General features: G+C 41.9%; 1 protein-coding gene across 2 annotated transcripts; it reads left to right on the top strand.

Moving 5' to 3' along the window:
- Positions 1-3,697: 3,697 nt before the first annotated feature.
- Positions 3,698-61,911, top strand: LOC148012226 (protein MALE DISCOVERER 2-like). 2 transcript variants are annotated; one of them, XM_087669812.1, is made up of 12 exons: positions 3,698-4,717; positions 4,862-4,994; positions 14,610-14,681; positions 14,879-15,022; positions 15,101-15,235; positions 17,440-17,525; positions 17,914-18,312; positions 18,542-18,729; positions 18,837-18,969; positions 19,132-19,289; positions 19,402-19,617; positions 61,487-61,911. In XM_087669812.1, the coding sequence occupies exons 1-12, from the start codon at positions 4,624-4,626 to the stop codon at positions 61,739-61,741; spliced, it is 2,013 nt and encodes a 670-aa protein (XP_087525938.1). In that variant the 5' UTR covers positions 3,698-4,623; the 3' UTR covers positions 61,742-61,911. The 2 variants fall into 2 exon arrangements, with proteins under 2 accessions (XP_087525938.1, XP_087525939.1); XM_087669813.1 differs by having other exon boundaries at positions 3,699-4,717; positions 14,621-14,681.
- Positions 61,912-121,896: the final 59,985 nt, after the last annotated feature.

The raw sequence follows: 121,896 nt of genomic DNA, 5'->3' as shown, positions 1-121,896 counted from the left end.
TTAGTGTATACATGGGTGATTCCATAGCGGGTGATTCCACAAAATACATATTAAATTAATAAACGTTTATGAGTTTAGAGTGCACACTCGTGATAAATTAAGGTTAGGATTGATTTCTAACCAGTTAATTTATTTATGTAGTTGAAGACTGCTAGGTATTCACTTTTGTCAGTTTAATTGTATTATTTTACTAACGATTGTGAATGCTTCAGTTGATGTGTAGAGATAGCAGCAGTGGTGGAGGAAAGCATTGGAGGATAGTGTGTATTCGAGTTATCACTTATATTTTGATGGGCGCATACCTTAGGCATGGCGCCTATATTTTGTCGCGCCTATCTATTAAGGCGTTGGATATTTATTTATTATTTTGTATTCGTATGGGCGCACGATTATGATATTTCTATTTGGACATTGTATTGGGTATGCCTGACTCTTTGGGCGCCCACCCATTAGCTTTATTTCTATTTTGTGCTAAAGCAAACTCAAAAGCCAAAAGCGTGCTATTTTGTAATTTGGGCTATTATTTGAGCTTGAAGATGATTAATACATAAAATACATGCTTTGTGGAGCGCTCACACAAGGCATGGGGGGAGATTGCACCCAATTGGTCTCTTGTTCATGTCGTGCATGCTTTCTACCTTGAGTTTTGTGCAAAAAGTAGAGTTCTTTTGTTCTTGGGGACCTTCCGGCGCTCACTACGCGAGCATACAACATCCGATCTGTGCACCAGAGAGAGAGAGTGTGTGTGTGTAAGTGTGTGTGCGCGTGCGTGTGGAATGTCACACCATGGTTTAACCTTCCATACACACAACAAGTGCTCTAAGATAGCAAGAAAGCATAAACATGGGAAAAAGTATCGATTGTATGTATCTAAGATTTGAGATATTAGATTCGCATGTGATCTGCTTTGCCACACACACACACAGAGATTTTAAGGGACCAATATTGTAATGTGTGTATTAATCAAATAATCCCATTAAAGATCAACTCTTAGAATAGAAAATAGTAAACATGGTAAACAATAGGTTGAAAGGGTAATAACATTTTAGGAATAAAAGTTGGATGTGCTATACACACCATCTAATCCATATATCAAGGGATGGATCCATCAAAGAGTGGGTAGGTGTACATATACAAGGACCTATTCACATAGAAGATAACATCCCTCAAATGATGGAGACCATGTAGATAGTGCATGGAAGTTTAGAATGTTAAAAAGAACACCAACTCATGATTAAGTGATGATTATTGTGAATCAATGTAGGATTTTGTCCATTTTAGTAGATGTCATTAGAATGCATGTGTAAGATGTATTTATGAATAGATTTTTCCACCATTGACTTTCACAATATCCCCTTTTACAGGTTGCTCCTGACATGGGAGCTCTTAAGCATGTGAAGATGCTCTTAAGTAGTCTTCTTGCTTCACATAGTTCGGTGATTTGGGGCTAAGTTTTCTTTATTGCTCTAAGTAGCCTTAATATAAATTTAGAGAAATTATCCAAAGAAATAGGTAACACTTGACACCTCACTTCCTATAAAGTGACGCTAATCTCCAAAGTGACATCTTGATAAAATTACAATCAAAGTGTTTTGCTTATTGGGCAATAATGGGTCAAATCACAATGTAAATTAAAGTGTTTGTGCATTTTTTCATTTTGAGAGAGAGAGAGAGAGAGAGAGAGAGAGAGAGAGAGAGAGAGAGAGAGAGAGAGAGAGAGAGAGAGAGAGAGAGAGAGAGAGAGAGAGAGAGAGAGAGAGAGAGAGAGAGAGAGAGTGTGCATGTGTGCACGCATGCGTATGTGCATGATCATTTATAGATGCACCTACATCTGTATACATACATAGGTGTATCAATGAAGAAACTAAATCTTAACTCAAGTTGCTAAATCTATATACATCTAGCCAAAGCATGTATGCAAAGTGTGATCAAGGTGCATCCCCTTCATGTTGTGGCTATAAAGGGAAGAATATGTGTTGCTTAGAAAAATGTGAAGCTAATGCGGCACAATGAACTTCAAAATGGCACATTTCCACACAAATCTTAATTCAATGAACTTCAAAATGGCACATTTCCACACAAATCTTAATTCACAATGAGAGGCCAATATTGTGATGCTATAGTTTGAAGGTTTTACAAAGCAAGTTATAAAAGGTATAAAATGCTTGACTCAATAAACTTACATTCAATATCTAAAAAATTGTATCATAGCTTCAAGTAGGTTTAAAAAATACATCATTATTGCAAAGTGCAAAGTGATTGGCTTTGATATGTATAAAGCATGTTGTTTGTTTTATTTTTTATGAGCAAAGGGAAGCAACTATGACACGGCGATGCTTAGTCTTGTGAGCTTCATGATAATGTTGCAAATTGTGTGAAACGCGGTTAGTAGGCTTGGCCATCAGCACGGGCCAAGCCAGCTAGCAATATGAATTTGGCAAAGACATAAATATAAAACACATGATTTTCTTGTATTGATTCAATGTTTATTTTGTAACTGTGAAAGTCCAACTTCCTTCTTTTTTTAAGGTTTGAGCTAGATAGAGGCTTCACTTTTAGGCTTTGCTAAAATTTTAGACATTAGGTAGCAATAGAATATAGGCATAGGTACAAACACAGATTTGTGCTTATTGGGTTTTCCACATACTTAAACAAAGCTTGCACATCCATGTATTTTTATGTGAAATAACATAATGAGCTTTATTTTTATTTACTTACACATCTTACAAAATGCAGTATCTCGCCTTTTGACTTGGCTTTTTCCTTATGTCAGCAAGAAATGCGTATATTGACAACATGTATCACATTCTTCGATGGGATTGATAGGCCTTAATGAGGATCTCAACTTGTTATTAAAGTGTTTCGCTTTGGTGTGTTTCCTAGTTGGTTTTCCCGTTTGAGATATTCCCTTTGGGCTCTCACTTTTGTGTGCTAGAGCTCTTAATTTCTGTATGTAGGAGGGTTGATTAGTGTTCATGAAAAACTTTCTTCCTATCAAATGGAAAAAAAGGAAGATGTTGAAATATGATTGATTTTTGGGGGAAAAAAATATGGATTAGAGTTGGTTTATAACTAAAATATCAAAAAAGTAGTCGGATTTCATAAGGACAGACTCGAATTTGAACTAGTTTTCCAAAAATCCAACTAGGAAAATTATAGAGAAGGATAGTTTTGCGTGAACATTGGGGCTTACACCAATTCCCTAGCCGGGATTGTTGATTTATGACAAGGTAGTTGTTGATTTGCAATAAGGTGGACTTTTATTGTGGTGTATCATGGAATGTAGGCAAGTGTTGTAAGGAGCAAGCGGACTTTGTCTTTTGGTGATATATGTGTATTATTAATTGAATCGTTGGGTGTGTTTGTTGGCCATTTGTTTTTGTTAGTTGGTGATGAATAGTGGGGTGTTGATTAGTCTTAGTGATAATTGTTAATTAAAGGGTGCATGGATTAGTCTTCCGGGCTAAGAACACAATCGGATCCTGGTAGGCCTAGCGATAATCGTTCGTTCAAGGGTGTTTTGTCCCGACTCACCTTCCCTTCTTCCACTTGTTCCCGCGACCAGGTCTCTCTCTCTCTCTCTCTCTGTCTCTCTCTCTCTGTGTAGCTTCTTGGGTCTCTGCACAGAATCAGAAAAGCTCTCTTTTCTATTTATTCCTCTCTTTTCTTCTCTTCCTTCCCCCGCACCAGCCCCCCCCCCCCCCCCCCCCCCCCCCATCCCCATTTCAAAGGTTGTCATCAAGATTAGGTGGAGCCATCATCCTTACCAGCCTTACCTTCCCTCGCCTAAAAAGGCGCTCGTTCCCCTTTTGACCTGCAACAACAACAGGCAGTAGAGAGAGTCTGCCATCAAAGAACAGAGAGAAGGAGACAGCCGACAAAATCAGGAGCTCTGGCTTGCGCATCAAGCTAAGGATAAAGAGAGCAGCTGTTACATTTGGGCACAATAATACAATACAGGCTTTTGCGTGGGTTTGTCTTTGAGGACAATAGCTCAATACAAGTGAAGCAGAACGATAGAGGATAAACAAAGCAGGTATAGGTGACGCATAACGCTACAGGCTTTTGCATTTGTTGGTCTTGAGACAATTATTCAATACAGGTGAAGCAAAACAATACAGGATAAACAGAGCCTTAGTGGAGTACAGACGTACTGCATCGCAGAGCAAACAGTGAAGTTATAGCAGCGAAGGTGTATCATCTGCTAAACAGTGACAGAGTAATAGCTTGCCCTGTGTTTACGTCAAGGGATACAGCATCACAGAGCAAACAGCGAAGGAATAGAACTAAGTACAGTTGATATAGTCGACAACCAATCCAAGTTGAATGTGCATCATCTGCATGAACATTGAAAGACTAATAGCTTCTCCTGCGTCTTTGGAGAAGGACCTTCATAAGTTTTGCTGGGCCTATTAAGGAAAGCAACGGGCGATTGGAATTAGGTTCCTTTGGATTTGGTTAGTGCTGAAACTGTGAACATCATCGGCGGTTTCTTGTCCAAATCGAAGCGGTTTTGAGCTCCTCGAGATAGCATTGCATAAGCGGAGTTTGCAAGGTCAAAGTTTGGGTGAACCCAGCTGGTTCTGATACAATTGCTGTGATTGAGCTGATTCTTTAGAGGGCATGCTACATTCAGTTCGAATGGGAGTCCGTATATTGATGCTGTTGGCACAAGTTGCATTTCTAATGCAAGCTGCCCTTAGTCTATCGCCAGATGGTGTGTGATCTAAATTCTAATTTCCAAACCATCAAGTTCCAAGTGAAGCTCATTGATTTTCTTTTTCTCCACCTCCTTTCTACTAAACCTAGGTGGAGAATATCAAATTCTGTAGTCTAGCTCTCTAACAAGCTTTACATACAGGATGGGCTTTGCTGCACTTCCGCTCAAGAATTGAACATGACCCAAATCGTGTGCTGTCTAATTGGAATGTGTATGATGAGGACCCATGCAAGTGGTTTGGGGTTCACTGCAACGAATTGAAAGTAACATGCCTGTAAGCCTTTCCTGGCAGCCTCATAACTGCTAATGGGAATTCTGATTGACAGTTTTTTGTCTGGCATATCATATGCATGCCATCAGTTTCTGTTTGATATTGAGGCAGGGGTGAATAAGGGCTTAACGTGTGGAAAATATAATATTTATTTTAACTATTCTCATTTTTGATACTGGGAATTTGATAAGGAAATGTCTCTTCTTTTGCCATTTTCCTTCATTGCTTTTGAAAATTTGCTTGACCTCATGCATACCGAGTTCCTGCTTCGCCCGTGTTCTGTAGCAATTTGTTTCATTTGTACTTTTTCTTTGACTAGACTTCCAGAATGAATAATGAGGTGTTCTATTCAAAAGTACAAGTAGACTGCAACATCCCGAAAAGGAGAGTGAAAAAAAAAAACCCAATTAGCTATGTACAATGTCAACTGCAAGTAGCTTAAAGATTGTGCACATGGCAAAATTGTGCAACAAGTTTTGGCTTCTTATTGTCTGGCATTTCTGCAAATTGATTGCCTTAAGATGTTAGGTTTTTGTAATTTATATCATATGACTTTTGAAGGTGCAGTTTGCATTTCATCTTCTAGTGCATTCTTCTGCTGTGGGCTCAGGCACCATTACTGATGATGTGACATCCAGCCTTGTGACAGCACGTAGCAGGCAAAGGACCATGTGTGGGGAAATGAGGAGATGGTGGCACAGCAAGATCAGGTCCAACCTCAGCCAGTTTTGGGGGGGAAAATAACTATCAGAGTCTGCTTTTATTTTGCTCCAGCCATTGCATGAAGGTCTTGTGCTTACCTATCACATTAATTAGCTAGCACTTAATTAGCTTCCTGCCTACTATTCAGCTTAGAATGTGCTTGTAATCAGCTGTAAACAACGATGCAAATGAAGTTGGACATGCAAGCCGGAAGGATCTTGGAAACCCACATGGCTTGTTGATACCAACAGATTCTTCACCTCCCAGGATCCCTCCACGAGATGCGTTACCTTGCCGGTGAGGAACAACCGCAGTCGGCGGGGCTCTAGTTGAGGATGTACACTGAAGTGTTAACAACCTCAATCTAAAGGTACTCTGGGAGCTCTGCTACGAATAGCATAGAGTGTGCCATGATCATGATGGTTTGGCTTCCATGCTCTACAACTCCATTCTTTGAAGGGGAGTTGGTAGAGGTAAGTTGGCGTGAAGTGCCATGCTCTTGTAGAAACTTGGAAAACTTGTGAGAGGTGAACTCGCCCCCACTATCACTCCTCATATATCCAACACGATGACAAGTTTGGTTATGTGTCAACATTACCCAAGTAGAAAAATATGTGAAGGCGTCGGACTTATGCTTAAGAAAGTACGTCCATATGTAACAAGGATGATCATCCACAATAAAAATAAGTATAGTGCACTGTTTAAGGCCGTGGTGGATGTCGGCCCACAAAGATCAACATGGATCAATCTAAGAGGCGCCTCAACTCTATGTGTAGACTACTGAGAGAATAGGGTATGACGTTTCCCAAGTTGATAAGCTTTACAAATGTCCTATGATGGCTTAAGGTGGAGAAGGCCATCAACTAGCTGTTGACGTGATAACTCATAAAGAGAGTTGTATTCGAGACGTCTTAGGCAAAAATGACAAAGACACTCAGTACTCGTAGACTTTCGTGTAGTGGCTAAAGCTTGGAAGCAGTGGATTTTAGAGCCCTCGGTTGTTAGCTTGGAAAGAATCTGTCATGTGGTACAGGCCACTAGGTTGTGCCTCACGGCGAGCAATCACTAAACTAGTCTGAGAGTGAAGGACCTTGATTGTGGTTGTTGTGAAGAAGGCCGCTTGACCAAACTGGCAAAGTTGCTGAACAGATAACGAGTTCACTCCAAGCTAGGGAATGTAGTATACATCATCAAGTGTAGCGCGATCCGGGTCTTAGCTAGTGGCAAAATTGATGTGACCGTGAGTCTGAATGGTGTGACTGAGGAATTGTTTCCAACTCGGACGTGCTTGGTTGCAGGGGCTCACGAAAGAAAAATGTTCGTGACGGGGGTCATGTGATGGGTAGCTCCACTGTCCACAATCCAAGGAGTAGTTGAAGTTCTTGACTGTGACTAGTCAAACAAGCCCTTTGCCATTGAGAACGTTGTCAACTATGATGACTAACTGGTGGTAGTGTGGGTTTGGCCTTGCTACTGCCCTTGTTGAGGGTTGCTACCACCTTGTCTCCCTTATTGGGGATTGCCTGATTGAGGAGTGGGGGTTTGAGTATTATCTTTTGGTGTTGTGCTTTGTGCCTTTGATCGACACTCATTAAAATGACCAGCCTTTTGACAATGTTGGCAATACCGATTTTTCTTCGGTACATTCTACCACTTGGGTTTTAGAGATGATTGGGAGTTTCCTTGGGTCTCACTAGTTTGGTTTTGATTTTGTTTACCCTTCCTTTGCTGTCCCTTTTGAGAAGAAGGAGCAAGAGCCCCCTTTGTAGAGGTCAAACTATGAAATTGATTGAACAATTGAGTGTAAGGCAGTAGTTGACACTCAAATTCATAGAATGTTGGGATGGTGGATTGTGAGATCACTTGTTGTATAAAATAGAGGTATTTCCTTGGTAGCTTGTTTAGAAACAATGTGACCTGATTGTCAAAGGACTTAGGAGTCGTTGTGGTAGAGAACTTGGTGAGAAGGCACTAATACTCAGCCAACTTGACTTTTAAGTCATCCTGGTCAGTGATTTTAAAGTTTCGGAGCTCATGATCGAAATTGATGTGATGGGTGCTATTCGGAGCTACATAGCAGTCAGTCAGGTGTGCCCAATGCTTGAATGTTAAGTCAAAATGTTGAAGCTGTGAATGAAATTCAGGTAAGAGACCTTGCATCAACTTGACAATAGTGAAGGCATATCTAGCCTTCCATTAGTAGACAACATCGTATGGAATAATGTTCCAATCCTTGCACAAGGTTCCATAGGTTTGGGGAGTCAAGGATATGTCTCACCAGGTTTGACCAAGTAGTGAATGTACTAAAATCAAAGAAGAGACAAGACAAACAAATGATGTACCCATTGTACAATAGGATGGTTCTTCTTGGCATATGCACATAGATGCCTATGGGGGGGAATCTGGGCAAAGACAAACAATTCCTTTTACATCTCACTAATGATTCCCATGGCTAGCAAGAAGTGCACTCAAAAAAGGATAAAAAGTCGAAAGATGTTTAGAACATTGGATCCTTGGAGGATATATAGAATGCCCTACGTATCTATGTGCATGGCATGGACAAGTCTTTGTCCCAAGGTGTTGGTGTTACACCTTTGAGCATTAAGGCAACCTCTATTTGTAAGGCTCGACAGGAGCCATTAGTGTTCCCCCCAAGTGTATGGCCTAGGACAAGAACAATAAAGTCATTATTCCGTGGGACTGCAGATAGCAGCACTCTACCACAATGGATGTGCATCAGCCCTTGACTTCTAAAGCACATGGATATGGGGCAAATGCCTTGGTTATATTGTCGGATTTTGAGGACGAGGATATTCAATTGCACAAATTACCTTAATAATCTCGGAGATTGGACACCCTATTTCCCCCCAAAATTGGTGTCCCTTTTGGTATTTCTTTAACTTGATTGCCAATGGAATGAGTACAAACTAGGATTTACAATTTCCTTTGTTGTTCCAAAAGTCCCTTTGCTGTAGCAACAATTAGCAATCAATTCGGGCTCTTGTTTTTCCACTTAGGACTTGCACAAAAGGAACCTCCAATTGGCCAAATGTTGCCCCAAATTACAATGAATGGGTTGGGATCTGAATTTCTTGACAATTATACAAATTTCATGTGTTGAATTCAGTGTACAATGCCTTCACCAACTGTCACTGGTCTTGAGGTGGTGGTTAAACCCTAATTTCTGCAGAAATTAAGGGTTTACAACAGAGATTTCTTTGCTATCCACCAAATTTGATTGAAATCTGATCCAAAAGGCAGAGAAATGCTGAGATTTACTGAGCACAAGTTGGAGAAGGTGAGAGAATGCGAGAAAAGAGAAAATCAGGAATTCTTCGTGAGAAAGGTATTCAAATTGGGTGCGGCTTGTCAAATACTGCCTAGGAGTTGTCGCCTACTGCGAGGGATGCCGGAATTTGTTGTTGCCAGCCATCAGTTGCTGTCACCATCTCCAAGAACCCTCAAAATTGCTGTCACTTGTTGATTGCTCTTCTCCTGCCCCTGGCTGTCTTAGAAGGTCCTTCAATTGCTGTAGAACAGACCAATAACATCTCCTTCCTCTCTCTTGCAAGCTAAATGCCTTGAATGTCTCTCTCTAGCCTCCAAAGACGTTTTTCAATCTTACATGGGAATTTTTGCCAAGTGGCAACCTTCTAAACTCATTTTTCTGCATTATCTAGCCATTTAATTAATTTTTAGATTAAATAATTGTGAAAATTAAATTCAGCCCTTTTGACCCATGTGTGCCCATCCATAATTTAATTGGCTAGGCCATGTGCAACTTGAAGTGGTCTTAAACCTTTGTTGACCCTTAGATTGGTATTAATTAATTAATTAATGCTAGTCCCTAGTGCCACCATTGACATGTCAAACCATTGTTCTAGGGTCACATTTGATTCCAATTGACTACAAAAATCGAGTCGGCATAACTTATCACAACTTTTGCCTTTGATACCCATTGCATTCTCGAGGGCCTTGGCTTGTTACCTTAAAATAATTGCGATGTGCAACATGTGCTTAACAACCTTGGACATTTGATTAATAACTTAATCAAATGTTAAGAGCAAGATTAAAGCATCTCAAAATTTCATGTCCTCATGACAGGGATCATTGAAACTCTCTCAAACCACGCATCAATTTTATGTTTTCCATTAATTAAACGTGCTTTGGGATTGTTTAAAGAAGTTAATTAGTTGTAAAGTGTATTTTAGCTCAAGACCCCCTCTTAAGCCCAAAACTGAGCGAAAAGGAGAGGCTAGCAAGTGTTATCCCAAGGTGTTTCATCCCAAAGCTGCTAGGGCATCAGACGAAAGGATACACATTAGTTGCCTAGTGGCCTACCAAGACTACAGAGGCGATGGTTATCTTACTTAAGGAGTCTAAGTAGTCGCCCTAGAGAGGACAAGGCATCGGACAAAGGGTGCACGTTGGTTGCCCAATGGTCTACCAAGCTCTATAAAGATGGACGGAACCACATTGAACTTTTTGTGTTTTTGTTTTTTGTTTTGGGTTGGAAAGGTTAATTTTATAGGTTATGGCCAATTAAGTAAGAGTGACCCAGAGGACAAGAGTAGGGATGGTACATCCAACACATCACTAAACAAAAACCAGCTTACCTATCCATTAGAGGATGGTGGTGTAATCCGTCGGTGAAAAGAGCTTAGGATGCTTCCAATCGTGCTTTGCACAATGGGATGCATAGTATGCTATATGCTGAAGAATGCTCATGCAGGAGGTGCCACTTGGACAGTGCTCCTCATGGGGAAATTGTTTAGTTCCCCCAGCCCTCTTCGCAAACATGATGAAATTATGCAATGCATAGGGGAAGGTACAACTAGGAGGGGGGGAGGGTTGATGTTGATACCAAGAAGGGTAGAAATCCTCTCTCAACTTGGATGTCGATGTCGAAGAAGTAAGAGGAGCTTGAGGATGTTGGTCCTTGTGTGGTGCTGAGAATCATGAGGAAGATGATGAAGTATCCCTATTGGAAGAGCAAGGATAGAAGTCACTGCCATGATAGCATGGAGAGATGTGCTGCATGATTCGTCACAGGAGGGAAGCCTCCATGTTGGTAGAAGAGCAAAACTCCAAGTAGATGGAACCATGAAAGAAACGATGTGTAGCTTCTATCTCCAGCTTAGGAAGGACTAGTATGAACCTATATGTTAGTCCTACACTAAAATATAAAACCCTGCAAAAGAGATCAACATTTGCAAGCATAGAGGTGAGAAGTGAGATGCTTCAAAAAGCAAAATTGAAAGTAAAGGAAAGCGAAGGTAAGTGCAATGCAATGAGTATGTAAGTATGCAATGGAATTCTAAAAAGGGAAAGGCCAAGTGTGTGGCCACCAGTGCATATGTCGAGGTGGGAAAGAGGTCCTAGAAGGTGCAGTGGATGTCCTAAGAATGGATGCATAAAGTGCAAAAGTGAGCCACTAGTAGCAGACCAATAAGCTAATCCTTCAGGAGCAGTGAAAGTTATAGGTTGCTGAGATTGTCCGCCCACATGTCCAATAGCCAGTGGGGTAGATGGAGCAAAGGGTGCAACAATGGGAGGTGTAGCTCCAGTGGACTGGCCAGCCGAAGTAGGGTAGTTATAGTGCTGTGCTGTGGTTTTCTTGGTTAGAAGTCCTTGGGCCTTGGTACAACACTCCTCGTCCACATGGCCTGATTGCTAGCAGTGTATGTCAAACTTATTTTTCTTAGGAATTTGCTACCAAAGGGGTCGTGTTTCTTGGGTTCTGTTAGAGAAAGGGTATCACCCTTGTTTTGGCTTGCCTTTGCATCTTGTGAGTTCTTGCCATTGTTGGTTTTCCCTCCCAAATAACCAATCCTTGCTTGATAATGTGTTGGATAAAATGGAACTATTTGTCGGGTAGCTTGTTCAAGAAGAATATGATCTAATTGTTTGACTTTTGGGAGCTAGTACTGGCAAACATGGTGAATAACTACCCAACTTGATTGTCAGATCATTTTCTTCCTTAATGGAAAATTCTTGAAGCTCAAAATCAAGATTGATATGTGGAGTGCGATCTCTTGCTACATAGCGATCAATGAGATGACTCCAATGCTCAGATGTGAGGGGAAAGTGTTGTAATTGAGAGTGGAACTCAGGAAGCAATCCTTGCATTAACTCAACATTGGCTGGTGCATTGCGGACTCTCTATCGACGGATGTGAGCTGAGTGAGCTAATCAAGGGTCTGGCATAGGCTTTGGTACGGATGACGAGATCCCAAAGTTGTCGAGATTCAAGCACTTGTTGCATGAAGTTCAACCAAGTGGTGAAATTTGACCTGTTAAAATGTGTCTTATTTGTGAAGGCATTCTTGGCCGTCGCAACAGGAGTGGTAGTGCTAGGAGATAGAGAAGGTGTGTAATGGGTGTATGTTGGATAGGGGGGATAGAAAAGGAAGGGTGCACATTTGGGAAGGAATCCCAAAGTACCCACCGCGTATACGAGAAGTATGCACAGTGATATCAAATGTGGGCATGGTTGGATTAGGTATGGGCATGGTAACTGCATGAGGAGGCTTAGGCGGAGAGATAGGGACACAGGGAGTAGAAGATGGAAATCCTCGCGTAGGAGTGACCCAAGGGATATGTGATGACAGTCCATAAGCAGAGGATGGATATCCATGTGTTTGAAAGGTCGTGTGGAAAGGTTGTGAGTGTTCGGGGTAGTGAGGGGAATGCCCATCATAGCTGTCCCAGAGTGTAAGGATGTGGAAAAGATGGGGTATGTGGAAGGTACAACATTAAAGGGTGGCATTTCCCCTAATGATGCACCAAGAGGTGGAGTGAATGGAGGGTAGGTAGATGGGGGGGATGGGGATGAGAAAGTTCTAGGAGTGGAGATGGAAGATCCAACCCCTAGTGTTTTTTGAGCGGAAGTGGAGTGTAATTCTAGGTTTTAGAATAAAGATGTGAGGAGATCAAAATGTTGAGAAGATAGTGGTGGGATGGGAAGGAGTTGAGAAGTGTGGTTTACTTGCTCAAATGAAACAGATGGTAGAGATATACCTAATGAAGGGTGACTACTTCAAGGGCTTCCTCTATTAAAGTTAATATACTGAAAACCATCTGGACCCGGCACATCAAGGAGAAACAGGAGAGGGTTTTGGCTCATGTGACTCAATGGGGTTCTTCGAACTTGACATAAGGTCTAGTTGTGATGAAGGAGATGGATCGCCAGACGTGTGTAATGTTGTGATCTCTCCAAGTTCAGAGAGGTAGCTAGTCTTACCAATCGGTCCAGACGGAGTAGTAGTACTCGTTGGAGGGTGTAAACCGAATCGTACATGATGCGCAAGTACTCTTCAAACTCGTTCTCTATAAGATGACGAAAACGTGAAGAAGAAAATGGTAAAGGTAAAGGTGTGCCTACCTCCTCCTCGAGACCATAATAGCTTCTCAGAGTCTCCAATGATGGAGAACCCTGATAGGGTCTTATAGAAACCCTAGAAGAAGGCGCTTGAGACATTATGAGTCAGAATCGAGTTGCGTGTGAGTCTCGCACAAAGACTAGTCTCCACAATCACTACAGGATACTCTTTAGAAGAGCATCGGCTCTGATACCATGTGAAGATATGGTGGGGTTTGCATTGAGGAAATACATGTATGACCAAGATTAAAACTCAAAGGCTCAGATAGAGTAGCAAAACTCAAACTCGAAAGGCCAAACACCAAATGAAACGCAAATGCAAAACTCAAAACTCTAACATAGAGACAAATATAGGGAGAAGAAACTCTGAAGTGAATGAATGCTGTAAATGAATGCAAGAGTGTATAGAGTGCCCAAGGGTAGAGCAATGGAGTGTTAGAGAGTGACGTCCATTGGAGATGGATTCGAAGTGCTGTGACCACCAGTCAAAGTGACGGAGTGAGGGAAACACCAAACGTTGATCACTAGAGTGTGAGGAGATTGAGACGACTGTAGAGGATGATGCCTGAGGAGGGTGGAGACACCAGAAAGCTGCAAATGCAACAATTGAGGAGCCGCTAGGAGGAGGATGATTAATGCTAGCTGCCGCTAGGTAAGGAAGACCAAACATAGACAACAGCAGGTTGCCTGATGATGTGGAAGGGCTGCCACCTGATGCTAGGGATTGTGGAGTCCAAATGCAAGTAGGAGGAGGAGGAGTTGGCGATGACAAGGATGCCGAATGTAGTTGGAGGGAGGGCCCCAGATAGTGAGGGGCAGCAATAGATGAATACGCTAGGCACTGGAGGAGCTATGGAAGGTGTGGCAGCCGTTGCAAAGGGTAGACCACCACCTGGATGAAGGCTGTTGGCTGAAATCTGCACCAAAGGAATGAGGTTGAATGGTGGGCAGCCTGTCTATTTATAGATGCTGAAGGGTGTCGCAAAAAATTAGGGTTTTGGGGGATCACTGAAACTCTCTCGAATTGCACACCAATTTTGCGTTTTTCATTAATTAAGCGTGTTTTGGGCCTGTTTAAAGGAGTTAATTGGCTGTAAAGCATGTTTTAGCTCAACAGGCACTTGCATGCTTTTCTTGTCTCTCGAACATCTCAACAAAACATGAAATGGTAGACTGCACATGTGGGCAAGAAATTGTCCAAAATTTGAAATGAGTATAATTGTGAGGGTTTTCTGGATCATAAATTTAGCACTTAGTTCTCAAGTCCAGCTGTATGGCCTGTTGAGAGTCTTTGCATGTAGTCCTAGTACTTATTGTAAGACATGATTGGACTTCAATGGAAAAAGTAGTGGTGTATGATGTGTGGCCTAGATTTATTCTTTATGCGTTCCAATGTTTGATGGAAACATCCTACTGTGCATTGTTGTGCACCTTTGATTTGCCGTTCATACAGTTTCTGCTAGCATCATCTTGTAGTATAAAGTTTGGACTTTGAGTTATTATCTTGTGACTTGCTGGCCATTTAATTGCTACAGAAATCTCACAGGCAATTCATTGAGAGGGATATTAGCACCAGAACTTGGGCAACTGACAAACCTTCAAGAACTGTAAGTTATCAGTTGCTGGACCCTGCTGTAAAAGGTGCCTAGTGGTCTTTTTTAGCATTTTTATCCTGTCAAATTGTCATGTCTTCGATATAAATCAGGAGATGCATATATAGTTTCATTTCCTAATCAAAACTTGCGCTTTGGATGTATGAATGTGTAAACATAGAGCTAATTTGTCAACCATGACTTACATGCAGGCTTTTGCGGGATAATTGTCTTATGGGTGCCATTCCATTCGAGCTTGGTGAATTAGAATATTTGGAGGTCCTTGACTTGGCTTGCAATAGATTGACTGGTGAACTACCTCATGAGTTAGGAAACCTTTCAAGCTTGACCAGGCTGTAAGAACCTAAACTTTATAAGCTGACAAAGACAATTGAGATCAGCTATGTTATAATTCATCTTATTTTCTTCTACAGGTACCTTGAAAATAATGAAATTGAAGGAAACATACCACCAGAGCTAGGGGGTTTAAGGAATATTCACGAATTAAGAATTGGCATAAATAAGCCAAGGAGAATTATCCCGGGAGGAGCACTTGCAGCAAATGCTGGGTCAGTGGAGTTCTTGTATCTGGTTAAGATTGAAATTTGAAGTTATGGGTCAATGGAGTTCTTGTATCTGGTTAAGATTGAAATTTGAAGTTATAATTTGATTGTTTTGAAAGCTGTACGTGTAATGGCAGGAATCAAATGATATCATACCTCATGATGGATCATAGATGTTTTATTGTTTCTTTAGATGTCGATGTGCTCTAAAGGTTTCCACTCCTGGTAGTTTGAAATACATTTGTTCTGTAGAGGTCTTCTCAAAATTCTATGCAAAGTATCTTTTAGGTATAACAGAGAACTTTGGATGTGTTTCGATTTCTCCTTGTTTTCCTAGGGATATATTTACCAGGCTTAACATTAACTGCATATAATGGTTTAAAGGCTTAGCAGAGTGGAGGACTCATTCAATTGCTTTTTGCTGGCTTTTCATTAAATGTTGTTGTGTGTTTAATGGCTAAATAAGTTTCTGTAATGTTTTGATTATTAATATAGATGAACCTTACGGTTCAGGACAGCTAACTATCTAAGTGACTGCACAAGCTTAAATGGGCAGCTGAACACAAAATGTCAAACCTTTGTAAACTTGGCCCAAGTCAGATATGTTGTAGTAGAACATGATTGTTGCCTGACACCTGGGTAAGTGGCATTCAAAGGGGCTGTAAACAACACAAGCTGCACCATGAATGCAAAAAGGGAAAACTTCAGAATGCATTAGTTGGGACACAGAAATTTCCATTTTCTTTTGATATAGGCTATAGCAAGATGTTTTAGAAGTAATAAGTTCAAACTTGTTTGAAACTAGGTGGCACCTCCACATTCGCAAAACCATCCTCTCAATATGATATGTGGGGGTAAATATTGTCACGTATGAGCATTTTGCTGAACAATGATGGAACCATTCCTTCAATATGTTGGATCTGTGGTGGACCGAGAGAAGTCGGGGAGAGCCTTTGATTGGAGTCTCTAGCTTGCATGAGAGTGCAAGGAGTATCATGGAAGCTTGTCCACACTTTCTGGCCTCATTGGAAAGCTTATCTTAAGTGCCTTGCTAGCCATTAAATTCATCAACTTATCCTTCATTTGGATGCTTTGAAAGTGTGTGAGAGTTATATTCTTGCAGAATCATGCACTTAATTAGTAATTGGACAACATAAAACATAAATAAGAGCAATGAGGACAATGTAAATCCACTCAATATGATAATGGTCCAAGGTTTACCCATAGGCAACCCATAGGCAAACCACCAATGCACATTCACAACAAGGAGCAGCAAGAGACAGTCAATGAGGAATGGATCAATGTGGGAGTTTCAAACATGGTCTGGCCACAAATGTATGAGACTTGAGTCACCCTGTATGAGAGTTGAGAGGACGTAGAATAGTTAACCGGTATTTGCCCAAATCCAAATTTTTGTTGTTTTCAATTCCATTTTCATTCTCATCTCCACATTTCCATTTTCTTATTTCTCATGATTCCATAGTTATTCGAAACTCCGCAAAACTCCAAATTCTTGCTGTTTAATTGAGGTGCCTCCTCTCACCTAGGAGATGGTTGTCTTTTATAACTTTGGCAGGCTATAGTTGTATTCCTCATGTGATGCTCAGATGTGCTAGGATGTACATTGGCTTTTATGTCTCATTCTTATATGTCAATGGCCTCTTTCAAAAGTGTGGTGCCACCTTTTGCTGAGGTTGGTTTAAAACATACTTCATTTGTGAGTAGTATTCCTGTGTCATGGTAGTCCTATGAGCTCTTTAATGGTACATAAAGGAATATTATGGCCTTCTGTTCCTTGATGGCCTGGTAAAGGTCCTTTTCAAATCATACTTGATCCTGAAAGTCAAGGTGGCACAAAAAATGATTTGGCACAATATTGCTATGCCAAAATATTGCAGATTCTTTTGGAAGATTAATAAGCCCATCTAAACTTTTTTTGTGGGTAAATATGCATTATGTTACCAAGGCTCATGTACATGGAGATTCTATTAGAGATTGAAAGTTCAATGCGTGAATTCCGGAGTTATTCGCATCAGGGTCATTGATTCTGCAAAAATTTCCGGTTCTCACTTTGTTTGACGGATACTTTATGTGGATTGACATGTTTGCTCTATCTTGTTCTAATTGTGAATAGAAGTTATGGTGGCATGAGAAATACTATGCTTTTATTGTCTAGTTGGCAATTGGCAGTCTAAGGTGTTCTCTCACAGGTTGAGCTATGGTTATGATTGCTTCGCAAGTACTGGTGTTCATGATCAACGGTCTTCTGAAAAAGACTTGACAAGCATTGCTCCAAGTAAGATTTTTTGGATGAATCAGCTTCAAAGCTACTTTTGCTCTAGCAGCAGGCATAGGTTTCGGTTATTAAAAAAATGAGTCGATGCTGTAGTATCTGAGGCTAGGTGAACTTAAGTGTGGTCAACGTGTTAAGTGAAAACAAAAATATGAAAAACTATGCTACTTTGGTTACATGTTGCTATTGGAAGTCATCTTCTATGTAGATCATGGCTATTGCAGGGGTTGTGAAGCCAGTGAGACAGTAAGCTGTTAAGGCAATTAGATAATTGTGAAGTTACAAAGTTCCTGTCATTAGGTTGCAAGTGCATGGGATTCTTTTCTAAGAGTTGAATCCTGTTCAGATCTTTTCTTTCTACTTACAGCTCAGGTTGGTGTGTGCTGTCCAGTTTTCAGGAGAAGGTTACTTGAGACTGATGGTTCTGCCGGGGTCCCATTGTCTGGGAGTTTGAATGAGTCATCAAATTCTGTTTTCTCAGAAGGCTCTAGAACAGCTGCATCACCTTCTCCTTCTCAAACCAGTGCGGCTTCCTTTTCTACACCGCCAGCATCATCTCCCCACTCCCCTGCACCATCTCCTTCCATCAATTCCCCTTCATCCACTCCATTCTTTGTACCAAATCAATCACCTTCAAAAGCGGAAAGTGTGGTTGCAGTAGTCATTTCATTGGCATTGTTAGCTGTTACTGTGGCTATTGTTTCAGTGTTGTGCTATCGTCACAAGGGTGCTGCAGTCAGACCTTGGAAGAGCAGCATCAGTGGCGAACTTCAGAAGGGCTTTGTGAAAGGTGAATTTAAACTGCCAACCTTGTTATATTAATTTTGATATCAAACCTTGTTATCTTCTAATTTCCAACTCCGGTTAAACATTGTTGAGGAATTCCTTGGGGCTGGTGGGTGGTAGGCCAATAAAACTTCTCTGTGATAGGCCCGTAGCTAAACACCTTATTATAATGACATAATTTCCCCATCAGCCAAAGTAGCAAGGGGCCATAATCTGTGTTCTACTATTGCCAGGTGTTCCAGCATTCTCAAGGGAGGAACTCGAAAATGCTTGTGAAGACTTTAGCAATATTATTGGGTTTTCTCCAGATGTTGTATTGTTTAAGGGAACACTGGAAAATGGTGTAGAAATTGCTGTAACAAGTATCAGAAAGTCTGCAAAAAGTTGGTCCAATAACTCAGAATTGATTTTTTGGAGAAAGGTAGAGTTTTCCTAGTTGGAAGTTCATGATTTTGTTTATCTTTTTTCCATTCAACAGCATAACCAAGTCTGTTCCTTCTCAATACAATGCTCTCCCTGGGTGGGCAGGTTGAATGCCTTTCTCAAATGAAGCATCAAAATCTTGTCAATCTACTCGGTTATTGTGCTGAGGAAGAACCATTTGTACGAATGCTTGTTTTTGAGTATGTTCCAAATGGGACAGTTCATGAACACCTCCATAGTGCGTTTACTCTTATTACTCCTGTTTTTTTGTGAGATGAATAGTAACACTTACTTTCTATCAAATGTGATTGCAAAATTTTTGCAAGAAAATGCAGTCAGTGATTTTATAGAAGGTTTGTTTATGTTAAGTTGGAAATTATATTTGGCTTGGTGTTGCTAGACAAAGAATCTGAGCAGTTGGACTGGACAACGCGGATGCGGATAATCACTGGAGTTGCTTATGCTCTGGATTATATGCATCATGTCCTGGATACTCCTGCTACTTTATCAAAGCTAGATACCAAATCAGTCTATCTAGCTGAGGACTTCTCTGCAAAGGTTGGGAAGACGGATTTAGCAATTGTTAAGCAGCTTAAGCATCTAAGCTTGTAACCTATTTACAGGGAAATCTGTTCCAAGGGACTTCTCAGTTTATGATTTTGTCTTGCAGGTAGCAGATTTTGGGGTGTGGAAGGTATCTAGTTCACCAAAAGATCTCAAGTCTTCCAGTGAACACAGCAATGCAGTTGGGCATGATGACTTGGAACTGTCTGATCGCCTTGCACCTGTTGTAGACAGTAATGTCCATGATTTTGGAGTTTTTCTTTTGGAAATGATATCTGGGAAGCCAGTTTACTCCAAAGAGTGGGGTTCCTTGTCGGAATGGGTAAGCAAGTGGATTGATGGTCAGGTTGTGTTCAGTTTAATTGAAGTGCAGGTGCACATCTGCTTGGTTACCATTATCTAGTGAGGGAGTGCTTGTTGCAGTTCCTAGCTATAGGCAACCACTGACATCAGTTTTAAGTGAGCGAGTTTTAAGTATACACATGAGAATATAATGCCTAAATAATAAATTTTAAACAAATGAGTGCACAATTGACAGTAATATAGACCAGTGGTTTTACAAAAGGAGCGGTTACCTCTTCTTAGTGCTTGGGATATTAGATGGAAGGTTTCATTATCATGCCTTGTTGTACTCCTATCCTTCTGGACTGCAAGCGCTCCTTTCATGTGTTAGCAGTACATGTTGTATGTTATCTCCTGGTTGTGAGACCTATCACTGAGTCAGTGGGGGGACATAATGGAGCTCTGACATTTATTGCCTGTTGGTGTTGGTTTGATAATTTTGTCCGTTGTGGCTGGACACTCTGTCACCCAGACATTTTAGGTCGCACGGATTTTCTATATAGGACCTGCTTGCCCTTAAATTGCCTTTTGGCATAGACACCACATTGTGAGTTTATCCCTTTCTTTCAGCAGCACCGTCACTCATGCATTTTGCACTAGCTCGGGGCTGTCATCTTGTATCTTGTTCATCTTCCACTGCCATTTTGGCAAGGTATCAGAGCTCACACACCAGCCATGGCATTGAGTAGAAGGTCAATCATCGTACTTTGTTGTGAGCTCACTGCTGAACACCTTTCTCAGCCTATCTCGCTCTCCACCAGCTTTGCCATTGCTGTAGCAGCACGTCGTTTAGCTGCAGCAGATATTCCACGCCAATCTTCACCTTGTCGTTCTGTTGATTAGGCCCGCTCAGCTGGCAACAGCCCCAGCAGCATCAGTGATAGCTCTTGCTAAACATGATCAGAGCAGCCCTTTCTAGGTGGATTTGGAGCAGCAACCTAGGCATTGAGTTTGGTAAGGCCATGAACAGAGAAGGGATGGACGTCTAAGTTTGGAACATGAGACTTTCGATATGATGCATGGCGATGGACGATTGGAAAACAATGTCCAAGTGCCAATACCACAAATAGGTAGTGATCAATGTCACTTTTTATGGCTATATACTAACGAGAATAGAGATCTTGGAGCCAATTACCTTGATGACTCATATGACTTGTAAGATCACTATTGATGAGCTAGGACCGCTTTGAAGATGAGATAGCCGAAGGAGACCCCTCCAACTATTGAATACAAAGCAATACTAACTTTGTCGTAGTGGCGGGAGTAGAGGTACATGTAGAAATAGGCTTCATCATTGCTTCCTTGGCACTGGGTGTAAAGAAATACCCTAACATAGAAACACAAACAGAAACCGTACGACAAAGCAGAGACTGATAAAGGAACATAGTTAGGGTTAGGTTAACTCATAGACAATGAACACAGAAAATAAATGAAGTGATATGATTGCTGAATATACAATACTCATGCAACAAACACACTATGTAGTGAATGAATACTGAACCTCGAACTCTTGTATCTCAAGGATCAGGGCAAGAGTAATGAGTTAGAGAGTGTGTCGTACTCTGAACAGATCCCGAATCGCAGCAAGGCAGCCTTCGGATGTTGAACACCAACAAACGTAGCTGAGGAAGGCTGAATCTGATGCAGACGGCAGTGGAGGAGAGAAATACTAAAAACATAGGTGAGGAGAGAGAAACACTAAAAACACAGGTAGTGGGGAGAGAAAATCTGCTGCGACAAGCTGAGGAGAGAGAAAAACAGCAGCGACAGCAAGGAGGAGAGAGAAAATTGAGCAGGTGGCAGCTGGAGAGTGATCAGCAACAGTCACTCTGCTGTAAATAGTTGCAAACTGCAGGTGAAAGGCTGGAAATAGGCGCGAGACTGTAGATGACAACAAGGGATAATTGGGACTGCGATGTCCTCCACGAAAGGGGTGTGGCCAGCAGGCTGAAAGCACCTGAAACTTGCAAAAATGAGATTATTAACTGAATGGAGGGCAGCATATCTATTTGTAGAAAGTTTGGGCCCTCCCAAGTGGATTTGTGCATATGGGACACAGACACTCTCTAGGAACACATTTCTTTTAAATAAACAGGATTACTTCATTAATTAAGGATGTTTTGGGGTTGTTTAAGTGAAGCTAATGCATTTTTAGCTCAACACCTCCTCTTAGGCCCAACAACGGTGCCACGAGAATCAAGGCTAGCCAAGCCCTTTTTCTTTTCTTTTACCCCAAGGCGTCCCATCCCAAAGTAGCCAGAGCATCAGACAAAGGGTGCATATCGGCAATGGTTATCTTACCAAGGGAGCCCAAGTGATGACCCCAGAGAGGATAGGGCATTGGACAAAGTGTGCACGTTGGTTGCCCAGTGGCCTACCAAGCCCTACAAAGGCAGATGGAATCAGCTATGAAATTTTTTTTGAGAGTTTTTTAGATTTGATAGATTTAGTATTAAATAAGGGTTGTAAATCAGTTTTCGTCCTATTGAGTATCCGTGCCCCAATACGGGAGAGTGATAAGGGATGGTCAGATCGAAGACCTTGACAAAACAAGCATACTATCCCTACCATTACTCGTTTGCGGTGAAGAAGAAAAATGACTAAGATGTGGATATCGCAAATAGTTGAAGCAAGCAAAACAAGCAAAGCAAGCAAGCAAGCTAGGGAAAAAACTGCCTTGGAGACTGCCATGTGCAATGCCACAAATATAGTGGATCCAGACTCCACTACTCCAAAAGACCGAAAAGGGATATATGCACACAGATGCATGTTTACATGAACAGAATGTCAATGCATGAGATAATGCAAAGGGAGATGCAAGATGTCATGCTCATGCAAAATGCTATGCAACAGTGCTACTTGGACATTGCTCTTGCAGGGGAATTGTTCACTTGTCCAAGCACCCTTTTACAATCGTATCATCCTAACAATGCGGATGAAGTTACAAATATCCATAATATGATTCAAAAGGATAAATGAATGTCTAAAAACTGTAAGTATCATCACTGTCACTATCAAGAGAAGAAGCTGCCTCCTCTCAAGCTGGAAGGGAAAGCAAGAGGGAAGCACCCTCTCCCTGTTAATTTGAAGAAGTAGGGGAGGGTGTACCCAAGCATCTTGGATAATAGTTACTGAAGAACCGGCCGGTTGGCCTCTCTGGTCAAGATGTTTGTAAAATTATTTGATAAAGGCACAAACTCTAGGCGGATAGTGTCTAGCTCAACATGCTCTTTGGAAAAGTGGAAGTAGACTCCCACATGTCGCGTCTGTGGTGTGATGATCGGATTGCCCACAAGGGCAATGGCTCTCTGGTTGTCGCAGTAGACAACGTTGGTAGAGTCGTAAGGAAAACGAAGAGGCGCTAGTAAAGTCCTCAGGTAGATGGCCTCGGTGGTGCCATCGAAGAGAGCTCTATACTCAGCCTTGGCTGTGGAAGTCGCCACTATCTCCTGTTTACGGCTAGACCAGGAAATGGGAGCCATGTCCAAGGTAAAGAGGTAGCCGCCATGGGAACGCCGGGTGTCAGGATCTCCTGCCCAATCAGAATCAGTGTAGCCTAGCAAACATAAACTAGAACCATATGTCAGGCCATAAGAATAAGTATACCATAAATAATGCAACACACGAAGACATGCAATCCAATGTAACATCCTAGGTGCTGTGAAATACTGACTGAGTATGCTAACTGAGTAAGCTAAATCTGGCCTAGTATGAATCAACCAAAGAAGTGTTGGGAATAAAGGCCCTCGTGCCTTTTAATGTGCTCGGGTGTGAACACACCCTTAGCACTTGTACTTACACATATATATCTATCTAAAAACCTAAAGTGATACACTCGTCATTGTACCCAAAAATTGTGCACACACTCTACTCTGCTCTCTCTCACTCTCTATCTTGCTACTTCTAACGAACACTAACTGTCTCGATCTTCGAGCTTCGTCACCACAAACTGGTATTAGAGCGGGCAAGGAGTGCATGCTTCTCGAGACGTCAGAAGTGAGCTAGCTGACAGGCAAGCTCTCAGCGAGCAGCAGTCATGGGTCGACAGGCTGATGTAGGATCAAGGCAGGTCCAGCATGGACCACGGCAACAACAGGCGTGAAGCAATCGGGTGCAGCTAACGTACAAGGCGTCAACAGTCAGGTGGAGGCGTAACGGGCTAGGTGACTGGTTGGGTACAGGCGTAACGGACGTTAAACGCACGTATGACTGACGGGATTGGAGGCAACTGGTGCGTGACACGACGGAAGGCTCGCATGTAATGGGGACAGGGTGTCGGGCTGCACGGACGACGAGTGGGCTGGCGTAACGGATGTCAGACGCACGGATGACTGATGGGATTGGAGGCGACTGGTGCATGATACGACGGAAGGCTTGCATGTAATGGGGATAGGGTGTTGGGCTGCACGGATGACGAGTGGGCTGCACGGACGACGGGCAGCAAGTCAATGGTCCATTTTCTTGTTTTTTTTTTCTTCATCTTATTTCCCCCCCTCTTTACCTGATGTTCACACCTACAAGCACAGAGTGCAAGTCTTTGTCTTGAAATTTGGGGATTTTCCCAAAGTTGGTGCCTGACACACATTGCAGTGATCTCGGGACCAAAATTTGCAGACATTGAATGCACAGGTCTCCAAATTTTTTGGGGATTCTCAAATGCAAGTGAAATTTTTGCTTGGACGAGTCAATTCCACTGAAATTTGTGCAATCTTGGCCTGAAAATTTGGGGCTTTTCCCGGATTTGGGGATTGTGATACAGGACAAGACAATTTGTCTCTGAAATTGCAGGAATTTGTGGCCTCCAAAATTTGGGCCTTTTCATGTACATGGAAAATTGGGCTGAAATTTACCCAATTTCTTGACATTGATGCACATTGGACCCCGTGCAGTTTGGGGATTTTGCTGTTTGGGAAAAAATTGTGCGCCATTTGGTCATGTTATGTACATGCAAGCCTAATTCCATGCAATTTGGACATCTAGCACTTGGAAAATTTGGGGTTTTTTTGCTGAAATTGCTCTATTTTGGCAAAATTGGCCTGTTCTATGCATGTCAGAGACAATGTAGATGTGTGGTTGATGCTTTGAGCACAAAAATTTTGGGGCTTTTGACCGTGCGTGTCAAATTTTATGCCTGTGGGTACATGTATAACAGAAATTGCAGCTAAAATTTGGGATTTTTGTATAATGTGATGTATATGCCCTTGGAACAGCTGTAATCAGTTGTGGAATGCTGTAGCACATGGTTTGGTGTTTCTTAAAATTTAATTACAAATCTGAAATCTCTGCTTCTACGTGGTCATTTATTGCTGGTTGGTACTTGTTTGTACCTTGGTCACTTGTGTGACAGTTTGGGCCTGCATTTGCTGAATTTTTTGGTCACATTTGGGCTGAAAAGCATGGTTGGCAGCAATGATAGCAGTAATCTCATGCACATAAAGAAGCTTGAAGGAGCACATAACTTTGCAGTTTGGCAAAAACAGTGCTACAATATCCTATTGCAAAAGAAGCAGGCAAAGCCGATTAAAACCAAAGGGGCAAAGCTTGTAGACATGGAACAGGAGGATTGGGTTGAGTTAAATGAGCTTGCATGCTCAACCATTGAGCTATCGATTTCTGATGCCTTGCTGTTTAATATTGAAGGTTTGGATTCTGCATATGCTATATGGACTCGATTGGATAACTGTATGCACAGAAGAGTGCCGCAAGCAAAGCGTATTGGCTGAAAAAGCTTATGGATTTGCGTATGAAAGAGGGTACAGCAATGTCTACTCACTTGAGTGAGTTTAACTCCATTTTCAGCTACCTGGTTGCCTTGAAGTTCTTAATTGATGAAGAATTTAAGGCTACTTCTTGCTTTGCACTCTCCTAGAGAGTTGGGATACATTCAGGACTACTATGAGCAATTCTAATGCGATTCTTTTGTATGCTGATGTAAAGAGTGCTCTACTCATGGAAGAAATGAATCGGCAGAACAATGCATCCAGTAAGTCTTCCAATGCTTTGCATACTAGGGGCAGATCACAGCAGAAATGTAAATTTGATAGCAAGGGACGCAGTAAATCGTGTGGTAAGGATGTTGAATGCCATCATTGTGGCAAGAAGGGCCACTTTAAATGTGATTGCTACAAATGGAAGAAAGAGAAAGGAAAGGGGAAGAAGACAGATGATAGTAAGGAAGAGAAGAAATAGGGTCAACCTAAGAAGAGCAGTGCCAAAATTGAAGAGGTGAATGTAGTCACTCATGACAGTAAAAGCACACGTAGAGTGGTCATCTTCACAATAGGTGGTGAGATCTCTTGGAAGTCAATCCCTTCCTTCTATGCATACCCTTTGGCAACCAATCTTGCTTTGTACTTGGGTTTCCCATCAACTTTCTTTACTTTGTAAACCCGTTTGTTTGGAAGAGGCTTTCTTCCTTTGGGCAACGACACAAGATCCCAAGTATCATTAGTATACAGAGACTTAATCTTTTCCTGTATAGCTAGCTCCCACCTCCTGCTGAATTTGCATGACTTGGCCTCTTTATATGTAAGAGGGTCACCCTCGTCTGTAAGCATCACATAGTGCAAAGAGGGGTCATACCTATGTGGCTGCCGTCTTAAGCGTGTAGACCTGTGTATCCAATGATCTACGTTTTCAGGAATTGGGTCTACATTTAGAGGTATGTTATTTTCCGCATTTATTGGCTGCTGTAAGCCATTTTCAGTATGCTGCTCATGTTGTATAGCACCTTCATTTTCATTACCAGCACCTGCATTTTCATAATCAGCAGGTCTATCTTGCTGTCCATGACCTCCTTGTGCTTCTATTTGCTGTCCATCATCATTTGGCTCAAAAATAATTGGCTGATCATCAATTTGAGTCTGTGGTACAGCATGATGAGGCTCATCTTCTGAAGTAATAGGTGGCTGCAATTTCTGAAAATTTACATTTTTTATGTCTTCATCAGAGGCTAAAGTACTTTTCAGCAACTTTGCCTCATTAAACACATTACAGCTGCGAACAATTTTCTTGGACTGTGGTAACCACACTCTATAGCCAAACTCACCCTTATCACCATAGCCCATGAAAATGCCTTTGGTGGATTTCGGGTCAAGTTTATTTCTCAACTCATCTCTAACATGCACAAAACCATCACAACCGAATATCCGTAAATGGTCATATGAGGCCGATTTTCTAGACCAAACCTCCTTAGGGATGCCATTATTTAAGGACCTGTTTGGAGAGCGTTTGCAAATGTGAACGGCGGTTTTAAGTGTCTCTCCCCAAAATTCATGAGGGAGATTAGCAGTGGATACCATGCATTGCACTCTTTCACAGAAAGTCCTATTATATCTTTCAGCCACCCCATTTGAAGAAGGGCTGTAAGGAGCTGTAAACTCCCTCTTGATTCCATGCAAGTTAGACTTAAACTCAGTGGATGTGAATTCACTCCCATTATTAGTTCTCAAGCATTTCAGCTTTCTACCTGTCTGAGTGGTCATAAATGCATGAAAAGTTTTAAAAACAACAAATACTTCACTTTTCTTTTTCAACAGATAAACCCAAATGTTCCTGGAACAATCATCAATAAAAGAGACAAAATATGCAGCACTACCCAACAATTTCCCGGGCATACTACATACATCATAATGCACTAAAGGAAAATTTCATTTGCTTTCCAAACTAATACTGATTACAAAAGTCAAGTTTAGAGGCTTTTCCATCAACCCCCTTCAAAGAGGTAAGGACATCAAGTCCTTTTTGGCTCATATGGCCTAATCTCTTATGCCACAACTCCAAATGACAACCAATTTCAGCAGCTGCAAAGAACTTGCCATTTAAAGCTTTATAGTGCAAAACAATACCAAGTGTCCTTCTTGGTTCCTTTTGCAATCAGCATGGAACCCTTTTTCAATTTCTACAAACCACCACCAAACATGCAAGTCAAGCTGACCAACATATAGTAAACTCTTTTTGATGCTAGACACATATCTGACATCTTTCAATACAAGCTCTTGCCCATTATCTAAAGACAAGTATACAATGCCAATCCCATCAATGCTGCAAGCATGGTTATTTCCAAGGTACACTTTTCCATAATTGCCTGCATTGAACATAACAAAACACTCCAAGCAAGGAGTTACATGGAAAGAGGCACTAGAGTCTACAATCCAAGTCTGAGTGACACCATCATTAACTGACAAAAGTGCATCAATCACATTAGCCTTGGTAATTTGCATATCCTGCATGTGAGATACAAGGGCTTCATAATCAACTGCACACACACATAATAGATCGGCCTCTATATCCGAAAGCTTCTCTATGACTACATTGCAGGCCCCACACATAATACTGAACCTTAAACTCTCGTATCTCAGGGATCAGGGCAAGGATAATGACTTGGAGAGTGTGTCATATTTTGAACAGATCCCGAATCGTAGCAAGGCAGCCTTCGAGTGTCGAACACCAGCAAATGTAGCAGTGAGAAGCTGTATCTGATGCAGACGGCAGTGAGGAGAAGAATATGTAGTAAACGCAGGCTGGTGAGTGAGAAAATTGCCAAACACAGGCAGTAGAAGCTGGGCGACAGCAGAGGAGAGAGATAATCTGTCAAACGCAGGGCAGGACAGCTTGGCGACAGCCTGCAGCAGCAAACGCAGGGGCTGTGATGACGTGGCAGGCTGTACAACAGCAGGTCTATGTAGGAACAACAGTCGCCTGGTTGGGATCAGCTCTGAATTTCGTGAAGAGGTTTGGAAAACAAGCGCCCAATTGATGTAGATAGTAATGGACAGCTTTGGCTGAGTGGTCCTTCGCGAACGGGGTGTGGGCAGCAAGTTGTAATACTTGAAATCTGCAAAAATAAGATTAAGGGTTGAATGGAGGGGAGCATATATATTTATAGAAAGTTTGGGCCCTCCCAAGTGAGTTTGTGCTTATGGTACACAGAAACTCCCTAGGATCACGTTTCTTTTAAATAAACAAGGTTTCTTCATTAATTAAGCAAGTTTTGGGGCTGTTTAAGTAAAGCTAATGCATTTTTAGCTCAACACCCAAGGCGTCCCACCCCTAAGTAGCCAAAGCATCGGACAAAGGGTGCATGTTGGCCGCTTAGTGTCCTACTAAGACTATAGAGGTGATGGTTATCTTACCAAGGGAGTCCTAGTGATCACCCCAGAGAGGACAGGTCATCGGACAAAGGGTGCACGTGGGCTACCAAGCCCTACAAAAGCGGATGGAATCAGCTGTGGACTACACTTTTGGTTTTTTTTTTTTTTTTGAATGTGATAGATTTAGCATTAAATGGGGGCTCATATCAGTTTTCATCCTATTGAGTATTTGTGCCCCAAACGCGAGAATGATAAAGAATGGTAAAACCCAAGACCTTCACAAAACAAGCATACTATCCATTGGTGTCGAGGAAGAAGAAAAATAACTAAGATGTGGGTATAGCAAATAATTGAAGCAAGCAAGACGAGCAAAGCAAGCAAGCAAGCTAGGAAAAAAATTGCCTTGGAGACTGTCATGTGCAATGCCACGAATATGGTGGATCTAGAGTCGACCACTCCAAAAGACCGAAAAGGGATAAATGTGCACAAATGCATATTTACATGAACAGAATGCCAATGCATGGGATAATGCAAAGGATGATGCAATATGTCATACTCAAGCAAGATGCAATGCAATACTGCCACTTGGACAGTGCCCTCACAGGTGAATTGTTGTCTTGCCCAAGGGCCCTTTTACAAACATATCATCTTGACAGTGCAGATGAAGTTACAAATGTTCATAATACAATACAGAAGAATAAATGAATGAAAGTCTAAGAGCTGTAAGCATAATCATTGTCACTAGCAAGAGTAGAAGCCACCTCCTCTCAAACTGGAAGGGAAAGCAAGAGGGAAGCACCCTCTCCTCGTCAAGCTTAAGAAGTAGGGTAGGGGGTACCGAAACCGATCTTGGGTAATAGGTACTGGAGAATTGGCCGGTTGACCGCTTTGGTCAAAATATTTGTAAAATTGTCGGATGTAGATACAAACTCTAGGCGGATAGTGCCTAGCTCAACTTGCTCTTTGAAAAAGTGGAAGCGAACTCCCACATGCCGTGTCCGTGGTGTAATGATTGGATTGCCTACAAGGGCAATGGCAATCTGGTTGTCACAATAGATAACGGTGGGAGAGTCGTATGGGAAATGAAGTGCCGCCTGTAAACTTCCCAGGTAGATAGCCTTGGTGGTGCCATTGAAGAGATCTCGGTACTCAACCTCGGCGGTGGAAGCCGCCACTGTCTCTTGCTTACAGCTAGATCGAGAAATGGGAGCCGTGCCCAAGGTAAAGAGATAGCCGCCATGGGAACGCGGAGTGTCAAGATCTGTTGCCTAATCAGAATCAGTGTACTCCTGCAAACACAAAGCAGAACCATATGCCAGGCCATAAGAATAAGTACACCGTAAATAACGCAACACACGAAAACATGTAATCTAATGTGACATCCTAGGTGCTGTGAAATACTGATTGAGTATGCTAAGTGAGTAAGCTAAATCTAGCCTAGTATGAATTAACCAAAGAAGTTTTACTACAATAGAGCAATATGTATGTGCATCGAAGGGCTGTCCTAGGATCAAGAGGTGTGGCTAGTATGATCAAGAGGACAGTAGGATCAAGAGGCATGGCTACTAACCGTGTCTGATCCGAAGTGTGTTGCTCCACTAGCGGAAGTGCAAACTTCTGCTGTGACACAAAAATGCATCCCTCAGAACGAATTATCTTCATTCCCAAAAAATAAGACAACAAACCAAGGTATAGCAGGATATAGCTGACCCCCTCTGTAGTAGATCGAATATATAAGTTCAGGTCATAATGGGTAGAACGGTATCCATGAGTCTGTAAGAACTCATCCAGCCGATGGAACCAAGATTGCGGTGCTTGCTTCAACCCATAAAGAGCTTTTTGCAAGCAGAATACCTTATCTCTTGGGTTTCCTGAAGGAAAGCTCGGTGGTTGCTGCACATAGACTTCCTCCTCCAAATAACCATTCAGAAAGGCACTCTTGATATCCATCTGATATATCGGCCAACCGTGGTGAGCGGCTAGCGCGAGAAGCAACCGGAAAGATATCAACCGCGCAGTAGGAGCAAAGGTCTCTTCATAATCAATGCCATGCTTTTGTCGAAACCCTTGCTCGACAAGGCAAGCCTTATACTTATCTAAAGTCCCATCAGCTTTTAGCTTAGTCTTGAAAATCCACTCTGTCTCCCGATGACTTTCTTGTGGCTTAGACAATCCACCAATGTCCAAGTCTTATTTTGGTTAATACTCTCTAGCTCCTTCTCCATGGCCTCTCGCCATTGAGGGTGTTGAAGAGCCTTCTGCCATTTATTCGGCTCGGAATGCGCTATGTAATCGGTTGTAAATAGTGACGCAAATGAAGTTTGAGGAGCAAACCGGGCAGATCTTCTAGGTCCTTCCGGAGTGAAATCTGGTGGTAGGATCCCTGAACCCCACATGGTTTGCTGGTACCAGCGAGAGGCACGATCTCCGATGATGTGGAAGGAGGAAAATAATCGAAATCCGGTGCAACGGATTGCAGGATCTCTCTCTCTAAAAAACGACGTCCTTTCTAACGAGCACCTTGTTTGTTCGAGGATTGAACAAATGATAGGCTTTCGCTTTAGAGAAATATCCAACAAAGGTAAGGAGATTAGCTTGGGAAGGAGCTTTTCTATCTTATCATCAGGTGTGTGTGTGTAGGCACGACACCCGAAGACTTTGAAGTGGGAAATGACAGGACGAGAGCCAAAAAATGCCTCAAACGGGGTCTTCTTAGGAAGAGCCGTAGTCGGGCACCGGTTGAGGATGTACACTGATGTGTTAATAGCCTTGACCCAAAGGCGCTCAGGAAGCTCTGCTGCGAACAACATAGAGTGTGCCATTTCCATGATTGTCCGGTTGCTACGCTCTACGACTCCATTCTGAGAGGGGGAGTTAGTAGAGGTGAGTTGGGAGAGATGCCATGCTTCAGTAGAAACTTAGAAAACTCATGGGAGATGAACTCACCACAGCTATCACTTCTCATGCAACTAACACGACGACTAGTCTGGTCATGAACCAATAGTACCCAAGCAGAAAAATAAGTAAAAGCATCGGACTTATGCTTGAGGAAGTACACCCACATGTATCTAGAATGATCATCCACTATTGAAAAGAAGTACAGTGCGCCATTCAAGGCGGCAGTGGATGTTGGCCCACAAAGATCAACATGAATCAAGCTAGCAGGCTGCTCAACACGATGTGTGGACTGCTGAGGGAATGGGTTATGATGCTACTTTCTGAGCAGACAAGATTTACAGACATCGTGAGAGCTAGTTTTAGGTGGGGAAGACCCTCAACGGTCAACCAGCTCACGACGGGATAACTCATAAAGGGAGTCATAACTAATATGCCCTAAGGGGAAGTGGCAAAGATGCTTATTGTTCGTAGGCTTCCGAGATGTGGCTAATGCCTGGAAGTTGTGGAACACGGAGCCCTCGGTTGTCAGCTCGGTTAGAAAGTGAGTCATGTGGTAAAGGCCATAAGGCTGTGCCTCATCGTGAGCAATCACTAAATCATTTTGAGAGTTAAGGATCTCGACTGTGGTCGCTATTAAAAAAATTGCTTGCTCCAACCGGCAAAGCTAATGAATAGATAACAAGTTCACCCCAAGATGGGGGACATAGTATACACTGTCCAGCGAAGCCAGATTTGGAACCTTGTTAGTGGCAAAACTGACGCTACCTTGAGCCTGAATCTTGATTGTGGAGTTGTTTCCAATGTGGTGCCGCTCGGCTGCAGGGGCTCGGGTACGGAAAATGTCCTCTATAGGAGTCGTGTGATGTGTAGCTCCACTGTCCACAATCCAAACAGGAGCTGAAGTACTTGGCTGTGACGAGTGGGCCTCTGTGTAACCTTGTCGGGAGGCAACTCACAGATGTGGACGAGACTCGCATCTGTTGTCTCTGTGGAGACGATGTGGGCCTTTGCAGACCAGTCAGACAAGTCCTCTGGAGTTGAAAACGTTGTCGAGTGAGATGGCTGAGAAGTGGCAGTATGAGTCTGACCTTTAAACTATCGCTTGCCATCACCCTGTCTCCCTTGCTGGGGGTTGCCCGACTAAGGGGTGGGAGTCTGAGACTTAGATTTGGGTATAGTGCCTCTTGCCTTTGATCGACACTCGTCGTCAAAATGACCAGCCTTTTGACAATGTTGACAATACCTATTCTTTTTAGGTACATTCTGCTACCCTTGTTTGAGTTGTGATTGGGAGTTTCCTTGTGATTTTCTAGATAGTTTTTGTTTTGATTTTGATGGAGGTTTGATTTTATTTTTCCTTCCCTTGTTGCCCCTTTTGAGAATGAGCAATAAGACCCCTCTCTGAGAAAGAGTTTATATGAAATTGATCGAATAATCGTGCGTAACGCAACAGCTGACACTGAAATTTATAGAAAGTAGGCATGGTAGGCTTTTGAAACTATACCTTCCACAAAATTGAAGTATTTCTCGGGGAGTTTGTTCAGAAACAATGTGACTTGATCGTTAGAGGACTTGGGAGTCCTCGTAGTGGAGAATTCAGCAAGAAGTCGTCAATACTCAGTCAACTTGACTTTCAAGTCATCTCGGTCAGTGATTTTAAAGAGTTGGAGCTCATGGTTTAGATTTATACAACAAGTCCTGTCTCGAGCCACATAGCGGTCAGTCAAGTGTGCCCATTACTCTTATGCTAAGTCAAAATGCTGAAGTTGAGAATGAAACTCAGGCAAGAAGCCCTACCTCGACAATAGCGGAGACATTTCTAGCCTTCCATGGGTAGACAACCTTATATGGAACAAGTGCGGGATCGGGTTGGGGTTCCAATCCTTGCACAAGATCCCATAGGTTGTGGGAGTCAAGGATATGTCTCATCAAGTTCGACCAAGTGGTAAAATTTGACTCGTTAAAACGAGTCTTATAATTGAAAGCATGCTTGGCAGAAGATGAGGTGAAACCATGAGGTGTTGGGAAAGTGGGATAAGATGGAGGTGGAGGGTAAGATGATTGTGGTGGGTGTGTCTGATAGGAATAATGAGGGGGAAAAGGAGGGTAGGCAGAAATAGGCTGGGAGTGTCCAATGAGTGCCAATTGATGCGGAGGCATTAGAACATGAAGGTTTCCATAAGGTGCCAATGGATGTGGAGGCATTGGGATATGAAAGCCTTGTCCAAAGCTCATTTGGGGAATAACAGAATGACCAAAAGGTCCACTAGGTAATGCTATAGAGGCAAGATATGGTACCAATCGATCCACACTTGGGAGAGACTGGGGGGGATACCCAGGCTGTAATGATTCCGAAAGTGTGTGAGAAGAAGGTGGAATACCTCTGACAGAGGAAAGGATGAGATCCTAAAGGTGGTGCCTATGTTTCCATAATTCCCTGGTGTGGTGTGATGTGATGTGCAACATGAGCTGTTTGATAGGGGAATGCAAATGGTGTAAAAGGAAGTGGAGAAGCAGTGGAAGAATGTGGTGGGATGGGTGGATTTTGAGTTTGTGGTGTGAAAGATGTATATGCATTTTGTTTATTTTTACCATTTAATGATTGAAAATGAAATGATGATGATGATGATGCATCATGCAATGTAGAAATAGGAACATCAAATTCATTTTGATTTTGAGAAGAAAACTGAGAAGGAAGGGTAGAAGAAGAGGTACTTGGCTTTTTCTTATAATCCCCACGACGTGTGTTAACATACAAGAATTGATTCTCAAGAGAATCTTTTCCGTAGTCAACGGATTGTACTCTATCTTCCTCATGATTTCTACCACTATATTGCAAAAAAGAAGAAGTAAAAGACAAAGGAACAAAAGATGGATCTAAAGCACCTTGCACCGGAGTGGACGGAAAAGGATGAAAGAATGGGACACTCCGGATCTCTTTCTCCAAGTGGGGGGCATATCTCTGAGGGAGGTCTCTATGCCCTTGCAATATCATCAGATTTATGTGCAACATCTAAAGAGAGAAATTCATGCATATCTTCATTGAGTAGCTTCTTTTGAAGGGCAATCCTTCGATCGAGCTCCTCAATATTCTTTCATCTATAGTCCATGATCACATGATATTCTTCAGTGGAAAGCTTGTATAGTCTTTCTTCCGTGTTGTCAGAAGTGTCTTCCACCATGGCAGAACTTTGTGGAGCAAGCTGTTCTGCCTACTCTTGCTCGGTTCTCAGCATAGGTTGTTTTGTAGATTGAATTGGTGTTGATGTGTTTTAAGTCATTTGAACCTATTGTTGTTCTTGCTTTTTGTGGAGAGCTTTCAGATCAAAGGCGTAGGTTTCTCAGAGAGTACCAGGCTCTGATGCCATGTTAAGAAATACTCTGATACAAAGACACAAATAACAAAGACACAAATAACAATCGTACGACAAAGCACAGAGTGATAAAAGAACACCGTTAGGGTTAGGGTAACTCAGAGACAATGAATACTGAAAATTAATGAAGTGATATAATTGTTGAATATACAATGCTCATGTAGCAAACACACGATGCAGTGAATGAATATTGAACCTCGAACTCCTATATCTCAGGGATCAGGGCAGGGCTAATGAGCTGAAGAGTATGTTGTGTGAAGAAAACTGCTAGTGTTTGCATTGAGGACACATAGAGTGTATGACCATGATAGAAACACAAAGAGACAGACGTAGACATAGAGAGCAAACTCAAACCCTAAACGCAAAACTCAAAACTCAATCACAAGCAAAAGAAGGGAGAGAGAACACAACTCTGAAGTGAATGAATGCTGTAAATGAATGTAAGAGTGTACATTGTGCTCAAGGGCAGAGCAATGTCAGAGTGAGACGTCCAGCGAAGATGGATCCCTAGTTTGTGACCACCAGTCGGAGTGAGAAAATAGAGGAGCTGCAAAACGATGGTATCAGAGGCTGTTGGAGAACCAAATGCAAGCAATAGAGGATGCAAAGGGAAGAGGGTGGCCCCAGAAAGCTGCAAATGCAGCAGATAGAGTGTCGCCTAATGGAGGAGAGCATCAACCAGCAGTTGCCTGGCAGTGGAGGACCAAATCGCAGGGTACTGAAGGTTGCCTGATGGAGGAGGGCTATCTATTGTCGCCAAAAACCAAAAGCTGCAAATGTAGAGAACAGATGAGGGTGGAGGTGCTGGTGATGAGAATTAGGGCCATATGCAACAGGAGGGAGGACGCAAAACAGTGGGCGACAGCCTTGAGGAAGGCGCTGGGGCATTGCGAGGTTGGAGGGGGAGGTGGCAGCAGTTGTGAAGGTTGGATAGCCACATGAAGGTAGACTGATGGATGCAATTGTCAGAGTGCAGCGGTGCAGAAGCGTAGGATTGAGAGAGAGAGAACGCAGAGAGAGAGAGAAGAGAGAGAAAGAGACAGTGGAAGATGAAGATCTGCTGTATAAAGTGTGCTGTATACAAAGATATGCAGATATATACACGGGCGCAGTGCGTTGGACTGCGTGTCTCCACCTCGACGATGCAACCTGCTATTCACCTTGAAGTCCGCTGCAGTCTGCACTGTCTCCTGTCTGAAATCTGTGAACAGAGACGGAATCTGCGCGTGCCACTAGTCTGTAATCTGCGAGCAGAAAAGTGTGGACAGAAGACTGAAAACTCGGCTATAAATAGCCACGTGGCAGTCCGACTGCGCATGATCTGATCTGCTAACACCCCCTCTCAGAGCCTTGGCGGGGCAGAAGCTTGAGGGATCTAGAATGTCTCCGAAGTAGAGCCTGGGGAAGGGCCTTGGTAAACAAATCTGCAAGATTGTCCTCCGTCTTGCAGTACTCCACAGTGATGGTCTCATCCAGAAGCTTCTCTCTGATGAAGCGGTACTGGATCTCAATGTGCTTCGTCCGGGCATGGAAAACAGAATTCCGTGCCAAGGCAATGCAACTCTCATTGTCACATTGCAGCAAAGTAGGACGAGTTTGGGGGCAGTCAAGCTCCTCCAATCTCCGAAGCCACACAACCTCACATGTGGTGGAAGATGCGGCCCGATACTCCGCCTCAGTAGACGAAAGGGCTACCGTGGGCTGCTTCTTGCTACTCCATGAGACAACACCTGCACCCAAGGTAAAATAGTAACATGTAGTAGACTGCCTGTGGTCCACATCACCGGCCCAATTCGAGTCGCTCCAACCTGCAAGAACAAGATCTGAACCACCTGTGCTTGCGGGATAATGAATCCCTAAATCAGACGTCCCCCTCAAATACCGAAGTATCCTCTGAGCAGCCTGCCAATGCACTGTCTGAGGTTCACTCATAAACCCTGCCAAGAGCCCAACAGCAAAAGAAAGATCAACACGAGTGTTGAGGAGCCAAATCAATGATCCGATCAACTGACGATAGCGGTAAGCATCCGCCATGGGAGAAGCTGAATGGGAAGAGGCCTTCCAGTTCGGATCAATAGGAGTAGAAAGGGTCCGACAATCCTCCATCGCAAAAGAAACCAAGAGCTCCTGTACATATCTCTGCTGAGAGATGAAGATCCCCCTCTGAGACTGATAAATCTCATGGCCCAAGAAGAAATGGAGTAGACCCAAGTCCGTCATCTCGAATGTCCGATGTAAAGCTGCCTTCGTCTCTTGGACCTTCTGTGCATGATCACTTGTGACAATCAAATCATCAACATACAATACAAAAAGCACACAACCAGCCTCGGAAGTGTGTACATAAAGCTGCGGATCGGCCTTAGAACGCCGATATCCCAGCTGTGATTGAAGGAACGAATCAATCTTCTCGTTCCATGCACGCGGAGCCTGCTTGAGGCCATACAAGGTTTTCTTCAACTTGTAGACTTTCCCATCTGAAGATCCAAAGCGAGGAGGCTGCTCGACATAGATCTCCTCCTTCAAATCACCATTGAGGAAGGCCGACTTTACATCCAACTGGTAGATAGGCCATCTCCTATGGCCAGCCAAGGCAAGAACAGCTCGAATAGTCGCCATACGAGCAGTGGGGGCAAAAGTGTCATGACAATCAATCCCTGGGCGCTGTGCAAAACCTTTAGCAACAAGGCGAGCCTTGTGCTTGTCCAAAGAACCATCGCTAAGGTACTTGGTCTTGAAGACCCATTTAACGCCAATCACCTTCTTATTCGGGGGGTGTGGCACGAGTGACCAAGTGCCAATCCTCTCAATAGCCTCCAACTCGGCTTCCATAGCTTTCTTCCATGGTGCAGACTATAAAGCCTGCTTCACGGAGGTGGGCTCTCGATTCTGCATAACACGGGTCATCAAACAATAGTTAGAGCAAACAAGCTCCGTAGAATGTGCCTGGTGCCTCCCTGACCGCCGCGGACCATCCTGTGGTCCCCACTCCTCAGGGACCCCCTCGATCCCTGAATCAGGGAGTGTGTCACGGGCCGAAGGAGGAGGAGGCCGGATCTCCCCTCGTCTCTCTCCATCAGCTGAAGACTCTGGGATATCCATCGGTGGTAAGTCCTCGGGGATAACCGGTGGAACAGTAGTCTCTGTGTCAGAAACAGAATCTGAATCAAAAGATGCGGGCTCCAAAGGAACTGTCGTGGGAGCCCAACTCTCCCCTGGATCTCCAAGAACGGGATGCTCCTCACCCGCTGCTATGGCCGGAACCTCCACGAACCGCACATCTCGACTGGTGTACACATCCCGCTTTACGGGATCATACAAACGATAGCCTTGGGACTGGGAGTTGTAGCCAACAAAAACCTGTCTTCGGGAAGCTGCTTCAAATTTATCACGATGAGCTTGGGGAATGTGAACATAGGCATCACACCTAAAAACCCTAAAATAAGAAACATCGGGCTTGGTCCCAAAGTAAGTCTCAAAAGGTGTCATCCCATCAACGGCCGAAGTGGGGGATCGGTTAAGAATGTGGACTGCAGTAGCCACAGCCTCGGCCCACAGAACCTGAGGTGTCTGTCGGTGCTCCATCATGGTGCATGCCATCTCGATCACACTTCGGTTCTTCAGTTCAAGAATGCCATTTTCTTGAGGAGTGTTGGTATTAGCAAACTCCTGGTGAATACCTTTATCTGCACAAAAACGAGCAAACTCATTAGAAACAAATTCACCACCCTTGTTGGATCGCAAGGTCTTCAATCTTCGGCCTGATCGGTTCTCCTCAAAGAGAAGCCAATCCTTGAAGTGGGAGAAAGCTTGTGACTTCAATGCCAAGAAATAGGTCCATGTCATCCTGTTGTAGTCATCTACGATCAACATGAAGTACGAGCTCCCTTGCAAGGACTCGTTCCTCATAGGGCCACAAAGATCCGTAGATACAAGCTCCATCGGTGAAGTAGACCGCCGCGAAGCTTTGTGGGGAATGGCATCCCTATGCTACTTCCCACGAATGCAGGAGACGCATGGCTGCTGGCTCACCACTATATCCGGCAACCCTCGAACAAGCTGTCAACGTGACGCCCTCCGAAGATAATCATAGTTGAGGTGACCAAACCGAGCATGCCATAGCTCTGACTGTGTCTGAGAGGTAAGAAGAAGAGTAGAGAGGGCGGTGGAAGACTTCAATTTATAGATGCCGTTCTCCTCATATCCGGATGAGAGAACCTTTCTTGACCCACGATTAAGGACTCGCACTGAATCACTGTCAAACTCCACCAAAAGTCCAAGGGAGCAAATCTTATGAACTGACAGAAGATGATATCCTAAACCTGGTACATGCAAAACCTCTGAGGTATGGATACCGCCGCGTCCATCTGGAGTAAACTGCATTTCACCCCGTCCTGAAATAGATATTGAAGAGCTATCTCCAATGAGAATCTGCCCACGTGACGGTCGCAATTGGGCAACACCATTTGATGAAGGAGCCATGTGCCGGGAGGCACCACTGTCAACGATCCACTCTTGAGCCTGGGGAGCTATCATCGCAGCATCAGAAGCATTCGGTATAGAGTCCTCAATGACAGCTAGATGAAGAAATGCAGCTGATGAGGGTGCAGCCACCGCTCCAGAATCCTTTGTGTTCTTCTTGTTGGTGTCCTTCTTGTCTTTGTCAGGGCAATCCTTCTTCCAATGGCCAGTCTTTCCACAAATATGGCATGTGGATTCTTTGTCCTTGTCCTTCTTTGACTTGTTATTCCCCTTCTTCTTCTTTTGGTCCTTCCCCTTCTTCTGAGAGGCTTGACCTGTCAGTGCCTCCGACTTGGAAGCATTCTATCCCTTCAGTTGTTCCTCTTGGTCCAAGACCATAGGAACCAACTCTTCCCACCGAAGAGTGGACTCTCGCCCCGAAGCAATAAGGGCGGAGTAGAAAGCATCGAATCGTGGCGGCAACTGGGACAAGAGTGTGATCGCCATGTCTTCGGAGGAAATCGGCTTCCCCGCATTTTGAACCTGCATCTGAAGCTGTCTAAGCTTGTTGATATGCTCCCGCAACGAGGAAGACTTGTTCACGGACAAGGTCCGCATCTGAACCTCCAAAGAAACCCGCTTCATTAGGGTCATTCGGTTATACATCTGATCAAGCTCCAGCCATATCTCGTGAGCCACCATCAAGTGCTCGATGTGAGCTATCACGGCTGTAGTACAAGATAGAAAAAGAAAGGAATGAATCCTGGCATTCAGTTTGTCCCAATGAGACTGTGCCTTGGCCAACTCCGCACGAGCATCGGAAGAGAGTTTGGACTCATCTCTTACCGAGGGCCGGTCGATCTCCTCCTGTACAAGCTCCGCCAAATCGTAGGACTCAAGGATGGCCAACATCATTACACGCTAGATGCGGTAGTTGTTGCCATCGAGCTTCTGATCTGCGGAAAGAGCTGGTAAGACAGGCACCTTCCGGTCCATAATCGTCTGGAACTCCAAGTCAATCTTTGTAGACATCTTCACCTGTAATGCCTTCACAAACGCAAAAGTAGCCCCCTCTGACTGTGAAAACTCAGCCTGCTAGGGCTCTTCCGCGTCCCAAAACTTCTTCACCTGCCGAAGGCGATGAAAAAGCAAAACCTGCACTTGAAAGCTGAAAACTCAAACTTCCTCCTCGTCAAATAGCAGTAAACAGCAGCAAACCCACCACCTGGACTCCTTTCTCGCGCGCCCACGCTTGCTTCAGCCTTGTTCCGAGGCGCAGCCCTCCTGCTTGCCCTCAAACGCTGAAAACGCAGCCTTGTGTCGCGATGGAAACTCCTCTTCAGGTTGGTTCTGCACTTAGTCAGCCCTTCTACGCTGCTCTGATACCATGTTAGAGTGCAGCGGTGCGGAAGCGTAGGACTGAGAGAGAGAGAACGCAGAGAGAGAGGAGAGAGAAAGAGAGTGGAAGATGAAGATCTGCTGTATAAAGTGTGCTGTATACAAAGATATGCAGATATATACACGGGCGCAGTGCGCTAGACTGCGTGTCTCCACCTCGACGATGCAACCTGCTGTTCACCTCGTAGTCCGCTGCAGTCTGCACTGTCTCCTGTCTGAAATCTGCGAACAGAGACGGAATCTGCGCGTGCCACCAGTTTGTAATCTGCGAGCAGAAAAGTGTGGACAGAAGACTGACAACTCGGCTATAAATAGCCAGGAAACAGACTCCAAAAATAGGCCTGTCGGCTGCATTAAATGCAGCCGACTGTGCTGTGCCAGGTCGGACTGCCACGTGGCAGTCCGACTGCACAGTCCGACTGCGCAGGATCTGATCTGCTAACAGCAATCTGCACTGGAGAGTGTGAAACCTGCAGAGACGGAATGAGACTGAATGGGGGCAGCCTGTCTATTTATAGATATAGAAGGGTGCTCCAAAAATTAGGGGGTTTGGGAGACCATTGAAACTCTCTGGGACCGCTCCCCTTTTTAGGATTTTTCATTAATTAAGTGTCTTTTGGGGCTGTTTAAGAATGCTAATCAGTTGAAAAGCGAGTTTTAGCTCAACATCCCCTCTTAGGCCCAAAACTGAGCTAAAAGGTTAGGCCAGCCACTGTGATGTTTATTGACCCCAAGGCATCCCACCCGAAAGCAGCGAGGACATCGGACAAAGGGTGCACATTGGCTGCCCAGTGGCCTACCAAGTCTATAGAGGCGATGGTTATCTTATGAAGGGAATCTAAGTAGACACCCCAGAGAGGATAGGGCATTGGACAAAGGGTGCACATCGGTTGCCCAATGGCCTACCAAGCCCTACAAAGGCGGATGGAACCACATTGAACTTTTTTTTGTGTGTTTTTTTATAAAAATAAGTGAGTTAAATTTTATGGGATGCGGCCGATTCAGTAATGGTGACCTAGAAGACGGGAGTAGGGAGGGTATACCTAACACATCACAAAATAGTACAAGCTAACCCATCCCTCAGGGTGTCGATGACGAGGAACAATAGGTGATGAGGTATCCATGTGATGGAGGATAGTGGTGTGGCAACAACCAGTGCCGGTGGAAACAACTTAGGATCCGCAAAAGTGGTTCTCTGCACAATGAGATGCAAAGTATGCTACATGTTGAAGAATGCTCATGCAACAGGTGTCACTTGGACAATGTCTCTCATGGGAAAATTGTTCACTTCTCGAAGCACCCTAGTACAAAAATGATGAAATCATGCAATGCAAAGGGTAAGGTACAATAGGGGGAAGAAATCGATATTGAAGACAAAGTGTTAAAGCCTGTAGAATACCAAGAAGGGTAGGAACCCCCTCTCAACTTGGATGTAGATGCCGAAGAAGGAAGAGGAGCCTGATGTTCATTTTCATATGGTGCCGAGAACTATAAGGAATGAAAGAAGATGAAGTGGATGAAGCACCCCACTAGAAGAGCAAGGTAGAAGTCACCGCCATGATAGCATTGAGAGAGATGGTGCACGATCCGTCTCGGGAGCGGAAACCGCCATGCTGGAAGAAGAGCAATCATTCCTAGGATGATGAAACCATGAAAGGAACGGTGCGCATCCCCACGTCTCTAACCTAGGTAAGACCAAAGCAATTTGCAAGTTAGCTCTACACTGAAAGACAAAACCTTGCAAAAGAGATGAGAATCTGCAAACACAGATGTTAGTGGTGAGATGCTCCAAAGCAAAACATAATGGAAAGAAAATCTAACTCAAAATAAATGCAATGAATGTATAGGTGTATGAGTAAATGCAGCGGAAGACAAAAGAATGGAAAAGCTAAGGAAATTGAATCCTATAGGCTCGACTCTAAGAGTGAAAAATGAATGCTAGACTGACCTAGGTTATCTGAAAGGACCTAGAGACATGCTAGGCTAAGAAGGTGGCCACCATCTCGTTCGTTCAGTAGCAGGGTGCTGCCAAGGAAACGCCTGACGAGGTGGAGAGGAAGGTGAGATGGATGCATAAAGTGCAACGGGATCGGAACCTGCAGACCAATCAGCTAGTCCCTCAGGGGTAGTAAAAGAGATGGGTTGCTGAGGTTGTACTCGAGCCACATGTCCAGCAGCAACAATGGGTGCTAAAGGAGTAGATGAAGGAGAAGCGGAAGGTGTGCCCCATTGGACTGTGCAATCGCAGCGGTCTGCTAAGGATTTTTAGATGGAAAACCTTGGGCCTTCAAGTGACACTCCTGGTCCATGTGGCCTACTCTTTGGCAGCGTGTGCAAAACCGGTTTTTCTTAGGGAGTTGTTGCCAAATAGGTCTAGATTCTTTGGGTCCATCGAAGGAAGAGGAGTCACCCTTTGATTGCCTTGCCTTCGCATCTTGCGAGTTCTTGCCAGTGGTGGTTTTTCCTCCCAAAGAAGAGGCAACCAATCCCCTCTGCTCTGAATAAGGCTGTGAGGGGGATTTCTTGTGGACTTAATCATGCAGCCTCACTTAACGCAAGAACTGGCACTCAAACTCATAGAAGGTTGGCAATCGAGGTTGGGAGATGATGTAATGAATAAAATTGAAGTACTTTTCAGGCAACTTATTCAAGAAGAATGTAACCTGATCCTCATCTGACTTTGGAGAGCTAGTAGTGGCAAACTCAGCATGTAACCGCCTATATTCAGCCATGCTGCCTTGCCTTCGCATCTTGCGAGTTCTTGCCAGTGGCGGTTTTCCCTCCCAAAGAAGAGGCAACCAATCCCCTCTGCTCTGAATAAGGCTGTGAGGAGGATTTCTTGTGGACTTAATCATGCAGCCTCACTTAACGCAAGAACTGGCACTCAAACTCATAGAAGGTTAGCAATCGAGGTTGGGAGATGATGTAATGAATAAAATTGAAGTACTTTTCGGGCAACTTATTCAAGAAGAATGTAACCTGATCGTCATCTGACTTTGGAGAGCTAGTAGTGGCAAACTCAGCATGTAACCGCCTATATTCAGCCATGTTGACTTTTAGATCATCCCCTTCCCTAATAGAGAACTCTTGAAGCTCAAAGTCGAGATTGATGCACGGAGTAGGATCTCGAGCCGCATAGCGGTTGAGAAGGTGACTCCAACGCTCTAATGCGAGCAGGAAGTGTTGCAACTAAGAGTGAAACTCGGGAAGCAATCCCTGCATTAGCTCAACATTGGCTGTGGCATTGTGGGCTCTCCATTGACGGATGTAGCCAAGGTGAGCTAGTCAAGGGTCTGGCATAGGCTCTAGACCAATGACGAGGTCCCAAAGACCTTGAGACTCGAGCACTTGTTGCATGAAATTCGACCAAGTGGTGAAATTTGACCTGTTAAAACGTGTCTTATCCGTAAATGCATTCTTGGCCGTTGCAACAGGAGTGGTAGTGCTCAGAGATGGATAGTGTGAAAAAGTGTATTGTGGGTAGGATGGGGGAGTGGAGTATACTTGGAAAGGGGCTCTAGAGTGCCCACCAAGCATGCGGGTAGTGTGCAAGGTGGATCCATGGGTAGGGATGGGCTGACTAGGCATGGGCATGGTAGCTACATGAGGGACCCAAGGAGGTGGGATGGGAACACGGGGAGCAGAAGATGGGAATCCCTACGTAGGTGTAACCCAAGGAGAGTGTGAAGACGCACCATAAGTTGAGGATGGAAACCCTTGCGTTTGAGTGGTCATGTGAGATGTGAAGCTGGGGATAGTGAGAAGGATGCCCATCACAGTCGACCCATGAGTTATGGGTGTGTTCATTTGTTGAAAGGTGAGAGGCATTGTGTTAAAGGATGGCATTCCCCCTAACGGTACCATGGTGGAAAGAGGTAGAGAATGGGGTAGAGAAGGAGAAGCTGCTAGGAGCGGAGATGGAAGATCCAACCCCTAGGGTGTGTGATGCAAATGTGGAGTGTAATCCAAGGTTTTGAAAAGATGATGAGAGGTGATGAAGGTGTGATATAGAAGAGGGTGGGATGGGAGGGAAGTGAGAAGTGTGTGTGATATGCTCAAATGAAACACAAGCTGTAGGTGTACTTGAATTCCGTCTGCTTCGTGAGCCCCCTCTATTGAAATTCACATATGAAAAGCCATCCGGATCCTATACCTCAAAAGAAGGAACAAGCGAGGGTTTTGATTTATGCAACTCAAAAGGATTGTACAAATCTGACATTGGACCTGGTTGAGATGATGAAGATGGATTGCCAGATGTTCCGAATGCCATATGTCCTCCATGATCGGAGAGGTGGCCAGCCTCACCAGCCGGTCCGTATGTGGTAGCAAAACTGGTAGGAGGGGTGTAAACATCACCGTACTTGTTGCGATAGTACTCCTCAAAGTTCTCCTTTGTCATGTTAGTGAAATCTGGAATACAAGTAGAAAAAGAAGCTGAAGGTGAAAGTGGAGAGTTGTCCTCACCGAGTCCATAATGCCATCTCAGGGCCTCCAATGATGGAGAAGCCTGATAGGACATCATAGGAACTAGAGAAGAAGCTGTCTGGGACATTGTGATTCAGTTACGAGTCGTATTGTGTGCCTGGCACAAAGGCCAGCTCTCCAGAATATCCGCAGGATACTCTTACAAGAGCACCGGCTGTGATACCATGTGAAGAAAACTGCTAGGGTTTGCACTGAGGACACATAGAGTGTACGACCACGATAGAAACACAAAGAGATAGACGTAGACACAGAGAGAAAACTCAAACCCTAAGCGCAAAACTCAAAACTCAAACACAAAAACTCAAACACAAACAGAAGAAGGGAGAGAGAGAACACAACTCTGAAGTGAATGAATGCTGTAAATGAATGTAAGAGTGTATAGTGTGCTCAAGGGTAGAGCAATGTCGGAGTGTGACGTCCACCAGAGACGGATCTTGAGTCTGTGACCACTAGTCGGAGTGAGAAAGTAGAGGAGCTGCAAAACAATGGTACAAGAGGCTGCTGGAGAACCAAACACAAGCAGTAGAGGATGCAGAGGGAAGAGGGTGGCCCCAGAAAGCTGCAAATGCAGCAGATAGAGTGTCGCCTGATGGAGGAGAGCATCAACCAGTAGTCGCCTGGCAGTGGAGGACCTAATCGCAGGGCACTGAAGGTTGCCTGATGGAGGAGGAGGGCTGCCTATTGTCGCCAATAGCCAAAAGCTGCAAACGCAGAGAGCAGATGAGGGTGGAGGTGTTGGCGATGAGAAACAGGGCCAAACACAGCATGAGGGAGGGCACAAGACTGTGGGTGACAGCCTTGAGGAAGGCGCCAGGGTACTGCGAGGCTGGAGAGAGAGGTGGCAGCAGTTGTGAAGGCTGGACAGCCACGTGGAGGTAGATTGATGGCTGCAATCTGCACTGGAGAGTGTGAAACCTGCAGAGACAGAATGAGGCTGGGGGCAGCCTGTCTATTTATAGATGTAGAAGGGTGCCCCAAAAATTAGGGTTTTTGGGAGACCACTGAAACTATCTCGAACCGCTCCCCTTTTTAGGGGTTTTCATTAATTAAGTGTGTTTTGGGGCTGTTTAAGAATGCTAATCAGCTGAAAAGCGTGTTTTAGCTCAACATGTCGTACTTCGAACGGATCCGGAATCGCAGGAAGGCAGCCTCTGGGTGTTGAATACTAGCAAATGCAGCAGTGAGAAGCTGGATCTGATGCAGACGGCAGTGAGGAGAGAGAATATGCAGTAAACACAGGCTGATGAGTGAGAAAACTGCCAAACGCAAGCAGTAGAAGCTGGGAGACAGCAAAGGAGAGAGAAAATCTGTCAAATGCAGGGTAGGATAGCTTGGAGACAGCCTGCAACAGCAAATGCAGGGGACTGTGATGATGTGGTAGGTTGTACGACAGCAGGTTTGTGCATGAACAGCAGTCGCCTGGCTGGTATCAGCTCCAAATTGCTTGAAGGGGGCTGGGAAAGAGGCACCAATTGATGTAGACAGCAATGGACAGCTTCGGCTATGATGTCCTCCGCGAACGGAGTGTGGGCAGCAAGTGAAACACCTGAAATTTGCAGAAAGGAGATTAAGGGCTGAATGGAGGGCATCATATGTATTTATAGGAAGTTTGGACCCTCCCAAGTGGGTTTGTGCTGATGGGACACATAAACTCTCTAGGATCGCGTTTCTTTTAAATAAACAAGGTTTCTTCATTAATTAAGCAAGTTTAGGGGTTGTTTAAGTAAAGCTAATGCATTTTTAGCTCAACAGTGGAGTGAGCAGTAGCGAGAGAGAGAGAGAGAGAGAGAGAGAGAGAGAGAGAGAGAGAGAGAGAGTGTGTGTGTGTGTGTGTGTGAAAGAACGATTCGATTTTGGTGTACCAATCACAAAGAATAAAATGTATTTATACTTAGGGCACGTAAGAGTCCATTCACATGTAAAACTAAAGAATGCATGTGTACTATACACAGAGGTGAAAAAGGGCCTTTATCCCAACAATATCATCATGAGGGATGGGATGTGAGCTAGTAGAACTTCACCTTTCATATGTCTACAAGCCAATTGAACCACTTTTCCTCGATGTTGGAGGGTGCTGAATGACCATGCCACTGCTACTACCTACTCGAACTCCTTGCCCACGAGCATATTGATTGCGAGTGTGATGAGTATCTGCTGCCATAAGCTCTCTATAGAGCTTTGCAAAAATTATCTCCTCGGCCACCTCCTGATGTACACTCAGAAGAGTGTCGCCCGTCATCAACTTGAATGTATTAACATTCACCTACACAATGCACATAAGATTGTAAACGCTAGAGTCTAAACTGTGAAGTATAAACTTTAAAGTTTAAAACAACAAATTTTAAATTTTATGGTTAAGTGTTACCTGCTTTGGACTATGCATGCTCATCATGCAAAAGTTAGTGCGGCAATAGACTAGCGCTCTAACTGTCGTGTGCTAAGCCGATTGCGAATCTTCGTGTGAATGAGAGAATAGGTACTCGAGTCTCTCTCACATGCACATGAAGAGCAATTGTGGGCAAGGACCCTCATGGCTAAGGGCTGAAGGGTCTCCGATGTGTATTCGAAGTTTTTCCACCAAAATAAAGGCTTCACAAGTGACTCTCCTCCAACAAGTGAGAGAAGCAAAAGCCACATGCCCTCTCTAATCCACAATAGTATACTAGCTCCTCCAACATTGCATTGTGGTCATCCACAGAGACCACACGAGTCAAATAAGCAAGCTAGTCCAAACGGAGCTCTATATCATCCATGACCGCCGGTGACTTGTAGACCGGATGTATGAATGCGGCAAAACCATGATTAGGCTTATGCATCCATGCCTATCTCTTGTTTGCTATCTCTAGAATATATGCACATTGTCTCTATGATTACTGTATAAGCATGCACCTCCACCAATGCCACTCTAAAGAAGTGAATGAGAAGGCCCATGGTGGATTCCTCGCAATCTCTCATACGTAACGCCCCATAAAAGGGAGTCATGACAATGACAATGGCATGGACTTTTTGCCAAAATTGCTCATTAATGCACAAGCGTTGCATGGCTTTGGCCTCCTTTGTCTCATGCTGATCCCACTCATTGCATAGAGTGGACACCAGTGTCTACGCTGCACCTCATAAAGGCGCTCCAACAATAGCCACATGTAAGCAAACTGAGTCAAAGAAGGCTTCTTAAACTTGAGTGTGCTATGCTCACTATACATTGCAACCACCTTTACCTTTAGTATGAACAAGGTGACAACTGATGTAGCTTTACGGACCACCCTCTTCACTCACTTGAGCTTTCCAATGTCCTGCATGAGTAAGTTCAAACAATGACTTGCACATGGAGCCCACACAATTGCGGGAAACTCGCCTTAAGCAAATGGCCCATGCGCCGACAATTTGATGCATTGTTGGTAACAACTTGCACCACATTCGAGGGGCCCACATACAACCACAAATTACAAGTAAGTAACAATACTTGGAGGTTAGAGAGACTCAAGAGAAAGAGAGAGTTGAGCCTTTCAAGTTTCAACTTTCAAGATTCAAGAATGAAGAGAGACGGGGATTGGCGCTCGGAGGAAAAGAGAGAATTGAGATAGATATTAGAGAGAATAGGGAGATAGATAGTTATGCATAAATCATAATGAAAGAAAGTGAATTAAATTTAAAAGGCAATTTATATCTCAATGCAGCTTGCCAAATGTGGCGATAGATAAATGTGCGTGTTGTTTTCCTTCCCCTTTTGTTGGTATCTACAGCCTGCAAAAAGTAAGTCCTAAGTGGACATGAGATGAGTATGTTGATGATGCCCCATTTCTTACGATCACTCTATTCGTCGGTGAGAATGAAGCAACCATATTTTATCCATGTGGCCCTACTAGGATCAAGGGCTCTATCAATCCTCTTCTTTTCATCAATATTTTTCATCCTCATGTCGTTGTATGTGACACCAGCCTGTCTTTCACATGGACCCACATTGGCAGTGGCTTTTACCATCTTCTTCCATTGCTCTTGCTTTGGGGTATTGAATGCAAGATTGTACTCAATCATTGTGTGCGCAATTTCAATGTCCGCAAGTCATTGCCTTTCTCTAAGAAATGCAATTGATCCACGCACATGATTGGGAGCTTGAGAGAGAGAGGATTGTCTCTTCGGTGCCATATGAGCCTCCACTCTTTGTCCTTTATCAGAGCCGAATGCGGATGTGGAGCCCCCACCACCAATGGTAGAGGTCTCTCCTGCATCGGCTGAAGATATGCCCACATTTGATGCTTGCTCATTTGTAGACATAGGAGTTGGGGCCGATACGCCACTTCCTCCTCCTCTTGTGGATCCGCCTCTCATCTTGGCGAGAATCTCATCCATGATGTTTTGAGGGATTTTCTTGCATGGAGAAACTTGCCTCTAGTCTTGGAAAGATGTTGGAGAATCCATGTTGCACCACTTGTATAGCACTTATTGCAATACTTGCATGTCCAATGGTGGGAGTTGGACTTCTTTGTGTTCCTCTCCATCGCGTGCAAATTGAAGGTCTTGTGTTCCTCACAAGTCATGGTGTTGATGACGGATGGAGAGGCTCGGGGGAGAGTGAGAGGGAGAGAGAGAGTGAGATGCTTGAGTTTTGACTCTTGAGACTTGAAAGTGAAAATTGAAAGAGAGGGAGATGGTTGGGGTAATCTTTAAAGTTGAAAGAGCAAGAGTGAGAGAGAGGGGATGCTTGAGCCTTGAGCCTTGAGCCTTGATAGGGTGCGGGAAAGAGGAGAGAGTGAGAGGCTAGAGCTTTACGAATCACAAATCAATTCAAGATCCAAGAGAGGTAGATGAGAATGGCAAATGCTTGTTGAATTGGTGTGGAAGCATGGAGGAGAGGAGCATCTTTTGTAGATAAGAGAAGGGTTAAACAGTCAAAGAGGGGTTAAGAGTCAAACATGGCTGCTAGTTTGATGGAATCCAAGCGGGGTTAGGGGAGGAGTGCATAGTTGGAAAAGGGGGCGAGTTGAGATATCTAAGGCTTTCCACCCCCCAAAAGTACCACATAAGACACATATGTAAGCGGAACGCGGGGAGACGCGAGAGCCAAAGAAGGGTAGTTTTTTCGTATGTATCATACGGATATGTATGGTATTGTACAGTACGAATCGTACGGTATGATTAATAAATACAACGTACGAAGGCAACTGTGTTTGGGATCAAGATAGAGGTTATGAGATGGAGTGTGTGGCAGCCTTTGTGTGTTGAACACTAGTAAACGCAACCAAGGAAGGTTGGATTTGATGTAGACAGCAATGCATGAGAGAGGAGGACTAAAACCGCAGGTATCTAAGGAGAGAAAAACTGAGTGATAGTTGTAAAGATGCTTAGAGTTCATAGACTCCCGTGTAGTTTCCAAAGCTTGGAAGTGATGGAACTCTGAATCATCGGCAGTCGGCTTGGTAAGAAAGTGTGTTTTGTGGTAAAGGCCATTAGGCTGTGCCTTGCCTTGAGCAATCACTAAACCAATTTGAGATCTAGGACCTTGATTGTGGTCAGGGTGAAGAAAAGTGCTTGCCCCAACTGGCAAAGCTGTTGAATGGACAACAAGTTCACTCCAAGCTGGGGAACATGATAGACATCATCTAGCAAAGTGAGATCTTGACCTAGTTCAGTGGAAAAACCGACACGATCGTGGGCGTGAATCTTGATCAAAGAGTTGTTTCCTACATAGACACTCCCAATTGCAAGGGCTCGAGAAATGAAAATGTCCGCTCTAGGAGTCATGTGATGAGTGGCTCCATTGTCCACAAGCCAAACAGTTTATTGGCATGCTCGACTGTGATGAGTGGGCTTCTGTAGACATCTCATCAAGAGGCAACTTGCAGATGTGAATGAGACTCGCATCCAATGTCTCTAAAGAGATGATGTGGGCCTTTGTAGACTAGCTAGACAAACCCTTTGGAGTCGAGTACTTTTCCGATGGTGTTGGTTGACCGGTGGCAGTGTGGGTTTGGCCTCTCCGCTACCCTTGATGAGGGTTGCTACCACCCTGCTTCCTCTGCTGGGGTTTACCCCGACTGGGGTGCGAGGGTCTAATTCTTGGATTTTGGCTGTGCACCTCTTGCCTTAGATCGAGAGGTTCATTCTACCATCCAGGTTTGAGAGAAGATTGAGTGGTTCCTTGGGATTCACCAGCCCTATTTTGATTTTGATTTTGATTCGTGTTTTGTTTGCCCTTGTCCTGTTGCCCCCTCTAAGAAGATGCAACTAGAGTCCTCTCTATCGAGGACGTGCTATGAAATTGATCAAACAACCGTACGTAACGTAATAGTTCACACTCAAACTCATAAAATGTGGGCGTATGAGGTTGTGAAATCACTTGTTGCACAAAATGGAAATATTTTCTTGGCAGCTTGTTAAGGATTAGAGTAATTTGAACATTAGAGGACTTAAGAGCCCCAGTGGTAGAGAACTCGGAGAGGAGACGCTGATACTCAATGAACTTGACTTTGAAGTTATCCTTGTCTGTGATTTTAAAACTTTGAAGCTCATGATCCAAATTAATTCGACGGAGCTGCGTAGCGGTCAACCAAGTGTGCCCAATGCTTGGATGCTAAGTCAAAATACTGAAGCTGTGAATGAAATTCAAGCAATAAGTCCTTTATAAGCTCAATAATAGTGGAGGCGTTATATGGAACAAGGGCGGGATCAGGTTGGGGTTCCAACCCCTACACTAAATCCCATAAGCTCTAAGAGTCTTAAGTCATGCCTCATCAAACTTGACCAAGTGGTATTGTTTGACCCATTGAAATGAGTCTTTATTATTAAATGCATGCTTGGCGGACGAGGAGCTAGAACCATGAGATGTCTATGAACATGGATAGATGGGATAAGATGGTGGTGGATAAGAAGTAGGAGGGGGTAAAGGTGGATAGGTAGAAATAGGCTATTGATATCCAATGAGTGCCGATTGCTATGGAGGTACTGAAACAGTCATAGGTCTACATGATACCGTAGGTGTAGATTGAGGCATTGGGACACGATGGCCTTGTCCAAATGTCAAGTAGGGCACAAGATAATGATGAGATGATCCACTAGGTAATGCCAGAGGCAAACTACGATGCCAAACGATCCATACTCGAGTATGTGTGGGATGCCCTCCCTGAGGGGTAACTCGAAAGTGTGTGTGGGAGGTTAAGCCTCCATCACAGGTATACCATGTGGAAACATGTATGTAGAGGTTCTAAAGGCTGTGCCTAGATGTGCAGAAGCCTTGGGTCCCCAGTGTGGTATGTGGTGGATAACGTGGTGTACTTAATGGAAGCGGAGAGGAACGGACAACAGAAGATGAGGGAGGGATGGGTGGGAGCCCAAATGGATTTGTGATGGATGTTGTTGTGGGGAACATGGTTGGTTCCTTTTGTCCATTAAATGCATTACATAAAGATACACCTACTCCATATTAACCATGAGAAATAAAATCATTTAACAGAAAAGGAAGGGATGGAATACTTACAAGTTCTTCTTTTAGCTTCTTACCTAGTTTTGAGTTTATAAAGAAATATGTCTTCCTCATTACTCACAAACCAAAGTTTGTTTTGATGAGTCCCTTCTTGACAAGCATCGCTCGATCCAATAGAAAATATTGAATCGGTTGGCATAGAATTTGAAATAATAGTTGCAGATGACTGGTCTATAATGGAGATTTTGAAGGCTCAAGCTTACCTTCAACCTCTTGCTTAGCTCTATGCATAAGGATGAGATCATACTAAGCGGCATAAATTTAATATGGTTTGTGGACTCCATGGTAGTCTGATGGTTCTCCGCCCATGTCAGACTGGGCAATAGCAAGCTAGGAGGCCCACTCCTAATCATTTCTATCCATATTTGGTTGTGGAGATTGAAGCGGTGTTGTGAATGTGTTTAAAGTCATCTGATCCTTTTGTTGTTTTTGCTCTCACGAATGAGCTTTCCGATCAAAGGTCAAGGTTTCTTAGAGAGTACCTAGCTCTAATACCATGTGAAGAAATGTTTTAAATGCAAAAAACACAAAAACAATTGTATGACAAAGCATAGATTGATAAACACAGAACATAGTTAGGGTTAGGGTAACTCAGAGACAATGAACATAATGAATAATAAAGTGAATGAATATTGAATATACAATGTGCATGCAGCAAACACACTATATATTGAATATTGAACCTCAAATCCTCGTATGTTTGGGATCAAGGCAGAGGTTATGAGCTGTAGAGTGTGTTGTACTCCGAACGGATCCCAAATCGTAGCAATGAGATAGCCTTGGTGTGTCGAACACTAGCAAACACAGCCAAGGAAGGTGGATTTGATGCATATGGCAGTGTAGGAGAGAGAAAGACTAAAAATGTAGCTACTTGAGGAGAGAGAAAAACTGTAGGATAATTGTTAGATACAAACACAGCCTATGGAGGAGTGAGAAGATCATGGTGGCAGCTATGAATTGTAAACATAGCCAGTTGAGGAAGCCGAAATCTGTCAAAACCGAAGTTGAATTGGGTGTATTGGACAAAATTCCCCAAATTTTGCATGCAAATGTCAAAGAAATCACTGAATTTGCAGAAATTTGATGAAGATCCACACAATGGAAGGTGAATCCTGCAAAAGCCCCAAATTTTCTGGTGGAGATTTCAAGAAATTGCAGAAATTGTGGGGGACTGGTTGAAAACCCCCAAAATTTTGGACATTGGGCACGTGAAATTGAGAATTTCTTTGAAATTCAGGGTGAGATGCACAAGATAGAATGGAAACTTATAATAACCCAAGGTCTTTGAGCTTCTTTGTGAAACTGAAAATTGCAGAGATGGGCAAGATGGACTAGAAAGTGCACAAATATTTGAAAACCCTCAAATTCAAAAATTGGGGCTTCATTTGCAAAAAGTGGCGTGTGCAAGGTTGAGGTGATGGTGGGCAAGAGGGAGAGGCTGCGTTGTCACTCGGGAATCGTGCGGTGGTTCGCGAATGTCACTTGTCACAGGGACGCTTAGAGATGGGTATAAAGATGATGAAGAGTACTCAAGTTAGATTCACAGAGAAGAAGCTTAGATGCAAAAAGAGTTCTCAAAGTAATAAGATGATGAATTAATATAGATTTATGTTTCCTTCGAAGCACAAATTGTCGGAAGACACACTCCTCAAAATATAAGCTTGGATCTTCATCATACATACAAATCTTCTTTAAAGTTCTACGTGTTCGGAATCCAAACAAGGTGCTTTTATATAAGTTGACACATAAATGATCGAATTTGCAGCATACCCAACTCTTCTTGCATTACATTAGTGGCTTCTTCTTCCATGGTCTCAACATCACTTGCTTAACATGGAGCCTAAAGGTAAATGTAAGGCCCTGATTCTTATAAGAATAAATTGCGAAACAGCTTTTCTCCTCCTCTCAGATTTCCTCAAAAAAATCAATAATAGAAAGTATACGTGCACTGAGAGAGATTGAGAAGGCTCAACGGAATGCAAGGATGGTGGAAGTGGCCAGAAGGAGATGGCAATAAGAGGCTGTCTACCGGTTGTCTTCCTTCAGCTTTCCGTCGTCTTCTGCAGAGCTCCTTTACCGTTGTAGTAGCCTTTTCGACTGCAGGACAGCCCCTTCAGCACCTGCATCACCGCAGCATCTTTTCAGCTCACCCGTTTCAGCGCCACCTTAGTCGTCTTCATGTTCCACTGTTGACTTGTTCCCGCTTCGGCATGAGAGTCTCTTCTTCGTCACCTTGCGTAACTTCGTCGCAACACCTTCCTTCTATGTCGCTCCTCAGTCCGGCCGTTTTCACGGTCTCCATCTTCAGGACCACGTCCACAGCTTCAACACTCCTTCGTCTTCTGAAGAGCTCGTTGATCGTCGTCAGCTTTAGTTCTTGTCTTCGAGTTCCTTCATCTTCAACTGCGTCACCATCCGTCTCGTTTCTCCTTCGACTCTCTCGCTTCTGCATCTCAGCAACTTCTTCCTTCTTCCCACCTTCGGCTCTTTCGACGCCTTATATGCTTGTTGGACACGCTCGGTGCTTTTCCTCAACAAAGCTTCAGAAAAGCTTCCGTGAATTGTGACGCTGACATCAAGGCTTTCGTTATAGTGCTGTTGCTTTTTCTGAAGCATTGTCGCATCAAGGCTTTCATCATCAATCTACCCGTAATACTCTCATGGCAAAAATATTAACAGTCTAATCTTATCCATGCTAGTAATCCACGATCATCAGAAGGTTGAAGGCGGCCAGCAGTAGGGGTAGTTGGTCTTTGGATATTTAGCTCCTGCATCCATGTGTCTTCCAAGTGACCATCTAATGATGTAATGGAAGGAGGCAAGGATGTATTAGTTTGGGAGCAACTATGAGATCAATACCAAGATTGTTCCTGCGTCATTTTCGGTGCCATAGTAGTTAGTAGCAAAAATCAAAGTGATAAGGTGGCCCTGGGCAAAGCATTCAAGTCCATCCACTATGTATTCATGTGCCTTTGCAATTCATCCTGCTCTACTATGAACTTTATTTTGATATTCAAACCCCATGTCAACCATTCAGTTAGTTTCCTCAAGAAGCTTTATCCAACGATTTTTTCATCAAGGCCTCTTCAGAATTCTGAAAGGAAGTCTAGCAATAGCCAATGATCATAAGATAGGTATTGTAGGAAGAATTGGGAGTGGAAAATCAACATTGGACTAGGTTTTCTTTAGAATTGTCGAACAATCTGCTGGTGGAATAATCACTTTTGATGAAGACAATATTAATTCTATGGACTCAAGGTTAGGGAGCCATATTCATGATTTTTCCAAGAACCTTATCTTCAAGAATATGCACTCTCTATTTTGATGTGCATATGGTCTCTAGAGGTTGCTGTGGGTTAAAGTTGAGAAGCCGCCATCTCTTTAAATGGTAAGGATGTTGATCTACTAGTAGTTGAAATGCTTGTTTTAGAAGCACTGGGTTGTTGTAAATCAGAATAACTTCGTGGATCCTGAAATCAAAGTGGAACAACGCAGAAACATGAGATTCCTTCAAACCATCGACGTTGTTCCAAGACATTGGCATCCTTCTCAGAAGTTGTTTCTCCTTCTTTAATTTTTACAAGAGCATAAGCAACTGGCAAAGTGCCCTAACAAAAATATGCCTTGGAATAGAACTTCGTGCTCATCCACTCATAATTTGAGATCAAATGCAATGTCGAATCCATGATATGCTATCAATCAATCGATGTTTACACAAAAATTATGAATGCACTGAGGAAAATGTGCCTAGACCAACTACAGGTGCTTGTGCTTCTTGCAAATGTAAACACAAAAGATACACACACAATGGAAAACAAATTCCTAATGATGCTGACTATTGTTTTCAAATTCTGGGCGGAAAACTCTGCCCTCAGATTTGTAGTGGTGGACGTGCAACGTCACGACACCCACCCCCTCCAAACATGCACATCCTCCGGATGGGCCACAGCTACCCATCCTCATCACCGCCAAGCTCGACGGTCAATGCAATCTCTTCATCTTTTGTAAAAGCATCTGTAATGTCCACATCTTCATCTTCATTATCTCTTGGCTCAAGTTCTTCCTCGACTGCATAGGCTAGATTATCTCTTCTCTTGAATAGTTTGATTCTCTTCCTTGCAATTGGTATCTGCAAGGCCATATCATCAAGCTCTGCCAAGGAATAAGTGGCATTGTCATGAATATGCTGCACTAAATAGGGTCCAAACCATCGTCTAGAAACCTTGTGGATAGCACTATACTGGTTGTCTAGATTGCTGTCATAGACCAACACCCAATCTCCTTAATCTCTTCAAGCCTCAATCCGTGTCTGCTATCAAAGTGGTCTTTGTTGCGAATCCTGGCTTCTTTGAGCTTTTGAATTGCTTTGTCAATATCTTTAGGTCTTCTTTCCAACTGACAAATACGAAGAGCCAAAAGATATTCTCTTGTCATCTCTTCTTGCTGTCATGGTAAAGCACTCCAAGTAAGTGTGCAAGTCTTTGTAGGCATGACTGGCTTCTTCCCAGACATCAACTTAGCTGGCATTTAACCTATAGTTACATTATGAGTAGTGCGATCAACCCATAAGGCATAAGGGAATAACCTAGGTCACTGTCTGACTCGTCCACCACATGCTTTGGCCAAGGCTTTCACAATTGGCAGATGGCCTCTTTCACTCTTCTCGTTGCCTTCTGGATTATATGCTGAAGTCAAAGCAAGTTTAATGCCAAGGCGAGAGAAAATTCCCTAGCCTTCTCAGCATCCAACTCACCTCTATTTGCCGTGACTTTTCCAATACATCCATACCTGCAAATAACATCTTCCAACAGAAACTTACAAACCACTGAAGTAGACTTTGTCCGTAATGCTCTTCCTTCCACTTGATTTGTGAGATCTTCTCGTGCCAAAACAATGTAGCGCATCTGTCATAAACCGACATGCATAGTAATCAAATCAAGAACTCACTTGTAATGAATACATAGCAGGTAGGTAGGATGAAGCGTATCTCTATGCCTCATTGAGGAGAATAACTGACAATCAGGGCATATCTCAACAAACTGTGAGATATCTTTGTACATGCCTCTCCACTAATAGCGCTCTTTGATCTTCTCATAGGTCGCTCAAACAACTCGATGTCTGGCCCAAAGACTTTCATGGAATTCTTTCATGATTCGTACCTATGAAGCTCTATCACAGACAACTCTCAATGATTGTCCTCTTCGCTTTTGTGGATGCTTCCAAAGTAGCCCACTTTGCAAGAAGAAACCATGAGCTTTTCTTCTAATCTTCTTGAAGTTTGCATCAGTCCATCCATCTTGTATAGACATGGTACTCAAATAGCGTTCAATCTGTAAAGATCAGCCCCATCATTAGCATCATCAATGCAAGAAAAATCCATATCATTATACCAATAAAGTACTCTTTGTCATTCTTGAGTGCCGTGACAACTCCCAAGAGCTCTCTCTTAACCTATGAATACCTACGTTGCCGCTCGTTTAGGACTTTTGCCCCAAACCAAATAGCATACCTATTTCCATCTACACTGTCTTGGCCAACAGTCCATCCAATGCCGATAGGACTAGTATCAATAGTAAGAACAATAGGTCTCCCACACTCATAATCTGCCTTTCGAAGAGTCAGAGCAGCTCTCAATAATTTATTCAGTTTCTGCATAGCTTTAGTATGTTTTATCTCGCAAGAAAAACGTTTCCCTTTTCTCAAGAGCTGGTAGAGATCATCTGTAATATGAGCAAAATGAGAAATCCAAATAATATAAAACACACAAGCTCCAAGAAACCTGCGAACCTCCGATGTAGAAGAGCAAGTCTCCGCAATCTTCTCTATGATATCAACCTTCGCAGGAGAAGGCTTCCTGCCATAATATCCACACATATGTCCAACACTTAAAACTTCTCTGGCTCCAGAAATTGATTTCAACCGTGACAAGGTCAAATTCACTTCCTCCAGTTTGCAAAGAATCTTGTCAACATCTCTAATATGTGAAGCCACAAAGAACCTGCATCCATGATTGTCTAAAGAATCATCTTTTTCTTTTTCTAAGCAACCCTTGGTAGGTAAATCATCAATGAAGGGCATGGTAAGCCCAGGAATAAAATCTTGTAGAACCTTGTTCATCCCATTCATCATATGGGCAACCGAATTATATGCTCCTTGCAGAAGCGTACACATTCGGACAAGGCCTAAAGGTGTTTTCATTGTAGTCAAATCCTTACTCTCAAGAGCAAGTTGGAACTGATCATATCCCGAATAAAGATCACCGAGTGAACAGATAGCATGTCCAACAAAAGTTTGAGCAAACTCATCCACAATAGGTCCCGCACCAACATTTCGAATAGTGACCTTGTTTACTGGCTGCAGGTCTTGTATGAATTTGAGTGTCCTATTCTTCTTAGGAACTATGAACCATCTGTTGGAATATGGAGTTGAAGATGGCTCTAAAATCCCCATCTTGATCCGCTTATTCAAAAGCTCTATCAATTTGGGCAAGTGAGCTCTTAGTACAGGAGTAGGCCGTAGATTCCAAGGGACATGCGGAATGGTAAAAATAACCATAGGCGTCACAACCCTAAGATCAACGCATCCAATCTCATGTGGAAAGAAAGCAAAAGCTTTTTCATGTTTGCATAACATCTCTTCAAAATATCTTACCTCTTTAGGAAGCAGAAAATCTTCGGTTCCAATCTTCATCTCTTTCAATGTCTCAGCTGAAAACTTATGTCCAATATCTGCAGGATCACGTAAAGGAGGTTGCATAGCAGCTCTCCTAATCATCTCATCATTGTCCAAAGATAGCGGTCCTGCAACTAGTCTAACCTTCTTGTCAATTGTCTTATATTTTGTTTGGACTATGGCTTTATTGTTACAACCTGCAAATTTCAACCCTCCATGAAAATACCCTGGTAAACACAAATTTTGTTGTGTATAAACAGCAATATCTAACTCTTTTTCTTGAAATATGTGAGCAAGGAATACTTTTTGTTGAGAATCCTCAGCACCCAAATTCTTTTGAAGTATGAAATCAGCAATTTCACAATACATCGCTAGAGAATGGACCTGTAAAACATACGACAACTCTTGATTGTTAGCATTTAGCAATATCGAAAGTTCTTCCATGGTATCTGAGCATGAAAGGACATCATAGAGACCATCAGAGTTGAGAAGCCGTCACCTCTTTAAATGGTAAGGATGTTGATCTACTAGTAGCTGAAATGCTTGTTTCAGAAGCACTGGGTGGTTGTAAATCAGAATAACTTCATGGATCCCTAAATCAAAGTGGAACAACGCAGAAGCATGAGATCCCTCCAAACCATCGACGTTGTTACAAGACTTTGGCATCCTTCTCAGAAGTTGTTTCTCCTTTTTTAATTTTTATAAGAGCATAAGCAACTGGCAAAGTGCCCTAACAAAAATATGCCGTGGAATAGAACTTCGTGCTCATCCACTCATAATTTGAGATCAAATGCAATGTCGAATCCATGATATGCTATCAATCAATCGATGTTCACGCAAAAATTATGAATGCACCGAGGAGAATGTAACTAACTATAGGTGCTCGTGCATCTTACAAATGTAAACACAAAAGATACATACACAACGGAAAACAAATTCCTAATGACGTTGACTATTGTTTTCAAATTCTGGGCGGAAAATTCCGCCCTCAGATTTGCAGTGGTGGACGTGCATTGTCACGACAGCGTGCAGGGCTGAGATAGGCTGTGTGTAAAGGCTGCATGGGGGGCTGCATGCAGGACTGCATGTAGGATTGTGTGCAGGCTGTGCGGAGAGAGAGGCTGTGTGCAGCTGGCGTAATGAGAGAGGGTGCAGCAGAAAATGCTGCGGCTGAGGTGGCTGGAGCGACGGTGGCTGTGAGTAGCAATGCCATGAGGGACTCCACATGTCGGATTTGGTGATGGAACCGATGCAACAGTGGCAGCAAGGCTGACGTTACAATGGCTTTGTTACCACTGTTGGATCGAATGGGCAACTCAATAGACAAGAAGTGGAGTGAGAGTGAGAGGAGACACACAAAGAAGCGTGCAAGAGTACCTTTCCTGAAAATGAATGATGAGAAAAGAATGTATGAGGTACAACCCTGAGGCTATACAGACCTACACACTGAAGTGTCTTCACATGGGGAAACAACCCCTCCCATACAAGAAGGCTAAAAAGTGCCCATGAATAGGGTGTGTTCACACCATGACTCCGAAGAAAATACAAGGTGTATTTAACAATGGTGTTGTCTGGAGATGGCTTCAAAGTTGAAATGGAATACTTGTAGTTGCCTTACACAGGGCTGTGCACAGTGCATGTTCCAGAGTTTTGTTTCCTCATACTATTGAGTATCCTCAGCCTTATGGAATCACTTACCCCAAGGTTCTTTGTCATTTTTAAAGGATGAATTGCAGGAACCATTTTACTACTTAAGAACTTGACTTCATATCTCAGTTCTGTGATGACAAAAAACAGATGGACATCTCAAATTTTATCAGAACCAGTGTCTTACATAAAATCCCACCTGTTGTACAATATTGATGACTGCAGATGGACTGAATGTTAACCGCAGCTTTCTGGGGCGCTGTTCAAGCTTATTGAATGAAAGAGTGCATGAATGTAAGGTGTGCATGCATGTATTTTCTAAGAGCTGCATTTCATCTGTTGCAGGCAACAAATCACCTCAGGGATTTTGGAGAGATTGAACATATTGTTGATCCAAACTTGCAGACCTATAATCCTGAAGAGCTTACTGTTGTTGGCAGCCTTGCACTTGAATGCCTTCAGTCAGGTATTTCAAGGCCACTCACAATGCAGCAGGTAGCTGTCCATTTGAGTTCTTCGCTCACTTCTGCAAAAGAACCTTTTGTGCCCAAGTCATCTCAATTGTTATGGGCAGAGCTGGAGATTTTGTCACAAGACTAAGCTGTCTGGTCTTATTTGGAGGCCTTTTTGAACTCATTGAGATGTTGTAATATAAACTTGATCAAATCCGTAGGTATTTCAGAATGGCATAAGTTACTCACATGCTTGAAAATGTTAGTTATGTATATATTGTATTAGCAGAAAAGTTGCAAATATCATAATCTTTATTTTTTTTCATTGCGTTATTTCTTTTTGGTGTTTTTTCTTAACTTAGTTCTGGTCTGCACCATTGTGACATGGTTTGCACCACTGTGAGGTCCCTAGAAATAATTCTTCTATCCTTACGATGTGATACAGCTATCAAATTTTAGCCTTGTATTATTGTTTCTTTATCTTCGGGAAGTTGCAGCAGCCTTATGAGCAATATTTCATTCTGCATGGACTTGATGAATTTGAGTGCTGCTCTCTATCATCATACTACCTAGGAATTGTATATTCATGGAGGTTGTCAGGTTGTACTTACTGTGTCTACTTTAGTGTTGAGCTTAATGGACTCCAAGTTACCTAGAAGTTTGATTATTCTCGTGAGGACTTTACAACCAGTTAGTTGTCACCTCAATGGCGGCTTTATAGCCACCATCTGTATACCCGTTCCTAAGATCACAATCAGGTATGGATTGAATCTTCAAAAGCCCTTTTGAATATAGGGGCTGTTCTTTATCTTGACAAAACATGAATTTCTGTAAATGTCTTGTGTGTGAAGCAATTGTTCAAGAAAAATCCAGACTGAGTTTGTTTATCACTTCTACTTTAGACCATGCAGCAACTGATTGGTAAATTCAGTCATCAGGTGTGTCAATAAGATACTGGGTATTATGGCTTTGCTCTAAGTGTGTTTTGAACATTTCTTCAATCTGGAACAAATGCATGCAAAGATTTTAATGTAACATTCCCAATAACTGGAGCTGCAGGTGTTAGTCTTGACAAACTACCCAATGTAATCTACTCGGATATTTCTTCTGGTGCTCCTCTGCCACCCAAGAACTGGTAGGCTTTCAACTAAGGTTATGAATGCATTTCACAAAATAACAATCCTGCATTAGTTTGGCAATTAAAAAATATCCTCTACACCCAGTTTTTGCAATTGGATTGATAACTAAATCTCTGATTTTTTGCACATTGCATTCTATCTTCTTTTAAAGAATATGGTAGATGTTTGCTGGATGATTGGGCTACACCCAACCTTTTGAACTTATTTAAGTTAAGGTGCCCAAATGTAAGCGTGAGCTTTTAAGCATTGTTGGTTGCTTCTTACTAAGACCCAAGAGAAGATTTTTGAACCCAAAGAGTATATTCAAAAACTAACTTCTTGGAATCATTATCACTTACCCAATCTAAGTCATAGTTCCTCACAAGAGAACTTCTAGAACTATATCTAATAACATAGTCAAGAGTTCCCTTCAAGTATGTAAGTGCCCATATCCCAACTTTCCAATGATTTTCTCAAGGTTTGTTTGAATATGCTCAAAATATCAACAATAAAACTCATATCTAGCCTAGTGTTGTACAAATACATGAGACTATCGACCAACCTCTTGTACCTCCTAATGTTTGCTAGTGCTTATGTATCCTCGATGCTAACTTCTCATTGAACTCCATAGGTGTAGCTATCATATTGTACTTGGTCATGCCAAATACTTTAAAGTTCTTCCATGCATATTTCTTTTGAGAGAAGAAGATTTTATCGACAAACTTCAATCCCCAAAACATAGTGTAACAAGCCCAAGTATATCATTTTAAACTTGGAGCACAAAGCCTTTTGAGTTTGATGGATCATATTTCATAGTCACCTATAATAATAAGGTCATCCACATATAGGACAACCACCTAAGACTTTTCACCATATATATACACACAAGAGTTAAACATTTGAGGTATAAAATATGAATCTTTACTTATTTACCATATTGTAAATATCAATATTCTTATATTATATTATATTGTATTTCTAATAAAATTATAACAAAACTATGAAAGAGATGATTAATTCATAAATACACTTAATAAATAGTAATAAATGTTCAATAAACAAGCACCAAATTGTATCTAAAATTTAATAATTCATATTTTTTATAATATTTTTAGTATAAGAAAATGGTGAGTTGCACTTTATTATTGTAATTGTTAAAACCAAAATGAGCATATTTAGAAGTAAAAAATTATTTATATCCATTAAGTAATGATTTATGTAAAAGAAAATAATAAAACATTATTTTATTACAAGGTTAATGATTACAATGTTCATAACAAGGATAATATAATAATACGATACTTTTTCTTATATGACTAACGAAATTTTTAAAATTCTATTCGTTATTAGAGTAATAATTTCATAATAATAAATTGAATGAAACATTTACATAGTGTGTATTGATTATTCATCATATTGAAGGAGTTCAAAGGGACATGGGATTCGATCCAAAGGCAGCTAAGCAATCATAGAGGCAATCGACTAGTGCTCACAAAAAACTTTTTTTCCATCTAATGGAAAAATGGGAGAGGTTGAGACCTAGCTAGTTTTAAGGGAAAAATAAATGGTTTTATAACTAAAATGACAAAAATATAGAAATTTTCATCAAGTCAAATTTCAATTTCAATTGGGTTTAAAGAAATCCAATCGGTTTAAAAAGTAGTAGAAGATGATTTTCTGTAAACATTATAACCAAGAGGAGGGTGGAGAGAGAGCCTTATCATGAACATGTCCGTACACTGATATGGGAAGTGTGTGTGGTGAAGGCTATTACCACCTTACTATGTGTGAGAGGCTTTAGCATGAGATCAATTGGAGGCTACATTACACTCCACTCACGAGACACTTTGGCATGCTCCATGTAGAGGACGTACCTACCAAAGTATAGATGCATAGTAGGGAGCAATATGGTGATGTGTTGGAATGTGTGTTTGCTAGTCGATTTAGAGGTCCTTTGGTAGCACTTTGAGGAAATACATGTTACATGATAGCTCAAAGGTGGTGGTGGGGGAGGGAGGGGTCACTCACAAATATGTAAGCATATCATGTGGGTTCAAAAGAAGGGATTTTTAAAATACCATTTTTATACATTTTTTACGTACAAAAGGGTACCATATAAAGGGGCCATTTAAAGATCGAATAGAAAAGGGGTGTGTTTTATTTCTAAAAAATTCACAGATAAGGGTATTTTCAAGTAGGCTTTGAATGCATGTGATATAGAGAGTTTACATATAGTAATCCTGCACCCCCCCCCCCCCCCCCCCCCCCAAGAGATGCTTCATGTAGCAAAGGGTTCTCACATAAGCATCATATTTTTGTATTGTGGCTCACACTCTACATTGATTTAATGGCTCATACTCTAAATAATACAAAAGTGATAAGAATAAACCATATGTGTAATGTAATGCTTATACAATAGTCCTATTATATGACACTTGTTGTGTAATGTGTGTGTGTGTGTGTGTGTGTGTGTGATACACAGTCATTAACACTTGGTCTCTCATCTATTCTCTCTTCCAATCATATACACTTATTTTCTCACTCTCCTTCTACGTGTAAAGAATTGGGAGAATGGTTGGTGCTTTACACGGGTTTTAGTAACAACTAGGATACTTTACATCTAAGATATGCTTCATGTGGTGCACACGCACGCACGCACACACAATGTGTGTGTGTGGCCTACAATGGCTTGTGAGCAATGCATATAATGTTATATAGAATATATATAATAATATGTTAATAGTATGAGAATACTTATTTTACAATATATGGTAGGAATATATATTGCACTAACAATATAATATGTATTATATCGTATATTATAAAATTTTATCATACATTAATACAATATATATGTAATAATACAATTTATCTTGATACATATTATTCATATAATAATTGATGCTTTAAAATACATATATAATAACATAATATGTACATAATAATATATAAATGATATTACAATGAGATAATAATAAATTAAAAATATATAATATATAATATATTATGTGTAAATATTATCATGTTATTTATTATATAATTATATTAAAATAATAAAGTGATATATTAATAATATATGTATAAAAATATAATATGATAGAATTTGTCAATAATATGGTAACACGCATTACATAATATGTATCGATACAACAATGATCAATACTATGTTAAATATATATGTTATAAATAATTCATTATATAAAATAAAATTTATTGTATAAATTTTAATGATAATATGTATTATATAAATAATTTAATCATGAATTTCTATCATAGATGTTAAAATAATTTGATCCTTCAATGATGTTTAAAGCAATAACACACTATTTTAAAATAAAATATAGCATTTGCACTTTAATATTCTTATGTGGTTTGATTCTTATATCATTTTTAAATTAGATCTACTAAGCCATTTATTTGATAAGTATTATTTTTAACTTATAAAAATATATACCATAATGAATGTTATAATAAAACATCACCTTACAAAAAGTTCATTAACTAAGTAAAGATTATTAACTTCATACTTTTGGATAGTTCATTCTAAATGGTATTCAATTATCTACTTTAAATTATGTCCCTCCTTTCTCTATTTTATATATGTGTGTGTATACACACACATTTAGTACATGTGTTTCCATTTTTGTGCTAAGTGCGTATCCTCTTTGATCCTCTCATCATTTTTCTCTTATCTTCTTTATTTTTTTATTGTGAGTCCCGTGTCTCTCATCTTCTTTCAACTCATATGTGTGCATGTTGTGTATGTATGTGTATACACATGCATGCATATAAGTGCATGTTTTATAAGTTTGTATCCATCCCGTCTTCTTTTCTCTATAATCTCTCTTCTCCCTTTTATAGTTCTCTCTCTCTCTCTCTCTCTCTCTCTCTCTCTCTCTCTCTCTCTCTCTCTCTCTCTCTCTCTCTCTCTCTCTCTCTCTCTCTCTCTCTTGTGTTTGATTTTTTAAGTCCCCCCCTCTCCTCCTCTCCCTCCCCTAGACACACTCTCTCCTTTTTTTCTCTCATATGTTTGCATATGCATGTGCATGTGTGTATGTGTTTGCACATATGCATCTATGTGCACATGTATATGTGTGGATGTATGTTGTACGCATATTTTTATAGTATATATACATTTGTGGGTGTTTTAGAGTATGTGCACATTGCGTGGACATGTTCGACCATTTAAATATATAATCACATCTAATCTTATATGTTCATTTAGAAAAGAAAAGAAATTCATGAGAGAGAGAGAGAGAGAGAGAGAGAGAGAGAGAGAGAGAGAGAGAGAGAGAGAGAGAGAGAGAGAGAGAGAGAGAGCTTTTCAATGGCTCACCTATTCTTTTTATTATTATATAACCCTTGAAGAAAAATCCTTGCGAGCCTCTCCTCCTTGTGCCACATAGACTCAAGAACATTCTATTTTGTTTGGGATCCCCAAAGGTAAACATCCAAGTAGACATGCCGACTTACCTATCTTGCCCCCCATGCACTACAAGGATATAGGAGAATAGTGATGGCCATTTCTGACGCATATTATCGGTGTCGCTATTTACATTGCAAATAGTGACGCAAATAGCGACGGTATTGAGATAAAAAAAGCGCGTAAGAGCGAAAGAGGGAGCGAACTACATTGTGAGTTTGAGAGGGAGAGGGAGAGAAAGAGGGAGAAGGAGAGCTTCTCACCGCCACTGCCGCCATTTGCGAAGAAGAGGTGGAAGTGTACAAAGGGCGAAGAGGAGTCGCTGTCGCGAAGAGGAGCTTCCGAATCCATCCTCGGACCTTTGCGGTGAGTGCATTGCTCCCTCTTGCTTTGTTTTTTGTTTTTTCTCATTTTCTTTTGCTTGTTTTTGTTAAAAATGATGTGTCCTAAGAGAGAAAGAGAGGAAATGAGAGAGGGAGAGGAAGAGAGAAAAGGAAAGAAGGAACGAGAGAGAGAGAGGGAATAAACATGAAACATAATAAAGAAAGAGAGAAAGAGAGAGGGAGGGAGAGAGGAGAATGAATGGATACAAAATAGAGGGTAAGATCTTGTTATTTAATTTCTTCTTTTCTTGTTTGTTGTAGTAGCAGTAGTATTTCTCTAATTTCTTCTTTTCTTGTTTGTAGTGGTAGTGATAGTAGTAGTAGTGGTAGTGGTAGTGGTAGTGGTAGTGGTAGTGGTAGTGGTAGTGGTAGTGGTAGTGGTAGTTTAATTTCTTCTTTTCTTGTTTGTGGTAGTGGTAGTAGTTCTTTAAAATTTTTTTTTGTGTGGTAGTAGCAGTAGTTGCATCAGCAGCAGCAACATCAGTTCTTTAATTTTTTCTTTTCTTGTTTTTGGTGGTGGTGGTGGTAGTAGTAGTAGTACTTTAATTTTTTATTTTCTTGTTTTTTGTAGTAGTAGTAGTACTAGTTCTTTAATTTCTTCTTTTCTTGTTTTTTTTTTGTAGTAGGAGAGAGAGAGAGAGAGAGAGATGTTTTGTTAAAGGTGTACCTTGGGTGTGTTGGATGCTTCGGGAAGGCGAGTAGTAGTAGTAGTGGTGGTGGTAGTGGTGGTGGTGGTGGTAGTAGTAGTAGTAGTAGTAGAGAGAGAGAGAGAGAGAGAGAGAGAGAGAGAGAGAGAGAGAGAGAGAGAGAGAGAGATGTTTTGTTAAAGGTGCACCTTCGGTGTGTTCGAGAATGCGAGTACTAGTAGTAGTGGTGGTCCAGTGCAATACCACGGTGGGACGGGGGAAACACTCCGACATATGGTAGCTATTTCCTCGTCCCAATACATAGCATATTAGACTTTACATACTGTAGGCCCATCCATAGGCATGTGGAGTCTTTATATTCATTAATTTTGTTGAGTTACAAGAGAAGATATCCCTTCTCAAACAATTTAGGAAAGAAAAAAAGAATGATAACAAAACCAAATTGTTTGTCGTAATGTAGACCAAATGGAAAACGATGATGGTCGTGATGTTCAAGATTGCGAGGCGTATCTTAATCAACGTGTCCCATGTCCTTGTTCTCAATGTAAGTTGGCAATTAGACGAAAACATCGATTGTCTATGGAACACGTACGATGCTTCGACGAGTTTCAACTAGAGATCATTGATCAGGCGATCTCAGATTTTGAGCAAACGGTAAGAAGAGTGTATATCAATCATGCATTGTATTCGCAAACTAATTGAATATCATATACAAAAACACTGGATGTAGCCGTAAAATTTATTACAGGAAGGTGACGTCTCATCCCAAGGAGGAGTGCACCCTTTGTGGCCAGTTGAAGAGTTCGTAGGTATGCGATGGATGGAGTGCCTAAGCCAATCCACCACTTGGAAGGTACTACCCAATCTATACCATCAATACCAGAGGAGAGAGGCAGTCTTTCGAAAATTTCTACAATCTTAGAGCCTGAGATGGAGGCAATGATCGATGCATTGATGGCCATGGATGTCGAGACATCTGATCCGCTTAGAGAGGAAGCATCCATACCATTATATTATGGGTGACGAGTATCTTGCCTGAAGACACTGCTTGCACTCCTAAGTGTGCAAGAAAAATACGGGTAGAGCGATGCGAGTGTGACCGAGTTGTTTAGGTACCTTCTACGTACGCTTTGTTGATTTCTTTTCGGCACTATCATTTAAAAAAATTGTGCTTTTTGAAGGTGTTTTATGATTTTTTTTCAAGTTACTAAAGTATCATATATTACTACTTACAAATATCATACCTAAGTCTCGTGATGATGCGCGACATGTTTTACAAAAGCTTGGCATGGACTATAACAACATCCATGCATGTATCAATAATTGCGTACTGTTTCACGGAGAATACAAGACTATGGAGACATGTCCAAAGTATGGTGCTCACAAGTATCGACATGACTTGCAAGCTGTGCCCCTTTACACGATCCGTGGGTGAAGCACCCTTAAGAAGGCACTTTAAGGAAGCTTCTTAACATTTTTTTTTCTTTTGTTTCTTGCCTTCTGACAGGGAGGGCATCATGCTGAAGATGGGGAGGAAGACGAGAATGATGATGAATATTAGGTGGGGGGGAGGGGCAACAATTTCAGGTGGAAGTGGGGGAGGGGCGGCATTGCTGAACACGGGGGGGGAGGGGCTCTCCTGCAAATGACGAGGGGGGCTGCTGTCCACGAGGTAGGGGAGAGCTCCCCTTTTAAAATGGGGGGGGGGGGGGGGGGGAGGGGTGGTTTATGGGGGGGGGAAAGACGGCCATTAACGGCCGCCACCCCTTCCACCTGGGGGGCTGCATGCCCCCCCTTCTCTCTCATTACTCCCTCTCTTCCTCTCTTTCCCCGCCATGTTGTCGGCAGGGGAGAGAGGGAGAGAGTAAAAAATTTTGAATTAAATTTAATAAATTTTGAAAAGGAGGGGGGGTTCTCATGGGGGAGGCATAGGGGGGGAGGTATTACATCGTCTCCCCCTTAGAGGAATCAAGATGTCCTCATCTCGAGAAGACTTGGGGGTATTGTTGGTTGAGAGTATTTTCATCCATCGAGGTGGCATCCTCTTCTGGATAATCTTTCCATTGGATGAGGTATTCTCTCAAGGTCCTTAATCTCAAATGCCTCTCCCGAACATCCAGGATTTTATCAGGCCATAGCTCAAGGACTCCTTGGCTAGGCATTATAATTTGCTGATAATCAAGTACATGATTCAGATTAGGTAGATATTTTTCAATAGGCTAACGTGGAATACATTATGAATCTTTAGAGTTGCGGGCAGCTGTAGTCTGTAAGCATTAGGCCCTAAGCACTTGATGATCTTATAAGGTCCACAATACCTCAGACTTAGCTTCTTGTACTCTCCCAAGGATAGTGAACTCTTTTTAGGGCGTACATGGATGAAGACCATATCACCTTCGACGAAGGATCTGTCTTGCCGTTTCAAGTCAGCGTAAGCCTTCTGTCTATCCTTGGCAGCTTGAATGTCTTGTCTTATTGATTTGATTTGATCATCCATGTCTTCCAGCTTCTGTCTTGAATCTTCTACCCTCAAAGTTGGATCCGAGAAGTTCAAAGGGGTACGACAATCATGCCCATACAATGCTTGGAAAGGGGTCATTTGAATACTCTATTGGTAAGAAGCATTGTAGGCAAACTCCACCAGTGGTAAGTATTGAATCCACTTTTTGGTTTCGCGACAATACTATGCCCTAAGCATATCTTCAATGACTTGATTGACTCGTTCTATTTGACCATCAGTTTGGGGATGGTAAGTTGTGCTCAAATAGAGTTGAGTTCCAATAGCCTCAAAGATAGCCCTCCAGAAGTGTGACATGAAAAGAGAGTCACAATCACTATTGATTCTTCTGGGTAACCCATGAAGTTTGAATATTTCCTTGATGAATAATCTTGCGATGTCTGAGGATTTATAGTTTGTCTTGACAGGGATGAGATGTGCGACCTTGGTGAGCATATCTACTACAACCATAATAGAGTTATATCCTCCCTGAACTTGGGGTAAGCCAACAATGAAGTCTATACTAATGAACTTCCATTTTATTTGGGGAATGTTTAGTGGTTGCAATTTCCCAGGCATTTTAACATGTTCTGCCTTAATGTGTTGACAAGACAAAAATTTCGTGAAATATTTGAGTACGTCTCCCTTGAGCCTTTCCCAATAATAGCTATTTCTAACCGCATTATGGGTCTTGGCATAACTAGGATGCCCTGAGAAAGGGGAGTCATGGTCTTCCCACAGTATCTTCTGCTTGAGAGTTTGGCTTGCAGGGATACATAATCTTGTCCTAAAGTAGACAAGTCCATTACTGATGGAGAATTCTTGATACTTCCTCTTTAGCTTCGGGTCTTGATCCTTGATGGGGATCTCCCTTAGCATTTCTTGATAGATTGGGTCATGATATGTCTCTTCTTTTGCTAGCTCAAGAATCGGGTTGTTTGGCATTGATACCTTTGTGGCTAGAGACCTTGCTGTTGATGGATCTTGCAAAATGAGAGAATTTAGAAACGCCTTGCGGACTGAGTGCATCGGCAACCACATTCTCTTTTCCAGGCCTATATTTGATTTCAAAATCATATTCTTCCAGCACCTCAATTCATCGATGTTGCCTCATATTGAGCTCATTCTGAGTGAAAATCCATTTAAGACTTTTGTGGCCCGTTACTAAGGAAAATTTGTTACCTAGTAAGTAATGTCTCCAAAGTTTGAGAGCAGGGATGACAGCCAATAGCTCCAGGTTGTGGGCAACAGAATTCCTTTTATGGCTTTTCAATTTTCTTGAAAAATATGCTACAAGATGACATTCTTGCATAAGTACACATCCTAAAGCAAGTGAGCTAGCATCAGTTACCACTTCAAACTCCTTACTAAGATCAGGAAGTTTCAGGATGGGTGCTGATACTAAGCTTTGCTTTAGTTGATCAAAGTTGGTCTGTTCAGCATGTGACCATACAATTGCTACTTGCTTCTTTAGTAGATTAGTTAGAGGTGCTGCAATCAAAGCATAATCTTTGATGAAAATTCTGTACCACCCTATCAACCCAAGAAAACTTTGTATTTCTTTGACAGAAGTTGGTGTTGGCCATTCCAGAACGTCTCTAACCTTAGCTGGATCTACTGAAATTCCTTCTGTTGATAGAATGAATCCCAGATATTCAATCCATCGCTTGAAAAATGCACACTTCTTCTTCTTGGCATAAAGCTTGTGTGCTCTCATTATTTCAAGAACAATGCGAAGTTGGGGTTCATGGTCCTTTCCCTGTTTTGAGTAGACAGGGGTATCATCAAAAAAGACGAGTACGAAGTCATCAAGATAGGGCCTAAAGATATCCTGCATTAACTTGTTGAAGGTAGCAAGAGTATTCATTAGCCCGAATGACATCACTAGGAATTCGAAGTGTCCATACCTTGTACTGAATGCAGTCTTCGGGATATCTTCTTCTTTGATCCTTATCTGGTAATATCCAGATCTCAGATCTATCTTTGAGAAGACCTTCGCTCCTTGAAGACGGTTAAGTAATTCATCTATTCTTGGAATGGGATATTTATTTTTGATGGTTGCTTGATTTAACCCTCTGTAGTCAATGCATAGGTGAAGCGTTCCATCTTTATTCTTTTGGAACAACACTGGAACTCCCCATGGAGAACTGCTAGGATGGATGTAGCCTTGGTCTAAAGTTGCTTGAGTTGCTCTTTCAGTTCGATAGCTTCCAAGATGGACATCTTATACGGCCTCTTTGCGACCAGTGCAGCTCCTGGCATAAGTTTGATTTCGTGGTCGACTTCCCTTTGGGGAGGAAGTTCCGTCAGATCTTCAGGGAATACGTCTGCATATTCCTTTAACTATGAAGGTTCTTCTCTGGATTCCTTATTTTGATCTAGCTTATTCAGTTTAATCAAATAGAGAGCTAGACCCTTTTGAACACCTTTTATTATCTGTGTTGCTTTTTCCAACTGTATTTTTGGCTTCCCAGCCTCACCTTGAGTCGTGACTAGTTCCCCTTCAGAATTTCGGAAGGAGACTTGGCCCTTCCCATAGTGGATGTGGGCATCATTGGGTATTAGCCAATCCATTCCGAGTAAACATTCGTGGACACCTAGGTTCATTACTGTGAATCTCACAGAAGTTGGCTTCCCACCCAGTAGGAATTTCATCTTAGGAGTTTGCCTAGTACAAGTAACCTCACGACCATTTGCTAATTCCACAAGTAATGTAGGTGCATCTATTGTAGCTATCCCTAATCTTTTTGCATAGATTGGTGAAATGAAGGAGTGTGTATTACCATAGTCAATCAAGGTTTTGAAGCTTTTACCTTGATATTCTGATGGAGTTAGAATCACCGAGAATTGGCGATTTGGACCCTTCTTATGAAGAGTGGTGTGAACTATTGCCCTCTCAATGTCAACATCCATGGATGGATCTTCTTCATTGTCCAGCTCCTTGTTGGAAACACTGGAGGTTCTCCCTCTGGCCATAATGGTGGTTCTCTGGCCATGAGCGGTTCTATTTTGCCCTTGGAATCGCCCCTGGCGATGGCCTCTGCCAAGCTTGGGACACTCCCTCTTGAAGTGTCCGGGCTCGTTGCAATAGAAGCAACATGTGTTGCGATCATTGCTTTGTGTTGGAACAAAGTTGTTGATAGCATTGACCCTAGCTTTCTTTCTTTGGCCCTGATTTTGACCCTGTGCTCTCTTAGTCTGAGCCTTAGACATACCCTTATTCTGATCTTTGTAAGGCCAAATCTTGCTGTTCCTTGGTTTAGTTTGCACTTCCTGTATTATTGGAGCAGCTCGAATGAGTGCATCTTGTAGGTCCGTTGGGCGCATTGATTCCAATAGAGTGTTTATGGGTGGATTCAACCCAACACAGAATTTTGGCACCTGTTGTGTCATATCCATTGGGGGTGCATACTTTAGGAGTGAAACGAACTTCAAATAATATGCATCAAGAGATAATCCTAGCTGCTTCAAGTCATAGAATTCGTTCATCTTTTGTGTGCGGTAGGCAGGTGGCAGATACCTCCCTCGCACAGCTTCCTTAAGCTTATCCCAAGTGACTGTTCCCTCCGAGATTGCTTGGTTTTTGCATCACTGTTTCCACCAAAGCCTCGCTTCGCCTGTAAGCTTAAGTTTGGTGAGCATGGTGGCTTGGTTAGCAGGTGCAGTTCCTGTTGCCTCAAAATAGTCATCCATGGACTCAATCCAGATCTCAGCGTCGGCTTGAACAGTTCTTCCCTTGCCATCAAACTCGGGTGGCTTAATTTGTTTGAGAAGGAATTTCTTCTCTTGAGCCACAGTGGACTTAGCACAGGAGTTGGATTTGGAACCTGCGCTTGGGGTTGCGTCTGAACAATAAGATTCTTTATGTTAACATCTTATCATACGTTTCCATATTATGTTAAAATGACTAGCACAGATTTTTAGCCAAGTGATTTAATCACTTAACACCTTAGCTAACATTTACGATCAAGATAGACAGCTGTAAAAAGTCTTATTTATTCATGAAAGCATATCCCGTTGAGTGCATTTATTTTGGATAAGAAGGACAGGCTGATTGATACATTAGTTTAGGGAAAATAGGATTGTGTTACAATAGGCTATAGGGACGTAATAATAATATGGAGTGGGGTTATGGATTGTCAGGAAACGGTAAGTCATAGGAAGCTTGGGGTATCCCTTCCTTTGATACCTGTTCTTCTCATAGCGCTCTAACACTTTGATTATGTCAGCAGAGATTACTCGGGTCACTTCTTCATAGACATACTTGTTCTGCTTGACTTGCCGACCGCTAACATGCAAAGTTGCGTTTACGTGAGCTTCGACAAAGATGAACAGCTTCACGATATTTAAATCCTCCATCCACTTGATTCTCTTCAAGTTAGTTTGAAGGTACGCTAGTTGGTGGGCTGCTATGTAGTATATTCCTAAATCTCCTGTCCATCTCCGCTCTGCATACAGGGGCAAAGGATTATAGATGCGGTCCAGAATATTCATCGTACCAAGCCTCTGACGATAATTCGAAGCATGCATTGCAGTCATGAACCTGGCTTGGAACACTAAGAACTTGCTCCACTGCTTCGTAACTTTGCAACCCAGCATCCATAAGTGAGTTAAGAAATGTTTTCAACAAAAAACACTGCTCTATTCTACTCACCTTTCCTTGTTTATCCCCTTATTCTCTTTATTTTCCTCCATTAAGTTCACTTGTAATCTTTAGATCTCATTGGTTCGCTCTGATACCAACTGTAATGTGTCCGCTTGACCACTTGTGGGACACGTCTTAGCAGCCCATCGAGAGGGGAGTCTAGAAAGCGCCACCTGGCACTCGCAAGGAATGTCATAGGATTTGCGATCTAGGTCTTCCCAAGTCTGCCCTTAAGCCGAAGTATCCAGCCGTTCCCACTTAGGACCGACTTGAAGTCAGGGTTTCTTTTCTATCAGCCAAGACTCTAGGTAGTAGCTAGCATCGAGCTCCAGATGAACCACTTTGCGTAGGAACAACAGAGTCAAAGCGGATTTATGCTGCCCTTGGTTCATGGAGAATAGGAAACGAGAGGGATGCGAAGCTCAACCTCTCTGCCCATAAGACATAGTCCCATTCTGCTCCCCTAAAATAGCATAAATCGGGATTCTAACTCTATCGACTCTAGGTCTTCACAGTTTTGTTATCACGTCTTTTGAGAAAAGTTCCTAGCTAGCCGGGACCACTCTTCTGTAGGAGACCCAAGTCACGTCCACCGCACTTTCCTCGGGTTGCTTAGTTATCTAATTACCTACCACATTATGTTTGACATGCAAAAGCAGCTTCCTTAATTAATCAATTTAAACACAACTTCCTTTACATAACTTAGACACTGGCATTAAAAAAAAACAATGTCAAGCAAATTCCTTTTTCAAATATCTGATCTTTATTTATCATAGTCTTGGCATACATCAAATATCTTTCCCGAAGGCTATCCCAGCAATCAACATGATTGCTACTCCAAGTTTTGCTCGTAGACTAGTACACGGGCCTCGAGATCCCATCTCTAGTCATGTTGGCCTCTTGTCCGGGATCCGGAGGCAAGGAATTTACAGCTAGAGCCTCCCCTAGCACCCAAGCGTCCTCCCGCTCCAAGCAGCACCCATGGAGAGACCTCTCGTGGCGGGTTCGGTCCATATGCCCGGCGCGGCTAACAACCCCCTTGGATAGGGCCAAGTGGGCAGTCAGAGGTAACTGAACTTGCCTCTCCCTCCAGGCTATTAACCTGAAGCATTGAGTGTTTGGCCTTGAATTAGTTCCTTGAGCAAAGAAGTTCAAACAATGTACCTAAGTATACAATCACGATCATTTCTGTGGTCATTCATACGACCAACTGCTAAGGTGTGATTCCTTCTTCCCGAATACTCCCAGCATTCGATCCTGGATCGTTCGAAACTTGGCAAGATTCCAGGGGCTTGGCAAGCTAGGTTGCTTGTTTCCCTTTTTTCTTTGGGTTAGGGTTTGTACCCTACCAACCCTAATTATCCTTACCTTAGGTCTCCTTGTAAAATAGGTCATGGACAACCCCATTGTCCTCAGTTGGTCAACTTGCTGGTTATCTCCTAGATCCCTTGAAGTACCTACGTACCTTTATCTTTGATCTTAATTGATCAAGATTGTCTATCACCTTGACCATGGTTGGTCAAGATGGTTCCGTTTAGAACAGTTCCTACTCTGTCTTAAGTATAATCTTCTTAAGCCCTCTTAACAATGCTCACATGCACTAAGCTTTTACCCATCCCTCTTGAAGTCACCAAGGACTTTGACATGGGACTCATGGATCTTAGTCCCATTTGGTAAATTACAAACAACGTTGAATTTCCCCAACAACTCTAATGCATGCAACGTAATGCCATGCCTTCATTTCAATGCTTACAATTTTGATATAATCCATACAATATTTTATGCCACACATGCGAAGGTATTTTCTATACATGCAATCTTAACATTATCCTCTATGTAATTATTTACATGATCTATAACATTCTTGAATGATCTGATCTTTATAACTTTATGTGATTTATTGTATGAGTCTAGGTGCACTTTAATCTTTTCTATAGTTTATTACATGTACCTTAGAATCCATCTTACGATATGGAGATGCACTTTGCTTCTTTCGATGTCCTCTGAAATGTATTTTGCAAGAACTTGTGCAAGGAGCAATGCACTTTATGCAATAATTCATGCAAGAATTTTTTTGGGTAACTTACGATGCAATTACCTAATCAATTTCACCTATTATGATGTCATCTCACAACAAAATTTATCTCGTTTGTTGCAAACATCACAATAAATTCATACCAAGGCAATTACCCATCATCCGCGCAATCAATGTGATGTAGTTTAAAACTTTCCCGAATATTCGTATGATCTTTTAAAACAAAGCGTACGATTAAGACTACCCTATGCGAGTTTATACTTATTGTACCCATATCATGCAAAAATGAAGAAGGTGAATTTGATGGAACCTGAACTTCCACAGGAGGGGTATTATTGGCTTTCGTGCTTCGGGTGGGGACTCCTACATGTGCAACTCTTACTCCCGCGTGTGCTCCACTTGTGTGGCGCTTTGGGGCCATCACAGTCGGAACTTGGGAATAAGTCGAGCAGATGGAGGGTGTACGGAAATTTCCTCCAAGTTGGTAGCTTCCCCTTCCCGCAAGGAACTCCCTTCACAGACAAACTGCGCCCCTTCACACGATCCACGAGTGAAGCACCCTTAAGAATGCACTTTAAGGAAGCTTCTCAAGAAGCTTCTTAACCTTTTTTTTTCTTTTGTTTCCTGCCTTCTGACAGGGGGCGGCGTCGTGCTGAAGATGGGGAGGAAGACGAGAATGATGATGATGATCAGGTTGGGGGGGCGGGGCGGCGATGTCAGGCGGAGGGGGGGGAGGGGCGGCGTTGGTGAACACGGGGGGGGGGGGGGGGGGGCACTGTTGCAAATGATGAGGGGGGTTGCTTTCCACGAGGGAGGGGAGGGCTCCCCTTTTAAAGTGGGGGGAGGGGTGGTTTATGGGGGGGGGGGAAGACGGACGTTAACGACCGCCACCCCTTCCACCTGGGGGGCTGCATGCCCCCCTTCTCTCTCATTACTCCCTCTCTCCCTTTCTCTCCTTGCCATGCTATTGGTAGAGGGAGAGAGTAATTTTTTTTAAATTAAATTTAATAAATTTTTAAAAGGAGGGTGGGGGGTTCTCATGGGGGAGGCACGGGGGGGGGGGGGGGGGGATATTACATAGACACACACCTAGTATGATATGATAGGTAAACTATATATTGCTATATCCATGTGATAATCTCCATATGATACCTTGCCTCACTCAAATACCCATAGAGTTTTACTTTCTTGGATTTGAGAGGGCAAACAATATCAATACTTCTAATATTTAGTTCTCTTTATGTGCGCGCGCGTGTGTGTGTGCATTAAGAAGATTGTAAATTGTATTAGAGAAAAGTAAAAGTAGTTTATTTTGTTGACTTTTGATTTAGGGAATCTGACCTTGTGAATTGAGAGTACAAAAGTAGTCTTAGGAGCCATCAATTAAGTATATCTTTGAGGTTCAATGGAAAGTTTCGACCTATTTTGGTTTGAGATGATATTGAGCTCTCTGATGTAGTTCATTTAGCATTTCATCCTAAGAATATGCAAATAGTTTTTCACAGTAGGTCCCAATTTTTCCCCAATTAAGTTTCAATTTCGGTGGGTGACTTTAGATTCTTGTATCCCTAGCTCTCAGCCTCATAAGCTTAAACTTCTTCTCCTACACTTTCTCCTTTATCCATTTTTTGGGGTCTTGCTCTATCTTCCATTTCACTACATCAACCTGAAATAGAAATTCAATGTCAAAATACTAAATTGGGTCAAATATACCTACTCAAATATCGCTTCATTTCGGCATGTCCACATGTCATAGGTAGATTCTTCTTCGCCAGTTCCAGATATTGGAGGGATTCCATAAATAACTCAAAGTAGCAACTCTTTCTATGATATGGTGGTTAGGTGATAGGGAAGAATCAAGACATGCAAAAAGTTCAAAACATTACTATTAGCTCAGAAATAGGCAAGGAATTGTCTCTTTCTTTCTTTTACATTGAGGGTAGAGACCATTCACAAAACCTAGTGTTGTTGCTCTACTATTGGTCCAAATTTCTTTGAGTAGTATTAGCCATACTAAGCATGAAGTGTTGGGTTGGATGCTAGTACCCCCTACATTATTTGGAATCTATAAGTCTATTGTTGGAAATTTCAATTCAAGAAGTGCCATCTTTGAACTAGTTTGTTGGTCAATTTCTTGGGGTATCCCTTGAGGTTAGGTAAAGGGAGCAAGGGTTTATCATATGAACAAAAGATCCCTCTAAGGTTGAAGTCCATATTCATTTGTATGGTTTTACAAAGGCTAGGGTGCTAGCAACTTATTCTTCGATGAATCAGTTGTAACTATTCCTTAATGTTGTCCAATGAGGTTCATTCTATGCTACTCATGAGATTCATAGTTCCAAAGATCTTTCCACCTATTTAGTCCCTTTTGAGAGATCTTGTAAGCTTACTAAAAATTTTCAATAGTTCATTGATTCATGAAATATGTTGAGCCATATGGAGTTTGATGCACTCGAATGGAGGATGAAGTTTTAGATTGGTGAAAGCCCCATAATATCTTTATAGGGCTACCAAATTGTCCACAAACTTTTGGTAATTTTTGAAGAGTCCTTGATTATGGACTTGCAATGTTTGAAAGCAATAATCATAGGATCATGTTCCTTTCATCTAGGAAGTTCTTTAAGTTGGAATCTCTTGTAGTAGAGCTATTAAGGAATAGTAAGGCCCAATCTTCCTTGCAATGGCTAAAAGCCCTTGGAATCCTTTTTGCAGCTAGTTAGCATAATCAGGTCTAGTAGGTTTAAACCTCCCTTTGCTTTGGGCTTAGTATAGTCTTCCTAGGATCCTTTAGGAATATTAAACTTTTCAATGTTGCACGCCCACAAAAACTTCATGGCTAAACTTTCTAGGCTACCAAGACTTGCTTTGGAAGGTCTCGAGTAAGACATGAAAAAGATGCTGGATGGAATCAAGACATGTTTTAGTACCACTAGTCTACCTACAAAATTGAATTGTAATCCTTGCAAGTATTCTAGTTTATTTTTGGTTTTGTTCAATACCTAGTCCCATTTATATTTCAATCTCACCCTAAAGCCCATTAGGATTCCAAGCCATCTAAATATTTGGCTTTTCTCAATTGGTTTGCAGACTTCATCTAGTAGCCCCATTGGAGGGGTTTTAAGTTGAGTTTTAATCCATGTTTGGAAAGGTTCATCTATGACCTTGGAGCTAGACAAAGGGCTTTAATGCAATCCTAGAAAAAGTTGATTGAATGGGGTTCCATTGGTGTCATTAGTAAATTGGTTGAACACCATATCTGAGTTGGCCTAGAGTTAATCCATTTTATCATTCCTTCTTGGACTTCATTTTCTATTAATCATCCTAGAGCATCAATTGAGATCAGAAACAATAGGTGAGCTAATGGGAAACCCTACCTTGTAAATCTTTATAGGGGGAAAGGGGATGATAGTTCATCATTGACATCTATTTTTGGTCTAGCATTACCAAATAGAGTATTTACATACGTTATAAATCTCTTCCTGAGTCCCATATCGTGTGGGGATTGAAATATCAAACACAAATCTAGTGTGTCATAAGCCTTGTCAAAGTCAAATTTTAAAAAAAGTCTTGATTATTTTTTAAAGCAAGTTCAAAACCCCTCCCATAGTCTTATGATTGAATCTAAAATGTATCTCTCTTTATAAAGATTACATGGTGCAATGAACATAATCTAAGCAAGGAATAGAGAATACATAGCAAACTATAGAAATTACACCACAAAGCGGATATAATCTAAGTAAGGAGTAGAGAACACAACCAATATGAGAAGAATAGAGACTGCTTTAATTTCAAACGAACTGATACAAAGATGGAACAGTCCACCCGTGCGCTTCCACTATGAAGCTTAGATGGCGATCCAGATAGGTGATAGTCAAAGAGTTGAGGGTAGTCGAAAGAACTCTGACTGGGTGAAAGATAGATTGACGATGGCTTTAGAGGGGTCCTCCTTTTATAGCCCAAGAAGGTAGTTTGGTCAGCAAGTCCAACCATATTATGAACCTTCCTTAGTCGGCTAGGGAATATTTCCTTTACCATTGCGCTAGGGACATTGCCCTTGGACCTTGGTTGGGGGGATGCTGGCCCCCCTAAGACCCCCCAGTAAGGGTGTGGGAGCTCTCGTTCTAGTGCTAAGATCCATTGATAACTTATTGTGTCAAGCATTTCAAGCCAAGTGCAATGGCTACCTCTCACATATAGCCATGTGCACTCTCATAGCTATGAGTGTAGTGAGCTTACCTTCATGGCCGATTGAGTTGCCTCCTCCCACGAGCTCTTCAATAGCTCCACAATCCAAGGTTCAAGCTCAATCAAACTCAATCCTCAAGCTCCAAGCTCCATGCTCCATTTTTGTGTGCGAGACAAGAGAATGGTAGAGAAGAGAAGAAGAAGAGAGTAGAAGATGAAGGGCTTCTCCACCATGATCCCTCACCCTCACACACTCACTCCCTCTCTCAAGCACAAGCACAAGCAAGAAGAAGAAGAAGAAGAAGAAGAAGAAGAAGAGAGTTAGTTTTAGACACACATAAGAATGAGCTTCTTCATTCACTTTTTGCTTTTTATACATGCCCTACTCCTCTTTGGGCACCCATCCCTTTTTATGTGACCAACCATTTTAGACTAGGTCCTCTTTCCCTATTCCCTTCCTATTTACATTGTTTCTTCATCCATGCCAGTCTACCTTTACAAATTGCATAGGAGGGAGCCTAGCACTCTTTTACACTAGGATTTAGGGTGTCCTTTTGTATATAAGATATGCCTTTTCCCTTTTAAACTCACCCTAGACTTTTAAATTTGCTCATTGTGCTTTTGGCCCTTTTCACTTGTTTTTTCATTGGACTGCCTTTTTTTCGCTCTATCACATGTCTTTTTGATTTTCTTTTGCTTCTTTGCACTAGGTTAACATTACCCCCTTCCTAGCTGAGTGCGAATCCCATGGCACTTGTTGGTGAGGGCTCGAGTAGTTGGAGGTTTGCCATGTGGATTGATGATGGGGCTCTAGGGAGATTGGTCGTAGAGAGGAAGCATAACAAAATGGATGAGACGTTGTGGAGGCCGAGGATAGATTGAGTGGGTGATGGTGGCCTCTGAGGTCGGTGGTTGATTGCGGGTTGTTGAATGTACTTGAAAAGGAAAAGGAAGTGCACTACTTGGGGGTGTGTCCACCTCACTGTGTAGTGCATGGTGTTTATGCTAGTGGAACTGGGAGTTGGGTTGAACCTTAGGCCCATGGTGTTGTCCCACACTTGAGGACCCAGTTTGTGTACAAGGGAAGGTGTTATGGGTGTGATTTAGGGAGATCAGTGTGGATCGTAGGCGAGGGCAATGCCCTAGGTGTGTCCTTCCTTTGATGTGCCATAAGTGTGGGAAGTCAGGGAAGAGGCTAGGGATATAAGTGTCCCTAGGTGCAGTGTCTGTGGCACTCTGATGGTATATGAGAATTCCATTTCTTCTTTTCTTGTGCTTTGTCTTTTGTCCTTTCTTGACCTTCTTTCTTTCTTTTTCTCTTCTCCTTTTTTTAATGCTCATTAAGCAAGGTTTGTGAGCCTGTTTTTCTTGCATACTTGCTCGAACTACTCTAGGAAGCTGTATGAGTCATTGCAGGGTTGATACTTGCCAAGTTGCTTAGAAAATGGAGGTATTTTGATCTGGCTCTTAGAGTTTGTCGTGATTCCTAGTCCTGCTAGCAATGTAGTCATTAGGACTGCTCTACTCTACTGTCTTTGCAATTATATTGTCAAAGAGTCACTTTGTGAGAAGCTTGCTCATCAGTTTCTAGTGCTCTCTCCCTCTTAGCATTTGGTCTCTCCCTAGTTCTACTAGCGAGAGTTAAGATGCAATGGACCTTATGTATTTCTATGTCTTGTCTCGATTTCTGAGCTCGCTGCTCTTGGTTGTAGGTGGCTATGCTTTGTAGTGCTTTCCTTGCCAACTTTCTCTCTTCTTCGAGATCATATATGATGTCCTTGATTAGTCTACCATGATGCACTGTTTTGGTTCACAGGTCATCATACTGGTTTACCATTTACTGAATGTCGATTAGGAATTCTCCCAAGTCGAGCTCGTTGTCTACAGGGTTGGTACTAGCTCCCAATATGTTGGCAGTTTCTTGAGCAACTAGTGTAGCCACCAGATTGATTAGTGTTCGAGTAAAGCTACATCCCTAATCGTGTCTATTCTTATTTCCTTCTCTGTCACTTGAAAATTTGTAGTTGTTCATTTCAGGTTCAAGTTCTCAAGTTGTATCTGGCTTCTCGGGTTTTGCTTCCATCGGTGGGTTTGTTCCTCACTTAGACCCTGTTAGTGTGTTCCTTGTTATACAAGTCAATTTGCAATGTCATATGAACTAGACACATGAGTGGTGGAGTGGACTTGTGTCAAATCAAGATTTCTATATTTCTTTGTGCACTTCAAGTGTTTATGTGATAAAGTGTGTGACTTCACTCATAATCCACATAGATCATACTCCCTTAAATTAATTTTGGCTAGTTGTAGCTCTCTTGTACAAGTGGCGGCCACTTGTAGTGGTCACTCTAGGTCCCTGGTACATGATTGATGTGTGCCCGAAGGGTAGCAAGTTTAGGTTGTCAATTCGGACCTATGATGGGATATGCTCACTAATTGCTGTCGCTCTTGGATTGTCAAGTCTCAACCCTGGAGTCAATCAGCTCTATTTCCCTATCTACTCACCTAGGGATCTACTGGGATGTCTTATAGCTAGGGTTTGTCCCCTATAGGGTTTGGGAATGTCAGAAACTGCTAGAAGCTGATGCTTTGGTTACTTATCTAATTTTTCGGTTTCAATCCAATTCCCAAAATCAAACATTCAATTATAGACTATCTGATTTTGGTTCGAATGTGTTGTCCAAGTCCAATTTGTCTGAATCAAACGGTCAAAACTATCAAATTCTAGTGGGCTAAGTCTTTTGATCGAACAATTTGATTATGATGTGTCCGATTATGAGAATCAAAAAATTTTTGACAGTCAGACGGTTTGATTTTGAGAATTGGACAGTTGACTGTGACGGCAAAAACAGTGTAGACTGGACAAAAATTTGGTGCAACTCTCTCGATGCTTCCTCCTAGTTTTTGACAAGCCTCAAGATCAAACAATAAGGGTTCAACAATAAAAAAAACTCACATGTAGCCTATGAATGACACAAATTGAAGCTCTCCTTGCCTTCTTGCTGCAAGTGCAATGGCTACCTCTTACATAGTCGTAAGCACTCTCGCACCTATGAGTGTAGTGAGCTTACCTTCGTGCCGCACCGATCAAGTTGCCTCCTCCCATGAGCTCTCGGATAGCTCCACGATCCAAGGTGTAAGCTCAAGAAATCTGAATCCTCAAGCTCCAAGCTCCAAGCTCCAAGCTCCATTACGATGCATGAGATAAGAGAAGGGAAGAGGAGAAGAAGAAGAGAGAGGAGAAGATGGAGAGATTCTCCACCACGGTCCCTCATCCTCACACACTCACTCTATCACACTTCCTGTCTCAAGCACAAGCACAAGAAGAAAGAAGAAGAAGAAGAGAGTTAGTTTTGGCCACGCACAAGAATGAGCTTTTTCATTCACTTTTTACCTTTTATACATGTCCTACTCCTCTTTGGGTGGCCATTCCTTTTTACATGAACAACCATTTTAGCCTAGGTTCTATTTCCCTATTCCCTTCCTATTTACATTGTTTCTTCACCCATGCCCATCTACCTTCACAAAATACACAGGAGGGAGCCTGTCTGGCACTCTTTTACCAAGATTTAGGGTGCACTTTTATGTTTAAAATGTGCCTTTTCCCTTTTTCACTTGCCGTGGATTTCTAAATTTACTCCTTGCGTTTTTTGCTCTTTTCCCATTGTTTTTCTGTTGGATTACCTTTTTTTGCTTTGTCTTGCATCTTTTTGATTTTATTTTGCTCTCTTTTTTGCTTTCTTTGCACCAAGGTTAACAATGGTCCACTTTCATAGCCCTCGTACTCAAGAATAGGGGAACCTAATAACTCCCACACCTACAACTCAATGCATTAAGCCTCGAGTTGCTACTCACATAACTACTCTATCTAACCCAAAGGCTAGATCTAGAAAGGTCACCTTTTTGCCATCGGCTGATTACATAGATCTTATTTTATATATAAGTTAGGACCTACCCAATGTTTGTGCTCACAGATGGCCTCTTGTCATAATGGGGCCCTTATAACTTAGAGCACCATGGATCATTAGTGGCACCTTATGAGAATGGGGCATTGAGCATATTTAGTACCCCCCTCAATGTCCACCCATACATAGGTGAACTACATTCTTAGCACAATGTCGAGTCTCTGAAGATGAATTTAAAGGAGATTCTTTGTAAATGCTTTGGTGAAGATATTTGCTCCACTCTCCTTCGTTGCTAGCTCTACTATCCCATCCTCGATCAAGTCACACACATAGTGATACTGAATCTCAATATGTTTGGTGAGTGCATGAAAAACTAGATTTTTGGTAATGGTGATGAAAATCTAATTGTCACATCTTAGAATTGTTGGATCTTTGTCCAATACTCCCATATGATTTAGGATCCTCTTTAACCATATTGCTTCACATGTAGCAAAACAAGCAGCCTTGTACTTTGCTTCGGTAGAAGATAATGCAACAGTTGGTTGCTTTTATTGACCCAAGAGAAAAATCATGAACCTAAAGAGAAATAATATCTAGAAATTGATTTCTTGGAATCATTGTCATCTGTCCAATTTGAGTCACAAGAGCACTTTTGAAACTATATGTGATACCATAGTGAAAAGTTTCCTTCAAGTATCTCAACATTCGCATCCTAGCTTTCCAATGACTTTCTCGTGGTTTGTTTGAGAACCTACTCAAAACACCAACATCAAAATTGATATCTGGTTTGGTGTTACACAAGTAGATGAGGCTACCAACCAAGGCTACCAACCAACTCATGTAACTCCCAATGTTTGCTAGTGGTGCTATGATGTATCCTCAATGGATAATTTACATCAACTTTCATAGGTGTAGCTATCTCTTTACACTCAGTCATGCCAAATGCTTTGAAGTTCTCCCATGGATACTTCTTTTCAGAGATCAAGATTTTGCCAAGCACTTTCTAGACTTCAATCCCGAAACAATAGTGCAATAAGCCCAAGTCTGTCATTTCAAACTTAGAGCTCAAAGCCTTTCGAGTTTGATGGATTATATCTTCATAGTCACTTGTAATAAGAAGGCCATCTACATATATGACAATTAGTATATACTTTTCACTATCCTTGTAAACATACGAGTTATCATTTGAGGCAGATCTTTTGAAATTCAAACCTATAAAGAATTTATCTATCCATTGGTACCATGCTCTAGGGCTTGTTTCAGCCCATACAAGCCTTCTTCATCTTACACACTTTGTTCTCAAAATGGGGGGCCTCAAACACTGGTGGTGACTAAGCCATATATACCTCCTCCTTGAGGTCACAATTAAAGAACACTATTTTGATATCCATTGTGTAAACTGGCCACTTCTTATGAGCAGTTGCAAGAATTGTGTGAATAGTGGTCATTCTAGCAGTTGGATGAAATTATTCTTGAAAATCAAATTCTTCAACCTATGAAAATCCCTATGCAACTAATTTGGCTTTGTACCTTTCTAAGCTACCACCAGCCTTGTACTTTACCTTCCAAACCTACTTTGTGCCAATAATCTTCCTCTTTTCTAGCCGATCCACAAGGTCCCAAGTATCATTCTTCATGATGCTGTCATACTCAGCTTGCATAGCTGCTCTCCATGTTGGCTCCTTTACTTCTGTCGTAATCTTAGCCATCAAGGCCATATTGACAATGTGAATAGAAGCCTTTCTTTGCTCCTCTATTCTCAGTGACCTCCTTGGTCCATCTACCTTTTCCTTAGCTGTAGTAGGCATAGGATTGCTACGTTCATAGATCTGCTTCACCCATTGTAGCAATGGCTTTTCTGATGGCATGATTATAGGTTGGTGAACTTTTCCATCATCATCTAAAGATGATGTTTCCTCCTCTGCTTGAGAGCATGGACATCTCTTGGGATAGGTTCATGGTGGACTACTTATTTTCTTGATGATAAAGAGGGAAAAATTCTATTCTCCTCCTCTACTATATGTGGTTGGTCCTTGAACACCACATGACGGCTCGCTATGATATTATTTTCCTCTTGGTCATACAATTTGTAAGCCTTTTGCTCATCACTATAACCCAAGAAGATACATTTTTGTGCTTTTCGGATTTGACTTATTTCTCTTATCCTTTGGGACATGTGCATAACATTCATATCCAAAAGTTCTAAAATGTGAGACATATGGTTTTTTACCAAAATAGACCTCATGAGGAATTTTTCCCTTAAGAGCCTTTTTATAACTCCGATTGAGAATGTAGACTATAGGTTTAATAGCTTCTGCCCCAAACTAGTTAGGCAATCCCTTGCCCTTAAGTATGCCCTTAAGTATGTAGAAAATACACCCACATATTTCTATTGTAGTCGTCGACAATCAACATAAAATAATAAGACCCTCCTAAGGATTTTGTAGGAATTTTACTACACAAGTCATCATGCACAAACTCTAGAGGAGCCTTTGCTGCTTTCTTGTGGAAACACCTTTTTTTGTTACTGGTCCATCATACAAGCTTCACATGGTTCTTTCATTTTAGTTACTATAGGTAAGTGAGCAACCATACCTTACTTATGCATCTCCTTCAATAGTGCAAAACCAATGTGACTAAATCTTTCATGCCAAAGTTTACTTGTGCCCACACTAGCGGTGGTTGTAAGAGCACTTAGCTCATACAGGTTGTTCCTCCTTTCTCCTTTCTTGACAACATTGCCAGCACTATTGATAATTTCTACACATGTCTTAATGAATCTCACCTCATGGTCAATATTAGTTATAAAAGAAAATGATAGAAGATTCCTCTTAATCTCTGGAACATACAACACATTTGAAAGATTCTTGAGTTCACCATGTGTACTAATAAAGAAAATAGTAACTCTAAGCTTAGGCGACCTACTTAGGTAACATCCAATGCTATGGCTAGAGCTGAAATAGTGGGTTGACAAACCAAATGAGCCAATTACCATAGACATGCCTGAGCACCACACAGAAACTCAAATATCAAGTGTCTGACACTATACTCCATGCCTAAATCCTTGCACATCAATGCTTTTTGGGAAGGCATGGAAATGCATGTAGTCCTACCAGTCCTAGCTCTAGGGGATGTCACAAGAAAGGAGATTGTAGACACGGGGGTAGGAGTGAGTGGGTAGGAGATCGTAGACATGGGGGTAGGAAGAATTGGCTAGTGAAGATTGTGGGAATCCAATTCTCTGTTGACTTTATAGTCATGAAGGGAGTAGACTACAACATCCTGCTAGGCCGACCCTAGATTTGCAACATGAGAATTGTGGAGGACTGGGGCAACGGTCTTATCTTCTTGGGAAATCAAATGGAGGCCATAAGAGTGGAGATAAACACATGGAAGATGACCCCTATCAACCTGGATGCCATCTCCACCATGCTTAAGGGTGATGGACAGACTAGGGAATCCTATGGGCCCTTACCAAGTATATCCCATGCCCTGAGGGCGAGCGAGACTAGATGCATGTTCTTGCTACTATCGACCTATTGTCCTCAAACACTAAGGAGTGTGAACAAGCTATCAAGGCAACAGGCAAGCTCAAGGACACTCCTTCAATGCCAATCAACATGATGATTGGAAGCCTACGTGGAAGACCCAACCATGTTGCATTCCAAGTCTCAAATAATAGATGAGATCTCCTAGAGGTCCTAGGGTACTTGATTAACAAGTTGGCTGGCAATCTAGCAACGAATCTTAAGCCACTCCAAGACCTCCTAGACAAGCCTGAATGGCAATGGTCCAAAGTGCACGATTTGAACTTGAAGTAAAATTGGGCTTTAATCCTCGACCATCAAGAAGAGAAATGTTAGAATCTCGAGAATGATGAGAGCAACCAGACAAGGACAGCTTGGATGACAAATATGAGGACTGTTGTTCCTTTAGTGATGAGAGCAAAAGGAAAATTGATACCATGAAATACAGCACTGGAGGATGTATAATCTAACAAATACAAGTAGACTCTAGACCACACAAGCGGAGTGCCCTTGGAGTAGAGAAAGGAGTTAGACAGAAGGACTGTGATTGAACTTGGTTGGAGCACATAGGTGCAATCAACAATGAGCAGGCAGGTCTAGCCCAACCAAGCGATGCACCACTATTGCAAATGGACTCACCTTCTGAGCTGCTACAACCGACAGGAGAGAGCCATCTTCTAGCGAAGACGACGAGTTTGATTTTGAATCGAAAGTCAGCTCAGATAGTGATCTTGAAATGCCTCAACCTCCCAAGACTAGGCGCACTAAGGGGGACCTACCCGTCCACCTAAGACGCCAACGGTTAAGGGAGGAACAACAGAAGCTACCTAAAGAAACACAGACAGAAGAACAACGAAAATCGCAAGACCTATGAAAACGATTCATGAAGTTTAAAAAGGGAGATAGGGTGGTGATCTTGCTGGGAGCCAAATGATAGGGGCAAGCAAGCAAACCAATCGAGGGACTCGCCAAGGTAAAAGAGGTCAATTTAGCTAGGGAAGGGGAAACCCCATGAACTGTCTTCATAGCTGATCAGTTGACAAAGCAAGATGAAGCAAGTCTCGTCACTCTCTTGCGGGAGTATATAGACGTATTTGCTTGGTCCCTAGAATATCTCAAAGGTTTAGATCCAAGTGTGGTGACCCACAATATACCCATGTCACCTGATGCAACGCCAATCAAGAAACGACCATATTCCATGAATCCAAAGTAGGCCCATGCTGTCAAGGAAGAAATTGACAAGCTAATGAAAGCAGGATTCATCTACGAAATTGACCGCATAGACTAGGTTTCCCCCATAGTCATTGTATTAAAGAATAATGGAAAGATTAGAGTGTGTGTCAATTAGAAAATGATAGAAGATTCCTCTTAATCTCTGGAACATACAACACATTTGAAAGATTCTTGAGTTCACCATGTGTACTAATAAAGAAAATAGTATATGTGTACTAGGTTTCCCCCATGGTCAATGACTTTTCTTCCAACCGGCAGTGTTGTGGCACTTTCAGTTTTGAGGGTCACCTTAGCATCTCGTCTTTTCTTCCTTCATCTTCGGCTATTCTTTCCAACCGAGGTTGCAACAAGGTTGCTAGGCCTTGACAATGATATGCTGGCCTACTTCGTGTGCGTGCAGGTCATGACATGCAATGGGATAGGTGTGGCCTCCCCATCAAGTGTCTCAACACAAAACAACCCCAATGGAACTGATGGCTCGTTTGCCGAACTAGAGGATGGCATCCTTCTAGGGCAATCAACAAAGAGATGAGTGATTCCACACTCAATGCATCTCAGGTCCGCCTTATCTCTATTTGCTTGCTCCCTCTCGGGGCAGTGTGAGGAAATGTGTCCTGGGTGACCGCAAGTCCAATACACAATTGGCTCTTGGGTTTGCCCTCCTAGACCTCTACCTCTCCCCCTACCTAATGTTGTCATAGGTACTAGTCGGTAGTCCATAAGGATTGAGTTGCCTTCCTCTTCGTACAACACGTATGGGTTTACATAAGGCTCATTGCCGCTAGGCTCATCCACATAGTAGGCTAGAGTATCACTTGATGGGTGGGTTACATAGGGTCCAGGTGGTCTAGGGATACATGTAGGATTTATTTCCATCCTAGGGATGGGTAGCTTAGAATCATTAGGTGTTGGGAGAGCCACTGGGGCTCCCCTTCCAAGGAAGTTCAGTGGCCTGTTCTCAAGGTAGGGTTGACGGTAAGGCTGTGGTACGAGAGTCTTTGAGGTAATCTACAATGCATGGCATCATGGCCAAACCTACTACAATTAGTGCAAGGTCGTAACCTAGGGTCATGGCACTCAACTGGAAAGTGTTTTCCACCACAATGCATGCATTGGACATGTGGGCACATTGGTCATCTCATCATCTCCTGTAGTTTGGTTATGTCTGTCCTAATCTTTGCTAGCTCTTATCCCAAGTTAGTGCCCTTCCCTTTGTCCTGTGCGCTTGGGCCTGCGCTCTCACTTGGCATTGAGGCCCTCTTGGAACTCCTAGTACTGGACTCTTCTCGATTTGAGCACTTGGAGCTTCTTTCCTTGAGCTGGTCATCCATTCTAATAGCTTCCTCAAAGACCCTTGCAAGTGTGTCTCGCTGCAAGCTTGAGTTGTCGGCCAAGGCTTTGTAGAGCTCTTCACTTTGTATTCCGCTGATGAATATCGTGGATACCACTCTTTCGATTGGTTTCTCACCCATTGGCATTCTCTTGAAGAGGCTCCTCACCTAGATCACGTAATCTCAAATATCCTCTTTCTCTTTCTACTTGATGTTCATGAGTCGCACTAGCAGGTTGTCAAAGTACCCAAGTTCAGAAAATCTCTTGATGAAGAGATTATTCAAGCCATTGAAATCAGAATGCTCTGCAGCATCCAAACTCATGTACGAAGTCCGACCCTTGTCACCTAAGCACAGTCCAAAAGCTTGGGAGCATTGAGTAGGATTGGTAAGACCATTGGCCTTACAGACCTAGTCAAACTGTTCCACAAAGCTATACGGATCGGCCTTGTAGACCTACTCGAACTATTCCACAAAGCTTGGTATTTCTCCATTTGCTTCGCCACCACATGTTTTTTGATTGGCTCTTAGAGCCTTAGTTTAGCCCCTAACCCTGCTAGTAGTAATGTTGCTAATGCTGCATCACTTTGCTCTGTTGCCGTGTTATCTAGCAGTCGCTTCGCTCAGTGTGAGGTCTCCCTCCAGCGCTCTCTTGCTATCCGATCGATTTCTACTTTCTAGGGCTAGCACTCTCTGGATCTCTTGCATTTCCAAACTCTAGCGCAAGCTCCTACTTTGCTGGTCCTGGTAGTACACAGCTAGGCCTTGTGCAGAGCCCTGCGAGCTAGCTTCCTCTCTTCCTCGAGGTCTGCTATGACGTCCTCTAGAGGTCTACCATGGTGTTCTAACTGGGTTTGAGCATCGTACTTGTGTACTAATTGTTGGACGGCCTCCAAAAAATTGCTTAGATCCAACTCTTTGTTGCTTCTACAGCCTAAGTTGCCTTCTTCCATGTCCAAAGCTTCCTACTCTGCCAAGTTGTCAATCAAGTTGATAAGGCCGGGTAGATCCACTTCCACGATAGTGTCTGTCCTTGTTGCGTCTGGCTTTTTGGCTGCGTTCTTCACCTAGGTCTACCTTTGGGGATTCGATCACCCTTCTATGTCTTTGGGTCTTCTCTTACTAGTGGGTTCCTTCAAAGTTTTATGTCTGAGTGAGTTCCTTGTTAATTGCAACTAGTTCTCAACTTACGCTCACTCTGTGAGTGTGTGCATGTGTGTGTTCTTTTCCTTGCACTATGCGAAATTAGGCTTTTAGCTATTTTCAAGTATGCTTCGAGTGATGGAAATCAGAGTGAGTGAGAAAACAGAGTGTGTGCAGCTCCGACGCTCTTGTCTACGGGTTGGCTTGATAGGGTCATGTGTTTGGTTCCTAGCTGTTCTTGCACTGGCTTCTCAGGTTTGTTTGCTGCACTATCCCATTCGACTCATTCAGGGTTGAATTGGGGACTTGCAATCAGCCCACAATACGAAACACTATTCTAGACTGTTCGGCTATGATTTCTAGGTTTGTAACTACCTGTGAGGCATTTGATGGGTTCTATGGAGTGGGTCACGCTTCTAGTTAGCCAGGGTTTTTCAAGTTTTTGATTTTTTTTCTTCCTTAGGTTGTGTTTGATTTACCAGTGTCCAATTCTAAGAATCAAATAGGGTCGGGTCTGATTGTCACAATCGGACAAGGCGTGTCCGATTAGATAGCTCGAGTTGGTCCCCACTGGGACACGTCCGATTCTCAAAATTGGATGGGGGTTACTTGGTCTGATTGAATGTATGTCCGATCAAATGAGGTAGTGTGTTCGATTCCTTCTCGCCCGATTCTCGAAATCGGATGGAAGTGGTGTGTTCGATTGTCACGATTGGATGAGTCGAGGATGGGGTTTTGTGTTCAATTTTAGATTTGGTCCGATTTGGAGCTACTTCAATTTTCAAAATCAAATGGGTACATCCGATCAAATGAAAGAGATTGTCCGAGTCCGATTCTGGGAATCCAACTGGTCAACTGGGTCCTATTTTGGGAATTAAACACAGTGGAAAGCATCAGATTCCGCCAGTCAAAGTACGTACTGATCACATTTTTACCAAAGATCTTTACTTACATGTTGCTAGCACCTACCAAGACTTTTAAGAGTGTAGGCCAAGGGCATCCAATACTTGAATCTCATTGAAAGCTTCGACATGCTCCGATCGATTCGATGTAGTCTTGTGCCATGCAAGCTCTCTCTCTCTCTCTCTCTCTCTCTCTCTCTCTCTCTCTCTCTCTCTCTCTCTCTCTCTTTGTCTCTCTCGCTCTCTCTCTCTCTCACACAAAGCCAGGACTGCAAATGAGGTTTTCCTTGGTCATTCAGGACCTTAAACTATTTGTTGGCTAGCACCTCAGCCTTCCCAATCACTCCATCTGCGATTCCGAGACATCTAAGCCCTCTTTTTTTTCCATTTTTTCCTATTATTTCCCTATTTAGGGCTGTTTTGCACCACTGAACTTTAAGCTTCCCACTCTGATTTCTCCTTTCTATCTTACTTTAAATGTGGCAAAAATCAAAAGAAAAGTACTGGATTGATTTCTCCTATTCAATTGATCATCAAAAACCAAAAATACTTACTTGTAGTACGGATTAAAACCCAAAACCTCCTATCTATCTCAAGCTCCGGTTTAGGGATGAAACCCTTTGATGCTTGATTTGAAGTATGCAAGCGCTCAAACTTGAATCTATTGGTCATGGAAACGGAACCAAAATGTAGAGCCGAGCTCAAGCTCACAACTGCCAAGACCCACGGACCGCTTATTGTTCAAGCATTTCAAACAAGCACTAATGGCTACCTCTCCCATAGCCGATGCACCATCCCTCTCTACCAGTGTACTGAGCTTGCCTTGATGCTCGATTGAGTTGCTTCCTCTCTCAAGCACTGCAATAGCTCCAAGATTCGTGATGCAAGCTCAAGCATCCTCAAGTCTCTTCCTCCAAGCTCCATCCTCCATAACCACACACGAGAGAAGAGAAGAGAAGAGAAGTGAAGAGAAGAGAAGAGAAGAGAGGAGAAGGAGGAGGGCTTCTCCTCCAAGATCCCTCACACTCACTCACTCACTCACTCACACTCCCTCCCTCAAGTACTCACAAGCAAGCAAGAGAAGAGAAGAAGAAGAGTTCACTTTGCCACACACCAAAGAATGAGCTTTCATTCACTTTTTGAACTTTATATACAAAACCCTAAATCCCTTTTGGGCAATCATCCCCTTACTCCCTTTTTCTTACATGACCTAATAGGCCCGTTTTCCCATTTTCCTCCTTTCTTTCTAGCTTAGTCCTATCGCTCATTCATCGTTACAAATTTCACAGGAGGGAGCTTGGTGCTCTTTTACAGAGGTTTTGATTGTGCCTTTATATTTAAAGGTGCACCTTCTTGCTTTTGGCTTCTTGCGGCTTCCATGGTTGCGTCTTGTACTCTTGGTAGGCCCACTCTCTTGTAGGTGCCTTTTTCTTTTTTCTGCCTTGCGCTTTTCCTCTTAATGCCTTGTTTTCTGCTTCTTTCACTTTGCAGTAAACAAAGCTCCTAGAAGATCTGCATTTGGAGAAATCATAATATTCGAATTCGATGGGTTGGGGGTGGGTTGTGGTTTTGGGTTAGTTTCCAACACTATCTTCAAAAGCTCATAAGAATAAACGATAGTTGTGAATTTAAACTTCCACAAAGTACAATTTGTACAATCAAACTTGCCTTTGTTGAAGGTTAGTGAATGAATCCATAGTATTTGAATTCGCGATACAACATCACCACCATCTAATGCTCCAACACTGCTACTTGATGCAACATATGATATTTCTCCTCTTCATTGTTAAAGGCGTGCTTCCAAACTGATGATAGACGAAGAGTTTAGGGTAGTTGGAAGAACTTTGTCAGGGTAAAAGATAGATTGACGATGGCTTTAGAGGGGTCTTTCTTTTTTAGCATGAGAAGATAGTTTGGTTGGCAAGTTTGACCATATTATGAACCTTTCCTAGTCAACTAGAAAATCTTTTAGAGAATATTTTTGTTACTATCAGGCCAAAGGAACTACCCCTAGACCCCTGACAAGGGGGCCATTGGTTGGCCCTCCTGAGATCCCCTAGCTAGGGTCTTGCTTCCATAGCCCTTGGACCTCACAATAGGGGCCCTTGATGACTCCCACACCAACTTGCAACTGGATGCATTATGCATCGAGTTGCTACCAGTATAACTACTCTATCTAACCCAAATGTTAGACCCGGTCACCTTTTTGCCATCTGGTTACGTAGACCTCATCTGACATACAAGTAATGACATGTAATGTCCCCATTACTTAGTTTATTTTAAATATGCAACATAAATCAAATTTCTTTGGAATATATATGCACATTACAATAAACTAAGTAATGGGGACATTACATTCTTCGCTCCTTAGATAAATCGAGATGTCCTCATCTATGATATTTCCATGCAATTAAAAGTTAGTTGGTTAGTTTAAAAGTTAGTTGGTCAATTAATAAGTTAGTAAGATTTCTAAGTAAAGACTAACTAAAGTAAAAACTAACCAACATTAATAACTAATTTTTTAATATAATTAAAATATATTAAAAAAATCAAGAGTCGTAATCTGAAAATTTTCTTAAATTGACAAGGACCGTAGTCACCCCTTCACAGAAGTTACAACATGAACGAGAGTTATGAGCCATATTAATCACTAGTATTAATGTGTATAGTATGGATGGTTCAAAAATATTAGATTTTTGGGCAAAACTATCATATTTTAGATATTACTTATTGTAAGTATCCTAAAAAGATATGGAAATATATAAAAAAAAGCAAGTGATTTTTCAACTAGTCGAGATTTAATATAAAAAAACGAAGGATTGGTGAAATCGCGCACACTGCGATCGCAGTTTACAAGCAGTATACATCACTTCAAACAGGGAGAAAAAGAAGGAGTGATTTGAAAGATTTCTAATCAAGTGTCTTGGAGTTTTACCCTCGTTTTGGAGCCGATGGAACCATCAGATTTATTATTTGAGCATCAGATCACTGATTTTTCCAAGATCCCCTCCACAAAGAGCTCTTCTTCTCAACCACACCCTTCTTCTCTAATTCACTATAAATAAGAGGCATGGGGAGCAGTTTAGAGAGGCACAAGGAAGCACAAGGAGACCTTGAGAGGCTGAGAGAGAGAGAGAGAGAGAGAGAGAGAGAGAGAGAGAGAGAGAGAGAGAGAGAGAGAGAGAGGAGTTACCCCGAGAGATGGCAAGGGAGAGAGTTAGCTAAATTCCCTCTATCTCAGTCTTCGACTACGCCATCTTCTCTTACGCTCTTCCATCTCAAAATCCATTCCTTCTCTTTATCTCTCGAATCTACTTGCGGATGATGGCCCCTAAACGAAGAATATTGCGTGCGGATGGCAATCCCACAATCGGCAACAAAGCTTCGGGTGAGGGTACCACTATCAATACAACTACAGTATCGGATATAAATGATACATTTCTAAGTTATTAGTTGCTTGCTTTGATTCCTGCATGAGATACATTAGGTCCTATACTATGCCACACAAAAATGGGTTATTGAAAAGGAAAAATTCATTGCAAATATTAGAAAGATGGAGTTTGCGAAGTGCATGTATCAAGGGAAGTTAATTGCACCTAGTTGCATAAAGCTTATTTGTTGATAGAGCAATTACAACGAAGAATCGGTCAAGGGTTATGAATGGCATAATCATAAAAAGAATGATATTAAGAATTGTGCATACAAGTGTAAGTAAATTTTGCATATAATTGTTCTTTGATCCCAAGGGGGAGAGCAAATATGCGATGGAATTATTATTTTGTCTATTCTTGTATTGTTTGGGAAAAATACCTTTGGTTTTTTTTGGTTGATCTAACAACACCCTAAATGCTTTTATAATCAATTGATTATTAGATTGTGGTTTGTATGATTATTCCAAGTGCTTATGGTTTATGGTAAATGCATGGCAAGGGTTTATGATGACATGGGAATAAAGGAATGTTTTCTTAGAAAATGATACTAGGGTTGAATGCCTTGTTTGTGCTTGATTCTTAAAGGATTTAATCAAGGAAATGATATTTTGCACGGGTGGATCATCTTTAAGATTGCAGTGCGGATTAACCCAAGAAGGGCACTGCTCGATTCACAAGCCGAAGGTTGAGTGGTGAAAAGGCCAACCACGGGAATGGTGTTTCACTCCTAGGTAGCTTGCAGGTCAGGTGGAGCTCTGGATGCCCCTTGCTAAGTTCAGAACCAGAGTTGAAGACTATCGTGGCCCCAATGTCTATGGCATTGGAAGATCCTATTATAGATGAAGGATGGAAATGATGGTGCCATGTGATTTGGATCAGGTACTTGTGCAAGGCAGAAGGAATATGTAATTTCATGTTAGTGCTATAAGTTACACGAACGAACCTTGTTCCCTAAAGGTTTAACTAAGGAAGATGATTTTAAATGTCACAGATAAATGTGATAGGACCTAATTAGATAACTAAAGAATATCCATTGAGAGAAACGGTGGGTGGAACCCTCGACGGGTCTATCATACGGTAGGGTGGTCCTAGAGAACTGGGAGACTTCTCACAAGGTTTATCGTCATTCGATCCTTAGGTATTGTTAGGTTAGAACCACAATTCATGCCATTTTAGGGGACTGGAATGGGACTATGCCCTATGTGCAGAGAAGTTGAGTGGTGCATCCCTCTCGTTTCCCATTCTCTTTGAACCAAGTGCAACATGGATATGCTTCGGTTGGATATCTTTGCGTAAAGTAGGATGTCTAGGACTCAATGCTAGAATGGTATCAGGAGACCTTGACCACTAGAAACCCAAATTTTAGGTCAATCCTAGTGGGTTCGACCACGAACGTTCCATTGTGAGGTGGACTCGAGAAACCCTAGGCCACAAAACCATGACATTCCATTGGAGTGCCGAGCACCGCCACTTAAGCTCTAACGATGGACCGCTAAAAACATGTTTGGACAGCTGATAGGGCATGTTACATCATCTCAAGAGAAATTGGGGGTATTCTTTCATAAGGGTTACCTCATCGACCAAGTGGCATCCTCTTCAAGATAATCATTCCACTAGATGAGATATTCTCTAAGGGTCCTATTTCTAAGGATTATTTCTTTTATATCCAAGATTCTATTTGGTTGAAGTTCAAGTAAACAATGGCTTGGCATTACAACTTGTTGATAATTAAGAATATGATTAGGATTAGGTACATAGGGCTTCAAGAGACTGACATCATGGAATACATCATGAGCTTTATGGGTTTTAGGAAGTTGCATCTTATAAGCATTAGGTTCAAGAGCCTTTATGACTTTGTAAGGTCCACAATATCTTGGGCTTAGCCTCTTGAATTTTTCGAAGGAAATAGAACTCCTCTTTGGGCGTACACAGATAAAAACCATGTCCCCTTCTTGGAAGATTTGCTCTTTTCTCCCTAGGTCAACAAAGTCATAAAGGCTCTTAGACCTAATGCTTGTAAGCTGCAACTTCCTAAAACCCTAAAAATTCATGATATATTCCATGTCAGTCTCTTGAAGCCCTATGTACCTAATCCTAATCATATTCTTGATGATCAACAAGTTGTAATACCGAACGAAGGTTTACTTGAACTTCAACCTGATAGAATCTTGGATGTAAAAGAAAAAATCCTTAGAAATAGGACCCTTAGAGAATATCTCATCCAGTGCAAGGATTATCTTGAAGACGATGTCACTTAGGTCGATGAGGCAACCCTTATGAAAGAATACCCCCAGTTTCTCTCGAGATAAGGACATCTTGATTTCTCTAAGGAGGGAAGAATGTAATGTCCCCATTACTTAGTTTATTTTAATGTGCATATACATTCCAAAGAAAATTGATTTATGTTACACGTAAAAAAACTAGCTTTAATTATAAAATCGACTCTCATTATGAAGATAATAATAATTATTAATGAGGTATTATATGCTAGTTTATGGAAGAAAAACTTGCAAGACCCTCCCAAGACTAGCTTATTAAAACTATGTTTGTAGTATAGAACAACAAAAAGAACTAACCTAGTGGATAGTCACTTGGCAGTTAAGTGCACTTGGGTGATGACACTACCAGGTTGGGTGACCTCCTGGGAAGATTTTCCTACAAGCTAGTGGGAAATGGAGCTCCCTCTTTGACATCATCAATGATGTCATAAAAAAATGCTAAAAACAAAGCGTCCTCTCTTTTACCCCCTGCAAAACTATAAATTCAAGGCTTGGGGATGACTAGGAAGGTGAACAAGAGCAATCTTGACGAGGAGGAGATGCTGATCGAGAAGTAGGAGACTCTATTCCACGAGACAAGAAGAGACATCATTCCATTCAACCCAAGGAAGGGGATACACAAAAGGTCTCTCGTTCTCTTCTACTCTAATCCGAGAAGAGAAGACACTGAAGAATTTTATCATATTCTATCAATCCGGTTAGAAGTCATACCTCTACTCTCATTCCTATTTCCTCTACTAGAGAGAGAGAAATATTGCTCTCCACGAGGCAAGAAGAACCATCCGCGAGGCCTACATCATCATCATCATCAACCGGTATTAGTGCTGTGTTCTTCTTCTACAAATCATATTTTCATCATGGCCCCGAAGAAAAATAATTCAAAAGCAGAAATCGTGAGTGACCCTACTAACGTGGAAGCAACAGTTGGAGTTGCGAGCATAGGAGTCACTAACGGAGTCACGAGCATGGATAAAAACACTTTACCAATCGTGATACCACAGATTTTTTAAAAATTTTCTATCTGAATTCAATAGAAATAAGATAAGTCTCTTGAGAAATACTGCGATCTTAGAGTATTCACTTGGTAAATTATTAGAACATCTTATAGGAGGAATTTTAATGCAAACCCCATAGAAAAGAATACTAGTGAATTCAAGACAAAATTACTATGTAAGGTGCCTGCCCATTGGCGCCGAAAGGGGGGTAAAACCCCAAGAATCTTGGTTAGAAAGCTCTTAGTTCATTCCTTTTTTTCTGCCCCCCTGTCCACTTGTAGGACATGTCTTAGCAGCCCATCGGGAAGAGAGTCTAGAAAGCGCTGCCCGACACTCCCAAAGAATGATACGGGGTTTGTGATCTAGGTCTTCCCAAGTCTGCCACCCACAAAATGGAAGCATTCCGGCCGTTCCCACTTAGGACTGACGTGAATTAGGGTTTCCCTAATGGTCAAGTTCCTAGGAGGTAGCTAGCGTCGAGCCCCATACATACGACTTTGTGTGGAAACACCCGGGTCGAAGCAGATTTATGTGGCACTTGGTTCAAGGAGAATGGGAAATGAGAGGGATGCAAAGCTCGACCTCTCTGCCCGTAAGGCATAGTCCCATTCTGTTCCCCTTAAACAGCATAAATCGGGAATCTAGCTCTGTAGATTCTCGATCATTGTTACCTCGTTCTCAAATCATTTGAGAAAAGTTCCCGGCCAATCGGGACCACCCTTTCATAGGACGGACCCAGGGTCACATCCTTGGGTTGCTTTAGTTATCTAATTACCTACCACATTTAATTTGACAAGCAAACACAGCTTCCTTAATTAAATCAAATTAATTCACTGGTTCCTTCACATAACTTAAGCACTGACACAAAAAAACAATGTCAAGCAAGTTCCTTTTCAACATTTGATCTTTATTTATCAGACATTGGAATATATCAAATAATCCTGTCCGAAGGCTATTCCAGCAATCCTCACGATCGCTATTCCAAGTTCCGTCGGTTGACTAGTATGCAGGTCTCGAGATTCCATCTTGAGTCATGTCGGCCTCTTGTGCAGGATCCCGAGGCAAGGGATTTACAGCCAGAGCCTCCCCTGGCACCCAAGTGTCCTCTTGCTCCAAGAAGCACCCACGGAGAGACCTCTCGCAGCAGGTTTGGTCCACGTACCCGGAGCGGCTAACAACCCCCTTGGATAGGGTCAGATAGACAGTCAGAGGTAACTAGTACTGCCTCTCCCTCCATGCTTTTAACCTGAAGCATTAGTTATTTTTTTCAGTATTAGTTATTTGAGCAAAGAAGTACAAACAGTGCTCCTAAGTGTACAATCACGATCATTCCAGCGGTCATTTGTACGGCCAACTGCTAAGGTGTGAATCCTTCTCTCCAAATACATCCAGAATTGGATCCGGGATCAATCACAACTTGGCAAGATCCTAAGGGTTTCGTAAGCTGAGTTGCTTGTTTACCCTTTTTCCTTGGGTTAGGGTTTATACCCTGTTGACTCAAATTGTCACTACCTTAGGTTTCCTTATATCATGGTCAATAAATCATGGACAACCCCGTTGTCCTAACTTGGTTGATCAATTGCTTTCTTGGCAAATTCGTAATTCCCCTAACTTGGCAAATCAGCCCCAAGGAAGGGTGATGTAGCAGGATGACTACTCATCCTCTAGAAAATTAGACTTGTACTTAGAACTCACCAAACTTGTTCTAAGGAGTTGCAATACTATTTTGTGATTTAGACACAAAACCATGCGACGTTGCAACTTGTTGCATGAGATAGGTGTCAATACCAACTTTTGGGATTATATATTTCTTTGTACTAGGCTGATAACGATTTTGGCCCTAGGGTTCCTAAATTCATACGGAGGTCTAGTATTTGTTCAATTGATCCTTAGGGTGAGAATCCTAGATTGTTCTTGCACGGTGTTTAAATAATCCTAACATTTCATAAATATGGGTAGGACCTTTGAGATCGCATCCCAACTGCGATACTAGGCAGAATTTTATTATAGCTTAACCCTACCTAGCACATTGAGGTGACCGTCATATGCTAACTAATCACACCTTTATGAGTTTCATGTAGGCTACTCATTTACATGCGAATTACTTAGTTGATCTAACCAACTCACGATTAAAAATGATCTTTCTTCTAAAGATGCAAATGCTTTCTTCTAGAGTTCACAAGACTTTCCTTAAAAGATGGAAGTAACTGCAAGATGTATCATTCCATGTGAATATGCAATTTTCAAAACCATAGACCTTTTTCCTTTATGCAACTAAAGATCTTACTATAATGATTGACATTCCAGGCTAACTCTTATAAACCCTACGTTGATACATTGAAATCAAGCTTAAGATTCTTAATGAAGATGCATTCAAACTTTGATAAAAGAACTCCATGCATGAGCGAATGCCATGAGTCCATAATTTATTTCTTCCTTTAGAACTTAACCCAACCTAGAATGTCATTATCATCGCATGCAATTGGCAAAGTTCATAATTCCTTTTCATGCATTGCGATTATTTGGACATCATTTAATGGCCGTCTATGATTATCTTCTACATGAGCCACAACCAAGAATTTATTTCATAAGTGCATTAGGCGACATAAGCCCTATCCTTTGTGAGATGCAACACGTACACCTTCGCTCAATTTCATCTTTCAACTTTGCAACATACGTTCAAAAATGCAACTACCCTTGACCATGGAATTGCAAGCAAATGCGAGTACCCATTATGCAACTAGACTTTGTAAATCGAACGAGTATATAAACTTCTCAATGTATTTAAAATTTCCTACGAGAATTTGAACATGCTTAATGCATCCTTTCATGCGGGAATATTATCGAAACCTGGGCATTAAGAATCGGGGCGTTGTCCACTCGCGTACTTGGGTTGGAAGCTCACGCGTGTGCTCCTCTCGCCTTTTGTTTAGGAGCCATTGATGCAGTAACTTTTGACTCAACGAACTTCCCCTTGGCTTTCTTATGCGTTTTGAAGATACTCTGCCCGAGATTCTCCTCTTCCGCACAAGAAATGGGGCCTTGCAGTCACGGTTTTTGAAAAATCGGGGACATGGGGTGAACAAGGCCTATGGAAGCTTCAATAGAAGCTTCCAATAGAAGCTTCCAGGCTTCTGCCCTACAAGGAAATGACATGGAGGTGGGGATAATGATGGAGAAGATGACGATGACGCTGATGGTGAAGAAGATGATGATGGTAATGATGATGATGATGACGATGGCAGGGGGCGGCAGCAACAGCAGCATGGCGACGTGGCAGCGTGGTGGCACGGCAGGCAGCACAATGACGGCGGTAGCAACGGGCAACACGGCACGATCCTTCCCTCTCTCCTCTCAAGCTTGGGAGGGGGGTTCATATAGGTAGAAGAGGGGGGGGGGTAGCCACACAAGTGGCGGGCTGCATGCCTCCTCCCCATGCCCCTCCACCACTCACTCATGCTCATACTCCCTCTCCCCACCATGCAATGGCTGAAGGGGAGGAAGTTAATACATAAAAAAATTTGCAAAAATTATCCCTTTTTTTCCCGTGAAGGGGTGTTCCCGCGTAGGCTTGCAGTCTCGAGCCACGGCTTCCTATACACGATGCGGGGCTGGTGTTTGTTGATGCACGCGGAGGGAGCACTTAGCCCAAAGTTTTTTTGTTGTACAAGATCACTCAAAATCGCTCTTGCGCGGAATGTGCAGGGTCAAGAGTCATTAATATTTCATAACGGAAATATTACATTCTCCCCCCCCTTAGAGGAATCGAGATGTCCTCATCTCGAGAAGATCTGGGAGTATTCTTGGTTGAGAGTACTTTCATCCATCTAAGTGCCATCCTCTTCGGGGTAATCTTTCCACTGGACGAGGTATTCTCTCAAGATCCTGGATCTCAAATGCCTCTCCCTAACATCTAAGATCCTATAAAGTAGTAGCTAAAGGACTGCTTGGCTCGGCATTACAACTTGTTGATCATCAAGCACATGGCTAGGGTTGGGCACATACTTTTTCAATAGATTGATATGGAATACATTATGAAATTTTAGGTTTTCAGGGAGTTGCAGTCTGTAAGCATTAGGCCCTAGGCACTTGAGAATCTTGTAGGGTCCACAATATCTTGGACTTAGCTTTTTGCATTCACCCAAAGATAGGAAACTCTTCTTTGGACGTATGCGAATGAAGACCATATCACCTTCAACGAAGGATCTGTCTTGACGCTTCAAGTCCGTGTAAGCCTTCTATTTGTCTTTGGCGGCTTGGATGTCCTGACTTATTGATTTGATTTGGTCATCCATGTCTTCCAGCATCTGCTTTAAAGCTTCAACCCTCAAGGTTGGATCCGAAAAGCTTAAAGGAGTACGACAATCATGCCCATACAATGCTTGAAAAGGGGTCATCTGAATGCTTGTTGGTAAGAAGCATTGTAGGCAAACTCAACCAGTGGCAAATATTGAATCCACTTTTTGGGTTCGTGACAGCAGTGTGCCCTAAGCATATCCTCAATGACTTGGTTGAATCGTTCCATTTGACCATCGGTTTGGGGATGGTAAGCTGTACTGAAAGAGAGTTGAGTCCCAATGGCATCGAAGATAGCCCTCCAGGAGTGTGATGTGAAGAGAGAGTCACGATCACTAATGATTCTTCTGGGTAACCCATGTAGTTTGAATATTTCCTTGATGAATAATCTTGCAATGTCTGAGGCTTTATAGTTTGTCTTAACAGGGATAAGATGTGAAACCTTGGTGAGCATATCTACCACGACCATAATGGAATTGTATCCTCCCTGAACATTTCATTTGGGGAATGTCAAGTGGTTGCAATTTCCCTGGAATTTTGACATGTTCGGCCTTAATGCATTGATAAGACAAATATTTCGTGACATATTTGAGAACGTCACCTTTGAGCCTATCCCAATAATAGCTCTTCCTGACCACATTAAGGGTCTTGGCGTAGCCAGGATGTCCTGAGAAAGGGGAGTCATGGGCTTCCCAAAGTATCTTCTGCTTGAGTGATTAGCTTGCTGGGATACATAATCTCGTCCTATAGTAGGCAAGTCCACTATTGATAGAGAACTCTTGATACTTTGTTTGTAGCTTTGGGTCTTGATCTTTGATGGGGATCTCCCTTAGCAATTTTTGATAGGTTGGGTCATGGCATGCCTCTTCTCTAGCTAACTCAAGAATTGGGTTGTTTGACATGGATACCTTTGTGGCTAGAGATCTTGCTGTTGATGGATCTTGCAAAATCAGAGAATTTAGAAATGCCTTGCGAGACTGAGTACATCAGCAACTACATTCTCCTTTCCAGGCCGGTATTTGATTTTAAAATCATATTCTTCTAGTACTTCAATCCATCGGCGTTGCCTCATATTGAGCTCATTTTGGGTGAAAATCCATTTAAGAATTTTGTGATCCATCACTAAGGTAAATTTGTTACCCAGCAAGTAGTGTCTCCAAAGTTTGAGAGCATGGATGACAGCCAACAGTTCTAGATCATGGGTAGCATAGTTCCTTTCATGGCTCTTCAGTTTCCTTGAAGAGTATGCTATGGGATGACCTTCTTGCATGAGCACACATCCTAAGGCAAGTGTGCTAGCATCGGTTATCACTTCAAACCTCTTACTAAGATCAGGAAGTTTCAGGATGGATGCTGATACCAAGCTTTGCTTTAGTTTGTCAAATCTGGACTGTTCAGCAGGTGACCATATAATTGATACTTGCTTCTTTAGTAGATCAGTCACAGAGGTGCTGCAATCAAAGCATAGTTTTTGATAAAGACCCTGTACCATCCTGTCAATCCAAGAAAACTACGTATTTCTTTGACAGAAGTTGGTGTTGGCCACTCCAGAACATCTCTAACCTTGGCCGGATCTACTGAAATTCCTTCTACTGATACAATGAATCCCAGATATTTGATCTGTCGCTTGAAAAATGCACACTTATTCTTCTTAGCATAAAGCTTGTGTGCCCTCATTGTCTCAAGGACAATGCGAAGATGGGGTTCATGATCTTTTTCCTATTTGGAGTAGACTAGGGTATCATCGAAGAAGACGAGTACAAAGTCATCAAGATAGGGCCTAAAGATATCCTGCATTAACCTGTTGAAGGTAACAGGAGCATTTGTCAGCCCAAATGACATGACTAGGAATTCAAAGTGCCCATACCTTGTGCTGAATGCCGTCTTTGGGATATCTTCTTCCTTGATCCTTATTTGATAATATCCAGACCTGAGATTAATCTTAGAGAAGATCTTTGCACCTTGAAGATGGTCAAGAAGTTCATCTATTCTTGGAATGGGGTATTTATTTTTAATGGTCGATTGATTCAACCCTCTGTAGTCAATGCATAGTCGAAGCGTTCCATCTTTCTTCTTCTGGAACACACTGGAGCTCCCCATGGCGAACTGCTAGGACGGATGTAGCCTTGGTCTAACAGTTGCTTGAGTTGCTCCTTTAGCTCAATTACTTCCGGGATGGACATTCTATAAGGTCTCTTTGCGATTGCTGCAGCTCCTGGCGCCAGCTTGATTTCATGATCAGCTTGCCTTTGAGGAGGAATTTCTATCAGCTCTTCAGGAAATACGTCTGCGTATTCCTTTAACCATGAAGGTTCTTCCCTAGATTCCTGATTTTGATCTAGCTTATTTAGTTTAATCAAATAGACAGGTAGCCCCTTTCTAACTCCTTTTATTATCCGCGTTGCTTTGGCCAGTTGAATTTTTTGCTTACCAACCTCTCCTTGAGTTGTAACTAGTTTCCCTTCAGAATTTCGAAAGGAGACTTGGCCCTTTCCACAGTGGATGTGGGCGTCATTGGGTATTAGCCAATCCATTCCGAGCAAACACTCATAGACACCTAGGTTCATTACCCTGAATCTGATCGAAGTCGACTTTCCTCCCAGTAGGAATTTCACCTTAGCAGTTTTCCTGGTACAAGAGACCTCACGACCATTTGCTAATTCCCCAAGTAAGGTAGGTGCATCTTTTGTGGCTATTCCTAATCTTCTTGCACAGATTGGTGAAATGAAGAAATGTGTATTGCCACAATCAATCAAGGTTTTTAAGCTTTTACCTTGGTAATCCGAAGGGGTTTGAATCACCAAGAATTGGCAATTCGGGCCTTTCTTGTGAGGAGCGGCATGAACTGTTGCCCTCTCAATGTCAGCTTCCATGGATGGGTCTTCTTCATCACCGAGCTCCTTGTTGGCAACGCTGGAGGTTCTCCCTCTGGCCATGACGATGGCTCCTTGGCCATGGATGGCTCCTTGGGATGGCCCTTGGCATTGTCCTCTGCTAAGCTTCGGACACTGCCTTTTGAAATGACCAAGCTCATTGCAATGGAAACAATGGAGATTGCGGCCATTACCTTGTGCAGGGATGAAGTTGTTAGTAGTGTTCGCCCTAGCTTTCTTTATTTGTCCCTGGTTTTTGGCCCTGCGCTCTCTTGGTCTGAGATCTAAGCATTCCCTTGTTCTGATCCTTGTAAGACCAAGTCCTATTATTCCTTGGCTTGGTCTACACCTTCTCTATTATTGGCGCAGCTCGAATGAGCGTGTCTTGAAGGTTTGTTGGGTGCTTTGATTCCAGGCGGGTGTTTATGGGTGGGTTTAACCCGGCATAAAACTTTGACACATGTTGTGTCATATCCATTTGTGGCGCATACTTTAAGAGAGAGACAAACTTTGAATAGTATGCATCTAGGGATAGTCCAAGCTGCTTTAATTCATAGAATTCATTCATCTTCTGCATGGGGTAGGAAAATGGTAGATATCTCCCTCGCACAGCTCTTTTAAGCTTCTCCCAAGTAACTGACCCTTTCAAGATCCCTTGGTCTCTTCACCATTGCTTCCACCAAAGTCTTGCTTCGCCGGTAAGCTTTAGTTTGGCGAGCATCACTTGGTTAGCAGGTGCAGTTCCTGCTACCTCGAAGTAATCCTCCATGGATTCGATCCAGACCTCGGCATCAGTTTGGACGGTCCTTCCCTTGCCATCAAATTCAGGTCATGGGCAATAAGATTCTTTACATTAAAAACTTGCTAAACGCTTCTCACATTACATTAATATGCCTAGTTTATCTTTTAGCCAAGTGGCCTAATCACTTAACTCATTTAGTAACACTTACAACCATGATGGATAGTGATAAAAAAAATCTTATTCATTCATGTGGACATAGCCCCTTTCGAGTACATTTATTTGGGAAGGTAGAACAAGCTGATATATTAATTTGGGGAGAATAAGATTGTGTTACATTCGGCCACGGGAACTGACTAATAATATGGAGTGGGATCATGGATTTTCAGGAATTGATAGGTCATAGGAAGCTTGGGGTATCCCTTCCTTTGATACCCGTTCTTCTCATAATGTCCCAGCACCTTGATTCTGTCGGCATGGATTATTCGAGTCACTTCCTCGTATACGTACTTGTTCTGCTTGAACTTTCGACCTTCGACATGTAGAGTTGCATTTGTGTGAGCCTCAACAAAGATGTACAGCTTCATGATCTTTAAATCCTCCATCCACTTGATTCTCTTCAAGTTGATTTGAAGGTACGCAAGTCGGTGGGCTGCTATGTAGTATATTCCTCATTCACCTGTCCATCTCCGTTCCATGTACAGGGGTGAAGGATTGTAGATACGGTCTAAAATATTCATCATGCCTAGCCTCCATTGATAATCCGAAGCACGCATTGCAGTCACAAACATAACCTGGAACACCAAGAATTTGTTCCATGCTTCACGACTCTGCAGGCCAGCATCTATAAGTAAGTAATGAAATGTTCTTATCGGCAACATTGCTCTATTCCCCTCATTAAGTTTCCTTGTAATTATTAGATTTTGTTGGTTCGCTCTGATACCAATTGTAATGTGTCCCCCTGTCCACTTGTAGGATACGTCTTAACAGGCCATCGGGAAGAGAATCTAGAAAGCACCGGTCGGCACTCCCAAAGAATGATACAGGGTTTGTGATCTAGGTCTTCCCCAGTCTACCAAGAAGCAAAAGCATTCCGACCGTTTCCACTTAGGACCGACCTGAATTAGGGTTTTTCTAATGGTCAAGTTCCTAGGAGGTAGCTAGCGTCGAGCCCTAGATCGACCACTTTGCGTGGAAACACCAGGGTCTAAGCGGATTTATACTGCACTTGATTCAAGAAGAATGGAAAATGAGAGGGATGCAAAGCTTGACCTCTTTGCCCGTAAGGCATAGTCCCATTCCGTTCCCCTAAAATAGCATAAATCGGGACTCTAGCTTTGTAGATTATTGATCATTATTACCTCGCTGTCAAATCATTTGAGAAAAGTTCCCGGCCAATCGGGATCACCCTTCCATAGGACGGACCCAGGGTCACGTCCACTGCACTTTCCTCGGGTTGCTTAAGTTATCTAATTACCTAATACATTTAGTTTGACAAGCAAAAACAACTTCCTTAATTAAACCAAATTAATTCACTGGTTCCTTCATGTAACTTAAGCACTGACACAGAAAAACAATGTCAAGCAAGTTCCTTTTCAACATTTGATCTTTATTTATCAATCTTTGGAATACATCAAATAATCTTGCCCGAAGGCTATTCTAGCAATCCTCAGGGATCGCTATTCCAAATTCCGCCCGTTGACTAGTATGCAGACCTCGAGATCCCATCTCGAGTCATGTCGGCCTCTTGTGCAAGATCCGAAGGCAAGGGATTTACAGCCAGATCCTCCCCTGGCACCCAAGCGTCCTCCTGCTCCAAGTAGCACCCACGGAGAGACCTCTCGCGACGGGTTCGGTCCACGTATCCAGCGCGGCTAACAACCCCCTTGGATAGGGTCAGGCAGATAGTCCGAGGTAACTGGTATTGCCTCTCCCTCGAGGCTTTTAACCTGAAGCATTAGTTATTTTCTCCAGTATTAGTTCTTTGAGCAAAGAAGTACAAACAGTGCTCCTAAATATACAATCACGAGCATTCTAGTGGTCGTTTGTACGGCCAACTACTAAGGTGTGAATCCTTCTCTCCGAATACATCCAGCATTCGATCCGGGATCAATCATGACTTGGCAAGATCCCAAGGGTTTCGTAAGATGAGTTGCTTGTTTACCCTTTTTCCTTGGGTTAGGGTTTATACCCTGTTGACCCAAATTGTTACTACCTTAGGTTTCCTTATATCATGGTCAATAAATCATGGACAACCTCGTTGTCCTAACTTGGTTGGTCAATTTCTTTCTTGGCAAATCAGCCCCAAGGAAGGGTGATGTAGCAAGATGACTACTCATCCTCTAGAAAATTAGACTTGTACTTAGAACTCACCAAACTTGTTCTAAGGAGTGGCAATACTATTTTGTGATTTAGACACAAAACCATGCGACGTTGCAAATTGTTACACGAGATAGGTGTCAATACCAACTTCTAGAATTATATCTTTCTTCGTACAGTCTTTCTTGATCAAGAACACGTTCGATCAAGATAAGGGCTTGGGAGTCCTATTGACCCAATCCAACCCTAATCCTACTAGGTCGATAACGATTTTGGCCCTAGGGTTCCTAAATTCGTACGGAGGTCTAGTATTTGGTCAATTGATCCTTAGGGTGAGAACCCTAGATCGTTCTTGCACGGTGTTTAAATAATCCTAACATTTCGTAAATATGGGTAGGACCTTTGAGATCACATCCCAAGTGCAATACTAGGAAGAATTTTATCATAGCTTAACCCTACCTAGCACATTGAGGTGACCGTCATATGCTAACTAATCAAATCTTTATGAGTTTCATGTAGGCTACTCATTTACATGCAAATTACTTAGTTGATCTAACCAACCCACGATTAAAAATGATCTTTCCTCTAAAGATGCAAATGCTTTCTTCTAGAGTTCGCAAGACTTTCCTTAAAAGATGGAAGTAACTGCAAGATGTATCATTCCATGCGAATATGCAATTTTCAAAACCATAGACCTTTTTCCTTTATGCAACTAAAGATCTTTCTTTTCCTTGCCCTATACTATAATGATTGACATTCCGAGCTAACTCTTATAAACCCTATGTTGATACATTGAAATGAAGCTTAATATTCTTAATGAAGATGCATTCAAACTTTGATAAAAGAACTCCATGCATGAGCGAATGCCATGAGTCCATAATTTATTTCTTCCTTTAGAACTTAACCCAACCTAGAATGTCATTATCATCGCATGCAATTGGCAAAGTTCATAATTCCTTTTCATGCATTGCGATTATTTGGACATCATTTAATGACCGTCTATGACTATCTTCTACATGAGCCACAACCAAGAATTTATTTCATAAGTGCATTAGGCGACATAAGCCCTATCCTTTGCGAGATGCAACACAGATACCTTCACTCAATTTCATCTTTCAATTTGCAACATACGTTCAAAAATGCAACTACCCTTGACCATGGAAGTGCAAGCAAATGCGAGTACCCGCCATGGAACTAGACTTTGTAAATCGAACGAGTATATAAATTTCTCAATGTATTTAAACTTGCCTATGGGTATTTAAACATGCTTAATGCATCCTTTCATGCGAAAATATTATCGGAACCTGGGCATTAAGAATCGGGGCATTGTCCACTCGTGTACTTGGATTTTTAAACATATATTTTTAATTAAATAGAAATCCTTAATTATTAACATTAGTTAGTTTTTACTCTAGTTAGTCTTTAGCTAGTAATTTTACTAACTTATTAATTTACTAACTAACTTTCAAACTAACCAACTAAATTTTATTGTGTGAAAATATTACATACTAAGAACGAAACCGTGAAGAAACTAGCCAAGGATATAGTTTTAATCTAGAAGCTCCGATAGAAGATTTAAAAAAAAACCCCAGAAATAACTCTAAGTTAAAGAAACTGACTTCAGGCCAAGAAACTTGGTTACAAGAATAAAACTTAAACTCGGAAGTTCGAGACCCCAAAATCTAGATACCCTTAGTTAAATTCCAAGGGGAAGAGTTCATTATGTGAAATTCAAGTGTCAATTGCTACTAGATTAATCATCACTTGAAAGTTGCATGATTGATTGAAGTCATAACTGCTTGAAGACATCAATCTTGTTTGTGATTTTCTAGATTAGATCCTGATTGAATTGAGTATTGAAACATATAAAAATTAAGGAGCCATATACCTCCCCTAAGGATAGGTGCTGAATCCCCCATACCAAGAGGGGATGTTTTTACCACCGCGGAAGCATGGACCACCGGCTCCGATGGCGAGAGGTCTCCTAGCAGGGATCATATTAACTAGGAGGTGGATAGGGTGCTAGGGGGGCTCTGGCTAGTAAATCCTTTACACACCTAGGAACTACTTGGTCCCCTATATGGCCCAAGTTCTACTTGAGACACCTAAAAAGGCTAGCTATAGGTGGATTTGATCTTGGTGACATGTAGATGTGCTAGATGAGGCAGCACGTGAAATTGTAATTTTTCTAATGTATGGGTGGGAGAACACATATTATGGAACATAATCAATGAATTTGTTTTATTCTGATTGTATGTTTGTGATGAGTAAATTACGCAAACGAACAACTGCATATAAAAGGATTCTTTTTAATTAATGAAGCTTTTTTTATATGTTTCACGTAATGTGGTAGGTAATTAGATAACTATGAACTTCTATAGAGGAAAGCGAGTGGATGGATCTCTGACGAATCTAGTCCTATGGCACTGTGATCTTGGTTAGCTGAGAGTTTCCCCAAAAACAAATGCTAGGAAGAAACTCTAGGAAGGACTGATTTGCTGACTTACCTAAGGTTTGGTCTCAGAACCCGAACTGTAAATTATCTTAGGGGAAAGGTATGGCGGGTGTGCTAGAGCACTGTGAGGGATTTCATAAATCCTTAGTCTACTACCGGATGTGAGCTAGTTGTTGATAGGTGACTGTTAGGTCAATTAGGAACCTTCAGGTAAGTCCTTTGTGGGTAATGGCAGGACGCTTCCCCTGCGGGGTAGACCTAGGATTATAGAGCCGGACATTCTGGTTAAAGTACAGATGGTGACGACTGGAAGGTAAACTCTGGGTGACTAATAAAATGTTACTCGTCACGTAATAAAGACAGGTATGTTACAGGACCCACCCAATGTCTGTGCTCACACATGGCTTCTCCTCATAATGGGGGCTTTACAACTTAGAGCACCATGGATCATTGGTGGCACCTTATGAGGGTGGAGCACTTATTATATCTAACACAAACATGAGAACAACAATAACTTCTTGAATTTCAAACAAACTAGTAGAAAAATACTCTATTCATTTGTGCACTTTCATTGTGAAGCTTAGATAGTGACTTAGATAGATGATAGGTGAAAAGCTTAAGACTAATTAGAAGAAATCTAATAGGGTGAAAGATAGATTGATCAAGACTTTGGAGGGGTCTTCCTTTTGTAGCCTAGGAAGGTAGTGTAATAGGTCTATCAACAAGATTATAAACCTTTTCTAGTAGGCTAGAGAATATTCCCTTTAGCAGTATGTCGAGGGTGCTATGTTAGGGATACTTGCCCCCCTAATATTTCTCTATCAAGGGCTACCTTCATTGCCTCGAAACCCCAAAATAGGGGTCCTTGATAACTTCCACACCCCATAACTTAATGCAGTGTGCCTTGAGTTGCTACAAACTTAAATACTCTATCTAACCTAAAGGTTAGATCTACAAAGGTCATCTTTTTGCCATTTGATCACATAGAAGTCATCTAACATACAAGTCAAGACCCAACCAATGTTCAAGCTCAATACATCTTAGCTTTCCAATGACTTTCAAATGTTCATAGTTGAGAGTTCCCTTCAAGTATTTGAGCACGTATATCCTAGCTTTCTAATGACTTTCTTGTGCTTTGTTTGAGAACTTACTCAAAGGTTTAATAACAAAACTAATATATGTCCTAGTGTGCTACACAAATAGATGAGATTGCTGACCAATCTCTCCTATGTATTTTGATGTCTACTAGTGTTGATGTATCAATGGATAACTTTCCATTGACCTCCATAGGTATAACTATCTCCTTGCCCTTTTGGTCATACCAGAAGCTTTCAAGTTCTTCAATGTATACTTCTTTGAGAGATGTAGATTTTGCTAGGCTCTTACTACAATTCCCAAATAATAGTGCAGTAAGCCCAATATTAATTTTTGTGGCCATTGTTCTTGACTTGGCTATTGCTATAGGCAAATATATAGCTTGAATGTAAACACCAGTGCTAGTCCTTGCAAACTCAAGAAGATGCCTAGTAATAGTTTCCTTCTCATTGGGAGTTGATGCATTTTCCCTAAATTTCTCAATGCTTTGATGCCACAAGCAAGTTGCTAGTATTTCCCACCACTTGTGTCCCTTGTAGAGCTCTAGTTTTCTAATCATTCCTTACGGAGTAATCCCTTATGCCTTGCACAATCCTTCCATGATACATCATGGTTGATATGATCCTCACGTTGTTTTGATCCAAAGATATGCCTCATTACTAGTATATTTGATCCCCCCCTAAAAGTCCAAAGTCATTATGGCATTTTCAATGGCCTATAAGAAAATCTCCCATCTTTGAAGATGAATACCATAGAAATGATTCCTTTGAGCTAGATCTTTCCTTCAGACTATTGACTACTTTTGCATGGGCATGTATAGAGTTGTTGTTTCCACTACTATTAGGATGTGCTAACAATGGCCTTTGTATGCCTTTGATTTTACAGTAGGAACAGTCCCCATCTTGAATACCATGGCATAAAGGTTGTAGAACATGCTTTAATTTTTCTAACTAATAGAGTAGAGAGTTTGCTTCCTCTTCTGGTATGCTCTCATGGGACTGATACCTCCAACTATGGATCTAATCTTTGTTAGTACTCTTATCAGTGATATGCTTTCACAAGGCTTTCTAACTACCCTATCTAGGGTCTTTAAGATGAAGAAAATGATTTGAAGAAGAGAATGTGAACTTTTTTTTGAAGCAATAGGTGCCTTACATGAGGGTTGGCATGTAGCATAAGAATGAGTGACCAGACCATTTCTTGCTAAGATTTGTGAGGAAGGGCTACTTAAAACATCATGGATGTTGAAAAGAGGACTTGAAGAAGAAGAAGTAAGAAAAATCTACTCCTTAAAGCCTCTTTAAAGCCATCAACAATGGTGCTCCACTTGTTGCTTTCTTGAGGTCAAGAAGTCTCTATTACAAGCTTTGATGGTGGCGAGGAGTGAAGATCAAGAAAAGAGATGAAGATTTTCTTGCTAGATAGATTTCTTCAATAGAAGCTTGCCGAGACTTGAAAGAAAAGAGGAAACATCATGGGCATACTTAGAGTTGTTAAATGCCAGGACCAAAAATGGGCACGACACTAGCTCTATGGCACTAGCTGGGTCTCTACTACACACCCAAACCACCCCTCTTGGCCTCGAGACTAGGTGCGTCTAAGGGGTATACTACCCTAACCTCTAATGTAGAACTTTGCATTTGTATGGATTGTAATCCAGTGGATAAACCTTCCCACACTCCTTAGAGGGAGTCCCTTTACATATCGGTGTAATACACCATGTAAGCAATGACAAAGGAAGCACCCCTTAGTTGATTGCTATAGCCCCACTATGTCTCTCCTACACCTCGGGGATCGGCCCCAAGATGCACCACTCATACATAGAACACATATGACACATGCTCCACTCTTTTAAATAGTCATTCCAAGAGATGAAATATATTCCTCACACTGAATACTCCCCAAGAAGGGAAACGATTACTACACCTACGGCTTAGGATACCTCACCTCCTCAATGTAGGTCATTGTTCATGAAAACAATTGCTGTGCATCCAAGATCATACCATGTGTTGTGCATGCAATACAATTGTGTATGCTTTATAGTGTTCAAACAATTTATTTATCAACAACCAACATTGTGAAGGTGAAAAAACATTTCTTTTCATGCCTTTACTCTAAATGTAATTGCAGCGTAGGGATAGCACCGAGCATGCTCATGCTACTAGACCTTGTTAACTTTAAAAACCATGTGTCCTATATGCCATGTATAAAAAAAATCAAAGTTTAGCATATCATCGGCATTTAATAACCCCCTTCTCCCTATCGCTTAAGGTTATGCATTCAGTGGTAGGTTTAAAGAGTTTTTTTTGGTATTTTTTCTTCATAAAAGTAGTAAATACCCACTTTAACATAAAGATGGTGTTAAACTAATGCTCATCCTCATACCTCAGGCTTATCATACATTCACAAATACAAATGTAAAATTTTTCTAATTTTAAGATGTAAAAAACTTATTTTTCTCTCTTTATTTATTCATAAATATTGATATTTTTAATTTACTAATTTGGATTGATTAATCTTGCTAATAACTATTTCTATATCACATTCCACCCATAGGAACACCATATACACAACAAAACCCCAAAAACTCATGATCTTCCTTAAAACCACAATGTTGCGGGTTTTGCGTGTTTATAAAAAAAATATTAGATGACTGATTTTTCTTGATTTTCTTAACATTTTTGATAGTTCACAGCATTAACAAACAAATACAACCATTTTCAATGATTTACAAACACAAATTATTATATAATGATTAAATTTATGACTTACTTATAGAACCACACTTTATATTGTATACATCTCGAATTTGGAAGGCCAGTGACACTTCCCAATAGCCGGTGATGCTCCTTCCAACCTCGATCTATGCTCCTTCATGCTCCAACATCATCTTCCAATCGATATCTCTCATCAACATCCACCCCCTTCTCTCATAGAATCAACCATGGAAACACACAACAAGAGAAGAGAGGAGAGAGAAATACTAGAATTTGATCTTTCCATTTAGTGCATCATTTGCTACATGGATTGAAGCGTGAAAATTGTTCATTCCATGGCCAAGAAGCCTCTCTCTCTCTCTCTCTCTCTCTCTCTCTCTACTTGCTTCAAAAATACCAGATCAGGAAATGAGGGGGCACCACAAAAAAATTCCCCCTCCCTCCCCCCACATTCATTGAGTTTTGAGGCTTTAAGCCTCTTAATCAAGAATTAAGACATAATTATTAAAATATCTAGTTCAAACTTTGAGTTTTCACACTGCATGCAAGTGGTTTTTTCCATTTTAGAGACCCAAGCGAACTCCTATTCACAAACAGACTAGATGGGTGGCACCTGACATTGAAATCTATCAAGCTAGCATTTGTCATGCACTTTCTGGATCTCGGATCACATAGTTGATTTAGAATGCCAAACCTTGTGGCGGGGACTAAATGGGGGGTCAAATGACGACCTCTGATTGATGAACCAAGACTTGCATTGCATTCGTAGCATCAAACTCTATCTAGGAAAACTCCAAAACATCTATCTACAATCGTTTCATTGTCCATTAAAAATTGGTCTTTTATGCCTCTCAAGTACTGTTTTGCATTAAATTGGGGGTTTAGAAATCCACTCTCATTAAATTCTTTAAGGATATAGGATCACTATGTTTTTTTGTACTAGATTAAGTAATAGCAAAGATGGCAACACCACAAGGTGGACATCTTAACTAGATAGTTATTATGAGCATGAGTGAGTGAGTGAGTGAGTAAGCCCCGGGACAAGATTCAACTTTTTGGGCATCAAGAATGCCATGTGAATGAAGATGAAAACAAGAAGAAACCTTATTGGTCATGGATACCCTATTCTTTCCTGTTCAAGATAGCACCATAGCTCCTCTCTCTTCTCTCCAAAAGCATACAATAGACACACCTTACCTTCTCCTCCTGTTAGAGCCCGTTTTGCAATGGAACTCCAGTTGCATGCCTTTGATAACTCCACCTATGGTCCAACTCTGCCCCTGCAGTTTACACTCATGATTTGCAGCATAAATCATGCTGATCTCCCTGCTCACTCCCACACAACTCTCAGGTTTCACACAGTCACTCTTCAATTACCTAAGTCACTAATAGGTCTTATTCCATTTTCCATGCTCAAACCTAGGTGATTTGCTGAACTTAGTGACTTCCAAACAAAAATGAACTTAAAGAGTCACTGCATTCCATCCTGTGACCTATCTTGAAGCTCTTGTAGACCAAGTATGCAGACTTACATGATCCATAACATCTCTAGTTTTCACACTTAAGCATAAAATCCCATGACAATGTGTATTAGTAGATGCCTACCTTGAATATTCTCAAAGTGAAAGAGTTCCTTTATCCTCTACAGAGATACATTGGAGTATGTAGTTAGTAGTGAGACTTCATCAAGTGACAAATCCAACAAGGGGTCCACTATAGTGGATATCTATCAAGTAACTTTGAATGAGCCAATCGAGGATCAAGAGAGGATAAGAGATGCATATATAATTGAGTTAGACCTTGGGACAATGAATAATTTACTGCCAATTAAATTAGGGTCCATGCTTAGTTTGAAAGAAAGGAAGGACTCTGTGTCCTTGATTCATGAATTCCACAACATCTTTACTTGGAGTTATGATGAGTTGAGAGGTATTCCTCCTAGTCTAGTTGTTCATACCATTCCCCTAAAGGAAGGTTTGCACAATGTGTGAAAGAAAGTAAGGTGTATGGCTTTCGAACTAAGGGATGGGAAATTTGAGGAGTTGACAAAACTACAGAAAGCCAGCCTTATATTTTTGGTACAACACATAGAGTGGCATTCACCAGTCCTTATCAAGAAGAAGAATAACTAGATTCGGCTATGTGTAGATTTCAATGAGCTTGATAAGTAGACAATTAAAAATTACTATCCGTTACCATTTATGGATCAGATTTTGGATCAATTAGTGGGTAAGGAAATATATTCATTTATGAATTGCTTTACTGGATACAACCAAATGGCTATTGCAAAGGAAGATAAGTTGAAAACAATATTCATCATTGTCTTCAGTACCTTTGTGTATCATGTGATGGCCTTTAGGTTATGCAATGTGCATGGGTCTTGGCAATGTACAATTGATAAGGCTTTTGGTGACATCTCCCCAAATGAGTAAACAGTCTTTATCAATGATTTAGGGGCAGCCACCATAAGGGAAAGACAACTAATTATTTTAAGGAAATGTTTTTAGCATTGCAGACAGTCCTGCATTGCTATTAATCTATGAAAATGTATATTTGGGGTGTCTTATGGGTTGTTACTGGGCCATGTGATTAGCTTGGCTAATATAATGAGATTGACCCTAAAAAGATAAAGGTTACAGTCTCTATGAGTCCACCATGCACTCCAAAAGAGGTACACAACTTTCTATCATTAGTGGGCTATTATTGGAGATTTATTAATGCATTGATAGAAAGAATATTTCCATTGATGAACTTGTTATCTTTTAACTAACTGTTTAATTGGAGCGAAGCTTGTGAAGTAACCTTTGAGGATGTGAAGCAAGAACTAAAAAAAGTGCCAATCCTAAAAGCACCTAGAAGAGGTGAGGTCTTCTATATATTTTTAGCAGCAACAATGCAAATTTGGGAAGAGAAATGGTATCATCCAATAGCCTTCGCTAGCCATAAATTGGGAATATCTAAATGCAACTATACTTATATGGAGAAATTGTGCCCTAGAATGGTTTTGGTGACAAAGAAATTCAGACACTATATTCTCTATGAGAAGGTGGCATTTTTTACGAAGGTGGAAGGACTTAGATGGTTGATGAATAAGTTGTTACGCTTGACCATTTAGTAAAGTGGTTGATCACTTTGCAGGAGTTCGATTATGAGATTAGGAGTAAGCCACTAAAGCTACAGGGTATTGTGCAATGTCTAGTGGATTTTGGGGAGCCAAAGGAAATTCTGGCTGAAGCAAGCGACATTGAAGGTCTATTCAAAATCGATATAGCTTCCATCCCTTCCTAGTATACAACTATAATGCATTATCTATCTATAGGGGATTTGGGGCTGCTCTATCAAAGTTTGAGAAGAGAAAGATTAAGTAGCAAGCACTATGATTTCCGATTATAGCAAGAGTATTGTATCGGAAAGACGTGGATGATATTTATTGCCGATCTGTTGTACCTGATGAGGCACCCTTTATTCTTGAGGAATGCCATGATTCAGCATGTGGGGGACATTTTGTTGGACAACTTACTTCCCAAAAATCTCTTCATACTAGATATTGGTGGCCATCGATTTTCTAGGAAGCTTTCAGTTATGTTAAGCATTGTGATGTTTCCCAAATACAAGATGCCAGGGAGAATCATAAGCGGGCGCTAAACCCTATTTTAGCTACATTACCCTTCAAAAAATGGGGAATTGATTTTGTTAGACTAATATTTCTTGTAGGGATCTTATCCAAGATAGTGTTTGAAAGTAAGCAAGATTGGAATAAGAAATTGTATGTGGTGGTTTGGGATTACAATAGGACAATTAAGAGAGCTACAAACCACACGGCGTTCAAACTGGTATATGGGAAAGAGTGTGTCTTACCACTGGAAATAGAGTTTCCCATGGTGTGATTTGCTCTCAATCATTCGTTGCGAGAGACAGAAGCATTGCATGAAAGATTTATTTCACTTGCGCATCTTGATGAAATTCAATTGCAAGCTTTATTACATCAAGAGCTAGGGAAGAAAAGAATGAAAGCACTTGACAACCTTCAAGCTAAGAAATATACATTTGTGAAGGGTTAGTTGGTGTTGTACTACAATGCTCATTGTGAGCTATTTCTTGGTAAACTAGAACCCAAATGGGATAGGCTGTATAAAATTGTACGTATAGGAAAGAATGGCTCTATAACCCTTTTAGCTGACTTGCAAGGGATATAGTTTAAAAATAAATTTAACTTTAATAATTTGAAGTCTTACTACGTGTAAGGGTGGGCTTGGTGCTTGTGCAAATCTTTGATGATTCAACTCTAACTTGCAGTGAGTACTAAGACAGCCAGATGGGAAGAATCATTCCTTATCTTGAGCATCTATATTTAGAGCATAGTTACCACCAAGTTCAAGTGATTTGGTAGAGTAAAGGTTAACAAGTTATTTAGTGGCAAGACAAATATTTCACGTGGGATATTAAGGTCTATTGCCACAATTGTCAAAGGATTCTTAAGAGTATTCCTATCGAGTTTAGCAAGGAAGAAGGGATTATACCTATCATACATCCTCTCTCTTGACGCAACTTTGATTATCATAAGTATGAGTGAGCTGATCAGTATGGTGTGGTCTATCAGTGAAGACCCGGTTTATACTTTGTATTTTGACGGAGCTTCTAGAGGATTTGCTAAACATGCAAGCATTGGTGTGGTCATTAAAGATTCCCAACATAGGGTTGTTATGAAAATGGGAGTATATTTAAGACACTCTTTTACTAATAATATGGCAAAATACAAGGCCTTGATTATGGGGCTGAATGTAGCCCAATGTGGTAGTGTCCATCAGTTATTGGTCAAAGGTGACTCACAGTTGGTGATCAGCCAGTTGAATGGGACCTATAGTGTGTGGGATCCCATCCTACGGATGTAGCATTGTGCAACCCCAGATATATTGCATATTTTTGAGACGGTGACTTGTCAGCTAGTTCCTCGATGGTGGAATTTCTTTGCAGATTCCATGGCCAATTATGCTTTTGTTGAAGATGTCTTTTTCAATTGTGATTCAAGGGAGCCCTTACAATTACCTTCTAACATTAGCTCAAGACTACTTTGTGAGAATACATGTATCTAGGACATGGCTATGGAGGTTGAAAGAGGAAGAGTGAGCTCAT

This window comes from Lygodium microphyllum, chromosome 27 (genome assembly GCF_053477565.2).
Source record: "Lygodium microphyllum isolate KBCC chromosome 27, Lygodium_microphyllum_v1.1.10, whole genome shotgun sequence".
Taxonomy (NCBI): domain Eukaryota; kingdom Viridiplantae; phylum Streptophyta; class Polypodiopsida; order Schizaeales; family Lygodiaceae; genus Lygodium; species Lygodium microphyllum.
Note: the sequence above shows the minus strand (reverse complement) of the source record. Positions and strands in the feature narration are given on the sequence as shown.

Coding starts and splice junctions, on each gene's coding strand:
- LOC148012226 (XM_087669812.1), top strand. CDS start 4,624: ATGCTACATTCAGTTCGAATGGGAGTCCGTATATTGATGCTGTTGGCA. Junction 18,730..18,836: donor AATTGATTTTTTGGAGAAAG/GTAGAGTTTTCC, acceptor CTGGGTGGGCAG/GTTGAATGCCTTTCTCAAAT. Junction 18,970..19,131: donor AGTTCATGAACACCTCCATA/GTGCGTTTACTC, acceptor TGGTGTTGCTAG/ACAAAGAATCTGAGCAGTTG.